At 28.8% G+C, this 144,179-nt stretch overlaps 1 long non-coding RNA gene across 1 annotated transcript; it reads right to left on the bottom strand.

Moving 5' to 3' along the window:
• Positions 1-41,973: 41,973 nt before the first annotated feature.
• Positions 41,974-143,609, bottom strand: LOC139426050 (uncharacterized). Its single transcript, XR_011637306.2, has 3 exons — positions 143,385-143,609; positions 48,206-48,270; positions 41,974-42,234 (listed from the first exon to the last, which is right to left on the bottom strand). It is a non-coding gene; the product is annotated as an uncharacterized LOC139426050 (long non-coding RNA).
• Between the last annotated feature and the right edge of the window lie 570 nt (positions 143,610-144,179).

Genomic DNA, 144,179 nt, shown 5'->3' with positions numbered 1-144,179 from the left:
ACAGATGAATCTTCTGATAATGAAAGAGCTGGCGCATTAGTTTGTTCTGCCGAAAAGCACAACTACAAGCCAAGCTCCTGCCACATCTCCTCAAATTTTGCCAGTGAACTGAGAGTAATCAACCTCGCCTTAGACAAATACCTCTCGGTAACGGACACAGTGGATTGGATAGTTTTTTGCGACAGCAAGGCTGCACTATAAGCGATCCATGCTGGCCAGTCACTACTGACTCCAGATATCCTCCACCAGCTAAGAGAACTGAAAAAATCGGGCAATATCTGCACTCTACAATGGATGCGAGAACACGTCGGTGTTCCTGGAAACGAAACAGGGGATAGCTTGGGTAAAGAAGGAAGGAATCTATATATTAATACCCATAGCCAGACTACACTCTATGATGTGAATGCAATCACATGACACCATGTTAAAGCAAACGACTTAAAGAAAGACTCACAGATCTTCGAAATCAATGCAAAAAGAAATCGTATAAAACCATCACCCGTTTAAGATCCGGGCTCTTCAGAAGCATGAAAATCAACGGAAATGGAGTAAGGACTTTTCGACCTTGATACAATTGCCCTCATACATCACTAACTCCTCTCCACGTGTTTAACTGCCCTGCAATTTTACGCCTTTCGGCTCTCCTCCCTCCCTTCGACATAAAGCGACTCTACATCAACAAGATCCCCGAGATTGTTGCTTCATATCCTCATAGATGCCTCATATATGCATAAATTCAATTAAAAAAAGTGATTTTAAAATTCTTTGGATAGGTAAACTGCAGGATATTTTCAAAAAGATTTAAAATTCCTTTGAATTTTTTTTGTAAGCGTTTATAACAAAAAGGTTTCAAATATATTTTAATAAGAATACGGTGGATAAGATCGATTATAAGACATTACAGCAAGCATTCCTAATAAATATTTAGAGAAATTTATGCAGTATTTATTTTTAAAATTTGATAATAATATGCAAATTATGTGTCAAACACAGCTGAACTCGTTTTTAAAGGGAATTCAAATAAGTTGTTGCAAATTAACACGCTTAATATTAAAAAAATGATTTATGAATTATGAATTTAGAGTAAAACTTTCCTTTTATAGCACGTCGAATGCTATAAATATAAAAAAATATTGAAAATCTAAATATTTCAGATTCTAGTAAATTTTTGACTTTGACATGAAAAGGTTTTTTTAGTGTGACTCATAAATAAAATAACTAAACATTTCTGAAATTCAGAATGAGATTTTAAGTAAAGTCTAATCCCATTATGCTAATTTTTATATTTCTAGCTTTAAATTTTAATAAGTTTGAAACAAACATATTTCAATAAATTATTTCCCAGAAAAAATTCTGACGGTCTTAAGTAATGTTACCGTAGCTTTTTACTCAGAAATCAGTCTAAATAAATCTTTTGAAAGCTTCTCCGCATTATAAAAATAGACAGGGTAATGAAATAAAAAAAAATTAAAAGCCCTTCCATGCCGCTCTCTCGAAGAAATCTTAACTTTAAAACGTTCTTTTTCGTTGAAGAAAATTTCATTTTATGTTCCATTCAAAATGATGAAAGTTGGGCTCCATAAATTTAAGACCGACGCCTTTTTCGCGGCTCTTAGCTGAGAACTGAATTATAAGATTTCTCAGGGTCCATTACTGAAATTGAAGCTTATTTTCAAAGCCAAATTCTACAGCAACCAAGAAAAAGCGCTGACTTCTTATATCTGATAAAGCATTCTGTCGTTTTTAAAGCCGTTTGCTTCAGCAATGAGATCAGCCATTACAGCGTTAATCACACTTTATTTAATTTTCTTTACATCATTTGCTTTCTTTATTCCTAATAGACTAAGTTCAATGGAGATTTTAAGAAAATGAGAAAAAATATCCCTTTACGTCTAAAATTTTAGTGATTTTCGACACTAGCGCATTCGGGAAAGTATTCTAATTTATTTTATTTTCTTCCTGTAAACGATTTATTTTCATTTTTATCACTTTCAAGCAATTTCTTTTCAAACGTAGTTTATGTTATTAGGTTCCCATCCTTTGTGTAAGCTAAAATGTTCCGAGAAGGTAGAAAATATATTCCTTTGTGTTGCACAAATATTTCTCTCACTTTTTTGGAACATTTTTTGTTAGATTTTTTATGCAAGATGTGAAATTTTAAATTTTTCTACGCAAAGAAGAATTGAATAACATCCTACATCTCAACATTAGTTTAAAAAACTAATGAGTACAGTAAATGAAGTAAAAGTAATGATTTTTGAGTAAAAATGTTCCGAGAGAGTAGAAAATATATTCTTTTGTGTCTCATAAATATTTCTCTCACTTTCGTAGAAATTTTTGCTAAATTCCTTATGCAAGATATGAAATTTTAAACTTGTCTAAGAAAAGAAGAAGTGAATAACATCCTACATTTGAACATTAGTTTAAAAAACTAATGAGTACAGTAAAATAAGCAAAAGTAATGGTTTTTAAGTGAAAACTACAATTTGTGAAAACTAATAAGTGAATTGTGCGAGTGTAATTCTGAGAATTTTAAATATTTTTTTTCCTTTTGGAAGTATATTTGTGCTAGATATTTTACATATGATAAGATATTTCAAATTTGATTCAGGAAAAATAAGCAGGTGGCAAAGTTACTTAAAAAACTGATAAGTGCAAGTACTTAAAAATTAAAATGTTAATTTTTAAGTAAAATTTATAGTTTTGAAAACTTAAAAAGTATAGAGCACAAATGCAAGTATGACTGTATAAATGCTTTTCTTACTTTTGACAGAATATTTATGTTACATTAACAGTCATATTCTTTGCAATATCATAGATGAAAAAAGTATGGTGAAACTACCAGAATATGATAACATGTACCCCAGTTTCTGGCTTTATGAGAGCACCAAAAGGCTAGGTAATTTTTATAGAAGCGCTTTGTTGATAATTTTAGTAAATTTGAGAGTAAAATAATGTTTTATTTTAAGTGTCAGGTAAATATGGTCAAATTTGGTAATTTTATCATGATGCTTCAGATCATGGCATAAAAAAAAACAATTTATTTGGTTAAATTTACCTTTCAGTTTTATATTTTTTACTAAATGTGTGGTTAAAAGAACTATAATTTTAAAAACCAGATTTTTTAGTAAACCGTTATCACCCGAACCGAATTTTCAAATGAATAATTTAGACACCGTATATTTTGGTTTTTATTTCCAAAATTAGGGCTTTCTCCCCCCCTCTTTTTTTTAAAACTGAAATGTCATTAAAATACAGTTCGGTAGTTTTATCAAAATATTTTTCTCTGAGTAATTTGCAAAATATTAGATTACTTCTTTTGTTTAACTGAAAGAAATAGAAATCTTCAAAAAATGAATTTTCTTGAAAAGAATTATAATTGTTAAGCTAAAATATGCACAATATATGGAGATTCCCTCTACATCTGCCTAACACATTAGCATAGAATTTGAAAACATTTGAATGCGTAAGGCTAAGAAAAAGAGTCAATACCTGGATTCTTTAGCTTTCCTTGGCGAAAACTATTTTAACGTATACATGAGACTCAAATTTTTGATTTATTGTCGAACGGAGGTGTCCTGTCGGGCTTCGTCTTGCAATCACACCCTCCGAGCCATTTTCTAAATTTATTAACTTATATGTACACAGAAATGAATAATTTTTTTTACTTTGGAGCTCCATATGATTCCGTACATTTCTAAAATAAAATGATTTTAATTATTTATAATAACTTGATTCTTCACTTTATTTGTTTATCTTCACACTTTGGACAGCAGAATTATTAAACGAATGGTTAAAAATAATTTCCTACAATGATTAAAATAATTTCCTACAATGATAAAAATAATTTCCTACGATGATAAAAATATTTTCCTACGAGACGAATGGATAAAAATAACTTCTTACGTCAATTTCTTCAGCTAGTGTTAATCACCATCTGCAGGATAAATATTCCACTAGAATGTATGTCTTCTTCAACTAATAGTAAAACAATCAACTTCTTTCTCAGACCAAAAAATATTTTCCGAATAATAATCTTTAAGACTGTGTTAATCTTAGAATTGAGCTCTGTTTCCATTTTGATGTTTATCATAATAAGAGTTTCTGAAAGGAAAGTTTAGCTAATTATCTTCATCATAGATGAGAATTAAACGCATTTATTGTTATTTCGTATTTAGCGGCTAAAAATTTTTAATAATAAAGCTATGTTACTAAATTAATGTTTAAAGTTGATTTTAAATAAAAGAAACAAGGTAGAAGGACAAAAGTAGTGCCTTTTGGAACTGATATTATTTATTCTATGTTAATTAAACATTTTTTTAAATTTCACTTTTATAGATACTTTATTCAAAGATACGTGAGGTAGGGTCCGCAGCACCAACGTTTTTTTGAGTTAGATCGAAGGAAAACAATATTTAAATTATATATTCGAATAGTTACCGAAGAACGTTTGTGCTTTTGCAAGAATGGAGAGTTTTTTAAGGAAAAAACCTCTTATCAAATTGTCAAAAAATTGTTTCTATGCTCATAAATATCAGACCGGTTCAGGCAGTTTGGTTGGACATATAAATTACATGACTTGATTCATGTTTTTCATATTAATTTTAAGATTTCTGTGATTGTCATCAGCATAAAATTTATAAAAGTTATAAGAGTATTATTTACCAGTGAAGTATTTCTTTATCCCTAACTTAAAGATATTTATCTGTAATATTTTTTTTTATCCTTTATTATTACAAATCCCAATAGCGAGTTATTTCTTTTAATATTTCAATTTAAAGGATTAAAGCTGAAAGCTGTTTCTCTGTATTATTTAATACTTTTAAGATTAATATTTTTAGATTAGATTGAAACTTTCCCATGAACTGGGGAAAGCAGAAATTTTGGTTGACATAAATGACATTATTTCTGAAAAATTTAATCAATAGCTTCAAAGATATGAATCTATTTGAAATAAAATTATTAAAACTACAGTAAAATAAAAGAAAACTTTCTACTGAAATTATTAACAAGGCAAATAGAGCTATATCCTATATATAGAACAGACTACACAAATAGTTGATTAAAATTTCACTTCGTAAATTACACAGTCCATACATTAATTTAATTATTGCTTTGAAATAATATTTCACCCAATCACCATTCGCCGAAATTAAATAACGTGTAAGATTCTTTAATTATCAATTTTACAAAGTTTACTTAATTTGCGTTAGTAATATAGTTTAGTGCTCCAGGCTAGTTAATCTCTAGAGATCAAAAAAGATAAATGTTTAGATGCTGAAATTAGTATTCACCTTTTCGTTATTTGAATAAGTAAATTCTAAAATAAGTAATAAAATAATATTTTTCAGTTTTGAGATCTAGATTTAGATTATTATTTTCAAAGAAAATAATAATAGAAAATAATTTAAAAGAAAATGTCTGTAAAATCTTATGATCTATAACGAACACAGGTACTGTTTTTTATGGGGTGAAAAATTTATGTGATGAGGAAACTGAACTAGGAAACACATTGGAAAAATTCCTTGTTAACAACGTTTAAATTATTTTGAATAATTCATTAGTTTCAAATTTAATTATCAATCATTTCATTAAACGTAAATGAAGTTTCAGCATCTAAGATTAGTATATTTCTTTTTATTTTGTTTCTTAAAATGAGAAACAGAATTTATTTAACCTTATTTTTTAAACGTTTTTTTTAAAATTGTTTCTATGAAATTTAATTATGGAGCAGTAGAAAACTTGAGAGTAGCAGCGCAAACATTTTATTTTAGCTTCTATTAAATTAAATTTTATGAAGAAAAATTAAACAAACTCGAAAAATAAAATTAGGCATATAATTAAATATAATGATAATTATTAATAAATTGCTTTAAAGAATGTATTAAGATCTTAGGTACGATAATTCCTGTAATTTCAAGTAAATTACTTTATTCGAGTTGTAAGTAAATGAGATAACATGTTTAATTCAAAATTTTGTGCATGGAAACAAAACTTATAAAAAAAAACAAAAATTATTTAATCCTATTCCAGTTTTTTTCCAGTTTACTAACATAATAGCAATCTAGGAAGTTTTAATTCATTTTTCCTTTTGGTCTATTTCTTTAAACAAGTTTAAACCAACTGTAAAAATGATGTGAAATTTTAAATTTCCCAAAATCTTCTTTTCATAAATACAAATCTATAATTATGATTTATTATTGGTTTGTATATATAGGTGCGTATACTTATGATTATGTTAGAACACACACAGATCTAGTTTAGGTTGTGTGTACCATAATAATCACAATTATGATTTATTGTTGAACACACAACACGTATAATACTAGCTCTTGTTTTTGCCGAAATCTTACATACTTTATTAGTACTAGTGGGCTACACCTTTTACTCCTTAACACTCATCAGCCCCCAAAGATTGCTATGCAATTGTATATGCTCTGTTTAAAAATATGTTCCAGTATTTGACTACATAACCATGGCAAGAATTACATAAAAATGTTTTGATTGCATTCCTATTAGATATAATGTAACTCAGTGAAAAGTTTCTATGTTGCTTAACCTTCATCAGTTGTAACTGACATTCCGATTGTGGAACTTCGATTGTATGACTTATTTGCAAGAGAAAGTTTGTTTAGAGATTGAAAGGGAGAGATTTTCATAAATTTATGAGCACAGAGTAATATATGAAAAGATTCTACTCTATTGCTAGAGCTTAAAAAAGACAACGTATTTTGTTATTTATGCGAGCAAAATTTTCAACATTCTGGCCATAACGCTTTGAGAACCACGCTTCGGCAAAAAGCTTAAACACAAGTGTGATGCCATTGAAGGCATTACATATTTCTCAGCTTTTAAATTTTCTTCATTTCATAAATTTGACCATTCTTAATCCTCTTTTGAATAAATAAATCAGTTAAATAATTATGATTCAATTTTATAAAATGCGAATGCAAATAAACGTAACGGTTAACTTTTTTTATTTCATTGCTAGTGTATAACCAATTATTATTGAGTGTCGCTGCAACTGATTATCAAAAATCTATTTTTAACCCTTCGTCTTCCAACCATGCTGAACATTAACATGCAAATTATTAGGTTTACTTTAATTTTAAGCAAACCTTTTGGCCCTAAATCTCTCGCCAAATTATTTAAATATTAACAGGAAATATCATAAGGTTGATAGAATTGGCTATACTTTCGGCAGCGTCCTTTTTCGATATCGTGTCTACAATGGATCTCTCCGGTATTCCTTTAGCTTTGATTAATTACTTTTTTTTGAATTGGCTTATGATTAAGTAGGTTGTGGGAGATTTGTCTCCCATGGCCTGTCCCTCTTGAAATCATCAATCTAAATTTACTTCGCTTACAATGACACTTGGATAACAATATTCTGTTATTTTTTTATTTTTTTGCACCAAGAGATCTGCAATGAAATCAAAGTTTCATTATTATGATGATAATAATTTCATCATCAACTTCGATTAGTCATCTATACCAACTGCTATATCTTTTATTACAATTAGTTGGATTGGGGAGTTTATTGTTTTCTTTTATTATTTATAAATGAGTTTATGAAGTTATTCGTAATTGTTTGGATACTTGCTTTATTTGGCTATCTTTATTCAATGAAATTCTCAGATATTAATTCTTTGAAGATATGGTGACTTAAAGAAGACAAAAGTGAATTACATAAGGTTAATTTTATAAAGTAAATTTCAATTTACTTTAAATATTTTCATTTCTCACCCTTTTTCTTGTGTTTGAATTTATTTCTATGTTTTATGAAATACATATGTATGTGAATAACATGCATCATTACTCATTTTAAACCAAAGAATAAATTTCGAAGAACGTTATAAATGTAGATTTTTAAATATACTTTCTCTGTTTTTAGAAGAATTTTTTATATGACTGAATAAAATAAGCAAAAGTAAATAAAGATATGTCGGAAACACCTTTTATGTATAATAGAACTAAAAAATCTAAAATAAAATATTTGAAACTTATTAGAAAATATTTTTTTCTACGTAAATGAACAGTATCAAACAATTTTGAAACAGTTGCATAAATAAGTTTGAAACACTAACATAAAATCACGCCATTCTGTATTTATTCAATAATTTTTATTAGAATAAAGCAAAAAAAAAAAATGGCAGAACCACTGAGGTATAATAGTAGAATTCCAATTATATAAATCTGCTGTCAACTAATAATTTCCTTTAAGTACTGCTAGAGGGCGCAGGAGCCCGTATAGCTAGTGAAAACTTTTAGAAAAGCGTCGTGATGACCTCAGAGTGGATTTCCCTTAAGTTTATGTTCATAAACCATCATTTTTGTTTTAAAAAAGTGACAGATTCCAGGTACTTAATCTAAATGAAATGTATATATTTACAACAATTTTCTCATTTTTATAATTTTAGGACCAATTTGGTCTCTATTAAAGTGACATAATGGCAGCGAAAGTTAAAGCAATGATTTTCTGTAGCCAGGACCTAAACCGGTTCAAGAATTATTTGAGAAAAATTTGTAACTCTTCGAAAGTTTTTTAAATTAAGTTTATTTTCTTACAATTAAAAAGTCAAGGGATGTGTTTGAGAAAAGTCTTTTAAATTGAAAAAATTTCAAAATAATATTTCTTTAAATTGAACTTGAAACCTATTATGCATTTAATCTTTCAACGGGATATGGATGATTCTTTGGAAACATGACAATTCGGAACAAAAACTTTCTTCAAATTTAAAGTCTTCAAAATAATCTAAATTTTTTGTGTGTATTTATTTAGTTACATTTATTAATATCTTACAAACAGCAGTGTAGTTTATTGACATTTGCTCACGAAAAAAAATAAGAAATTCACCAAATTTTGAATGCCAGGAAAATGACATATTAGCGTAGAAGTTAAAAAAAAACCCAGTCATTTTAAGCTAATAGTAAGTAACTCAACTTAAGCCTTTGCGTTAGATGGGCCATGAATTGCTTAAATTAATTCTTTTATCCACTGTAGAAAGAATCAAAAAAAATTTTGTTGCTGATATGTACAGTCCGCAAAAAAAAAACGAATCACCCTGAATAACTTTCGTTCTAATGATCGGATTTTCACAAACTAAGTGTCAATCTTAATGGTTCCTGGGGGTGACCTCAAATATGTTAATTAATTAGTGCTAACTATTAATTAAGTTACGAAATCAGACACAAAAACGTACTTTCTCTGAATAAACATATAATTTTTTTTACATATTTGGAATCTAGACCCTTGAATTAGTGGGGGTAGACAAAATTTTAAAAAAATTGGGTGGTAAATTGGGCCACAATAAATGTTTATATATTTGGCGATAGTCCAGAAAACCGCCAAAAAAAGTCGCCTGCGCAAATAAATATTTTAAGATAACCCATTGACTAATTCAAAAGAGGAGTGCTTAATTTTACTAGGTTGCTACGCAACCAAACTCTGATAGTAAAAAAAATTGAAATAATGTTCAGTGATTGCTCGGAGGGGCTTAATTTATTGTTAATAGAAAATATCTCGAAGTTTCCAGGCCATAAACAATTTTTTTAGGGGATTTCTGTCCAAAAAGCAAAAAAAATATTATTTTAATCTCCTTTGAAAAGTAAATTTGAATCGATTTATAAATTATTTATGATAGTTTTTAGAATTTAAATACATGAACTTTTTATCTGATATTGTTTAGATTACACTGTTTTTACTATATTTATTCGAGGATTTTATACTAAAATAAAATGAGCATAACTTATTACAGCTATATACACAATTTTAGGAATAATCATTTTTACAGTTTTAATCGAGTCTTCTAGGCAAGAAAATTTGAAGAAAAAAGAAGTGCTTGAAAAATAAAATGTAGATTGTATAATAATTCTAATGCACATTCACAAGGCTTCCTATAATTTACGATATTTCTTTTTTCTATAACTCAAGGAATTGCTGAATGTTTAGTGGCATTTTAAAAAGATTGAAATATGTTATATTTAAGAATAAGATATTGAAATAATATGTTGCAAATTGTAGGATTCATTGCTTAAAAAATCGCTTCATTCTACTAGATATTTAGGTTACATCGTTTCCTTTGGATAAAGATGATTAGCAAATAGCATCCTCCTGTTTCGATACATTCTGAAACTTATACGTTCGCAAATTCACCATAAAATGTCGCACAGCATATTCTTCAATTAGGATAAGCTACATTTACCAACAAATACTGCTACTATGGTTATTTTTGCTTTCTTATATATATCTGATGATCTCTTTTTAAACAGAGCTCGTAAGATCCTTAAGATACTGAAATGGGGGCACAAAAACTTAAGAGATAAAATATTTAATTTCATTAACTCAAAATATCTGGTGTCAAAATGTTAATTTTTAAGTTAAATATGACTTTTACAATATTGATGTTCTTACATTTTTAAAGACCATATGAATCCTGATAAAATATTAAAATGCATATGTTTACTTTAACTAGTGTAAAATCCTTATCAAAATAATGATCAAGACCCAAATATAAAACAGTATAATTGACGATAAAAACTCAACTGGCTTCAAAACATATGAAGAGGGAAGTAAAAGTCGACATGTTTCGAGTTTTCAAATATAATCGCCCATTCTCAAGACTTGTCAGGCTTGGATAACTTGTGACTTTTATTATTGGACCCTCAAAACATGTCTATTTTTATTATCATCTATTATTTTTTTAAATCAATGAAGTTTTTATATTTTCGATTCAGTTTCTTGGGATTATCTATTTAGTTACACAACTTATTAAATTATTTCACTCGATATTAAAATAAGTTTTACATATGTTATAGGCACAGGCTCTTAGATTGAAAAAATAATAATTCACTACTTTGTAAAAAAATTAATGCAGTAAAAGAAATTTTTTTTTTTTTGCTGCAAGCCTTAACATTTTAGTTTAGGGTCATAAAAAAATTCCGTTTACAATTGAAATTTCAAAAGTCGAATGTGAAAATGGAATGTCCCCTAGCACCAGGAATCGAAATTAAATAGTAACAAGGACAACTTTTTTAAACAAGTTAGCGTTTCCGTCCTACTCGAAGTTGTTTGAAAAGGTATTTTTTATATATCGATTCCAAAGTTTATTCTACATATATTTCAGGGTATACTTTCGGAGTATTTCGATCGAGTTTATTTTTACACCCTTATTTGCTTAAAATTATTAAATAATTTACTTAAAATAAATTATTCAAGCTACATGATTTAATGCATTTATAGTATAATAATAAACGGAGCTTCCGACGCATATCCTTAACCTTAATACCGCTATCATTAAATAAATGGAATAAGCTTAGATAAATGATAAAAGTTAATTTTTCCCTCGTGTAATTTTCAAGGAATAATATGTTTCGATCAAACAGATTTCATTCTGGAAATAGCGAAATTATTGAGTAGGTCCCTTGGAGCAATATCATTCTTATCCTCTTTTGACGAAATATAGGAAAAATTAGTTTTCACAGTTTCTGTAAAAAGTATGTTAGCCTACTTGCCACGTTTTTTTTTAAATTTTTTTTTATTAAAATAAGGTCGGAAATTGTGTATTGTGTGCACAGCTTCGGAATCCTTACAAATTTCAATTTTTAGTATTTCCTGATTAACAAAATAAGGCATTTTCCTGATAACAAATTATACTACAATTATATCTTGGAAATCATGCTAAAGTAAAAAATTAAACTAAATAGTTTAGTATATTATCAGAAAAAAATTCTACTTGGTATCATAAAGAGTAAAAGATATAATGAAATAATTAGTGAATCACACGTGGTAGGATAATTAAAAATTTAATTTCACAACTAAGATAGTAGGACGACATTTAAGATACTGAGATATTTTAAGACACTAAAAAAATTGGCTACGTATTCCACAGCTTTTTATGTTCGGTATCTTTATCCTCTTTGTAGTGACTTATAAAACATCAACACTATTTTAGATAATCTAAATTGAAGTCACAAGAAACAAAAAAAAAAGACAATCAATAATTTATATTCTTTTTTCAAAAAAATAGTATGCTAAGTAAATAATCAGCTGTTTTGCATTAAATAATTTTAAACAGCTGAATGTTTTTAATTTCTTAACAAGGTTTTATTCTTAGCTAGCAGACAATAATTCTTTAAAAAAAACTTGACTATAATTTGAAAAAGAAACCTAAATTAAAGAAAATCTAAATTAAAGTTCTAAAAAAATTATTAGTATATTAATGCAGAAATAATAAACGTAAAATGGAAAAGAATAAGAATTTTAAAATGTTAAAATTTTATTAAATAGTTGGTAAAATAGTTCTGCGATACACTTCCGGAAATTTCTTTTAAGATTAGGATGATATAGGGTAAACCAACAAATGAAGGAGCATTTCATAGATATTTCTTAGAAATAAAATTTTAAACGTTTTAATTTAGATTGATTGGTAAGAGTAGCTTACTACCTAACAATAGGAAGTCCTTTAACAATGCATTTAGTTATCTGGTCTTTGAGTCTTCTCTGGAAAAAGTTTTGAATTTGTTAGTATCTGTTCAACGCCTTGTTTCTTTGACAAAATTATAAGGTCAGTGTTTGTTGTTATCCGTTTAAACTACAATTAATTGCATATAATAATGCTTTTTCTTTTCATTGTGAAAAAAAGAATTCAAAATATGGTCATTGAAGTTACGTTTTATTTATTTTAAGCTTCATAACATAAGCAAGTACTGAGATTAGGGGGTGTTTATTAACTGGATTACAGAACGATGAAAAACCAATGTATAAACAAGTGTTCCTTTACTGGGATTTTTTCAAGTTAATGAAAATAAAAGAAAAATTTTAATTTTCTTGTACCTTTTGTCATATTATAAATCAAAATTATGTTAAAAATAAAAAAAAACTACTTCTAACCGGTGAAGGAACAGGCATGTTCCTTCACTGAGAATAGATTTCCCAGTGAATGAATAGTATGCGTGAAATATGATTTTACTTGGATAATTAGTAGTTCAGCGACATAGAGGACTCCTAAAATTCAGTTAAATGTTGTATGAATAGTTCCTATAACTATTTCATTTAAATATGCAAATTTAATTGCTAAATTTATTTAAAGAATTATAATAATAATTAATTGATAATTTATCTTTATAAATGTAGTGATTAGTTATTACATCATACCTTAGACTCCTTAATAAACTATGTTTATTAACTAAATATAACAACTAAATATAATAATAAAAGCTTGAATGGAATCTTTGCAGGATTTTGTGCCAATAATTAGCTAAATTATTATCCTATTGCCGTCTTTAATGTCCTAACAGGAACTGGTAGGAAAAATCCATTTAAAGACAATTATCTAGGTGAAAAATGGGTGAAGTTTTTTTAAGGTGACATCCACCGATAACTCAGTGCAATGCGAAGATAATTTCAAAAGGCAAATCTTCCCTTAGAGAATAATATTCGAAATACTGGTTTTAAGAACTTCAGAGAATCTTTAGGAGGGAAGTAGCCCTGGCATCCTTTTATAAAGTGATTGCATTTACAATGCGAATGAAACAAGAGTTGAATACTGCCCTTAAACGGGAAAAATCTGCGGCCTTAAAAATTATAAGGATTTATATTCTAAAGTACCTAGGAAAGAAAAAGTACCTCCATTGGTAGTTTTTCCTTACAGAAGAATTCGTAGAGATATTACAGAATCAGTCCCTGCTACATATTTCATTGGAAAAAGCTATTCATGAAATGAAACGATGACCGCAGCAACATTTTACAAATATATTGCAAATGTTTCTACCTAAGGCTAATTAAAAATGCAAACAAATTCCTAATTTTGCTTCTTCTGGATAGGTATAAATCTCATATCAATTTGAAACGGTGCAAGTTTTGTTCCTCAAAACAAATTTTCTGGTTTAGTTTTCTACGTAATTCTTGGAAATCTCGTTAGATCTTGAAAACAAAAGAATTGTAAAACAATATGTCTAGAAAATTTTACATCCATTTTTAAATAAGATTTGAGGCATCAACTGATGAAGTTAAAATGCTTTTATGAAATGCGATATTTTTTCATTTGATGTCGAAAACGTTGACTGTAACAAATGCATGCAAAACAGACACCAAGAGTTAATGAGCAAGACAACTTATCAACAAAACACATGCTTCGAGAGTAGCGATGCGCTATTTCTTCAGAAGCTTGAGAAGGAAATCTCACAAGTTATGTTGCAAATTTTTAAAGGAACATTGACAGAAAAGTTTAATCTCCCAAATATCCAATAGCCAGCGCTTTTCTCAATATTGAAGAATTTATTTCAAAAAGAACAATTGTATAATCAAATTTTGGCTCTGAAGCTGAGACAACTAACATTAATAATGAAAGTATCTTGAAAACCGATTTTGAGATAAGTCCTCTTGAGGCATTGTTAGTTGCAAAAACGATTGGTTTCATAAGTAACTACTAGATATAAGTCAATGAGAGATGGGTTTTACTCAAACTTCGAAACTCCTTTTTCTCATTTATTATCCAGTGAGGAATTCTGGAAATGGAACTGGAAAATCAAAAGAAATTTCGAAGATACATTTACATTGGCCAAAAATTTGGAAAAAAGAGGAAGGTTAAATCAAAAGAAAAAGAAATAAATTACTCATGACGAAGAGAAAAAAAATACTTAAAAAGATTTAAAAAAAAGCTTAAAAAATATGAGGAAAAGATTAAACAAAAAAATGATCGAATTATAATAATAATAAAAACATCATCAGATTACACAATGATAAACATTCATAATTTAGAACGGACTATTAAACTGTGAGAAAAAAATGAAAAACATTTTTTTAAAATTATGTATTCAAACATATTTTACTTTCCATTCCATGACTGAAAAAAAAGTAAAATTTTCCACATTAACTATGGTTATATGTCGTAATTCCAAGAAAAATCTTGTTTTTAGACATTTGTGTGGCCTATGGATTCCTAACGAGCATCAAACATTATCAAAATTAAGTGTTCATTCTCTGGAAAATTTAGTGTTTATTCACTGGTAAGAACTGTTCCTTCACTTGGTCATCTTACTACTTATTATTTAAACCACCAAAAGCGTAAAACAATATTATGTGAGTTATCTAACTTTTTTTACATAATTTGCATTTAATAACAAACATGTCGAAACCATCATTTAGCTAAAATTACAAATTTTGAAATTTTTATGAATTTTTTTTAAAGGCGAGCTAAGCTTAAGTGTTCCTTCATTGTTTAGTTTACCCTATAAGATGTTGAGAAATTTGCGATGTTGTGAGAGATGTTTAAAAATGTTGACTACGTATTTTTATTAATATTTATAAAATATATATTCAAGTAATTGATAAATATATTATTCCAAATCTATGCATACGTATGTATATTATTGAAATTGTATCAGTTATTGAAAAACAAAATAAAAAAAATAAAAAATAATCACATTAAATAAGCACAATCTGGTGTATTCTGTCAGAAGCGCGCTTTTTTAAAACTAGACATTTGTTGAATAAAGTGTTTTTTATTCAAAATTCTTTACTAAATTGCAAATAAATTATTAAATGACTAAAAAAGAAACATCGTATTTTATAGTGTGAAAGAAATAAAAATAAAAAGATTAGCAAACGATTATTAGCGAAAAAAATATGAATGAAATTTTACGCTACGCGCGCGAAGTCAAGTTCCTCCCAAGTTTATCACATTTTAATATAAATCGCCCCAATTAGTTATTTCTTTATTGTCGCCAAATTATTTTTTTAAAAATAATTAATTTTAATTTTTATCAGCTTCTAATAAATAAAAACAGTTGAAAATTCAGATTTTCCAATTGAAAAATATGTTGATTAAAATGGTATAAAAAAATTCATACCTTATAATTCAACTTTTTTTCATCCTCACTTTAATTAAATAATAAAAAATAATAAATAATTATTAAAAATTATTTTTTGCATGAAATTATCTTTGGGTAAATGAGTTTTATGAGTGGGTGCAATTTTTTTTGAATTGCTTCATTAGTTTTGAAAATATGACTGAAAACGCAAAAAGCGATATTAACATTAAGGGGTACGAACTTTGAATCGCTCTCCTGACCAAACTATGGGGACCACATTTCCCAGATTGCGGCTACCCCCTATATTTTGAAGATAAGAAATCCAAATATGTAAAAAAAAATGCATGTTTATTCAGAGAAAGTACGTTTTTGTGTCTGATTTCGTAACTTAATTAATAGTTAGCACTAATTAATTAGCATATTTGAGGTCACCCTAAGGAACCATTAAGATTGACTTTTAGTTCGTGAAAATCCGATCATTAGAACGAAAGTTATTCAGGGTGATTCGTTTTTTTTTTTGCGGACTGTACAGAATAAAATTGTGTATAATAATCAATCATTAAATGAAAAAAAAAACTTTGATTACATTCCAGCATATTACAATCTTACATAAGCTTGGTATTAGGTTAATATTTGCTTTCTCTCTTTACATTCAACTGTTTAAAAAATTTTCTGGTAAGTTTTTCAATTTCCTGACATTCATAAGCCAGGAAAATGACAATTTGCCATTATATAGCACTTAACCTTACTTTAACTTAACATTTCGGCCTAAGATGTTTACATTCCGCAGAAAACAACAGGATTTCTTGAAATAACTCAGGTAAATCTAAGTAATTTATGTTATTAATGATTTCAAGAAGACAATAAATGACACCATAAAAACGTATTCACCTTGAAAAATTTTTTGAAATAGGTTTTGAACCAGAAAGTTGGTATTTTATTCATGCAATAAGACATGTGCAGATAGGATGAATTTTAATCAATCTATTAACATAGGCTATTGATTGCTGGCTCTATCTATTTTGATTATAAATCACTAAATAAAAGTAGCCAGGAAAGTGACAGATTTTCTTGTGACAAACAAATTATTGACAGAAAAAATTATATTCAGCAAAGTTTTTGTAAATAATACCCTCCAAATACATTCCAGAAATGCTTACAACGATTGAGATAAAAAAAATTAGATACTATAAAATTTATGGGATGTTTTGAAGCTAGTTATTATTGGCAACATTGTTTGGGACATACCAGGAAAATGACATTTTGAAGTTCAATTAAATTTTTTAATTATAAAAAACAGTTAATGCTAGTACAAGGTCATTTTAAAATACTAACAGCAATGCTATTCACTAAAATTAAAAAAAAAGTTCGATTAGTAGTATAGTATTAGATCTTGAAGCAAGAGACTGTAAATTTTCATATTTCGTGAGAATTACCCATATTTCTTACTAGTAATGGTATATTAAAATATTTTAGGTATTGAGATTGATTTAAGAAAAGGAATTCATTGAGTTAATTGGATAAGATAATTAGAATGGTAATAATATTTTACCAAGTACATTGAAAAATCTGTAAAATTGATGGTTAGTATAGGTAAGTATACTAATTATGTCCTTAAGGATAAACACATAAAAAAAGTTGATGGTAATAAATATAAAGAAAATGAAAATTTTTTTTTTTTTTACCGAACTACATTTGTAAGATATTCTCACTTATCACTGTGTTTAAAATAATGAATTAGACACCATCGTCATGAAATATATCGTAGCTCAATTATGAAATAAAGTTCTTTTAACAATTTTTTCAGCTTCATGTTTGGAACAAAGTTGTTTCGTTTTTAAGCCCATTCTTCAAAAAATTAAATACAATATAACAATATAACAGAGAACGAAGAACATAAAAAGTGGGAAAAAATGCAGCCAAGATAAACAGGAATTACTCATCCATCGCTTGTTTCCCATATAAGAAATAGGAGCAAAGAAAACAGGAATACGGTCGATATTAGATGCATACTTAATGCTGAAGAAACAGTTTCTTTCGAAGACTAGAGGAGCTTCGAGTATTGCTTTTTTTTTAAAGAATAGAAATTTATATTGAAAAACGACGGCTTTTAATATGTTTGGTGATTTTCTCGAGCATTATCTAGCGATACTCGTTTGGTTCAACAGTTACTGTTTGATTTATATGGATACAAAGGAAGGATTCATCATATGTATTCTGTTGAAATTGATGATAGAATAAAATTTTCAATAAAGAAGATTTGAGTTCTCGCATATAATCCTTTTAGTTATCAATAAAGATTTGTGAGGAATCTTTATTTACTCAATTTATTAAGTTTCGTTTCGAGCAGAAAATCCAACTAAAGTAATATTTCATTATATTGTAAGAAGATAAATTTTTTTAGCTATAATGTATTTATATAATTGCATTATTTGACACTAAACATGCCATAACCTGTCAAAGGACCTTTTAAGAACTTTTGCGTCGAAAATGTGCTTATCGTCTTATCGTTTCTGCACATTTGACTTTAGGACTTTTTCTAACAATTATATACAGTAAGTATTCTATTATTATTATTTTTTTTGTATTTTTTTTAGTTCGAATAATACTTGTCGTATGCCTATTTCTACCACAACCGGTAATTTGACCGGGAGAACAATTTATTGCTTTATAAGGCTAGCGGAATAAAAATTACAATGTATTGCATTCGATTAGTTGCACATTTCTGCAAAGACTGTTGCGTTGCTAGTTCTTTCAGAGTAACAGTGAATTCAAATTTCAAGAAAGTACCTAAAATTTTAGATTGCCATTTTTGCGTAAGAAAAAGTGACAAAAACTAAATGTTTTGGTAACTAGCTTATATTTTATTTTGATAGCTATACTTCATTTCTAACTAACTTGGCTTTTTTCCCTGAAAAATTTCGAAACAATAAAGACAGCTCAAATTCTTAGAAGAAATAATATTAATTATAAGAATAATTATAAGAATTATAATTCTTATATATTCTTATAATTATGAGAATAATTATAAGAATTATGGAAATAATAATAATTAGAAGAAATATGTTTGAGGAAAATATACAATAGAAATACACTGTATATGTAAAAAATGCATTGAGATATGAATTAAAATTTTTTATTCTATGTGCTTATAATACATAAAAATTTGCAAGATACAATTTTGTTGAATTATAATAAAGATTTTTTTTAAAGTTTATTTTTCAGATTTTTTTTACTTTAACTATATACATTCAATCAAGAAACATAAAGTCCGGTCAATTGACCGGCTATGGTAGAAATAGGTTTTTATTAAGTGTATGCTTTGGTATGTTTAGTGTTAAATAAATTAAATTTAAATTGCTAAGTTTTAATTTTAATGCAACATAGCAGTACCCCTTCCCCCTAAAAGATACCGAACGGACCTGAATCTTTTATCATTTAAATTTTGCGCACTAAAATGAAAATGTTAATGATTTGAGAGGTACTAATTAATTATGTTAATTGCAACTAATTAATTATGTTAATTGACTTTTCTTTATCAACGCCTTTATCTCTTCCTTCGCAAAAAAAATTGAATCACTCTGATCTACTTATTATTTACATTTTACTCACTAATATTAAAATATTAGTGATTTGAGAGGTACTCATTAATTATGAATATCATTTTTATATAACCCTTTCAAAATTGATTTTTAATTTTATTGTAGAGAAATTTTTTTTTGGCAACACATTGTTTTTTGACCATTGATAATAAGTAATTTTCATTATAACCAGGACTTACTTCTTGCAGTTAGGTTTTGGGACATTGATTTCTTATTAGATTTTCTGAGTAGGACATATGTTGTCCCATCATTATTTAATGGTAACAAATGATGATAAAATGACAAACATTTAAAACCATGCAAATTATCATTCCAAACGACGTAAAAAGATATAAGTATTACTTACATTATGACACTCACTTTTATTAGTTCTATTTCAGTTATTTGAATCATGAAATGATGTATAAATCATCACAAACATGTGATTTACTCTGAGCAATGCGGCCATATATATACCATTAGTTTTGAAAGGTTTAACTGAATCAATGCTTGAACCCTTCCCACCCCCTCCCCCTTAAAAAATCAAATTTTACTGCTCTACTTTTTATTGAAATTTTATGCACTAAAATGAAAATATTAGTTGTTTGAGAGGTAACCATTAGTTATTCTAATTAGTTTTACTTTACTTAATCAACGTATTTACCCTCTTTGCCCCTACGAGCATTTTTTTCTCCCCCTGTGTGTTCAAAGATTGTGGATCTCGTATTCATTCCTTTTATTTTTTATTAATTTGCAACTACCTTTTAAATATTATGTTTAATTTTACTACATTTTTAACAACTTTATGATGCTTATATAAATTGACATCCTCTCCCTGGAGCACACAGGGAGTACCTGGACCCAGGTGAGAGATATACCCTTCTGCCAGTTCACGTATTTCCTTAACCTTTATCTTGTCAATGGGAAAAAATAAAGAAGGATGCCTTGATCACAGTATGATCAGTGATCCTACCTGGGTGTATAAGCTCCCACCTTCAAACCGACTATTAAAAGAAATCCTTTTTTTTTAAAAACATGTCTTTAAAAAAAAACTTTTTCTTTTATTTTGCGGCCCTATGAAAACTTTAATTTCAAATAAAAAAAATACGTCACAGCAAAAATCACAGCGTAAAGCATTTAACAAATATTATGAGATCAAAAGTCGAAGCATAATTTTTTTAAAAAGAATACGTCTTATCGAGAGAACTTTCAGGGTTTAATAATGTTAAAACACTTCATATTGGTTTGCAGTGGCTTCATAAAACGTTTGTTATAAATGTCTTTTAATAACGTAATAACCGTCTTTGGTGACTAGTCTGGTCACCATTCAAAATTATGCTGTACAGCATATAGATTCTTATGGTAAACAGGATGAGTGCGCAGCACAACTGTATTTAAATATTTTATTCTTCAACTCCTTCTCCATTATTGACCGTATTACTTTCTCACGCATGAACCGAGACACAATTTGAGTATGGCACAATATAGAACTAACTCCGTCACTAATGTTGGATGACAGTAAGCGGCGCTATAGCACAGTTGTATGTTTAAAATTTCTACAACCATTTAAGATAAGATTAAAATTAAATCTAAGTTAGACTTTTATATCGATAAAATGAAAAATATTTATTAAAAAAAGTTAACTAACAATTCAAACTCGCTTCTGTACTTCAGAAAAAACGCGATAGTAGTTGATCCCCTTCATCCTTTATTTAGGCTTCTTTTTACTTTTGTGGCATTTTAAATCATTTTTGAAAAATACCTGTAAGTATAAGTACATTTGAATTCGCCACTCGCCTGATATATTACATTTTGAGTTTCTGTATATTTTTGAATTTTTATTTTCTGCTTTCGCTTCATTGTTTTATTTTACATTTATTATTATTTTTTTATTTTTCACTTCATAAGCTCTATTTTTATTTACATTTTTTGGCGCTCCTCACACTATTGTATTGATATGTTTTGCTTTGGCTATATTAATACAATAATAGAAAGCGCTATTTTTTCGGATATAACCGTGCGAGTGGTTGACGAGATTATATCTTTTCCTTATTTTATTTCATTTTCCAATTTTTTTTAAACTTTAAAATTTTTTTATATTTTTAAATATTTTTTTAAAAAAACTTTTAAATTTTTTTCTTCTCCTTTAAAATTTTTTTATTTCTTTTCCCTTTTTTTCTCAATATTTTTGACTTTTATGAGTTCTATGTACTTGCAGCTTATGTGCGGTAAGAAAAACTCATTATTATTTTCTTAAATATCCTCGTTAATCTCCTTTTCCTTTTATATTTTTTGTCTCTATTATGCTCTTATAAACATACATACATATATGAATCTATTATTTTCTACTAAACAAAACCTTTATACTAGTTAAAAATATCTCATAAATGCAAATCAATTTGTAAACATGGAAAGGTTTTATTTTCTGAGCAAACGGAGAGCAAAAAGGGCGTAGAATCAAAAAGCCACCTTCTCGATGAGCGAACAGCAATAGTGCGTCCAAACGTATCTTCGAGCAGTACAAAGCTTACTGTTATAGTTAAGTGCTTGGCGTTGGCACAAAGTGAAATGTGGTGTAAAAAGAAGACGGTGGCGGAAAGGTTGTAAAAGGGGAGTACTGTGATAGCATCAACACACTAATTATTGTTTTTATCAAACTAATTATACTTGAAAATCACCATGGTGATCAGAATAAATTCTGCACCCGTCTCGTACCAACCACTGTTCTAAAGTAAAATATCCTCAGTGGTAATCATTTGTTAGAGTTTCCTTGACGTCAGACTAACCGTGAAATTTTTTCGTGGTTTTCCTTTACACGTAACACAAATGCGGGTTAGTCCCGTAAAACATTTTCTCCCAATACTTAATCCAGGAGTTCCCTTGTAGTCTGGATTGGGTTCAAAATACAAGGTTAAGAATTGAACATTATTAGTCGTAAATTCCAAATTGGGCTGGCTGTTTAACGACGGTTATAAAATAAAATACTTTGATATAAAGTTATTTGGCGAAAATAATTTTCAAACTTTGAAATCGATTAGATTACTATTCATTCCTATTTTGTTGGAATTTCCAATTTAACTTTGTAAATTTCCAATAGTGAAAACACGAAGCTTCTTTGACACAAATAACAAAATAAAACACGAAAAAAGTTCGGTAATTATATCTTGAATGCTTCTCCACTTTTCTCAATTGATTGTATTTTTATTCAACGTCAAAATAAACGGAACATTTTAATGAGGTAATGTTTTCCAGATAAAAGCAAAATCTAAAGCGATGGAACGAAATAGACGTTCTTAAAAGTACTTCAAAAAAGTAAATGTAATATCTCACTTGCCAAGTCATGAATTAATTACATTCTTGACAAGCATGAATCTAAAAAATACGTATTTAATTTGAGAATAATCGATTAGAAGCTACTCTAAAAATCAGTCATAGAGTTTTCATAATGGAAGATGTTAAGATACGGATGGCAGCTAATTGATATGAGCTTGGCAAAGTGGTAATTAGCTATTTTGCGATATAGTGCTGTTTTTAGACTGCTTTTAAGTTGCCTCCACATAATTCTAGATCGCAATGAATTATTACAGTGTTTATTATCATGCACGAGTTTAAATTGTTGCCAGGAGTTCCTTTCGAGGAAAAAAAAGTGAAAACCAATGTTTTAATTCTTGTTAGAAAATATTTCAGAATTTGATGCGATTCCACCAATTAAAGCATATTAGAAAAATGGGTTTTTGGAATCTAAAGTCTCACTTTAATTATCATTTAAACCCTTTGAATCGAACTCACTTTTAAACACCAACAAATGTATGTTTTTGGCATAAGGGCAAGAGGGGATACTTCTGAGTCTAATTTGTAAGGTAGTAGGGGAGAGTCGGATAGCGCCGCTCACTTAAGGAGTATTGCTTATATTTCTGTATAATACTGAGCAATAATCAACATTTTTGTATGTTTCTATTGTTTTATCATCTAATTAAATAATGCAAAAAGAATAAACCAAAACAGGAATAGTTAAACTTAAAAAAATAGAAATTTAAAAAAACTTGTTTTTCAGCTGTTTTCAAAATGTGTCGGGTAGCCCCACCCAGTTACAAAAATTGTGTTTTTTGGCTATTTTTTCACGTGTAAATGAGAATGGCCAATGTATTGACAATGGATAAACCTCATTTATCATTTTTATCACAAAATTATCTTATTTATAAAAATATTTATATACTTTTAGTGAATTCTATCATTTAATAACAACAAATGTCATACTTTTTATCATTATTAATGTATATTAATATATTATAATACTAATATATATTTTTATTAAATATTTAACGAAAATAATTAAATTTAATTAACAATAATTAATAACAATAGTTGTTTTTCAATATAAACTTATTTGGTTGATCTCTTCTTATAAACTTAATATAAAATACTTCTTATAAAATTACAAATTCTCTTTGTATTTTGATTGCATTCAAATGCTTCTGTAGATTGATTCGTTCACAAATAAGTGAAAATTAATAAGCAAGCAAATAGCTTATCATAATATTTATAATTTCTTGATATTAAAATTAATTTGTATATATCAATTACATTTTAAAAATATTTAATTTTTCATTTTTAAATATATAAATTTATGTTTCATATAATATTAAAACATATATTTGTTGTTAAAAATGCATATAACATTCAAATTTGAAACAATAAAATAATAATCTTTGCAACCGTACATTTATCGACGAAATAAAATTGGGCGCTGATACCCGACATTCATGTGAGCGGGGCTACCCGAAATCCAATTTTTTTGTAAATTTGTAATTATTCGAAAAATTTTTTACATACAAACTTCTTTCTTTGTGCAAATTAAACTTAAGACTACATAATTTAATGCTGTATGTATAGAAAATATTATTTTTTTAGTATTAAAATGAAGTTTAATCGAAACATTCAACCAATTTTTCTTAATTTCATGACTACTGTATTCAACATATTTTCAAAACTATTGTTTACCATGTTACCAGCAGCATAAATACTTGAAACTTTGAAAATAATCCTTTTTTAGAATTACAATTAATGTCCGTTGGCCAATTGACTTGAAAAAATATTCTATACATATGAAATTGACAGTGGGCGGGGTACCTGATTCTTCCCTACTCTTTTAAAGTAATGCTAGTAAGCGATTTCATAATCCTAGTATAGCGTTTAAAACAAACGTGGAAAAAAGGAAGAAATAACTTAGTTAAAGGTGGAAAGATCACCTAATTGCAATGGAGTCATGAAGTTGGAGTCGTGGAACATGTTTTTGCCCGAAGAAAGCAAGTCAAAATAAAGGGTTTGCTTGAAAGGTAACTTTGGTCACTTTATACATGGGAGTGCGAGGTAAGACAGAAAAATAAGTTCTGGCAAAATCACTATACTTGGACATTTCAAGTGAAAGAAACTATAATTTTAAAGATTAAATCAAAGTATACCGTATATAAACTATTCATATGCTAATTTTACCGTTCGTTGTTGTTACTGTTTACTGAAAATTCTGATTTCTAAAATTATAGTTCTCATTGCAGTAGATTTAAAAACAAATACGAATATCAAAGGTTAATGTAAGCAAATAAATAGTTCTTTTATCATGCTCAGATGTATCATGTTAAAATAATAACCTCTTGATGTCCTCGTCTTTTACAAAAATGAAAGGTAATAATTGCTTACATTACTACGGTTTATTTAAAATGGCAGTTTATTTAAATGGTTGATAGGAGTTAGATGACTGTTAATTATTTTTTAGTTTAATATACTTTCTCAATTGTAACATTGTAGCTTACGTAGGACAAAAGCAAATAACTGAAGAGAAGCAAAGTTAACAAATAATTAGATCATTTAAAAACGGTTCCCAGCAGATCACCAAAGTCAAGAATCACAAGCTGTGGTCAGTAAGCGGATGGGTAACCACTTGGATCAGTCTGCGAAGGGCCCGAGGGTTTGTGATGCTGGTCTTCATTTAACTGTTCTACTGTACAATGCTGGACTTCGCGCTCAGGTCATTGAACTATCGAAGCTGGGTATAACATCTCCTCTGCAGAGGAACAAAATTGTGCTGGCATTTTTTCGGATCATATTCAGGGATGTTTCTCAGACCGTCGATAATAGCCTATTGCGCAGCTTTAGTGCGACGTAAATAAACTACAACTACAATAACAAATAATTGCAAAATAATATAGAAGGTATCAAAATAAGCTTTTTTGCGTCATTTAACACAATTAAAATTATCGACTTTTGATTAATTACCTAATTTTATCGCAATTATTACAAAAGTGCATGATATTGAAAGCCATATTTTATTGTTAATTTTATCAAAATGTCATTACCAAAGCACTTTGGTAAAAATTACCTGGATATTTGGTGCTCCCATAGAGCCAGAAATCCGGTAAATTTGACCGTATTTTAGTAGTTTTGACCATACTTTTTTTCAGTGTGGAGTGAGACAGGGTACACGGATTGTGTCGAAATCAGATCTGTTTTTTTTAGTAGACAAACTCTAAATTACATTTTACTAATCAAGAAGAAGGATCCAAGCATATTGGCGTGTTGTTGTTGATTAATTTTGCTGCTATACGTTTACTAACTATTCATGCTTTAATATATAATAATTCAACATGGTTCCATTACGTTTCGATAACTTCTATCGCGGAAAGACAGGGTACTAGTTTTACTCCAACCCTCTTGGTGTGGTATGCTACGCCCAAGAAAGCTGTAGTGCAGCGGTGGAAGAAGAAAACTGTATTCAAGGCTGAACAAAGGATACAGGCTCAAGAATAACCTTTATTGCGAGCTCTTTCCTCAAAGCACAAAAAGTTTTATTTTGCATATTTTGTAGATTTTCTGAGAAACCTTTATACAAAATCGCAGTTTAAAGAAATTATCTGAAATTTTCCTTGAAAAACTAATTAAAATACACTATAATTTTTGTTGAGAAATATATATAAGGTACATAGTAGTTCCGGGTATACATAAATTACATGCATAATTTTCTTAAATTGTCGTATAAAATGTCTGTTACTTTTTTACTGAAATTGCAGTATTTCTAAATTTTCCAGAGTGTAGCCGGTCTTACCGGATTTTTTTTTATGCAGTAAAATTTTTTGTTAAAAGACATAATAATTCTGTAACTTTACGACTGAATTTTTTCTGTTCTCTAAGACTACTGAAATTTACTACTGTAATCAGTCAAAAAAGAATTTTTTTCTGTTAACAAGGAAGATATGTAACCATTGATACAGGTTGCGTCTGTGGGTTACAGATTTTTCAGTTTTGAATAAGAGATACTTTAGTGTCAAAGCGGCAACGAATAATTACGTACATTGAAGCAGATGCTGACTGGCTTATATGGTGGTCAAGGAGATGGCCTGACACCAGGAATGTCACGAGTTTGAATTTCTTTTCGGAACGTTTGAACTTAATGATGGAAAAAAATAAAAATTCTATGAGGATTTTTTTAATAGTGACTGTTTTCAATGTCAAAAAAAAATCATGTAAAAATAGAATAATTAAAAAACTAATCAAAATTTAGAAATATGTTTAATTATGCAAACCAAAAGGTATGCAACTACCCTTAAGCCAAATTTCTGCAGTGTTTATTTACAGGAAATTTCTGTCAACGTGGTTTTTTTCCAAAGCATACGGATAATCTCTGCATACATTGCTGCCAGAAATTTTTCGTAATATAACAGAATTTGTTTTTACTGTTTAGCAAAAAATAATTTATAAAAAAGGGAGTTCATCTGTGACTTTTATTGATTACAACTAATATATGATTACAAATGAACAATGAATATCGTGATTAAATCTGACAGTTTTTAGATCGAACAGTTTAGTTTCAGCAGGCTTTCGAAACTTAGCTTCTTGGTCTTACCCCACTTTCTTTTAAACTTTTTTATTTTATAAAGTGTAGGCTTGCTGACATTCATTTAAACATTCGCCACATCAATTTGACTCTTGAAACACTTAGAAAACTACCCTAAGGATGAAAAACAACACTAAATTATTTGGGAAATTTTCATTAATAAAATGAGTAACAGGTATATGACACTCATATCAAGCATTTTTATTAAAAAAATTACATTGATGTTGTTGAAGATTTTAAGGAGATCAGCATAAATCTGTTTTGAATTTCGTCTCTTATGATGAGGAATGGGGACAACTAATATACAACTAAAGACTATGATGAGGAATGGGGACAACTAATATACAACTAAAGACTGTGATGAGCAATGGGGACAACTAATATACAGCTAAAGACTATGATGAGGAATGGGGACAAATAATATACAACTGAAGACTATGATGAGAAATGGGGACTACTAATATACAACTGAAGACTATGATGAACAATGGGGATAACTAATATACAACCAAAGACTGTGATGAGGAATGGGGACAACTAATATACAACTAAAGACTATGATGACGAATGGGGACAACTAATATACAACTAAAGACTATGATGAGGAATGGGGACAACTAATATACAACTAAAGACTGTGATGAGGAATGAGGACAACTAATATACAACTAAAGACCATGATGAGGAATGGGGACAACTAATATACAATTAAGGACCATGATGAGGAATGGGGACAACTAATATACAACTAAAGACTATGATGAGGAATGGGGACTTAGGGAACAATTATTTACGATATGAAATATTATGTATGAAATATATATAATATGTATATGAAATGACATTATGTATGAAATATATATATGTAAGATTTTTGTTTTGTATTTGTTAATTTGATTATGGTCACTTTGAATTTTACAAATGCATGTCCACACACAAAAAAATGTTTTTTTTTTCGAATACAAAAACTTTTAATGTGTGGTAATTTTGACGCTAAGCCACATCTTTACGTCGACGTATTAGTTGATGAAATCAAGACGAGCAAGGTTGACCCCCTCTCCCAATTTAAAGATATTATTTTATACCTTTAATTTATTCCAATGATCCATTCATTGCTAGAAATACTCTGTCTATCGTGTGGAAATAGGAAGAAGAAACGAACATTTATATTGTTTAATATCCTAACCTTTTCTCTTCTTTTTAATGGATTTTCAGAAAAAAGCTATAAGCATTTTGTAAAATATAGAGCATTGTTTTATTTGCTAGCGACTTTGAAGATCTGAATTCAAGACAACTATTTTTGGAAGTATGCAGAGAATGTTGAACTAAAAATAAAAATAAATCCAAAAGTATGAGAATAAATGGCAAGACTTCAAATTGGAAATGGCGAAATAGAAGATGCGAAAAATTTACATACCTTGGCGAAATATTTGATAGAAAGAGAAGAACAGATACAGAAATAGGATCAATAATTTTATAAAAGCACAATATTGCTTCAAAAAGACCAATATTTGGCGATCAAATAATTTAACGCTGCAGACAAAAACTAATATTTTTAATTCAATTGTAGAGAATGTACTACTGTTTGGATCTGAAACATGGAAACTAACAAAACCGCAGAATAAAAAACTAAACAGTTGGCAAAACAGGTGTTTAAGAAGTATTCTGATCTAAACACTGCATTTAATCCAGATCTCACAATAAAACTAAACAGGAACCTATCGCTTTTAATATAAAAAGAAAAATATGAAAGAGGATAGGTAAAGTTCTGTGAATGTCTCTCAGAAGAATACCATCAGTAGTCTTAAAGCGGGCACCAGAAGTGAAATGAAAAAAAAAAAAATGGCAGACCTGTGTTAACTTGAAGGAGACAAGTGGAAAAAGAATGAAAGCTGATCCGAAGTGAGACCGTATGGGCTGAAGCAAACCTTATGTGAAACTGGCCCACGAAGAACATAAGTTATATGTATAAATATGCAAAAGATTAGTAATAGAAAGGTTTGGAACAACATGCTCAGCAATAAAAGGCCTACTGTGGGCTGTAGCGCCATGAAAGAAAAATGAAGAATGTAGTAAAAGAAAGTCCAAAAACAAAAAATAAAAACCTATTTCAGATCAATAAAGTAAAATAAAATTTCATTTCTTAACAAAAAGCATCTTATTTTTTTAAATTTAGAATGCTTTTAAATATTCAGATACTCATAATTGAATATCGTGTGCTTGTTACAAAAAAAATCCCATATTTCTTCTGAAAAACCAAATTAAAAGAAATAATTTAACACATAAAACGTTTTAGTAACATTGTCCAGCATTCGACAAAAAAACTCCCGATAGATTGAAACAATCAATATTCATTAATCTAATTTAATTTTAAACAGCACAGACAATTTTGCAGTTTTTTTTACAAATTAATCATTGATTAAAAAGCATTGTCACTACGTTTATCAACTTTCAGAACACAATACATGCAATTTTTTTTCTACTTTATTTCCTTCAATAAAATGTATCTATTTTCTGTTAGCGTTTCTTTCTTTGCTTCAACATAACTGTAAGGGGGTGAAATTGAATTGAAAAAAAAAAGATATTTTGGTTAAGACTCTATGATTGAGTTTAAATTCTTTTTCTGAAGATTGATGGTCAAAACTTCTATGTGATTAAATATTGCAAAGTCGATACACTTGATCGCTCAAATTGTAATCGATATATCGTTTTCCGAAATTTCCACGTCCACTCGAAGGGTATATATTAAATTCATTGATTTTGTATCATGCGAAGATGAGATATTTAAATTAGTTTCTCAATAAGCGCATGTGACTCTCTTGAAACCTAAATATCCAGAGTTCTATAACGATAAGCTTTAAAAATAGTCATTAAAAATTCGTGCAAAATCAACTAGAAAAGTTTATCGGATAGCTTTAAAAGCAATATAATGAGATGTTTAAAAGTTTATCCAAATGTTGACATTGGCTAAAGTTTTTCGCCTAATGTAGACAAGAAATAATAGCGAAAGAGTTTTGGAAATTCTAGATATTCGTTGTAAATGAAAATTTTTTGGAATAAATGTGAATGTAAGTTAACTATGGACAAAAATAATGTGAAATAATGTGAAAAGCAATATAATAAGATGTTTAAAAGTTTATCCAAATGTTGACATTGGCTAAAGTCTTTCGTCTAATGTAGACAAGAAATAGTAACAAAAGAATTTTGGAAATTCTAGATATTCATTGAAAATGTAAATTTTTTGGAATAAATGTGAATGTAAGTTAACTATGGACAAAAATAATGTGAAAAATAAAGTGAAAAGCAATATAATAGGATGTTTAAAAGTTTATCCAAATGTTGACATTGGCTAAAGTCGTTCGCCTAATGTAGACAAGAAATAATAACGAAAGAATTCTGGAAATTCTAGATATTCGTTGTAAATGAAAATTTTTTGGAATAAATGTGAATGTAAGTTAATTATGGACAAATAATGTGAATTGCTAAATTATTTACTTATGGAACAGCGTTTATCAGTTAGTACCCGAATGTTTGTAAAACATATGTGTAGTGCTTTAAAAAAAATCAAATGATCATCTTTCATCCAAATGAAAAAAAAATATTTTGTGCTATGAAATAATAAATCAAAATAACATGAATAAAGTACAAATAATAATACAAAAAAGATTCTCTTGCAATTATTCCAGTTTTCACGAATCTGTTTTTTCAACTTTACAATTCTGCTTGCGAGCACAAAATGATTAAGTTGCAGCCTTTGATTTATCACCTTATAGTTCGTAAATATCCCAAATATATTGTTAATCATTCACTGTTAATGTGTATAGATTTTTTCAACTTTCTTACTATATCTCAAGCTTTATTTCTTCATTATACAAATTTGAATAATTTTCAAATTACTCAAATTTCAACAAAATTGCTTTTGTTGTTGTCGTGTGTTATTGCATGTTTTTCTGACACCTTCTGCTATCTAGCATATTTCACAACGCCATAATTACCGCTGCTTTTATTCATCGTAGTGGATGGGCAGTATCCAAACATAATGTCCAAGCCTCCCTTTCCCCCCTCACACCTTAACTCAATACGTAAGGTCAAGTTGCTTTTTACCATTCACTTTGACGAGGGATATTTAGCATTTAGACAGATTTTTAGCTATCTTTACAGTACTGAAAGATGCAAAATAAGAAGTGATTATAATATTTTATTTGGTATAAATTTAACTAAATGACGCAAATACCTTACGGAAGAAATCATATTTAAAATATTGCTACTATCGGGTCTCACGCTTATATTTTCAAAGATATGAAGACAAAATAGATATTTTTAAGTGTATCAAATGATTGGAAAATTTCGTGCTTGATTTAAAATGAAATAAAATGAAAGAGAATTCTATAAAAATGTATTTTCTCATCAATAATGCATTTTCTAAAACTCTTTTTGAGTTTTACACATTTTTAAATTCCTTTTTGACATAGAAAATGCTGTTCTTTTTCTGTAGAAAAAGCTTTAGGGTTGAGTGCTGTATCTTGGGGCAGTGACATTTTCTACATTAGCATTATTTTTTTTATTTGTTTCTAATAATTATTTTAACCAATAGATGGCATAAAAGCAAAAGTTAACACCTCGAGCATGTCTTGAGAGAAAATTTCGAAGAGGAAAAAAAAATCATCACTGAAAAGTAAATTTTTTGTCAATCTATTTTCATTTCCTCATAATGATTTTATGAAACGATTCAACTGAATTTTATTTCGTAATAAAAGAAAAGATTTTTAAATGCTTTAGTTATGAGAAAATAATCATAGTTTATATCGATTGCCCCTAATTTTGTTTTTATTGAGATTGTTTAAATTGAGATTGTAACTAGGGGTGGTTAAGCGTGTTGAATCTTGGACCATAATACAACATACCTTTATTTGAAATAATTATGTTATATTTTACTAGAAAGGAAAGTGTTCTTATCTATTCCAATCTTTTAACCCCTTAAAGATCGGTTAATTTTCAAGAAAACGGTTATAAAAGTGCCTATTTTTCTTATCCAATCACAAATACACGTATTTGATTAGTGCTGACATCTAGTTTAAAATAAACTGACTATCTACAGTTACCTTAAAAATACCCTGGTACTGCCATCTAGTGCGTAAGATGAGGAATTGAATGTTTTCCGGGCAAAAGAAATTAATTAGTGTTATTCTTATTGGCGAGTTACTAATGAACACTGCAGCCCGGAAATATCACGGGAGCGAAAAATCGAGGGCGAAACCTCACCCTGTTATTTTCACGGGAGCGAGAAGGAAGGGGTTGAATGCGGAAAATAATATTCTTCCTCAGTATATTTTAGTTTAATATGGAATTTCGATATTTTTTACTTATTTAAGTTGCGTATAATAAATTCGGAAGCTGTAAATTTGTCATATGACTTATAATTTTAGCGCAAACACTTTAGGTTGATAAGAATTTTTTTCTTTCCTTAAACAATTAAATAAATTAATACAATAAATAAACAAAACAAAAAAATAAAATCACTCATTTATTCCATATCCGAATAAAATGACTTTTATGACTTTTAATGACTTTAGACAACGACTTTTAAATGACTTTAACGACTTTTTAAACGACTTTTAACAAATTTTTTAATTTTTATACAACATTTATAAAATGTTTTGCTTTTTGTTCTCCTTCCTCCCCTACTAAAAATAATATTGTAAATAATATAATTAATATAAATATAAATAAATAATATTGTAATAAAACATATAATAAAGTAATATATATAAAAATCAATATCCCCTACTAATATTGAATTTGATTTCTTCTACGGAAGAAATTTCCTTCGCCCTTCCAACTACTTTTCCTTGCGGAAAATATGTAAATACCTGAAGTTAAGCAGATTAGGTAAACATGACAGATTTCTCCTTTTAATGTTAATCTTTTTTAAGTGTCTGAAGAACGACATGGGGTGAAAGAAAATGTATCCTTCTTACTGACCAAATGTGAACGTTTTGCTTAGATCAAGCATCAAGTGAGGTTCGGTGATCATAGTACATCTTCACAGGTTCTTAGTCACATTTCTTGTCAATCTCATTGAGCAGGTAGAATTGATCTATCTCATTAAACAGTTTTTCTCTATATGCAATTCAGAATGAACTTCACAACCTGTACTCTTAAATGATTTAATTTCGACTTTTGTTCCTTATTTTCAATGCAAGATTAATTTAATATTATTACCAATTGATAAATATTATTTAAAATTAATAAAACATTAAAATTAAACAAAATCGTTATTATTATAATATTTTTCTCAGTGGGAATTTTAAACATCTAGACTGAATAGACTAATCAAATTTAAATGCTTTTATTAGACTTAAAAACATGATTTAAAATATTCATTTTAATAAGACATAAAATTTGAAAATATGAACTTTTTTTTTGTAAAAAAAGGCATTATTAGCAAAAATAATGATTTTGATTTTGTTGTAGTTTTAAAACTAAAAATCAAAAAAATCTGTTTCACAAAAATTAAGTGAGACTCAGTTTTGTAATATCCAATTCTTGTTAGCATTAAATTTTCTTTAAGGGAAATTTTTATGTAAGAATAATGTTTTTTAATATGTAAATTTCTTGTTTGCAGTCAGTATGAATTATATTGTGTAATTTTTGTCAATTTTGTTTCCTAGTTTGTTGTTAGACGTACATACTTTTTCAGCTAACAAGTTTAATTTCTTTGAATAAAAATTTTCAGGCCTGGAAAAAAAAAGTTATAATGAACAAAGAAGTCAACAAGATTGAGCGAGACTTCAGTGCCTTAAGCAAAAAAATAAAATTTTCATTACATAAATTTGACTCGCTTCCTTATCTCAAACTTATTTTAACAACTCATTAGTGAATGTTTTCTACAAAATTAAACTTGCTGCTTTAAGCGCCTAAGTTGATGAAGTAGATGTTATTAAATTTTTCTTATGATTAAAACTTTGAATATTTTCTTTACATTTTGTATATATATATATATATATATATATATATATATATATATATATATATATATATATATATATATATATATATATATAATATAATATAAAAAATATAAAGGATGTATGAGGATAATAAAAATTATTTCCTCAACTTTTATATCAAGCAGCACCTAATGTTGATGAGTTAGATAATTTTTTTGGTTTTATAGAATTTAAATTTTATGAATACTATTCCCTTTATGTTGAAGTGTTCCAATGATTTTGAGGCACGAACAATTAAATTTGTTCTAGATTGTTAAAAAAAAATTGTTTGATTGAGAACTATAATTGAGCTTGAAAATATTTCCTAGGTTACCTGAAATACTGTTAATTTTTTAAAATTTAATTAAAACTATAGAATAAAGTTTAGTGTGAGGAAAACATTCTTTGAATTTTAATTTGTTGAATTTTTACTTTCATCACATATTAAGTTTATTAAAAGAAATACAGATGGATATCGACATTTGTTTAATTAAATTTAGTAATTTTCAATGCAATTACTTTTAAAATTTAGGTCCACAGTCAGCCTTCTCCACTGTAACTTTTTTCTGTCCGTTACCGACCATTTAGAAGGATATATTTCGCTATATTATTTAACAAAATGCAGTTTCAGTGAGTCATAACGCAAATTCGAATTGAGTGCAAATCATGTAAAAAATTTTAGTTTTAATTTGAATTATAATATAGATGATTTAATAAAAACGTACAATAAATAGTAACAGAGAGAATTTTTTTAATCACTTATTGTAATAAAATTATAATATAAAAAATAATCAATACTAAGTGAAGGAAAACCGTTTGCTAGCTGCTTTTACCCAATATGGGTAAACAACCAAAATTTCATCATACCAACTTAGTCCACCAAATGAAGCCACTAAGTTCCTTGAAGCTGGGTACATATTATGGCAGCGAGAGCTTATCTGTCTATCTCATGACTGACAGAATGAGGGTTCGAGTCTCAGTGTTGACACCATAATATTTCCTCCATTACCTTCAAGACATGAAGAATTTCCTGCGTCCTGTACTCCCCAATTTGTGACCATGGACTATAAGGATACGATATTCTCATTCATGCATAGATGGGAGCAGTATAAGGCTATTTAACAGAAAAAAGTCGATATTTTCTATTTCTTATGATGGGTGAAACAACAAGAAGAGCTAATTGAACCACATTCCACGGTTCATTTGATAAAACACAACTCAAATACAACTTAGCTCCAATGCCCAGTTCCTAACGAAAAGCTTATCACCAATGTCCAGTTAAATTGGCTCAGTGGAACACCATTTTGGTATGCAGTAGTTGCAACATTTTTTGTATTAACGTACACTAAAAGTGCCGCAAATAATAATAATTTGATTATTCCTCTGTGGTAATGAAAAAAATATTAAAAAAGAAAGACAGAATTACACATATTATTTTTATCCACGAATTACACACATTATTCTTGAAGTATGTATGTAAAATTTGTGACTTAGGTAACATTTAATGTTTTACACACTTTGACTTCTTTAAAGAACTAAATTGTAGTAAATTTGAAATTTTTTCCGAGAAGAAATTCCCTTTAAAAACACTCATTTTTTAAACTTGCATATTAATTCTTCTAATTGAATTCTTTTAAACTGAAGTCTGCTTAGCATACATAACTTTTTTTTAATTTGCATCGCAATCTATTTATTTAAACTTTCTTGTTTTGAAATATATCTCTGAAATGATTTTTTTAAATATATTTTCGTTAAAAAAATATTACCTTTTTCATTTGAAATTATCGTTTATTTTTACATAAAAATATTATGTATATAAAATTATTGTATTATTAATAATAAAATATTTTTCTTTAAAACGAAAGAAAAAAAATCTATTAGCATCTATAATTTGTGCTTTTATACTTTCAGAGTTTGATGAAATTATTTTGAAAAATAGTTATGAAACTTTTAGCGGTAGTTAGAAGGTTTCTCCTTGTAATTTTTGAGTATAACAGAAACTGCATAAAGATCATTCGAGGGCTGTAGGTTGAGCACGTGAACCTTAATGGTAAAAGTGCATGAAAAAAACTCCTAACTATTCCTTGAAGTAAAATACTTTTTTGGTAATTGTTGTTAAAATGCTTCAAATGTTGTAACATATTCCATTTTACTGCTTCCGAAAACAAACTCCCTTCCTTAAGCAGCACTTTGATAAATCTTTTCATTCTGAAATAAAGAAGCTTGTTGATGAACTTCCTGTGAAGATTTGACCCTTGCAGGTGTTTATTTTTTCGGCAATAAAATCAAGCCGTTGTATGAATACATAGACAAAATGTTTCCTGTGATTTTTTTCGGACTACTCGATCAAAATGTCCAAGTTATACTATAGTTTTATCAGATATTAGAAATTTGAAACATAGATATCTATGACAAGGATGTAAAAATCAAAATTCATAGCATTTTAATAGCTTTTATTAAATGATGAGAAACATATGTTTTTTTTGGACAAAAATGCACGAAGTTTGCTGAAGCCAAAAAATATTTAATCATTTCAGCTGCTTTTATATTTTTTAGTTATAATATCCTGAGGGAAAAAGAGTTAAAAAAATAAACAAACCAGTAATTTATGCATTTATTAATTAAGTGTTTACTGAAAGAAGTGAGGATTATTTGAAAAAATTATTTTTCAATATTATTTCAAGCGAATACTATTTTCAAAGTTTCAAATTTTCAGAGCTTTAAAGACAGGAACTTAATGTTTATTTTCACCGAAAAATATCCGTTGAAGAATATGTACAAAGAAATATTTGATTGAAGTCCACATAATTACAGATAAGAAATCAATTATAAAAAAGCTACGTTTAATAAAAAAATATTCTTTCATTTTAGTCTTCTTAAAAATAGCAGAAGAAAATTTACATTTGTTAGAAAAAAATATTATGCAAGAACAGCTTAATTATCGAAATTACTTCGAAGAAGTGTTTTTTAACGATCATTCTAAACGTCCTATAATAATCATTTTCCACTGCAGGATTCTGATAACTAATCAATATAATCTATTTTGTTTTAATTAAAGCACGAAACAATAAAAAATAATTACATTATTAACTGAAAAGTTTATTCTAATTTCCGATAATCAAGTTATACTTCATCAACTTAATTTCAAACATTACTCTTCAAAGTTCAAATAAATGAAGCCTTATGAATAATTCAGTTTAAGTAATTAAAACTTTTCATTTAGTTTCAAACATTTCAAGCAAAAAATTCTTTATTGTGGTTTCACGCAGAAGAGTTTTAAATGTGTACTTGATAACAAAGACCAAACAGACCTTGAATGCGTTTTACTTGCTTTCAGACAGAATGATGGATGACTTAATTAAAGAGAATCGAGTGCAAATGTGACCAAAGCAAACTTTTTGCACTGATAATTTGAAAAATAATTTCGTTTTATAGAAAAATGAATTTAATGAAATATGAGTTCTCTGAAAGATTTTAATTTTTAATTGTAAGGATGTTAATTTCATAAATGCTACAAATTACCTTATTTAAAAAAAATGTAATTAGATTTACAACTGTTCAAAAGACATTCTATTCATTATGAAGTAAATTTTTTTGAAATGTGGAATATGAAATATTATTTATAACTTAATTCAATTTTCGGAGAAAATGGCTCTCCTGCTATATTTAATGTGAGAAATAATAATTGCGAAAATGTGTTTTTTTTTAAATTGCTCCAAAATACAAATTTTAAAAGAAATGTGGAATATGAATTATTATTTATAACTTAATTCAATTTTCGGAGAAAATGCCTCTCCTGCAATATTTAATGTCTGAAATAATAATTGCGAATATGTGGGTTTTAAAATTGCTCCAAAATACGAATTTTAAAAGAAATGTGGAATATAAAATATTATTTGCAACTTAATTCAATTTTCGGAGAAAATGGCTCTCTTGCAATATTTAATTTCAGAAACAATAATTGCGAAAATGTGTTTTTTTTTAAATTGCTCCAAAATACAAATTTTAAAAGAAATGTGGAATATGAAATATTATTTATAGCTTAATTCAATTTTCGAAGAAAATGGCTCTCCTGCCATATTTAATGTCTGAATTAATAATTGCGAATATGTGGGTTTTAAAATTGCTCCAAAATACAAATTTTAAAAGAAATGTAGAATATAAAATATTATTTGCAACTTAATTCAATTTTCGGAGAAAATGGCTCTCCTGCAATATTTAATGTCCGAAATAATAATTGCGAAAATGTGGGTTTTAAAATTGCTCCAAAATACAAATTTTAAAAGAAATGTGGAATATGAAATATTATTTATAACTTAATTCAATTTTCGGAGAAAATGGCTCTCCTGCAATATTTAATGTCTGAAATAATAATTGCGATTATATGGGTTTAAAAATTGCTCCAAAATACGAATTTTAAAAGAAATGTGGAATATAAAATATTATTTGCAACTTAATTCAATTTTCGGAGAAAATGGCTCTCTTGCAATATTTAATGTCAGAAATAATAATTGCGAAAATGTGTTTTTTTTAAATTGCTCCAAAATACAAATTTCAAAAGAAATGTGGAATATGAAATATTATTTATAACTTAATTCAATTTTCGGAGAAAATGGCTCTCCTGCAATATTTAATGTCTGAAATAATAATTGCGAATATGTGGGTTTTAAAATTGCTCCAAAATACAAATTTTAAAAGAAATGTAGAATATAAAATATTATTTGCAACTTAATTCAATTTTCGGAGAAAATGGCTCTCTTGCAATATTTAATGTCCGAAATAATAATTGCGAAAATGTGGGTTTTAAAATTGTTCCAAAATACAAATTTTAAAAGAAATTTAATAGAATTTACAATAGTTTGAAAAAATTGTAGTAAGTAATTTTATTATAATAATGAAATAAATATCAATTTTTAAAAAAAAAAATGTTGATTTTGCACTGCTAAAAATTTCACGGAAAATATGTTTAAGCTACAATTTATTTAATTGTTATTTTACCATATTCAAACTAAACAGTCAAATAATCATAAATAAGAAGTTATTACCATTGATAGGTATGAGAAAAACCGTTTATAAATTGATTTCACCTAATATGGTTAAACAACCAGAATTTTATGGCACCAACTAGGCCCACCTAATGAAACCACTTTGTTCCTTGCAGACGGATACATATTATAGCCGCGAGGACTAATCTGTCACTCTCATGACATATAGAACCGAGATTCGAGTCCCAGTGTTGACATCATAATATTTCCTTTAACACATGAAAAGTTTCTAGTGTCCCGCTCTCCCCAATTTGTGACCCTGGGCTATTAGAATACGATACTCCCATTCACTCATAAATGCCAGCATTATAAGGCTGCAAAACTATCTCCAATGTCCAGTTAAATTTCGTTTCTATAGTTTTAAAGTCATACTAATTGTTATTGGTTAAAAAAAAAACTTTAAGTTAAAAAATGTTCTTTACATTAAACTTTACGGTTAATTGGATGGTCAGACTGCTGTTGGTAATTTTATCATACTTTTAGAATGAAAATTTTAACAGTGTGTATTAAAAGAAATAATGCAAAAGAAATGAATTAAATTTACAATTGCTCCTGAAAAATTGAATCCTGATAAATCGAATTTTAAAAATACGTCTTTTTTAAAATTTGATTTCCCCGGAACCATTCAAACAATTTCACTCAAATTTTGCTTTTTGGTATGCAAAATTATCTTCTTTGAAATTATGTAACAAAATGTATACCGTACAATTCAAAATTATTTTCGACTGTTATTATATAAAATAATAAAAAAATAGGTCGAAACTGCTTGGTTGGTAGGGCATTGAGCCATTGTCCAAGAGGCCGTGCGCCTAAAATTTGTTAATGCACCTAAAATTTTCTTGAGGTGTAGCAAAATATGCAAAAAGTAAAATTAACTTAAGGGGTCCAAACTTTCGACTGCTCTCCTGACCAAATTCCCAAGATTGCGGTTTCCCCCTATATTTTGGGGATCAGATATCGAATTCATCGAAAAAAAGATACGTTTATTAAGAGAATGTAAATTTTTGTGTCAGATTTCGCAGTTTAAAATATCTTATGCCCTAATTAATTAGCTTGTTTAAGCTTACCTCTTCGAACTATTCCTAGAACGTAAAGATCTGATCATTAGATCGAAAGTTATTCATTATCATATTGTTATTATATTACTATTCATATTTTTTCGCGCACTGTACATTATTTGCGCAAATAAAATTGTATTTTTGGAAATAGGAATGTATTACAATTTCCTGCAGCTAGTAAGACTAACATAAACTAGAAGGAATGCAGTTGAATTTTTAACTAATCAAAAGCATCATATTTATATGTTAATTTCATTGTTAAGTAATTTTGATTTGAACTTCATATCAAATCAGAAAGAAAAAAATTCAGATAAAATTACCTCACTGTACGTTAAAGATAATTTTGGTTTAAAATAAATAAATAAATAATAATAATTCTGGTTAATAAAACCAAAATGTAAGGTGTTTAAACCATGCATTCAGTAATGTTTTGGTTCATGTGGAACCGGTTAATTAACAATTCTGATTTTAAAAATTAAAAATCTTATTACCACATACTTAGAAAAAATACAAAGCTGAAAATCAAATTTAACCGAACAAATATTTTTGCTTCACTCTCTGAGGCAGTGTTTCTCAACCTGATTTACTCGAAAAACCGGTAAAATACTTGTTTTATCGACTACCGGTGGTTAGTAATTTGAACTATTGCCTTAACTTTTACGTGAAAAAAATTGTGGGGCGCAAAGAATTTTTTAGCTATCGCCTGATTGAAAACTTTATTCGCTTTAAAAATATACATATATGAAACAACAGTCGACATGTTTCAAAAATTTCTATTGGATCTGGAACACAATAGAGCGGAACACAAAAATGCGAGAAATTTTCAATTGCCTCACATTGTTGGAATTTTGATCTAAAAGTCAATTTCGACAATGCAAAAGCTATTTCCACTCCTGTCGTATCAGCTCATTTGGATTCTTTAGAATTGTTTTTCAATCATATGAATGCAGATTCCCTTGTTCAACACTAGTTGCTCCCCATCCTGCTTAACGTGTGGAGATGTTTTTTATCCTGATTAGCCTCTCTGACACTTTGATTTTTCTTGGTCTTTCTTTTTTTCATCTTTTTTTTTTCACCTGGCTTCTGTCTTTTTTCTAACGTTTATTATCATCTTTATTTTTTCCTTTTACGTTGGCAACTTAACATTTTTCTAGAAATTGCTTTTTTCTTTTCATTCACGACAGGTAAGTCTTGAAAATGAGAGCCTATTTTTGAAGCAATCGAAATATGTGGGCTGTTACTTTATTTTTGTATATTTTTGAAGTGAATGATGTTTTCAATCAGGTAATGTCCTATCGCTTCAATTTCTTGGGATTACTTACTTAATTTTTGACTAGTTTGCTTGTGATCATATACATATTCTCTACAATGAAATACATTTGGAGCCTAAACCTAAATCAAATGTAAATAATATATATATTAATTCCAGTACGAATATTAATTTTAATATTCAAATAACAAAATAGCTAGACCAAACTATGTAGGTAGCAAAAAATATAAATAAATACAAAATATATTAAATACAAACGGAAATAAATTAAATACGAAAGGAAATAAATCAAATACAAAAGGAAATAAATTAAATACAAAAAGTAATAATTTTTTTTTATCTCCAATGGTTCATCAAAAAACACTTGAATATCAAAAAGATAACAATAAATCTATAAATGAGAGCGAGTGGTCAAGTAGCGTTCCCAGACTGATGTCCGAGTTAAGGAGTAGGGCATCTAAACAGGTGAGTCAAGTCAATCTCTTCGTGGAGATCACGCAAGGTACAAAGAGGATCTGAAACCACGTGGAGGCAATGTAGATGTTTATTCAGGCAATCATGTCCAGATATCTGACGAAACATGGCGACAGCTTTCATTAAAAAAGAAGTAATAAACATAAAAAAGGGAAATAATAGAGAGAAAATAATAAAAAGGAAATAATAAAATGTAATAATAATGTAGTAAACATGAAAAAAAAACAGAATTTAAAGTCATTGCTGCCGTTGTTTGTTGCTGACTAAGATGTGAATTCTAAGTGTTAAAATAATTGCAGCAACAAGCACAATTACAATAAAAAGCAGGTGCAAGCTTAAGTCGATTTCGGTGCTTTGTTTTAATAACAATCATTACCGAAACTGAAGTTTCACATAAATAGGTTGAAGAAAAAGGGAATAAAACCTTAATCGCTTTTGCTTAAAGATGAAGATATTCTCTTTCTAGTTTTTATCGAGAATTGATGTATGTTCATTTAATTGAAATGTGATTTTAATTCAAGATCTGAAAAAAAAAAGACTCAGTAAGTTCTACATCATCTTTGGTATTTAGATTGTGAACCTATGACCAGACTGTTTCTGGACAGGATATTGAGATACAGTGCTTTAAGGTGTGATGATAAAATTACGAAATTTCATTGCATATTATAAAACCATATTTTAGTGTTAATTTTAACAAAATCATTACCAAAGCGTTTCAGTACCAAGCTTTTTGGTATTTCCATAAAGCCATAAGCTCTTATATTTGACCATATTCTGGTAGTTTACACTATGCTTTTCTCTCAGTGCTGAAACTTTATTGCAATTTACGATTCAGTGAATTGCCTACATCTCCAAAGTTGGTCAACTTAAGTCAACAGTATTGTTTTAAGTCAACAGTATTGTTCGATGCTGTAAATTCAACTTTGTTTTTGCTGTGGTGACTGAGAGCAGACACATACCTAAAGCGGTAGACATAGACCACAAAATGTTAAAATTTCGACTACTTTCACAAAAACTAGAGTGCTTAAATATCAACTAAAGCTTTATGCTTGGAGATAAAATATATTAAACTGCTAAAAGCAGGATTCAATTCAATTTTTTCATCAAATAGAATTTATCGCCCATCAAAAATCTGACTTTCTTTCCATTTCACTTGATACTATGTTTAATAACTTTCCTACATCTCAAATTAGAATTTATTGTTTGCAGGTATGATTGATGTTTCTTTTAATAGTGCTGTAATTAGGGCACTTATACGTAGTGAAAAAATGTGTATCCGAACAACGAAAATTGTGGCAACTACTTTACACCAAAGACCAAAGTAGTGTCTCATTAAGTGTTTCACAACACTAAATCCAAGGCTAGTTGCTGATGTGGTGAAACATGTAGAATGTTCTTTTACACTACTTGGTGTAAAATAACCGCTACTTGGTGTAGTTAATTTATCAATTGACTAAACCCGTTGAAGTGTGTAGGAACGTTTAATTGAAATGAAGTAAAATCGGAAAATTTTTCGAGTTTTTCAAAACCCGGTTTTTACAGTGGAGTCAGCTTTAAATAATTGTACTATACTGCCATAAATATTAACCATCTTTTATGGGTATATTACTTACTTGGTGACGAAAGGTGTTTAGTGAGAAGAAAATGAGATGATGCCCAAGCAGATTCTCAAATGGCATGATTAAATAGTTTTCTGTTTTTTTTTCTTACATAATTAAGATGCTTTTTCTCGGTTTCTTAAAATTATTCGTATTAGTTATAACTATTGATTTTTTTTAAAAAATATTTTAAGATTTACATTTATTAGATGTTTTATAACGTGATAATTTTGGTTACAATGAAGTAATTGAACTTTCAAGTGACATAATTTTTTTTTTTGCAGTTGGTATGGTATTATTGCTCTGATAAATTAAAAAATCTCCAACGTTTATTCTACATTTTAAAAATTTAGTGTACATTAACACCAAAAATAGTTGCAACTACTTTACACCAAATGGAGTAGTAAAGTACCACAGGTTCTTGGCTTTTAGTGCTTCCCTTTTGAAATCACAATTAAAGAAATGGTTTTTTCATGGAATAAATAAAACCTACATATTAAAGTTTCTTTCCACTGACTAAATAAAAATATGATGTAATGTGACCTTAATGTATTGTGAAGTCTTTGCTGCCTATATAATATTTAACTTAAATTAAAAAAAATTGCATCACTGCAGTGTTATAATTTTGATGCAATTTAAATTAAAATTAAAAGTAAATAACAAATGAAATCGCAGATTTTGAAAGCTTTATAAAAAAGGTTAAAGTGCTTTAGTTACAAAATACCCTTAAAATTGGATTTATGCTTTCCGAAGTGTAAAATTACGAAAGATTGAAATAGTTTCATTTTTTAAATTTCTTTTGCCTGTTTCTAATATTTTGTATGAATTATTGCAGGAAAAAAAGGAAATGTTTGTTGAGATTTATGAATGAGTTTTATTTCATATCACGCTAATTTGCTCTTTTTCCATAAATCGTTCGCAATTCTTTTTACTCTAAATACAGGTCTCACAGATACGAAGTATTTTTTCTTTACAATCAATACTTTACGTTTATCGAGAGTAAGCGGAAAAATAAATTTCAAGTTGATAAATTTCCAACGAATGAAGCAGAATAGAAGAGTTATCTGGTAGTTTATCAATAGTTTATCGTTAAAAATATCGAAATATTGATCTTAGAATAAAAATTCGAATGCGATATCTTTTTTTTTTAAAAATCATTTGTATGTTTTTCATTTTTGATTGCAGAAAAGATATTTAGAATTATTTCAGCTTATTATACAGAAAAAATTGCTTATGCTATTTTTTAGTAATAATATGCATTATTAATAATGAAAATAATATAGGATTGGTAAAGCAGTACAAATTTCTTTTTGGTTTCTGTCCAACTGAATCGTATGAAATTAAATAATTATTATTTAGTTTTTCTGATTTTATTTTCCATTTGTGCTTTTATTATTATCTATAAATATTTATAAAATGAAAAAAACAACAACGTAGAATTCGGAAATACCTTCTGACGTAATATTCTTCGAGGACAAGATAAAAATCTTCTAAAAAAATTAATTTCATTTTACAAGAAACAGGAAGGTATATATCTGATCACAGACTATACATTTTTGGTAAAGATTTAAAGACAAATCAAATATGATTAGCATAAAATAAGAAAAGTTCCGTCGAATACAGAGAAGAAACAGGATGAATCAAAGAGTAGAAGAATGTGAACTTTAGAAATCTATGTTTATATTAGTATAGTTCGTAAATCCATCTCTTTCTGGTATTATAATTGTTTAAAATTACTATGGGGTTTTGTGCTTTTTAAACTACCGCTCATCAAATTCGATGATTTTTTCACTATAATTGTTGTTTCTTAGTATAATATAGTTTATTCCATGAAAGTTGAAAACATTAATTTACAATGTCTGATGAAGGAATAATATAAATAATAGAATTAAAAAGAATTCTGTATATTTGCGGTATCTTTCTCACGTCCGACCCCCATTTCTTTAAATTAAACGTTCATTTTAAATCAAATTTGATTGGTAAATGATATGAAAGATCTCGTATAGGTATTTTCCTTATAATTCGATTAAAAGCTATTAGTGAGCATAAATGATTTTTCTGAGTAAATCATTTTTTAAATAAGAATTAAAATTAAAGGTATGCTGTTATAATAAATTTGGTGAGTTCACAATCATTATTTAATATTTCGATAACCAAACAGGTTGATATATTAAATACAATTTGAGCATACATTACATTGTGAATGAAGCTGATTGTTAAGTTTTAAATCATTTAACGAATTTCTTTAATGGTATCAATAATAATAATGATAATAGGGTAATATCATAGAATTATGTTATAAAGAAACAACTCTTAAGAAAGAAACTACTCTTTTAGAGTTAAACTTTTAATATAGAAATTGATAGAAATCAAAAAACGTAATGATATCGAAGTAAAAAAGGTCATCATCATCAATAAACTCTCCCCTTAATTCTACCACGTGATTTTTCTGTCAATTAAAATTTACCGACAACAAAGGAAAATCACGAGACTAGATTTTTATACATAAACTCATGTTTGTGATAATTGCAACACCATGAAGGATAGCTACAGGTGTTTCATTGTGTGCTTCATCAATTCGTAGACGTCAATTGCAGCGTGGGCTGCGCGTAAGGACTCCTTTATACAGGATCACCATCACGCTAAACCATAGCCGCCTGCGGCTACAATGGGCCAATCAGCATAAAGACTGGCGTGCTGATTGGCAGCATGTCGTGTTTTCTGACGAATCCCGCTATAATTTGTGGTACCATGATGACCGCATTCGTGTCAGACGCTATGCCTGTGAACGCCACCTTCCGGAGTACATTATCGAACACCACAGTGGACGAACACCCGGAGTTATGGTCTGGGGGGCCATAGCATATCATGGATGATCTCAATTGCTACGAATTGTGGGTAATCTGAACAACAACCGGTACATCAGTGAAGTTTTACAGCCCCAAGCTGTTCCGTTCCTTCAAGCCTTGCCAGGTGCTGTATTTCAACAAGACAATGCCCGCCCTCATATTGCTAGGACTGTTCAATTTTCGTTGCATTGCGGCAGGTACAGCTTCTTCCTTGGCCTGCGTATTCCCCAGTTTCGTCACCGACTGAACATGTGTGTCATTTCGTTGGTCGGTGCCTCGCACGTGCTCCTCGTCCTGATGCTTCTACAGACGAACTTTGGGTACGCATACAAACTATATGGAGTGTTCTTCCTCAGACAGACATTCAAAATTTGCTTGACTCCATGCCACGTCGTGTAACAACACTTTTTGCGTCGCGTGGGGGCTACACAAAGTACTGATTTCGATCTCTTGTTATTGTTTGTTTGCTTTGAAAGTTTAATCATTTATTTGTACCACTACCACTCAACTGTGTACTAAATTTCATTCAATTATGACGATTCCTTCATGGTGTTGCAATTTTCACAAACATGAGTTTAGATTCCTGATGCAAAAGCAGTTGAAGAATAGGAGAAAGCCATCAAAGATGAAAGCAAATACTGCAGATGAAGCGTGCAGGTAATTTTATAGCTGAACTTCGGATACTCATACTGAAGCTGACATTCACCTATTTACAAAGATGCTTTCTATTCAGATTTGATTTTCTGTTCAACAGATTATGTCTCTAAGTCTCTAAGTGGCTATTTAATGTTTCAGGTCAACCCTTCCCCACTCAGTTTTTTGTCCGACTGTAAAATTTTACAGTAAAATATAACGATTAAATAAATACAATTGTAGCGTAAAATATGTGTAATGTATATTCATCCGTCACCGGAATTCGAGACCGGGAGGTTTTAGAAGCATTTAGTCCGCTTTTTAAACGAGCATTCTAATATCTACTATACCATTGCACCATTAAAATAGTTCCAATAACACGTAAACAATTATAGGAAACATAATAAAAAAAATCTACATTGTAAAATATTACGGATCAAAATACGGCATGAAGTACAGGCTCTTTGGGTGCATCATGCATAAAATCCATTTTACCGTATTATTCTTTTTTACTGCACAGTAATTTTTACAGTAGTAATTAGAGTGATTTAGTAATTTTATGATAATTATTACTGCAAAAATTACGGAATATCAGATTTTTTTGTTCTGTAAAAAGTTTATTGGATTTTACGTTGCACTGTACCAGTATCCTGAAAGTCGGTACTTTTTACCTCAATTTGATCCGGAATTTTTTACAGTTTATCATGGATTTATATAGAATAATAATCTACAGTAAATGCTGAATTATAATATATGGAATACATTTTACATTAATATCAGTCTTAAAAGTTTTCTGCATTCTCATAGACAAACTATCCCTGTAAATATACGAAGAGGAAAATCAAAGATTGCAGTGAATAAATTTAATAAATTCAACGACAAAGACCTTTTTGAAGTTCTTTGTTAAATTTAATTGGTAATTTCAAAACAAAATGTAATATTCAATGAACTTCTAATGGAAATGATCCTCGATAAAAATGATGGATTCTAAATAAAGAATAACTCACATTTGATGGAACGCTGGAAGAGAAAATCTTGAAGAAGCTGGATGAAGAACTCGAATTATGAGAGGCTATAAGATTACAAGATTAAACATAAGATACACGATACACATTTAAGTCAAAAGAAATTATTTGTAATAGAAAATAATGCACAAATATAAACGATTTTTGTAGTTATGAAAATAATACTGTAGGATCAGGTTCCATTTCTTTTCTCAATTTTTTTTGTTATAATCAATTATCTGAAAATTATATTACCTGGATCAGGTATAAATGTAATTTGACTGGAATATTTGCATTTTGTTTTTTTTTATTAACATACTTTTATTTATATATAACTTTCTGCCTTCCTAGAAAATATAAAAAAAATCCATAGACAAAGTGAAGTTGTTTTTGATCGAGACAAGCAACTAAAGAAAGCGATTTTTCTTCCTTTTTTGTCCATATTTATTTTCTACTTTTTTATTGCTTTATATTATCATTTTGGGTAGTCATAGTTTATTGAAATCGAAATAAAAATACTAACAATAGAGACACATGAAATGTTCAGGCTCATTTCAAATTCTCATACACGTACTCAGCATATTTTGAGCAAAAAATAATGGAATATTGTGAGCAAAATATGAAAAAAATGCTTGAAATTAAATAAAGAAGTTGCCATCTCTCCTAAAAGTCGAGATGAGATAGCAATCTAATAAAAAAGAAGAAAAGGGAAGTTGAAATATGGAAAATAACATATTTCATATGAAAACTTACAATAAGTTGTTAAGGATGAGCTTTATCTTAAAATCTTGGCAATCTAATTCAAAAGAGGAAAAGGGAAGTTAAAATATGGAAATTAATCATACCATGAAAACTTAAAATAAGTTGTTAAGGAGGAATTTTTTCTTCAAATCATAGCAATCTGATAATGAATAAGAAATGGGAAGCTGAAACATGGGAATTAATCATACAATTAATCATACAATTAACCATGAAAACCTACAATAAGTTTTTAAGGATGAGTTTTACCTTAAAATCATGGCAATCTAATAAAAAAGAAAAGGAAAATTAAAACATGGAAATTAATAATACAATTAACCATGAAAACCTACAATAAGTTGATAAGGATGAGTTTTATCTTAAAATCATGGCAATCTAATAAAAAAGAAGAAAAGGGAAGCTAAAACATGGGAATTAATCATACAATTAACCATGAAAACCTACAATAAGTTGTTAAGGATGAGTTTTATCTTAAAATCATGGCAATCTAATGAGGAAGAAAAAAAGGAAAGTTTACGGAAAATAACATATTTCATAACATTAACCCCGAAAACTTAAAACAAGTTTATAAGGATGATTTTTATCTTAAATAAGTAAAAAGAATCCAATAAACAAAATCTAATGTACAGATTTAATCAATTACTTACAGCATTGATATTTATCGAATTCTGAGTGTGAAAAAAAACATACAGTGTTTTATAAAACAGGTTATAGGGTTGTATCGGATAACATGCTAGGTCTGGAGAATATTGTATTAACAAATCTAAAGTTTTCTTTTTATTAGCTTTCATCTTAAATTCACAAAACGAAGCGGAACCAAACAAAAACAATTAACGAACTCAAAGATTTTATGATTAAATTTCATTACTTAAAGATACTAAGCGCGATGGTAAAGACTAATTTACTAAAATACATTTTATATCCTTAATTTTGCTATCTAATTTTAAATTGTTTGAAGGACCCCACGAACTTTGATATATACGTGTAATGAAATAGGGATACGTATTAATGAAAAGCGGCCATTGCCTCTCGATTTTAAGTGGTCATTTCGCCAAAGTTGATGGTGAGTCAGTCACCGAACTCATAGCGTCATTCCACTATGATATTTCATTGCATTTTCTCAGGATCACACATTGGGCTATATATGTTCTTCAAATGTTCAGTTAGTTCGAAAAAACAATATAAACTGCACACTGAAAACAACAGAATACCTAATTAAAGTAAAATATTTGACCCCAAGTAAAACAAATATTAAAAATTTAAATGCCTTTTGCTGGTTGTTACGAAAAGCAAAGCTTTGTCCAAATTCATAAAAAAGTTAAAACTCTCTTGCGATACTGAATCTTCTGCAATATGTTAAAAAAAATCGGAGATATATAAACTGGCTATCTCCTTTTTAAGACTACCTAACCTATACATGCCTTGTATTAGTGTATTTTTGATAAATTTTATAAAAAATCAATTTTTTGTTTATTTTTTCTCAGTTGTTTCCGTAAAAATACTTGGTATTTGTAAAGTTTTTTACTACTTGCTAACGAGCTACTTCCAGAAATTTTTTTCTTCTTTTCTCTATTAATATACTTTAAGAATATTTAATTTTGGTGTTTCAGATAAAGAATAATTCTTGAGCAGGAAAATGTTTTAAAAAGTGCCATAAAATTTTTATTTAGTCTCGGAAACCTAGAACTGTCCTCCGTTTTCTGCATCAGTCTTTATAAAAATACTTACAAAATGTTTCTGATATATTTAAAATTTCCCAGAATTCTTACATTGTGAACCAAAAATGAGCTTTTGGTAAGATTACATATCAGAAATACTTTTAAGACTATGATGGATAGATCAAACACATATATTTTAAATTTACTCTCTTAAAATGAAAGAGTTATTTCCCCTGCTCAAAAAAGAGTTAAATTTTTTTAACTCAACTTGAGTGAAATACATTCTTATTTGAGCGAAATTCTTGCTTTGCGTTTACTCAAACTTGAGTGGTATTTATTAATCAATATTTGAGTTCTTTTAGCTCAAACTTGAGTGATTTATTTATCATTTAATTGTGTGCGAGCTATAAGCTGGAATTTCTAACGTTTTATTTTAAAAAGCGAACGATAATAAATCTAAATAAAATTGTTATGTTCTGTGATCTAAATAGATTATGTCTTCGTTTTTATTTTAGGTTTAATTTTTTTTTCTGAAGAATATGTCATTTAATATTTTGAATTAAGAAGAATTAAAACAACTTTTAGTTCACAGCGGTATTTCTGAAGAAGACGCTGTTTTACTTTTTAATAAGTAGATATACCTTGTTGCTTTTATTTTGAAAATACTTTTATTTTGAATGTGTTATATACACATTCCACTTAAATTAGCGCTTTTTAATAAAATACTATTCATTTAAATTATTTGTCAAAAAAATTTATTAAAATTGAAAGTGTTAAATGGATTATGGAATATTAAAAAAATCTGATTCCATGCTAGCATGTGGGAATATATTATATCTGATAAGAGCTTTAGAATTTTTTCAGATTTCATATTAAAGTTTTAACATTGTATTTTAATATAATAAATTTATATCCATGTTTTAGTTTTTTTGATGTATAATTTCAGTACAAAACATTTCTGGATAATTAATTTCATATCATTCTATACTTCTTTTATAAGAGATATTTACGAAATTATTGTTCATACAGTCTATAAATGTTGTTATTTAAATTGCTTTCTATTAATAAAGTTGACTGTCTCTAATTTATGAAAGTTCACATTTGCAACATCCATTCTTTCAAATCAGAATCTTCAGATGTTCAATGCATTTTATTAAAAATATATCATTCAAAGAAAAAGTGGAAAATATTACATTTAAGAAAATTAATCAGTATTTTGAATTTTTTGATTTTATCCTGTTTTTAGCTTTTATTTAATTGGAATTCAGAATTAATACTATCTTCGTATTTCATAAAGTATTTATCTACGGAATACTAGCATTGTAGAGTATTGTAGTTTTTCTACAGAACTGAAGTAATTTTGTAGTTTTTCTAGAGTTAACTGCAAATTTTCTGTAGAGCAATTTTAACTGTAAAAACACTGCAGTTATTTTGCAGCTAATAAATTTCTCAGTAATTTATTTCGAAAACACTTTTAGCTATCGTCTACAAAATTACTGTAGTTTAAGTGAGGTCACTTTAAAATCATAAATTTAGAAAAAGCTGAAACTTTAAATCCGTGGTCATTCTGTAGTAAATTTGAAGTAATCTTTTTCTTTTTCTTCTTTTTGATTATATATTAATTTCTTACAATTAGGTAAAAATTCTAAACATATACATTGATAACGGAAATAGCGTACACTATCTATATTCACAATAGTTAAAATTCATAAAATACATATTTGATTTAATTGTAATTATTTATAATTCATAAGCGATACAATTTAATTAGTTTAAAATATGCCTAAATTTAGGTATTTAAATATTTCTGCATTTTAGCAATTTTATTAAAACTGACGTTTTTATTGATTTTTAATATTTATTTCTTTTTGACTTAAGAAAACTGTGTTTGAGCAAAAATTATGGTAAAAACAATATTAAAGTAAAGTCAAGTAGTTAATGTTAATCAGTTAATTTTTTTATTCGAATTCATACTAAACTAGGATTATTGCAGAACAAAAATTATACTTATTTTTTTCTAATCAAAACAAATATATAGTTTGGATTTTAAACAAATTTATATCAAAAGAGTTTGCAAAATTGAGTTTGAAAAAGGGTATTTAATACAAATTTTTTAGCTTCAAACGTCTTCTTCAGAAATTTATTAATTTCACTTAGTTTCAGAAGTTTTTCTTAAAAACATTTAGGCAATTTAAAAGAATATACCTTTTTTATTGCTTGAAAATAAAGATTTATAAATTAAACGAATAAATTTGCTCGAAAAAGAAATAGCTCATAGTATTTTCAATTTAACCTAAATGAGCATAATATTTATAAAACTGCTTACTTTAAAAATTCGTTTAGAGCTTCTTTTAAAAATTAAACTTAAAAGAAAAATGGCAAAACTTAGGGGAAAGAAAAAAAAACTCAAATCTGCAGTGGTTAGGAATTTTTCATAAAAAAAAAACTCTTAAGTAATAATTCATTTAATTGTTGTTTTACCGTATACAATCAAAACAATTGGATAACCATAAAATTCAGCTATTCAAACTGTCAACTATGAAAATTTTTTTTAACTGTGTTTCCACCTTATTTAATTTAACAAATAAAAACTTTATCCTCGCCAACAAGACCCAGCTCATGAAAGTAATTAGTTCTTTGTAGCCGTCTTGACACAGGACTGTAGTTGGACTGTAGTTGACACAGGACCGGTTAATCTCACGACAGGCGGGAAGCGAGTTCGAATCCCAGGATATGCAGTGTCGATATGCTCACAGCGAAAACTTTCACAAGTACTACTATACTATCTAATTCGAAATTTAAATTCAACAAAAGTCATGATAAAAATATTCCTATCAAAGGCTTTCTTTCAAAAGGAATTTTTTTAAGCAAAAACTATAGTATTTTGTATCGCTTATGATAGATGGCACCACTAAATACAAACATTTTGTATATTAACAGTAAAAATTTTGACTGTATTTTACAAACTGAAATACTGAAAATCGCTCAAACACGAGTTAAAATTACTCAAGTTTGAGTGAAGACGATCCACTCAGGTAATACTGAAAATCACTCACACTCGAGTGAAAATAACTCGAGTTGGAGTGAAATTTTTTTCACTCAAATTGAGTTATTTCCATATAACTCTTTCACTTGAGTGATTTTAACTTAAGATGAGAAGGCCGGTTTTATCTAGATGAAAGAGTTAAATAGCACTCAAGTTGAGTTATTTTCACTCGTTCATTTTAAGTGAGTAAATAAGCATTCTTACAGTTTATAAAACATAGAAAATGTTTTGTAAAAAACACAGATGTTTTGAAATTTAAAACTAACTATCGGAAGATGTCGTTGTTCAATAGCATGTTGAAAGTTTCATGTATTGTTAGACAGCTGCATGTTGTACATATATAAATGATTTAATGCATTACATTCCTTTGTCCAATTGCTTTTCGAAGAAAAATGAGTTATAAGGTTTTGCAAAATAAATAGCAGCACAAATTTAGTAAATATTATGATGAATTACTATTATAAGCATTACTACACATTGTAATTTAGAACTGTAACTTTAGATGATCAACATCAAATAAAATCTGATACATCCAAAATCTATAATGATGAAATGAAAAATTTGTCTGTGAGCCCACGCTTCTGTGTGTCTCTTTTATAAATCCAAATCCATTTGTGCTAGCGTCCTTAAATTTAGACAAACGGGGCAATTTTATCCCCAATTCTAAAAAATTCTATTACATTGTCCAGAAGGGACGTTTGAAAAATAACATTTTCTCATTGGTTTAGAACTAGCCATTTTTATAAATTAAACTATGGATGGTATTGATTCTTCAAGTATTTTAAAAATTACATCAGTGATGTTTGCTGTCTTATAGTTGTCATTAAATAAAAAAAATAAAAGATGATGGAAATAAAAAAATAAGTTCTGTACTCACAAGAAATGATCGAGACATAATACTTAGCCATTTAAGAGGACAGTAAAAATCTTCGCTCTATTATGTACAATTATTGACGTAATGGAGTTATTTAATTTCGGTAATAAGTACTAAATGAAATAAAGAAAAGCTATGTACTAAAAAGCAAAATTAATGGTTGAAAAGTACTTATTCATTTATGGGAACCATAACAAACAACCATTGGCTCAAATTATTCTTTATTAATTTTGATATTAGGTTCAAATAGAAAAATGACCCATTTACTTAATAGTAAACTCACAATTTTTCCTAAACGGAAAAATGGTAAAAATCAACAAACTATTTTTGATGCAATGCTGCTTAATCAATATCTACAATAGATCCCATATGAAATAAAAATTGAGCTATGTACTAAATAGCAAATTTAAAATCAATCATCAATTAATTATCAAATTAATTAATATTATCAAATTAAATAGCTAATATTAATCAAATTAAATAGCAAATTAATTCGTTTACACAAAAATATAAAAAAAAATCTAATTAGTTTCAGTAATAGTAATTACTGGTAATATGATAATTAGTGCTGTCTAAATATGTACCAAATATAATATTCTATGTACAAAGTATTGCACTAATGTATTTGGTAATTATTAAACTACAGCAATACTGTGTAGTTTAAATCTATATACTGTACAAAAAGGTTTTTTGTAGCCCCTCGAAAGGGATAAGAGCAGGAAAAAATTGCTTGATTGTGTTAGATTTTAATTATCACGAGTTTGCCTTGAGCAACAGCAACATGTCAAGTGATACTGAATACAGTATTTCTTTCTTTTGATAGAATAAACTACTAAACGCGTATTAATCTTATAACTTAAATCTGCAGTAAATGGGAAGAAATGTGAAGATTAAATGCATAAGAAATGTGAGTTTTTATAGCTGTATTAATTGTGTTGCTATTTGCATTTCAGGTTTGTGAATAATTACGTAGTATTGATAAATAACAAAATTCTTTTCAAACTGTACGATGAAAGAATATTCAGCTAGTCTATTAAATAAAGCAAAATGTTGATATGTATGTGCTTTATTAAAATCTGCATTTCAGAGCCAATCCACGCCAAATTTATTGTGTCTATGTTTAAAGACACGGTGGACCTAACTGCTAATTTTACAAATCCGTTTACTCACTTCATCATATAGAAACTATTTTCCAAAGAATTTAATGGATATTTTATAATATAGATTTACCAGAGTCGTGATGGCTCAGGGAATAGAGTGTTCGCCTTCCAATGAGGTAAACCAGGGTTCGATCCCGGCGATGGCTGGTCGATACGAATTCCGCATCCGGCTTGCATCGACTACGGTGCTGACGTGAAATATCCTCAATGGTAGACGGATCATGGGTTACAATGACTCAGGGAATATAGCGTCCGCCTTCTAATGGGGTAAACCATGTTCGAATCCCTGTAGATACGAATTCCGCATCCGGCTTGCACCGACCACCGTGCTGACGTAAAATATCCTCAGTGGTAGACGGATCATGGGCTAGAGTCCCCTCGCCATCAAGCTAACCGTGATTGTTATTGACGCCAGTAATGCTTAACTAAATATTGATGATCCATATAAATTGAAATGAAAAATAAATGTTCTGAACTAAAAATTTAAAATAAAAGGAAATATATCTTCATCTAGGAAAAAACCACTTTTCTTATTATTAATGCCAATTTTGATTGGCGTTTTTAAGTACTTAAATATAGTAATATTGGTAATAAGATATCTCTGTAGAAAATATGCAAATAGATTTTTATGCCCCACCGAAAGGGGTGTGTAGTGGAGAAAATTGTTGATAAAGGTAATTTTTAACTACCAAGAGTTGACTTCCCGCAACAGCATTACGCCAAATGATTACTTTTATTTTGAAGGGATGAACTTTTAACAACATGTTTTGCTTAAACTTATAACATAAAGCCACCGGGAAGATCAAGTAATAGGAAAAAAGAATTTGAATTGTTTTAGTTTAATTAAATGTGTCAGTATGTCTTTCAGTTTTATGCATTATTTTATAGCGTTGAATTATACTAATTGATTGATCATTTACTTTTTTTTCTTCGAACGAAGAACGTGTTTTCAGCTAGTAGTAAATAAAAGAAAATAAAATATCTCTGTCCTATGTAGGAAAATATAAACAATCTTATTTTCTTTCAGAAATAGCTGACGATTGTAATTTAATCCTTTTTCTATAATAAAATTCCTTTGTAACTTTTGAAAGAATCCGAAGCTTTTATTATCTTCAGCGTCATTTTGTCATTTTATTTGCGATAAAAAACATCCTAATTTTTGAAAACAAGATTTCATCTGACAAATCTTACGAGATCAATAGTGAGGTGAGACTGATACAGATTTCTCAGAAATAAACCAAGTGAAATCCTTTTACGATATTTCATTACAGATGTTTGTAATTTAATATTTTGAGAGGTTGGCGTGTTATAAGAGTATCACTATTAAAGTAATTTGACAAGAGATCTAAAGGGACAAGTATTTTCTGATCTCCAATACAGGTATAAAGTTAATATGAGTTTGTAGAAACTTGAATGGAGACGTGAGAAAATTTAAATTTAACTCTTTATGAAACGTGCTGCAACTTTGCAATATATTATAGTTAAAGTTATCGATATTTAGTTAGATTGAAACGAATTTCATCGGAATTTGCACATTTGAAAATGTAAATGTAATCTCTCACTCTATTAATATTCATTCTTTATCGAAATTCGATGTTATTTTGAAAGGAATCTACTCTATGAGTGTGAAGATCGTTTCATTATTTTCTTTCAGTAGAAAAATTAAATTGAGTGAAATATTTTTATTTGAGTTTTTTTTTCTCCGCGTTATTTCTTATTTTTAAAGTGATTAGGGAGCTAAAGGTTTACACAAATAATCAAGTTAGTCACTATATTTTTCATTTGGAAAATTTATGACGGTAGTCAAAAAATTAATAGTTTACTCTTTCTGTCATAGTGTTGCAAATCTACAACAAACACAAAAAACATATTTATTTTCTCAAGAGAGTTTTCAGAATGATTTCGGGGATTATTGCTATCCTGTAATATTTCTCTCAATACTTATTGTTCAGCTTTTTTTTTACTACGCGGCGATAATTAAATTTAAGTTTATTTAAGAATTTAAGTTCAATTGGTGGCTTTAACACGTTCAAGCCGGGAAAAGTGAAAATACTGGTACGGGAAAAGAGAAAATACTGGTAGAAGAACGATTTCAATATTAGATAATATTCGGGAGGAGTTAATCTATTCTCAACAATAACAATTCACTGTAAGGAAATTTATCACGGCGAAGAAGCAATTCAATATAAAAATTGCATCCGTTAAAAACAATTGGTAGTTATGGATTTTTATTATTCCTGGAAAAAAAACTAAAAACTGAAATTTATTTGTTACCAGTTTTTACTCCGGTGCGCCGCCAAGATGAGAAAATCTAGCGTGACCCACCGGTGGGTCAGCCCGGCGTGAACGTGTTTATGCAAAGTTTCAATAGGTGGCATATTTCTGTTTTAGGAATATCACTCATATTGAAATATTTGAAAATGAATTATGTGAATTGATAGAATTGAAAATTTTGAATGTTTGAATATTTATGCCATTTTTCACAATGTTGCAGGAATGCAACAATCATTGTGTTTTTTATTTTTCTCAATGTTCTAAAAATGTGAAAAATAAAAATAATTATTTCACTAAATTTTATTATGATTTTGTTATGATTTTATTATGATTCAATAAATTTCATTATTTTATTATGATTGGAAATATTAATACGTAAAGTTTTTAAATGATGCATTTTTATGCATTATCAATTTTACTTCAAATCGGACGTGAAGAGAGATAATGGGTTAAGACCTTACTGTAAATATCTAATCCATAATAGTAATGTGAAGAGTTTTTGTGACTTTCTGACCATGTGTGTGTCTGTTTTAACTCTAGAACTATTTGTTCTGTGGTTCTGAAATTTAGACGGTGGTTGCCATGGACAGTTTTAGCTCTCGACTCCAACATTCGTTCAAAATTTTCAATTATATCGTTCGAGACAGCCGTTTCCTCATTAGTTAAGCGTTAGTCATTGTTGTAAATATATATAAATATATAAATACTAGGAGGCTTCGCCCCCTGCTCGCTGGCTCTCACCAACCCCAGGAACTGCTTTCGCAGTTCATTTCGGATTACTTCGCAATCCAATGCTCGCTTTGCTCGCTCATTGGATACGTTCTTAACGTCTAGCTTTTGTATACTTTTTTGAACACTGAAGTTCCGAAAACTTTTCACTGTAGAAAATTCTAAACCTGTGCATTTCAATATTAATTTGAAATTGCAAACAGTTCACATATTTTTCTTAATCACACTATTCTAAATTTCAGCTGTTGAGAAAAGTAACTGTTGTAAGTTTTGTTTTAAAGTCTTTCCCACCAGAGGGCTAAAACCATGTGTTGTAAAGCAATATGAAACAGTACTGAACGCCGGATGTAAAGCATCGGCTTCGATGAAGATAATTTTGTGAGAATTTTTTTGATAATTCGGTGAGAATTCAACAGATTAGACATATGATGCTCACTACGTGCTCTTGCGCGCCGAAGCCTATCAATTAAAACGTATAAGCGTTTTATGTAATATAGATTAGCCATATGATGCTCACTACGTGATCTTGCGCGCCGAATCCTATCAATTAAAAATGAAAACTGTTGCCAACGCGAGAAAAGAAATATCATCGGTTTTATTGATACATACGTACGTATTAGCGTTTTATATAATATAGATTTTCCAATCTTATTCTAGGGCAAGTAAGAAGATGACTCGTTTTTTCATCAATGCGGGCCAAAAGGGCAACACATTTGATGAAACGATTTTAGCGCCATGCTTCGGCAGAAAGTTTAACTACTAGTTTGACTGATGAATTTATCGTTTTCTTTTATTATTTATAATTGAATTTATGAAATCTGTAATTGTAAAACTGCATTAATACTGTGCAGTTTTAATACAGATGCTGTGTAAAGAGGTTTCATTTCGGGGTCTCAAAAGGGATGATTAAAAAAGAAAAGCACATGATTGTGGTAAATTTTAACTATCATAAGCTGGCCTCGCGCAATGGGATCGGGCCAGAAGATACTAAATGCAATTAATCTTTCTTCTAATGGGATGGATTGCAAAAAACGTGTTTTTCTTAATTAAATAACTAACAGGAAGAGATATAATTCATAATAAGTAAATAAATAATTAAAATTTTTGTAGCTTTTTTAATTGTGTTGGTATATGCTTTTCAGTCTCGTTCATGATTTCGTAGAGTTGCTCAGTGCTGATTTTGTTAATTATTTTGTTTCTTTATTCACCCCGAATGAAGAACGAGTATTCAGTTAGTCCATAGTAATAAAATGAAAAGTTTGTCTGTCTGCGCGCTTTTCTTATAAATCCAGAGCTATTTGAAGTAGTATCCTAGAATTTGGGTTGGGGAGAGTGGGGTCAATTGTAACATTTTTTACTTAACTATTTTTAACTAACAAGAAATCCAATATATTATAAGTATTAATAGACAGACGAGTAAAGTAGATTGTCCTCTACTAGAAAAAAAATAAATTCCTTATTTTAAATCTTATTATATTAGTTATTAACAATTTTTTGACAGTTATTAACAATAGTTACAACTGTCCCCACTTACTGGGTCAATTGTAACAGTTCATAAATTCAATTAAAACATAGTTGATTATGCATATTATCATAGTTGCGATATATTTTTTTATTGATCAAAATAGTAGTGATATTTTAGGAGTGAAAATAATAATGAGCAGAGACCTAAAGGGTTAAACTTTTAACTTTAAAGGGTCAAAAATTTTAATTTATGCTGTGAAAGGTGACAAATTAAATAATGCACATGCAACATAATATAAATGATATAGGAAACTATTGGTGGTTCTTAAAGAGTTAAGTAATGGTTTGTAAACATAAGATTATTTATTTTCAGCTGTTACAATCGTCCCTTTACTTATTGTTACAATCGTCCCCAAGACGCCATTTCAGCTTCATTTGTTAAAAACAATGCTAGCTAATTAACAAAACTAACATTTTTTTCTTGAAATGTTAATTAAGGTGTCCACTTACATATTCGGTTAATAATTTTTATTTGTTTAAACACAATTACTTTGTTACAATATAATATTCTAATACCAAAAAAGTACTTACGTAGCGTGAAAATATCTTTTGTGGTGTAACTCTTTCAAAAGTACATAAAAATGGTTGCCAGCAGGGGTGTACATGCAGATTTATTAAATACACCTTGTGCGCCACCTAGGAACCAAATCTAGAACCCGACACTCGAAATTTTTGCTCTGTTACAATCGGACCGTGTTACAATTGACCCCACTCTTCCCTAGTGTTTGCAAGAAGTAATTAGCCCTAGTTCAATTCTTCAGAAATTGTTATTGGATAATCCGGGAGTGTGTGTTGGACTTTTCTCATTGATTTAAAAGTCACCATCGATTAAAATTAAACTGCAGGCAATTTTGTTTCTTTTTTACAAATATTTTTAAGATAACACTAGTGATGTTTGCTAGCTAATAATTATTATTCTTATTAAAAAATTAATCTTATTAAAAAGATTATTTCACGATCTTTAATATTTTATTAGTTATGGCAGATAAACTCAATGATCAACGTGAACGTTGTAGCTCAGGCGAACTTATTAGAAAAACAGTATACCTGAAACTTTTTACATGTTCATTTTGTATACAGTTATACATTTAAGACATGTTTCCAAAAAACTAAATAAATCAACGATAATTGAAATACAAATATGTGTGCTGAAAATCAAAAATAATGGAGAAATAGTATTAATTTGTGTAAGAGAAACCCAAAAAAAATCTCCATATTATTATTGACGCTAATGATACTTGATTAATTTTTGGATATATGCATTAATTGAAATTTAAAAATGCAATCTACATATTGAAAAGCTAAATTCATGAAGAAATGGCAGAAATTCATTCAGAAGCGCAAAAACTCGCCTTTGCTATTACTGACGCTAATGATGCTTAATTAGTTTAAGTCAAATAAACTAATTGAAATAATAAAATAAGCTAAGCACTTAATAGTGAAAAACAGAGAAATGGCTCTAATATCGTTAAGAAAAAAACAAATTATTGTTATGCCACTTTTGATTGCAAAGATGAAATTTAGCACACTGGAAGGGCCATTTTCAATCATAAACTTTTACTTTTTCTTATGATTTTCTATAGATTATTTAGAGGAAGAATTAAAGTTATTCGTTAGAAAAAATAATAGACAAAATAATCGGCAGCTAAGCTCACCCTTGGGGAGAGTTAGTGAATTCATTGAGCTTCTCCGTTAATCTACCGTTAATCTACAATTTAATCGACAATTTAGTTCTTCCGTTAATCGGCAATTTAGTAACTTATAGAGATCAGAGTTAATTTAGAAGTAAAAAAAAATATTTCTTATTTATAAATTCTTAAGGTGTCACACATTTCCCCCCTAAGTTTAAACGTTTTCTCTAAGCTTAAATATTTAATTCAAGTGATCGTTCATTTTGTTACGATAAATATTCTAAGGAAATATTCTTAGATAAAAATTTTATTAATTAAATACTTTTTAAACAAAATATTTTTTTTTAAAAAAGTGTTGTCTTTTCAGAAAAAAATAATAAAGGTGAATAAGAGGCCATCATGGGGGTGGGTAAGAAGAGAAAACGGTATTTGAAGCCTCATAAATTTATAAAACTACGTTTTCTAAAATGATGTAAAATTTTGCATACCTTATAGTTGAAAAGGTTTTCGACTGCTATTAAATAATTTTATATGAATAATAATTGTTATAATAATTATTATATTAATAATTATTGTTAGAAAATTAAATAATTATTATTAGAAACTATTTTTGCTTGAATTTGTTTTGAATAAGGGAATTCTATAATTGTGTGCTATTTGATTCGCTTAAGAAATTCTTAAGATTTAGAAAAATACATGCGAAAGGAAAATAACATAAAGGAGTTCAAAATTTCGACTGCTATCCTGCTTAAACTACTTGCACTGTATATTCCAAATTTCGGTTACCCACCTTATTTTGAGGGTCAATAATCTAACTCCAACAAGAAGATTTAGCTTCGAGAATTAAGTTTTGTGTCTGATTTTGTAATTTAAAAGATCATATGTACTATTTATATTAGCATATTTAGAGTTTGCCCTTCAAGCCATTAAGACTGAATTTTTGAACTAAAAATTCGAATCATTATAGCAAAAGTAATCCAGGGGTTTCCTTGCACTGTACATCAAAGTACTATTGCTTTAAATAACAATATTTCATAAACTTCCTAATTTTATTTTCAAATATGAAAACACTTGGTTATCTTTCCCCACTACTATCGTTTATCAAATTTTCTTAGTTACAATACTCTAAATTATAGCTTCTAAAACAGTTCTTTAATCTAGTTTTAAAAGTTTTTAGTCAACCTTTGCACAATATTTTACATTTTTTTGGATTGTAGTATGAGTAACGCTTTTTATAGGTGTGCTTAAAATCAGCACTTCATTTTAAAAGTTATAAAAATAATTTCCGTATTATTTTAATATCTAATAAGTAAATAGTGAAAACAGGTTTGTAAAGCGACGCACATATGTAAAAATAGTTAAAGAATTGATATTCGTAATGTATATTTTTGCATTATAATGTATAATAGATATAAGCTAATGGAACAAATTATTAATTTTAAACTCCTGAACTCAATGTTAAAACAAAGCATTTATAATTTACAAAACATTTATAATTTGAAATAGATACAAAAATTTTGAAGCACAGACTAAGAATAAAGTTTTACGGATTTAATTTTTTTCTGTTTTTCTTAACGAATAATTTTACATAGCAGAGAGCAGCGCATGACAATTTGCGAGACGAAATGCTTAATCACTAAAACCTTAGCCTGAAGTTGGAGTTTTATAAAAGCATGATCAACAAAGATCATTTTTGAGGTAACAAATTAAACAATAGACGAAATAAAATAAAGTCGTGAATTAACTGGTTACAAAATGCTTATTTTCGAAAAAATAAAATTTTTATTGGTTTTGCGTTGTGCATATATCTTGCTCTATTGTCATACTGATTTAAAAAATATTTTTGTGTATTTCAATACAGTCTACATAAACTAGAACAAAGTATGAACATTTATAAGGACGGAATCTTAATTATAGAAATTTAAACTTGGAGTATATTCATAAATTAAATGAAAACAGGGAACAGTGAAATAAATGGTGCAGAAAATCTCACCCATTCTTGTAACTGATACAGGTAATTAGGTGGTAAAAGCTACTTAAGAGATACGAGGAATATGTTACTTAGTTACCAGAGGTTACGTCAAATGTTGACATTTCGTGATATTAGAAACGATATTAACATTGACTATTAGAATTTTGTTAAATATTTTTTGCAAATACTTGATAAAAATTTTGAGCTTTATTAATTCTAATTAAACTTTAATTTAAAAATATAATGTCATAATAAATATAAATTTATGTGTAATGTTATAAATATAATGTTATAATAATATAAATTTAAAATATAACTTTAATTAAAAAGTATAAATTTATAATGCTAGTTAACTATAAAAGAAAGAAAACTGTGATTGCATTATTGCAATCAGAGGTTTTCTATTGGTATTTTTTACAGGTTTTTTAATTTTATTTTTAGAGAAACGTGGTAGCTTAATTAACTTTTATAAACCTAACATTTTAAGTCATGGGTTATAAAAACTGCATCAAATTATGTTTGGTTATGTATGCTGAATTTGTTTTCAATTCAGTATAAGCATTTTAAGACTTTTATATATATATATATATATATATATATATATATATATATATATATATATATATATATATATATATATATATATATATATATATATATATATATATATATACAGAGAGAGAGAGAGAGATTGGAACCATATTTCTCAGATTGCGGCTACGCCTTATATTTTAGGGTCAAAAAACCAAATCCATCGAAAAAAGGTATGTTTATTCAGAGAAAGTGAGTGTTTTTTTACTGTTTTCGTAACTTAAATTATGTGCACTTTTTAATTTACATATTTGAGGTCACCTCTTCAAACCACAAAATTAAGTCGTAGAACGTGAAAATCCGATCATTAAATCAACAGTTACTCAGGGTGGTCCGTTTTTGTTTGTTCAGCAATGTTCATCAACGAAATGTTTTAATGACTGTCTGCATGCGTTATCGAATAAAATGTTTAGTTGTTGTGGTACGAAACGTTATCGTAAGCTGCTTTTTTTTGTGTCTATTTAAGTCGTTGTTCAGTACTGTGGACTAATGAATCATATTGGTGCTCTTTCATTCTTTTAACAATGGATTGTGCTATGAATAGTGATTGTAGCAAAGGTTATTCTCACATATAAATTTTTACTTGTCATTCATCTTTTTAAAAAAAATGCAGCTTCCAGTGAATTGTAAAACATGTATTATTTTGCTTTGACAATTGTTTAGTAATTTAGTAAAAATGCGTAATTCCAGTTGAGTTTATTCTAATTAATTTTTAAATACCTATTTTTAATTTTAAAAAGTCGTCAAATTTAGAGAAACTCAGTTTATCAATTAACTATTTATTATAAAAATTATAATCATTAATTACAGTTTTTATTAGCCACTCTTACTATTAAAAATTTTAACTTAATTGCCAAGCCATTAGAAAATGATGCAAACAGGATGCTGTCTTGAAGGTTTGCTTTAGAATTATGTCGTATTTTATTATTTAGCATTTAGAGTATAGTCAAATAAAATCCGGACGATAAATTACCCAAAATAAGAACCACTTGATTAATGGTTAATGAAACATGCATTTACGTTCTGTGTTAGTAAACTCTTTTAAATATGTCTTCTTACATTCTAAGGACAATACAAATGCTGTAAATCTTTTTATTTTCTAAAAAACATGCAAAGCAATATAAATTACTTTATGCTATAATTTTATGATAATTCTATGAATGAATTTAGTTTTAAGTTCTGTGAATTAAATCTAGATCTCGCTGAAGAAATATATCCATGTTCAATGCATTATGTTTTTTTATAAGATCGAACTATTTCTTTCTCAATTTTCAAAATAGTTTTGCGAATAGGTCTTTAACTTGATGCCAAAACATGTATCCCTTTCATAAATAACGAACAAATGTCCCGAAAGAGTTAAAGTTTACACATAATTTATTTCGCGTAATACAGTCATAGTTAAACATTTGACATTCATTTTAAATGCATGTTTGCCGGACAGAAATTTATGGTGCAAATCAGTAGTACAGCTATATGTCCTTTGTCAACCTATTTTGCTTTCCTGAATTTACCATCGAATTATTTGTGGTAATTGAGCTTATTTTTGAGCTACAATGAATACTTTTATTACAAGTGATCAAGTTCATTAAGATAAAGTTTAAAACTGTTCCGTAGTTTTCCTGATTTAAAACACTTAGCCTTTAATAATTAAAACATTATGTATGAGATTGTTTTATTACATACTCTAAAGTCTAAAGATATAACTCCAGTACGGTCTGCAACAGAAAGTATCTCACTATCCACAAACAAGGAGAAGAAACAGATTGCATTTTTTTCATCTTCTTAGCATTCTAAATTAGTGTTAAAATGGATTTAAATTCATAATTATAAATTTTTCAGCGATAAATTAAATAATACTAGTGGACTGCGCCCCCTGCTCGCTAACGCTCGCCAACTCCCAAAAATTGCTACGCAATCTTATATGGTTTGTTTCGCTCGCTACTAACTTAGGCACATTGCAACTGCACAAAATTCTAAGAATTCAAAACAATCATTCAAATCCATATAAAAACTTCTTTTTAAAAAAAAATTACATCTTTTTAGTAAATACTAAGTCATTAAAATAAATTTGAATTTAAATAAATGACATGTAATTCGTTAAACCTATTAGAAATGTGCTATAGTATAATTCATGATATAAATCAAAAATCGTCAAATAAATTCGTAATATATAAATTCGTGAAAAAAAGCGCTTTCGACAAAATACTAAAATGGAGATCTATCAACAAAGACTACTCACTTCTTCCTAGTTTAATAGTATAAGATTGCCGCAGCTGATACTCTCTGATTATTTCCGTTTCCGTTTTTAAAAGCACTATATGCTGAGCCACCTCAGCTAGATTTGGCATGTGACATTTTTAGCGGCAATCATGGGTCGATTCGCCATGTATGAGAAATAGTAGCGTAAACAAAACAAAGCAAACGTTGCCACCGGCGGAAAAGAAATACAGCCAAAATTGTGGAGCCACGTAAGAGAATTATATACATTAGATAGTACCCAAGGGTCTTCGTTCTAATTGGTGGTGATGCGTTCATAGAATTAAACATAAAGTTTTTTTACTTTCTGGTATGTCCACTTTATAGTTATTAAGATTTAATCAGGACTCTCATGTCCATAAATTAAGGATAATCCAGAATCATAAGGGCTCTCTAAAGTAAAAATTTCAAATGCAGAATTATCCGACACATCTTCAAGAATAATATGTAAATAAGAGAAAGCCACCGTATACGTCACAATGACGTCAGCGTAAGAGAGGGTTATGCAAACAGAGGTGATAAAAAAGTAAAATTGTCCACAAGCGTTTCATAGGCCTCCTAGTGCCGTAACAATTTTGTTTCCAAATTTTCTTGATGGAGTCCGGCATTATCCTTAATTTATAGACATGAGCGTACATTAGGAAATTAATAAAATTCAGTATATTTATAAAATAATATTAATTGTTATAAATAAGTATATTTCTAACAATAAGTACATTTAACCTCAAACATCTAACACTTTTGCGCGAATTTCATGTTTAATTAATAACATGGCCTTTCCACCTGCTATTAATTCACTCAATCTTTATTTTTTCTTCTACTGATGAGAAAACTGTTGTTTGCAATGTTTTTTGAAGAAAGTTTGTACTCATAACGTACTGATGTTGCACTCATAATTTAAGCTCTAAAAAGGTTCATGAAAGAATTTTAGTTTAAGCATGCAAAAAAGATAAAATATATAATAACGAAAAATTTTTTAGAGCAATTTTCTTAGTATATTTACTAACACATTTTGTTTTCTAATAAAACTATTAGTTTTTAAGTATCTAGGAGTTTTAATACGTAAACAAAATTTGTACAAACTTTAAATACTTCATATGGTTAAAGGATAATTTTAAACTTATTTCTTCTCAATTAGAAATTTCAAACTCATATTTAAGACTATAATTTGTGTCATCCGCTAGACATGAATTGTACATTTATTGAGTAAATCTAATATTTTCTGTAAAATGCTATAAGACTGATTATATAGTTAAGTTCATATAAGTTAAATAAAATAAGCATATGACTCTACCGTTTGAGTTCTATGCTGCTTATTAAGCTATGTAGAAATTTTGAATTAAGTGGCAAAGGAAATGGCTTTGGCTGCTCTCTGAAGCATTTAGAATTTATTTTAAGGCAATTCATTCATCTCAATCCTTTATTTCAATTAGAATAATTAATTTACCAATCCCATATCTAAAATTTCTGAACATAATTCAATTTGTTTCAGTTACCTTTAGCTGAATTTATAGTTTAAATTAATAAATTTTAGTGATTAATATTTAAAAGGAAATAATAGGATAATTATCTCTAATTCTTTATAATGAAAAATTGGCTGAACAATTACTGTTTAAACAGTTTTGAAGAAGGTAAATTTTTAGCTCTACTATTCATTTCTTAACGCATTTTATGCTTTTATTAAAAATAAATTATGTAATTTATTAATTTGTTTAATTTTGATAATGATGCTTTTGTAGTCATCAATAGTTTAATTTTTTGGAAAATTTTATTTATTTTATGTTTTTAATTCTAATATATCTATTTTAATATATTTTTACAATATCTTATTTTATATTCTAATCTAATTTTTGTTTCAAATATGGGAATCTTAAGAATAGTTTTTTTATTGTTAAAATACGTTTTTACACCTGATTTATATATATATATATATATATATATATATATATATATATATATATATATATATATATATATATATATATATATATATATATATATATATATATATATATATATATATATATATATATATATATATATATATATATATATATATATATATATATATATATATATAGTCAAACCTCGATATCTCGAACATGAAGGGAGAGGAGAAAAAATTCGAATTATCGAAAATCGCATGTTATCGATGGTAGAAAAAAGAAAAATGCATACCTTATTTACTATTCCATATTTATTCTGAAAACACTTTTTACACTTTCATATTAAAAAAGATTCAATTGTTGTTTGCTTTAGAGATGTGTAAGGAAGTTTGTCTGTAACACTTTCTAAGTGGACTATAGCTTTAAATGTCTCCTCTGACATATTTGGCTGTCTCTCAATAAATCTTCTTACAGTGTCTACTGCAGAAAGTGCTTTTTTGTTAGTAACATTGGGTGGTAAATCTTCGATTTCCTTATCCTCTTCTTCTGATAATTCACAAGAAGCTTTGGTTTGAGCGATGATATCATTGTCATCCCACTGACCACACACTGTTACTGCATCATCCACGCTTACAAAGTCATGAAATTCCATGTCATCAAGTTTCATGAGTCCGGTCAATCTGTCCCAATCATTTTCGGTGTAGTTTTCAGCAGAATTAACGATATTGATTGTTTGACTACTTTCGTGATCTTTAATGAATCCAGCCTTCTTCAAGCCATTCATTATCGTAGAGAAAGACGCATCATTCCATGCCACTGACGTCTTTATGTCCTTTTTTTAAAAAAAGTTCATCATTATAAAACTTGGTTTTCTATTCTTAAATTTTTTTATTTTTTGGAATAGTTTTTTAGTTTCAGAAGAAAAATCTACACTATTTATGGAGAAAAAAAAACTCAAGTTATCGAGGGATTAGAAAAAAAATTTCTGAAAGCAAATTTTTTTAACATTGATTGTATAGGAAATTTGAAGGGAATTTTTTTTTTCTTCGAGATATCGGAAATTTCGTGGAATCGAGGTTCGAGTTAGCGAGGTTCGACTGTATATATATATCTATATACTTGGCGCAATAGTGGACCCTGGTTCTCTCCATATAACAGTATAACAGTACAGTATATAAAGTATAACAGTACACGTGCAATGCGCTAAAAACACGGATCACCCTGTATAACTTGTGATCTAATGATCAGATTTTCACTTAAGACTCAATCTTAATGACTCAAGAGGGTGACTTCAAATGTACTGAATTAATAAGTGCAGAAGATATTTTAAGTTACTAAATCAGACAAAAAAACGTACTTTCTCTGAATAAACATACCATTTTTTTCGATGAATTCGGATTTCTGACCCCCAAAATATAGGGAGTAGCCGCAATCTGGGGAATATGATCCCCATAGTTTGGTCAGGAGAGTGATCCAAAGTTTGGATCCCTTAATGTTAATTTTCCTTTTTGAGTAATTCACGCTATAAATTTTAAAGCGAATTGAATTTTTTTTGTTCAGAATTATAAAATTTGTTTATGCAAAGATAATTCCATGCAAAAAATTTATTTTAGTAGATATTTTTTACTTTTTATTATTTTATGAAATGATAGATGAAAAAATTTAGAATTTTAAGGAATAAAATTTTTTGCATCATTTTAAAGAATGAATTTTTATGAATACAAAATAAAGAATGAATACAAAACTTGAGTAAAATCGGTCGAATAGTTTCCGAGAACTCGAATTTTAAGTATCTGACTTTTCAGAGTGATTTTTTTTTCTGCTCACTGTACATTGAGTGTTAGTGATCAAGGAAGTAGGACTCAACTGTGATCCATGTTCCGACTTCTATGATCTCTGCACCATCCCAAACAAACATTTCTGATGCGGAAATCAATAGGGCGCGACAGCAGATCTTCTTGTAAACGGCCCTCTCTCATAAAGACATCTGGAAACAGTAAGCCTTTAAACTCGGCGTTCGCATAGAGATCAAGAAAAAGCTGAATTTCTATTACACCTCAACTGTAGTTGCCAAATACCAATCTTTGTCGGCCCTTGATGGTCTTGACCGTTCCTTCAAACAACAGATTCGGAATCCTAAAAATTGTTTCCATAAACTGCACACGACGCTAGGCGATGAAATGAATTCTTTGCAAATCTGGATTTGAAGTTGAACTGCTTTTAGCCTCCCCAAAAATGCCCACCTCATTCCATCATCTAAACTCGATCATTTCATCATTGGATCATTTTTGTTGTCTGGAATTAAATTAAAATAATCGGTTGATATTGCTGATGAAAATAAAAACACTAATAAATCTGGTAAGGATGTTAGAGCGAATGAAATGCAGATTTTGCCATGGCTTATAAAGTTTATTTTTCTGCTAGCTCCACCCACACAAGCATATATACGATTACATGTTCGATACTCAAGTTTTACATCTTTATTTCGAAGTAGTTCTTTAACATTTCAGTCAGTTGATTTCAGGAAATTCGACAAAATATCCAAATTATCCTAATTTTGAACACAAGTGTAGACATAAATGTTTTTTTAACTGATAATAATCGTTTTTGAAAATTATGAGAAAATTATAAATTAATAGATATTGCTTGAAAATTATATGAGTTTCTAAAATCGTTTTCTTTAAAAAGCAGCGTGTTTTTACACCTTTTTTTAAAACACATTCTTAAATTTCTTAGAAGCAATGCATTTTTATCAGTTTTAAATTTAAATGAATTATTTTTATTTTTATTATTTTATTTTTTTGCTTTATTATTATAGGCATTTTTCTTTAATATTTGAAAAATTTCCCTGATTGTAAAATAAATGATTGAAAATTATATGAGTTTCTGAAATAGTTTTCCTTAATAAGCAGCGTGTTTTTACATCTTTTTTTAAAACACATTTTTAAATTGCTTAAAAGCACTTAATTTTTATCAGTTTTAAATTTAAATGCATTTTTCTTATTTTCATTATTTTATTTCTTTGCTTTATTATTATTGGCATTTTTCTTTAATATTTGAAAAATGTCCGTGATTGCAAAATAAATCTAACGCATCATACTGAAAAGTCATTATTTTTACATTCTGATTCACTCTGATGTCCAGTATCTTATATAACTAGCTACTACCTACTTCCATAGAAAATTTTGTTAAAATGATTTAAATCGCATTTCGGAAAATTTACATGCGTGTTAGGAAATTCGTTTGCTCTTTCTAACTGGATAATTAATAATCTTCTATTTTGTTGAGTCAACCTCTTACAAAATTTTCTTAGATAGAATATTTACAGAACAATGCACACAGGCTGAAGTTTATCTCAAGAGTCTTGCCATCTCCACCGACGCGCTCTATTTTCAAACTTCGTGTCAACCTTTTCAAAGCCATTCAGGTGGTTATCATCTTCCTCAGTGCATTGCCTTCCTTGCCAAATCGCCCAACAAAAAGAATTCATTACGAAGAATTCTCACGGTTGAAATCTTTTCTCCATATTCAAGAATATTTCTGTCTTTGACAACAAGTGGAAGCCATTATTTGCATATTCAGTTATCTCCTGGGCATGATCTTGATATTTCTGAAATAAGATTTCAATAGATCTGTGCATCGAATGAAAAATTGTAGGAAAAAAAGAGATTAGAATTGCGAGGCAAATTTGTGCCGTTTTATCAATTTTACCGAATGGAGAAATCTTAAATTGCAAAAGCTGCATTTTTTGTTTAACATTTTTTAATATTTTGTATGGTCTTGTAGATGAAAAAAATAACTATGGAATATGTACAGTGTGATAAAAAAAGTTATCACCTGAATGACTTTTGTTCTAATTACCTAATAATCAGATTTTTATATAATAAGTGACGATTTTAATGCTTTTAGGGGGTACCTTCAGATATGCTAATTAATTAGTGCCAATTATTTACTAAGTTGTGAAATGAGACACAAAAAGGCACTTCTAAAAATACTACATATTTTTTACACATTTAGTTTTCTGGCTCTTAAGATAAGGAAGGTAGCAGTAATCTGGAAATTATGGTCCTAATAGTTTAGTCAAGAAAGTAGACGAGAGTTTGATCCGCATTGTGATGATAATTTCCCTTTTACGTTTTTGGTAATATCTCTAAAACTGAATGCACAAAAAAATGCACTCACTTATGAAACTTGTTTTCCCAAAGATAAATTCATGTAATTATTAAAGATAGTTATAATAATTACATATTATTTTTTATTATTTAATTAAATAGTGACCGAAAAACTTTTTTATACTATGTTAATATTTTTATTTTTCAATTGAGAAATCTGGAGTTCCAATTAATTTTATAAAGTAGAAGCCGAAATAAAATTAATTAACTATTTTAAAAGATAATTTGATGACATTGCAGAAATATTTAAATGGGCGATTAATATTTAAATGTCGTTAACTTACAAGGACTTTAACTTACGCGAGCGTGGCGTAAAATTTCATTCTTATTTTTTACTTGGTTGTCGATTTTTATTCTTTTTTTATTTGAAAAATACGATGTTTTTTTCCCTACTAATTATTTTTAAAAGAGATTTGAATAAAATATATTATTTAATGAATTTCAAGTTTTAAAAAAGCCAATTATTTTAAGAATGTGGTTACACATCTGCTTTTTAAATTTTATGTTTTAGTTGATTCATTCGATAATTGCTTCAATTTCAATTATATTATGCATGCATTTGAAATAATATATTTATGAATTTATATAATATATATTTTAATAATTAAGCGACAAAAATGAAGATGTAAGTTTTTTAGAAGGTATTTTTTTATTTCTTTGAATTTTTATCTTTTGTAACATCAATGATCATTATCCAGAATTGTGCTTTAATGTGTATTAAAATATCTTAGTATTTTATATATTGTCCTAAACTTCTTTATCTTAAAATTAATTTTTAATTACTTGCAGCGCGTGTTGCGCAGAACTATTTAACAAATTTAATTATATTTTCTAAAACTCTTATACTTTATGTTACCACATAGATTATTTTTTCGATTTATATACTAACCTATTTTTTCCCCTTTTTATTAGTGCTTTAATTTAGGTTTTCTTTAAATGAACCATTCTTTTTTAAATGATTTTCAACTTTTTGATAATTTGTATTAGAAATATAGCCATTTGGCTGTGAATTAAGCCTTAAAAAATTAAAAACATTTTGCTATTTTAAAATTACTCCTTGAAAAACGGCTGACTGATGATATTTATCAAGCACAAAATTTTTATTGAAAGATAAAGAAAAAAAAATCTTGTTTTTTAATTGTTTCTTATTTGTTTGAGTTATGAAAATTAAATGCATATTAATATAACACCAAATCACTACAATAATTTGCTTTCGTTTCTAAATGAACAAAAAATTCTTAAACTACAATTTTTTTTGACGACACTGAATTTACGAAAACTAACCTTTTCAAAAGACATAATGTTGAAAAAAATTTCCTAAAAAATTTTTAAAATTATTTCTTAACATTAGCACAATTCATAAGATGTTTTTGTAGCATAATTTCGTTTAGGATGAATTCTTAGATTTCATTTACAGAAAATATTAAAAATAGAAAACTGTAAAAAACTTCCAAAGCCGTGATACTTTTGGAATCATGTGCTCAAAAGATGTTTCTTTCACTAACTTAAGTTCTTTTTGTTCGAAAATAAGAAATAAGGATATCTTTGAATTACAAGTTATTTTATAGCTGTCATTAATATGTACGACTAACAGTCTTAGCATACTTGTTTTGGAGAAATAATGTGTACATTTTTTTTTTAATATTTCATCATAAGGAGACAGGAATGTAAACGCTCCATTGAACCTCCTGAATTTAGTTAATTATAGAATTGAAACCTAAAACGAGCTATTTTGCTTGAAAGCTAAAACAAGAAACAGTTTAACTCTAGTTTGTTTAAACTTATCCGGTCTCAAGGACGAGGAAAAGTGATGAAAAGCCTCGTTTAACAGTCTCGTCAAAATCGTTTAACAGTCTCGTTTCAGAGGACATTTTTAGTCTATTTTTTGTCTAAACGTACAAATTTAAAAACGTTTTATGTAACAGAGGGTCTTGTTAATCTTACTGAAAACATTTTAAGGAGTTGCAACTCATATTCAGAATTAAAATTTCAGAGAAATACCCGCACGGAAATGGAACCCCTGGCACATAATTTTCGAGGCTCCCTGTTATATATAAGGTTTTTAAACTTGTACATTTCGACAAAAAATAAACTGAAAGAGTCATAAAAAAAAAAAAAAAACTGAAGCTCGGAGAATGAAACCGATAGTAAATTTAAAATCACCGATACGAGAGTATCTAAAATCTGTTAAAAATAATTATACAAGAAAGAAAAAAATCTTTCATAGTGCAATTTATTAATCGGTTCAAATTTTATTTTCAAAGAAGTTTAAAAAGGAAAGATTAATCAGGAATCATCTAAAAATGTCAGTTGCCCATGAACATCGATCTGTTTTTATATCTACTATTAATAAGCTTTGCTCACAAACACGAAATATAAATGAAAGACGCTTCAGTATTTATTTCATTTATGAGCCTTTCATCATGTTTGCAGCATCGCAACGGAGATACACTAGCTGTCCCTGATGTAGTTTTCTGCTCTACGGATTTATGACCCAATTTTTCGAAATTTTGTCCATCTCCAATATTTTGAGGGTCAGGAATCCAAATATGCAAAGGAAAAATATGTTTATTCGAAGAAAGTTCTTGTGTCTGACTTAATAACTTAATAGCTTTGCTTATAGCTTTGCTTAATAACTTAATAAATTAACTTTGCTTAGTAAATTAATAACTTTGAATCGCTTTCCTGAAGAAACTATGGAGACAATATTTCCAAATTGTGGCTCCCCCGTATGTTTTGGGGATCAGTAATCCTAATCCATCGAAAAAAATGGTACGTTTATTCAGAGAAAATACATGTTTGAGTCTGATTCCGTAATTTAAAATATCGTCTGCACTAATTAATCAGCATATTTGAGGTCACATTCTGGAACTATTAAGAATGACATTTAGTTCATTAAAATCCGATCAATGGAACGAAAGTTACTCGGGGTGAGGGTAGTATTTTTTTTAGGTCACAGTAAACTGTTAAAACTTCCGAATCAAATTACGGTATAAAGTATGGGGACACTTTGGGTGCATTATCCGTAAAATATATTTTACCATGAAATTCATTTTTACCGTGAAATATTATACCGACATTTTTACAGTATTTAATGAGAATGTTTCAAGGATTACGGGAATTATTACTGTAAAAAGTTTGGTTTATGAGATTTTCTGTTCCATAACATGTTCCGGTAAAAATGGATTTTAAGGTGAAAAGATTGATTATTGGTATTTTTTACCGTAATTTGATCCGTAATTTTACATAGTGTACATATGTTGTAACTCAACGAAGATCTGAAAAATTTGATCTGAATTTCATTAACATAAGTTATTAAAGTTATGCTGATTTGTTCCTCATTTGAAAAATGTTATTATTAGATACGATCACTGTAAAATAATTCTCTTTTAAATAACGGATCTAATATAAGGTAATAACTTTACAAATTTTGGAGTATCAACATTGACAAATATAGGGTATATTAAATCTCTGGTTGATACAACGAGAAAAAAAAATGGTTTATGTTCATAATTTTTGTTTTATAATAAATTACCACAGCAATGCACTTCATATTTGAACCATATTGAAAATATTTTTGAAATAAAAATTATCATTTTTTAACAATGACTTTATTTAGGTAATTTCATACGCAAGGTGTACGCCATTATTGCCGTCATTGCAACATTGGCATCTATAGCACAGGAGTTGTGAGCCTCGAATAAATTTTTACGCACTTATACTATAGTTTTTCAATGGTTATTTGAATAATACTACAAACTACAAGGGGTGATCAAATGAAAAGGTACGAAACAACGTAAAAACGTAACAGTTAAATATTTGCTTATTCCGCCATGGGAGAACGTAGCGAGACATCTCGGGATGCGATTGGAGTCTCTGACTGGGATCAGAACATGCGCTGGTGCCCGCATGAGCAGGAGAGAGCAGAGGCTCTTATCAAAAGCGGCGTCCAAATGATGCGGCAGTCCGTATGAGGACTGGATGGCGTTCGCGTTGCAAAATTCGACGATTGAGGAACAGCGAGGTGTTATCCGATTTTCTCGAGCACAGACAAACCATTAACTCCGATGTGTACTGTGAGACACTCTGACGCCTACGCAGGTCCATCAAGAACAAAAGACCGGGGCTGCTCACGGAGGGTGTGTTTCTGCTCCATGATAAAGCGCGTCCACATGTCTCCAGACTCACACACATGGAACTGGCCAAGTTCAAGTGGGAGACGTTGGACCATCTGCCCTACAATCCGGACTAGTCGCCCTGCGATTTCCATGTGTTTGGTCCACCTGAAAGGGAAGCTCTTCAACTCGGACGACATACTCAAGGACGCTGTGAAGGACTGGGTCTCGTCAAGACCACAGGAATTCTGGGAACAAGGAATCCTGCGGCTTGTTCATCAGTGGGATCGCTGTGCACAGGCCTATGGTGTATATTTTGAATAAAGTCTACATTTGTACCCACCGTGTCGTTTCGTACCTTTTCATTTGATCACCCCTTATATGTTATCAACAACAGAGGAACACTGTATGGTTTAAACAAATTCGTTCCATAGCAACCATGAGTAGAAACCGTTAGGGAAGGGATAAACATTGTATCAAATCCGTCTAAGTTGTCAAACAATGGAAACGAATTTTATTTAATTTCTACAAAATTACAAAATTTTACTCAAACACCATACTTTATAAATATCTTAAATCCTATCATTTTTAAAGAGATCACTTTGTTTTTGTGAATATTTTATTCTCACTATGTAGCTCAATTGTTTCCCTTTATATACCTTTTATACATTTACGTTTTCTGAAAATGATTTTGACTTTCTTAAATAGTAATATAGCATTGAATAATTATGTAAAATATAACACGAAAACATATAGATTCTTTCTTCCATCCTTATATTTATCAGCTAAATTGAGCTCAATTTAGAAGAAATTGAGCATTTTCTCAATAACTAAATTGAACTTTTTTACTTCCACTCTAATATTCATACTTTATTTGATCTCAAACTCGCAATTAAGCAAAAAGCTGTTTGACCTGTAAATACTTCTTCTTTTTTCTTTATTTGGCATATTTGTTTGTTTATTTGTCAGTAATGCATTTTGAATTATTCGTTGTTTATTATGTCTACTTACTATTATCGTTTTTCCTGCATGTGTGACTTGGGTTAATCTCTTTGCAGTCATTTTGTTTAGTTAAAGAAATCTAGTTACTGTTCTTAATATCAAGTATTCATACATTTTCACACTTGGATACGCATATTTCTTCGTTATTTTCAAACATTTGCTTGGACAATAAAATAAACGATTTTAATTTCTTCGACGAAAAATACGTTTATCTAAGCACGTTTAAGACATAAATATGGTGAGTTATCTTAATAACACGTACCAAACACCGTCATTTACGCTTTTGCTCAATTTTCACGAAACTTGGCAACACTGCATGGTTGAGATTTCCCAACTGAATACAAAATAAAGTATATTAGTCAGTTTTATCACTTGAAGAACCCTAGCTATAAATTCTATGAATCACTTTAATGTTTTATAAATATATTGTTTTGTATTTTTCACAGTTGGAATTTTTATTCTAAAATTCTGGTAAAATAACCAAAAGCAGTCTGTTTATCCAACTAACAGCAAAGTTTACGGCATTTTTTTTATCCTTGCTACTAGTATGGTTTGTGGGGATAGTGGTTATCGACCATGTCAACTGTCATCTATGAAAAGGTACTCCGACATAGAGTCGAGTTAACATGTCTTATATACTAGTGAATTGTAGTTGTAATTTTGTAGTGGTATATACGTGTCGTGACTATTTTAGGGATAATTTAAATATATCCAATAGATAAAATTTATATTAAACAAAACCCAAGTTCGGTCAGATTAGGATTGAAGCAATGTGTCTAAGAAACTAGAGAAGACAATCAATAACCATTAAATTAAGAAAAATACAATTTTATTTAATAAGATATTAGCTATTATTAATAACACGAATATAGTATATTTACCAGGTGGTATTAAAAATGAGGTGAGGCAATGAGGAGGAGGCCTAGAAAATTGACAAGAGAAAAACAATATTTAAAACATATTCTCACCATCTTCTGCGGGGGGGGGGTTTGCTGTCTTCCTTCTCGCCTTTTTGGTCAACAGTTCGTTCTCGCCTTCCATTCGTCTTCGCTCTTTTTTTCTCTTCCTCGTCCTCAGGAAACCTCGGTCCCCTTTCCATTGGTTGGGGTCCTTCTCCAACGAGGGTGCTAGCTAGATCCCCACCCGCAGATTATTGGCTAAGAAACCTAAAAGAAATCAAGACCGACAGGGTCCCGACTACCTGGCGACTGCTCAGGCCTCCCTCCTTTACAATAAATCTTCTTTTAATTGCCTATGTCACTACTACATCTCACCCCTTCCTTAACAAAAAACAAAAAAAAATGTATACATAGATAATTATACTTGCTGAACAGCAATTATACTTGCAATTATACTCAATCAGCATAGAAAGGAAGGAAAAAAAATTTAACATTAAAAACATTAATCTTAAAAATTAAACACATCAACACAACTATTATCACATATAAGTTAATCTCAATCGTCTGAAAAAAAGTTAGATATCAAAGATGGAATAGCACAATCACTGTCTATCTATGATCGATAAGAGTCACTTCCCATTGACATCGTCGCTATATACACAAAGAATTGTCAAAAATAATTATTAGTTCAGTGAGATGTTCACTTTTTGTTGAATGAGTCCCTCTTTACGCTTCTCGAACCCCTTCGCGTTTTCGGTATCTTTTTCTTCTTACACACCTGCTGTACACAAAGGGTTAGACTTTCCTTCTGTCAGCCTGCACTTGATGACTCTATCCCCACCTTTCTGGACGTTCATTGTTTCGGGCGCCGCTCACTACAGGTGCTCCATATCATCACGGAAAGTCCTATGCAGATGGCTTTCTACTCCTTTCATTCATACGTTATGACTTTCCGTCATCTGAGATTTTCGGACCTTTGGTCAGAGGAATTTGAGGCGCCAAAGGACCTAGGCGTGTAGTCTGGCTATCACTCCTGTCATCGCCATTTATGTATAAAGAATAGAAAACATCTAGTGAATAGTCTCAAGAAGGCAAACGTGGCGTGGGAAAACAGCTTTTTTTTTCTTTCCCATCTTATGCATTTTGCGTAAAGGGACGTCACCTTTTTTTTTTCTTTTCTTTTCTTATTAAAATATGTCAACCTCCTGTCAACCCTTTTGGCCTCTCCTCACCACAAAACAAACACCATATACATTTATCAATTCATATATTCCTTCTTATTATCATATATCATATTTTATTATCAATATCATTTTATTATCATATTTTTCTTTATTATGTACACTAATTATCCTCATTATTAATCATATTTTAGTAAATTTAATTTACTCTTAAATGAGGCAATCTTTCCTGCATTTTTTTTATCCTACGTGTGTTAACCTTTATTATTTTCGAAAAGTTCTCATCCATCGATTTTAAAGACAATAAATTTGGTGAATGCACTCTAACTACCTCAAAAGGACCGTCAAATTTTGTTCTAAAACGAGTCTTATTTTCTACAAAAACTTTGTCGCCGATTTTAAATTCAGTCCTAACTGCTTTCTTTCTTTGTCTTTCGTTTTGCAAATCTCTGGAAGTTACCATATTTTTTTCAGCTTGTTTACTGACCGATTCTATTGTCTTTACTGTATCAAAATAATACTTATTGTAATTACAATAGTCCGATTCAATTTTTTGCTCCCAAGTATCTGTTAATAATTTTAACTTTCTACCAAAGAATATTTGATTGGGGCTGAATTTCGTAGATGGGTGCAAAGATTCGTTGTAGAATGACTGGTGAAGCATCACCGCTAAATCAAAATCTCTATCTTCTAAAGCGCTAGCATAAATTGTCTTTTTTAATGAACTATGTATTCGCTCCAACTTACCATTTAGATTTGGGTTATAGCTACTCGTTCGCATAATTTTAATTTTCAAGCGTTCATTAATTGCTTCATAAACTTCTGATAAAAATTGACTACCCCTATCAGATAAAATTGCTTCGATTCTCCCAAAATTACACTGATATTCTAACAATTTGGACGTTACGATATGTGTTCTAATACTAGACACTGGGTATAACTGTATTCGCCGCGAAAAATGATCTATCATTGAAATGACATACTTCCCATTCGGAAAAACACCACACATATCTATACTAAGAATCGATCCCGGTTCCCTTGGAAGAGGAGTGTTTCCAAATTCCCTTTGCTTTTGTTTATTCGGCTTAATCTGACAACAAATTTCGCAAGACGCAACGTAATTTCTTATGTCACGATATAATCCCTTCCACCAAAATTGCCTTTGAATTAAATGAAAAGTCTTGTCTGCGCCTAAGTGTGATAAGTGCATATTCTGTATTATAGTACGCCGTAAACAACTCGGTACAACAATTTGTTTGACAAACTCTTTATTAACATCAATCTTTCCCAAATGCATTAATAACCCTGACTCATCTATATAGAATCTTTCCGTATTTTGCTTAATAGGCAATTTCCCATTGACTATTCCTTTTTTAAATTTCATTATTTCTTTGTCTTCCAAGGATTCTTTAAGTAATATCGACCTATCGATGATATTATTATTCTCATTCTTTTTTTTATCTTCTTCTAACACCGCAACTTGCTTTATGAGCGTTTCCCCTCCTTCATTCTGATTTTCCGGCAGCTCTTTTGTTATACTCTCAGGGGTCCGCACATTCTCCTGTTTCATACCCTGCTCCTTTTGACGCTCCTCATCATTCAACTGATTATTATCCCCCTGGCTAAAGTCAACAAATCGCGATAGGTAATCTATTAAATGATTGTCTACTCCTGCTATGTGTTCAATTTGAAAATCGTACTCCGCCAAATACATTAACCACCGACCTATAATTGCGGGGGGATTGTCCAATTTTAAATTATGTAAGAGTGGCTTATGATCGGTTTTTATTATAAATTTTTCCCCGAATAGGTACTCCCGAAAATATTTAACTGCCTCGTATACCGCTAATAACTCAAGCTTTACAGCTGAATACTTTGATTCACTCATTTTCAATTTTCTTGAAAAAAAACTTAATTGGTCTCAGAGTGTTATCTACTTTTTGGGCTAACATTCCTGCGATTGCCGTAGCTGATGCATCCGTATTTACATAATAGGTACTATTTGGTATTGGTTGAATCACAAATGGGGCGTCTTGAAATAAATTTTGCAGCGTACGGAATGATTTCTCACATTCGGTTGTCCATTTAAATTTTTGCTTTTTGCTCATCAATTTTTCCAGTGGGGCTGCGATCTCTGCACAACGTGGTATTAATGACCTATAGAAATTCACGACTCCCATAAATTTATGAACTTGTTTTGCCGTTTGCGGTCTTAAAAATTGTATGATCTTCTGAATATTGTCTATCGATGGCGTAATCCCTTCCTTTGATACCATATGTCCTAAAAATTTGATCTTTGTTTGAAAAAATTTACACTTTTCTGGGGATAAAGTTAAATTAAATTTTCTCAATCTCTCAAAAATAGCATTTAATCTTTCCATCATCTCATCAAACGAATCAGCCAAAATAATAATGTCATCCAAATAATTATAGATTCCTAGGCTATCTAAATCTTTCAAAACGTGTTCCCTCATTAGTTTAGAAAAATATGCCGCACTGTTCTTTAATCCGAATACCAGTTTAGTAAATTGAAAATTTCCAAAAATGGATGTAAAAGCAAGGTATTTCCTATCATCTTCTGACATTTCTAATTGGTAGAAAGCTGAACTCAAGTCGACTGAGCAATAATATTTTGCTCCTGCCATATTTTTCAACAAATCTGAAATTTTGGGGAGTGGAACGGGTGACAACTCTATTACCGAATTCAATGCTCTTAAATCTAATGCGAGGCGGTATTTAACTTCCTTTGTTTTATCTTCCGATCGTTTCTTCACTAATAAAATTGGTGAAGCCCACATACTATCTGTTTTTTCTATTATTCCCGCCTGCTCTAATTCTTCTAATTGTTTTCTTAACTCCGGCTGCAATTTAAAAGGCACGGGATATGGTTTCGATGTTATGGGTTTGTTACAATTTACATTTATTCTTGTCTTAACGACGTCTGCTTTCCCTAATGATTTAAATGTTTTTGAAAACACATCATAATACTTTGATAACATAGCTGACAACTGTTCTTTCTGATTAGGCTCCAAATGGTTTAAATTAAAATCCTTTAAATTAAACTCCGACTTCCTTACTTTTTTAACATCTTCCGAAACATTCTGAATAACATTTATGTGAGTTTTCTTATTTTCGTCCTTTGGAATGTTTTCAACATTAATAATATCGATATCATGTTCGAGATACCCCATTTTCATCTGTTTATTTATCGTTACAGCCCTTTCAGAATAATTTGTGATAGCTATGGCTATTTCACCATTTTTAGTTTTTACTACTGCTTCTTCTGTGTTTAAAGGTAACTTTAATATTTTTGGCGTAAACAAATAATCTTTATCCTCAATTGTATCTCGAGGTCTTAAAACTACAAATTCCGTATTGTGACCCTCAATTTTTATCTTATTCTTACTTAACATAACTATGCTATTTACGCACTTTTCTTCGCTTGTCCCAATACTAATTACAACATTTCCTATTTTTATACAATTACTTCTTGTATCGATTACTAATTTATATTTTCTCATAGTAGGATATCCTAAAATCGCGTCATAATGCACAAATTTATTTCTAGTAACATAAAAAATATCAGATATTTGAACCTCCCCTAAATTAAACTGTAGTTTAACACACGCTACATATTTTATTTCCTCTCCAGTCAATGAGCGGATATCCGTTCCTTTCCTATCCATTTGTATTTCACAAAACTTTTCTAATTCATTATATTTTTGTTCACTTAACAAATTAACTGCCGCTCCCGTATCTACTAGCATTTTACATTCTGTGTATGCATTATGATCCATGACTTGATCTTCACTTATTCTATGTAAACATTTTCCTACGATTAATGGTATTTTATAGTCGCTACTTATTGCCGATACATTCGGTATTATTTTGGTACTATTTTTACTCCCTTGATTTAATTGTGAGTTTTTTGTACAATTCTTATAATCAATCAATTTGCAAATATCTTTATTGACTGTTATATTTCCTGATATACCCTTCTCGATGATTTTCTTATCTTTTACCTCCTCTACAACTGATTTAACCTCAGTCATCTGCTCCCGAGGATTTTCGAAGCAGGCGCTTAGTTTAAATACCGATTATTGCCCCTGTACGACCCTCTACTTCTATTGATGCTACCCCGTTGATGTTGATTAGTTGGCCTATTCGCGAAAGCGCTCTGCTCCTCAACCATTCCACGCCTACTCTGCGGGTTATAATTGCTGCGCTGAAAGCGATCGTTTATTGCTCGCTCTCTATTGTTTGCTGCTCTATTTAGAGTACTGCAAACTTTTTGCAACTCAAAACAATCCTTAGCGAAATGATTATTTTTTTCGCAATACATGCAAAACATATGATTTGAAGGGGCCAAAGATTGATGGTTTGTCGGCTGTTCAGGAGTTGCATGCATGTTGTTTACTCCGACTGCGTTAATTCTCAACCTAGCAAACATTTCGCTGGCAGATTGACATTTTAATGCTGTTTCGACGGCCTCGTTAAAATTATCCGGTCCTTTTAACACAACCTCTCTTTGCAATTCTGGTAATATCCCTTCAATAAATTTTGTTAATAGGATTTTGTCTAACATTTGACTAGCTTCTTGAGATATTACGTTACTTGCCCCCATAAACTGTGTTCCTGCTCTCTTAATTCTTTCTGCAAAATCCCTCACTGACTCATGCTCTCTCATGGCCATGTTGGCGAATTGTAAGTTTAATTCAATTAATGATTGCTTCTTTGTAAAATGATCCTGAAATTTGTTTTTTACTTGCGTATAAACATTACAATTAATTAAATCCGTATCCAAAATTAGAAATTGCCTTGCCGCACCCGTGCATTTTGCTTTTAATATCGTTGCCTTCTCATGTTCGTCCCAGCCTGCCATTTCTGATATTTGGTCAAACTGAGAAAAAAAGAAAGTGGTCGTCTCTTTGTCTCCATCGAAAGGAGGAATTAAATTTGAAAAATTCAGGTTTATTTGTCGTTGCGGTTGTATATTCTCCGAGCTTCTTCCTGCTGTTAATCCTGACGGATCTGTCCTATTCAACGCTATTTCTGGGGTATTACTTAATTGTGAATCATTTGGTTTATTATTGTTAGCCATTTTTCTTGTTATTGCGCCCACATACATGAATCTTTGCACTATTTAATTACTATATACAGAATTCGATTAATTATACATATAAAATTAGTCACTATTTAAATAATAGTCAAATATTTTATTCATATAAGGTAAGTATCCTATTTCTTTTCTTTAGAACATTTCCTTAAAAACAGTCAGTAAACAAACTAATCGAACATCCTCTATTCATTCTAGTTGTAAATTTTTTGTAAATTGTAATCTCAAAAAAAAATTTTTTACAAGTATGCATTCACATATATGAGAAAATGAAATTACTAAATAATATAAACAACTAATTACAATAATTAACAATTCCTAACCTTCATCTCTTAACTTCTTAATCACACTACTTCAATCATCAAACATCCTTTTTAGAAAAGAATTCACGGCACCAATTTAATGTCGTGACTATTTTAGGGATAATTTAAATATATCCAATAGATAAAATTTATATTAAACAAAACCCAAGTTCGGTCAGATTAGGATTGAAGCAATGTGTCTAAGAAACTAGAGAAGACAATCAATAACCATTAAATTAAGAAAAATACAATTTTATTTAATAAGATATTAGCTATTATTAATAACACGAATATAGTATATTTACCAGGTGGTATTAAAAATGAGGTGAGGCAATGAGGAGGAGGCCTAGAAAATTGACAAGAGAAAAACAATATTTAAAACATATTCTCACCATCTTCTGCGGGGGGGGGGGGGTTTGCTGTCTTCCTTCTCGCCTTTTTGGTCAACAGTTCGTTCTCGCCTTCCATTCGTCTTCGCTCTTTTTTTCTCTTCCTCGTCCTCAGGAAACCTCGGTCCCCTTTCCATTGGTTGGGGTCCTTCTCCAACGAGGGTGCTAGCTAGATCCCCACCCGCAGATTATTGGCTAAGAAACCTAAAAGAAATCAAGACCGACAGGGTCCCGACTACCTGGCGACTGCTCAGGCCTCCCTCCTTTACAATAAATCTTCTTTTAATTGCCTATGTCACTACTACAATACGCTACAGTACTCCCCCACCAGAACTATATCTGTGATAGAATTCGATGAATGGATACCACTAGTTGAATCATGGCTGCTTTTGTGCGAAACCGGGAGAGCTGTATTAAGATCACCGTACTTTATGAGTGCTGAATTTGAGAGGTGTATTAACTTCACGGTCGTAGTCGCTCCTGTGTTGCCTTTAGCAGTCGAGTTTATGCAAGCCGGCGTTGTGGGTGTTTGAGAAGAGACTGAATAGCAACAGTGCGAGGAGGTGGATAAAGTCGCAGCCACAAGTAGCAAGTCAACTATTCAACGTGGACTATCCATCGAAATGGGCGTTACTGTCAAGATAGGCGTGTTCATATCGAAGTGGGTGTTACTGCCATGGTCATCTATGAAAAGGTACCCCGACATAGAGTCGAGTTAACATGTCTTATATACTAGTGAATTGTAGTTGTAATTTTGTAGTGGTAGATACGCTACAGGTTATAAAATCATGAATACAAAACTATACTGTCTTTTGACCTTTTACAACTAGCTTTGTTTCAAAACCAAAAGAAAGAAATTTAACTGGGCATTGGAGCTAGGTATGTGGTTGAATTGTGCTTATTCAAAGGAACCATAGTATGTGGTTTAGTTAATTTATTTGATTGCTTCACCTATCTTATGGGATGTGATATACTAGACTTTCTTTTGTTAAGAAACTTTACGGTGTTGCCATCTATCCGTGAATGAGAGAATCATGTTCTAAAAGTACGAGGCCATAAATTTGGGAGAGCAGGACACAAGAAACTCTTCATGTGTTGAAGGGAATGGGGGAAACACTGTGGTGTCAGCACCGGGACTCGAACCTCCGTTCTCTCGGTCATGAAATTGACCGATTTCTACTCTTGACTACAATATGTACAAAACTGCAAGGAGCTTCATGGTTTCATTAGGTGGGTCTAGTTGGCGTGATAAAATTCTGTTGTTTTAACCGTATTAGGTGAAAGCAGTTAATAAACAGTTTTTCTCACAGTTAACAGTTTAAATACTAATTTATGGTTATTTGACTGTTTTGTGCGAATATGGTAAAATAACAATTAAATAAATCGTTATTTAACAATTTCTTCGAGAAATTTCTAACAGTGTAATAGTTTAATTTGCTTTGCCTTTGATAATTTATAAATTTCCGTATCTTATATTTTTTGTTAAGGTAACAAATATTATAAAATAATTTAAATGAAAAGAGTTTGGAAAACTAGCTGTTAAGAATGCTCTCCACCTTACTCTGTATGTTGCCAGATATTTTGCCTCTCGCTATATCTTTCCTATTAGTTTCAATTCACTTACAATCTTCCTATGCCGTTTTTTTTAGGTATCGCTCTTCTTCTATTGCCCTGCGGGTTACAATCAAAAACTTGTTTTATTAAAAAATTTCCAAGTTTGTGTGTTAAACATGGCCGATCTATTTCCATTTACGTTTTTGAATTTCCAGTTCAATTGGTTGTTTTTATGTTTTTCTAAGAATTTCTGAGTTACAAACTTTATGGAGCCACTTGATACATAAGATTCTTTTTGAACTATTGATAATAAATACTTGGAGTTTCTTCACGTTATTTTTATTGCAGTGCCATGTATCAGAACCATATAGTAGAACAGATTTAACATTAGAATTGAAAATTCTATTTTTTGTTGAATTTTTTACGCTTTTTTTTATTTGGTGCATTGTTATTTATAGGATGACCTTGTAATTTTTATTGTACAAGTCTACAACTTATTTAAATACACAAAAAGTAAAACTACTGTTTTATACAAAAAAATACGTCCTTATTTATTCGGATTAAGAAAAAAAACAATTGGTCAGGAAATAGTGGGGAAAAGATCGAAAAACAATACTTGAAGTTATCTTTAGAAATAAAGTTATTGTGCCAACGCGATCTGAATATAAATAGTAGGTTAGAATAGTAAGTTATTCAATATCGGAAACTGTTTCCTTTTTCTTAGTTCTTTCGATTAAATGTTTATTTGCTTTGAATATATCTACAAAGCATAAATGTTTAATTAGTTTTGTATTCTATTGTTTTTTTATTTTCTCTCACAAAGATTTCTTCAAAAATAAAACTGTTTTTTTAAACATTTTATACTAGCTTCTGAAATGAAATCCTTTGAATACTGTTAATAATAAATCTACTTAGTAAATTTTAAATATATTACTGCTACGTTTTTTACATTGTTAACGATAGACTATTATTGTGTTAAGAGCTAGCTATCTTATAGCGATCAGCAAAATTTTTATTGTGATTTTGTCATACATGTTTGGTTAATTTTATATAGTTTATTCGAATCAAAAAGACATTAAACACCTTAAAGAAGTACTTTGAAACATAGTAAATAGAAATAAAAATCTTTTGAAATAGATCTGAAGCACAAATAGACGTTTAAAAAATTAATAAGAAAGGTTTTAACTATAGCTGCTGATAATAGGTAACAGAGCCTGTTTATTATGTATTTTGCCGATTATGAGACTTCTAAGGGTCCAAGTGGATTTTTTTCAAAAAATTATTTTAGTATCTATTTATAATTTTTTAAAAAATATTTTGAAAGTATAGTTAGTGGACTAAACATATTAACCAACTTTGATTGACTGTTCTTTGTCTGACTGTGGTGCAGTGAGGATTAAGACTCAAATTTTGAAAGCAATTGGTAAAAGCGGGCAAATTGCTTTTTAGACACAATTATGCCACATTCCTATACATCTGAAGTTTGTAGGGAGATGATTTGAGTTAAATTATGAAATCTTAGACGTATGGTGTAGTAGATTTAGTCACTTAAGAAAAGAAGCGGAACACTTTTTCTGTTTAGTTATGATTAATTTTGTTTTTATTTCATCCATACGTACTAAGAATAAAGTATTGTCAAAATTACTGGAGTATAGTAAAATTTACAATTTTTCTTTCTCTATTGAAACACTAAGAAACTCAATAATTTTTACCCAAGGTAGTCAATAATTTTTACCCTTGGTAGTTTGGTAATAATTTTGGAAAAATTAACAATAATATATGGTTTTATGACTTGGTATACTTGGTAAATGGGATAAAATTTAGTAATTTTATCATAACATATCAGACCGGGTTTTTACATGGTTAAATTTACTCTCCGTATCGTATTTTCACTAAATCTGTAGTCATAAGAACTATAATTTTGAAAACCAGAATTTTCGGTAAACCATTACCATATGAACGGAAAAATACCAACGAAATGGGTTGAATACCGTATATTTTAGTTTTATTAACAAGAGTTACTTTTTTAACCAAAAATATCATTACTATACCGTGTAGTATATTTAACAGAATTTTTGTTACTGTGTAAATACTAGCTATAATAAAGATTTTAACACTGCTGTTTGAGTGGAAGCAGTCAAGTTACGTAAAAATTACAGAGAAATATTAAAATAATTGCCATATTGTGACGCTGCTTTTTGAAATTTTATTTAAAAAAAAACCCATTTTGAAAGCTATTTAAAGAAGAAATATTTAATGATGGCTTAACCCAATAATGTTTAAATGTTTAATGATATTGCCTATTAAGAAATAGAAAGAAGCTTTAATATATTTTCAATTTTTTTATGGAGTTTTGTGCAAACATTGTATTTTAATGCTATTCTATATTTTTTTGCAGAATTGAATTAAATTCATAGAACATAATTGGCGAAGTAAATTTTTGATTTCTTTCCCGAATTGATATTTATGAAAAATAATTTCATTTATCTGAATTGCTGATTAAAAAAATATTAAAAAAGTATTTTTTAAGCAATTATACTGATAAACGTTTAATTAAATTTTAGTTTTTGGCATATAACGTCATTAAAATTATATTCCTGCTTTTAATTTATCCTATCATTTTTAGTCCTTTTTGTGTCTTTTTGACACAAGAAGAATTCATTTAGACTCATTAAAAATAAATGTTTAGGAATTACAATAAAATAACGTTTAAAATTATTTTATAATGTAAGCTCATAAAATTCGATCCTTCTCACCACTGCTAACATTTATTTAGAGCATTTATTTTTGCATCTTTTCCGACAATTCCTTAAATTCCAAACCTGTTTGATGCATACATTTTGAAAGCATTCAAATTCATACAGTTTGTAAGTTTAAATTTAATAACGGAAGATTTTTAATTCAATGTGTAATGAGATGGATTTCGATTCTGTTTTTAGTTTTCGAAATGTAATTGAAAGTTTGTCTTGAGTTAAAGCTTTTTAAAGGCATAAAACTTGGGAAAGTGCTTCTGACTTATAGTTTTCTACATTTCCCAATATTGGGTCGTTATATTAAAACTTAGTAGTATAATTCCAGAAAAATTATTTTCATGTTGGTGTGTGATCCTGACCAAACACTAACCTTTAAAACTGGGTACTAAGTTTTGTTCAGATCACCGTGAGCTAGTTCTGAGTTTTAGGATTATTTTTCATCTCGACTTGCTCAAATATTATAAACATATCCCATCATGATGAAAGTTTCACCAAATTTCTATTGACTTTGGGATATATAGTTTTTTTTTTTTTTTTAGTTTACTAATGTACAATACAGATTAACTCAACCTAAAAAGTAATTAACGTAGTTCAAGGTATTTAAATTTTAATATGACATAAGACTCAGTTGTTTAGTTGTATAAGGTGTTTAAATTATCTATGCGATTAGATGTAATTGCTCTTTTCAACGTTTAAGGCAGTATAGTAGAAAATTTCAGAACGTTTTCCACTAAACTAATTTTTCTAAACGACTCGAAACGAAAAGCGACCACTAATCTTCAAAACTGGAACTAACTAGACGCTCTTGAGCCCGTATGTTGGCACTAACTTTCTAACAATGTAATCAGCGCAAAAAGTAATATAATAATAAATTTTCGATCAAATTTGTGAAATTTGACCAATAATTTTGGTTATTTGTGAAATTTGACCAATAATTTTAGTTATTTGTAAAATTTGGTCCAAATTGTGAATTTTTGTTTTAAATAGGTATAATATAAAGAAAAGCTATATATCGATCATAATGTAGGGTAATTTTCAATAACTTGATAAGATTTCATTGATTATAAGTTTTTAAGAAACATTTTTATTGATTTTTTTGATAGATATTTTTATAAATTTTAAATATCATCAATTTTGAAAGTTGCTACTAAAACTATTGGTTTATGTCACAACAAAATTCTTGGAAATATTTTATTTATGACTTTTTTGTTGAACACAGTTTGAAAAAAAACTTATCTTTTTAACATTTAGAAAATATTAAACCTATTTTTTTGAATTTATTTCTTTTGGAAATAATTTAGCCAAATCCTAAATGCATTCGAACCTTAAGTTCGTGAAAATCAGAGTATGTACCGGTTTCGCTTCAATTTTCGTGTCCTCTTTGTCTTCAGATTGCCTGTCCTATGCTTTGTTAGTCAGCAATAATATCCGAATCAGTTGACTTGTCGCACACAACCCTAATGTGATCCACCCCTTAGGAAAATTTGCCATAGGTTTGCCATAAAAAAATGCCATAGGATATTCCTATGGGGTTTTGCCTATGGCAAAAGTTTTGCCATACACTTTTGCCATAGGCAAAACCCCATAGGAATATCCTATGGCATTGCATTTTGCCATAGGCAAAACCCCATAAGAATATTCTATGGCATTTATTTGTATGGCAAAATTTTGCCATACACGTATGGAAAAACTTTGCCATAGGCAAAACCCCATAGGAATATCCTATGGCATATTTTTGTATGGCAAAATTTTGCCATAGGCAAAACCCCATAGGGATATCCTATGGCATTTTCTTATATGGCAAATTTTTGCCATAAACTAAGATGTGCTACAGTTTATGAAGAAATATTTTTCCATAGGCTAAGGTACACCTTTGCCATACAGCTATGGCAACATTTCTCGTTGATATTTTACCATACGTCAAAAAATAATTACTTACAAGAATCTTTCGCAATGGATATTCAAAATGCAAAACTTAATAATTGTAGTATAAATATATATCCAGAAAGCTGTTTTTAAAATTTATTTGATAACCTTCTCCTGTTTTACTTGCAGAATCATTTTTGTTATGCTGTTCTTATTCAAATAAATTTCAAACAGTTAGTACTAACCGTTAGAAAATGGGTCCGGTGGTTCGAGCGAGTGGGGAAAATATTGGTTATGTTGATTAGGAACAAAATATATTGAGTACAGGCAACCAATATTTGTTGAAGCTGTAAAAAACAAGAAAATAGAACGTGGGTCCGGAGGTCGGAGCGAATATAAAAAGCGCTAATTTGATTGATTGGTATCATAATTAGTTAGATAAGCGTCAGATATTAGAGGAACCTAAGAGAAAGCGAAGTAAAATAATGGTCCGATGGTCGGAGCGAGTATGAAAATTTTTTAAATTTTGATATGTGATACTAAGCTAAGAATTAAACAGACTACTAAAACAATAAAATACTATGAAAACTCAAAAGATAAAGAGTGGGGCCGGTAGTCGAAGCGAAATTAGTTTAAAATAGATCAAACGGGACAAAAGCCGAATATGTAACTGTGCAACCAGTGGTGGCAAGTGAATAAAATTTTATCTATAAAAAAGATGGTATTAGGCTATGAAAAGCTAAGAATAAAAAACAGGTTAAATTAGTTTATCCCCTATTAGAGAGGGACATAAAACTCAAAAAATTTATGTTGAGTTGCGTTAAGCACAGTTAGAAAAGAGAACGCAGTATAGAAACATTGGTAAATACAAAACTTGTTTAAGACAGGAGGTAAAATTAGTAATTGCTATTGACAAATTGACACTTGGTCGGGATAGTAAATAAAAATTAATTAGGTATAGGGAATCGCTATGACGAAAAAGTTGTAAGCTTAAGGAAAGATTAAATTGTTAAAAAGCATTTTTAGTAACAGCAACAAATGATTTGGCCAGGGACTGTCCCGTTGATGATATTGATGCAAAAAAATTGTCAAACAGTAATCCAGCAAATCTAGTTAAGTGATGACCCCAAGTTAAGTATAAATATGCAACAGAACATTGTACAAATTTATGTGGATACTTAAGAAATATTAGTTGTAAGATAGTAAAACACAGAGACATGATAAATAAACAATTTAATGGCAAGCAAAAATTAAACACCAAATAGAAATATAAAGCCCTAACATATGTAAGATAATGTAAAAAAGCATTGCAAGAACCCAAGTGGAATTAAAATCAAAAACTAATGAGAATGTAAACACTGACTTTGATATTGACATATGACAGCAATAAAATGAAATTGTCACCGAAGAAGTTAAAAGAATTAAAAAATTTTAATTATTAAAGAAATGATGGATCTGGCTTAATGATAAGCACTTAACTGCGTTTTTCATCATGAGATTGTTTACAAATTGCTATGGGGAATAGAACACCATTAATAATGGAAAAGTGATGTGACTTTAAAAATTTATATAAAATCAGAGGGAGGGGATAAAATAAAAAGCAAGATGTCGTTTAATCAGAAGCAGTTGGGAAAAAGAAATATAAAAATTTTAGATAAAAATATAAACTGCAAGATATTAATTAAAGTTGTAACGTATCAAGCTATATTAGGAAACAGTTCTATGTTTTATTAAAAAACGTTTATTTCACACCACAACACATACAGTAACAAATATAAAGTACCCGTTACGGGATAGGGAAAAGATCATAAAACAACAAGAAAAACCCGTAACGGGATATAAGGAAACTCACCCGTAGCGGGATAGATAAAATATAAAACAAACTAGATAAAGTGCCCGTAACGGGATATATGAGAACCTAAATTCCACACAAAACTAATTCTAAAAAATCAACTGGTGTTCTAATTTTATCGTCTGCCTTTATTTTTTTAAATTTATCTCTTTATATGCTTATTTTATTTTATTTATGCTTTTGCCAGCCCGTTATTTTTTCAATATTTTTACTTTTATTCATGCTTTTGCAAACCAATTATCTTTCTTATATTTTCATCCCTTTATAAAGTGTACAAAGTCAGCGTTAACAAACGGCAAAATTTAACATAGCGAAAACTTATACCCAATCGCGACATATTTTGAAAAGATACAAATAATAAAAGTACCAGACCACCGGAAATTAGAAACTTAATAAATTCAGATAGATAATCACATAGACGTTTGCAACAAAATGTTTTTGACCGAGAATGAGATCGAAAAAATTTTAAAGTAGCCAAAGTTAGCGAAAGATTCCACTTGTAGTGGATGACACGTTAATATGGCGGTCTGATACTCTAAGCCTAAATCAATGGAACATCGAACTTCAAACACTCAAAAATGAGAAAATTAGCCACCTGGAGGCAGGAAAAGACTCACCTGGAATGCCTTGTGGGATTACAAGTTAAATTTAATTAACTTCGGGGTGAAAAAAATGGATATTTATTTCTTTTAAAAGATGTTTTCGAGGACTCCATAGGAGTTGTTGTTTCGTTGGTGGGGATCTAGATCAGCTTTTCCCTATGGTATACTGCCATACAAATCTTGATGGCTACCATTGGCCTATGGTATACTGCCATACAAATTTCTATGGTTGCCATAGGCCAATGGTGATGTGCCATACTAATCCTTATGGTTTCCATTGGCGTATGGTATACTGCCATAGAAATGTTTATGGTTACCATTGCCCTATGGTATACTGCCATACAAATTTCTATGGTTGCCATAGGAGAATGGTGACGTGCCATATAAATGCCATACAGGTCTCTATGGTTACCATTGGGCTATGGTATCTTGCCATACAAATTTCTATGGTAGCCATAGGCTTATGGGGTTTTGCCATACAAATCTCTATGGTAACCATAGGCGTATGGTATCTTGCCATACAAATTTCTATGGTAGCCATAGGTTGCCATAGATTACCATAGGCTCCTCTATGGCAAATTTTCCTAAGGGACCTTCATATTGCTCCAGTTGATTCAACATTAGAGTAATGACTCTGCATCAACATATCAGCTATCAAATTTTAATCCCAGTTATCAATGTTTTCTCCTACTTCCATAGTTAACAATGTCTCAGGATTAGTTTTTGATGGAATATTTTAAGAGCAATCATACATAAATTAGATTTTTTTTAAAAATAGTGCGAGTGATTCATTATTTTTTTATCATTATGATTTTGAAAAATTTAGGGAATTTTAATCTCAGTTATTAATGTTTTCTCCTACTTCCTTAGTTAACAAAGTCTCAGGATTAATTTTTGATGGAATATTTTTAGAGCAATCATATGCAAATTTGATTTTTTAAAAAAAATAAAATTTTAGTAATTCCTCATTTGTTTTATCATTATGTTTTTAAAAAATTATAGGGACGAAAAAATAAATCTGAATAATCTAGAATTTTGAATCAAAGCAATTTTAAATTACTTACATTTGTTTGCATTTTTGAAGTGATTCAAAACTATAGGTAACGGACAACAAAAAAATCAAATAAACTGATTTCAGCAAATTTAGTTATATAATTAGTAATATAGTCTACAACTAACTTCAAATATCGTGAGAAAATATTAAATCCTATATCAGGTTATGAATAGTAGTTTAATTAATATGAATTAATTTCAAAGATATTTCAATATATTTCAGTTTTCAACATTGCTAATTAATCAGCATACGTAAATCTATCTCAATACAAAATATAAGACTGAAATTAATTTTAGACAATGAATAAATTTCCTACTATTTGAGATAATAAATTGGGTAAAAAATTATTCGATTAATTTTAAGATTTTTGTCATGAGATCAAAATGTACGTTTATAATTGATGCACTTCTACTTTCATTTAACATTTAGGAATGTGAATTTTTTGAACAAAAATAATTAAATATAAGTTACTATTTCTAAAAGAAATAAATTTCAGATGCAAAAGACTTTGATGCTAAGATATTTAAAATAATCAAAGAATAGTTAATATTTTTCCAAAGTCATCAAGGAAATATTTTTTAAATTTTATTTTTGAAAAGGTAAACAAACACGAGTTCATTAAGAATAAGAGAACGAAGAAGGACTACTCACTAACAGAATCATTTTTCAACTTAAATTAAACATTTCCATGATATTCTTTTCCCTGGCTGTGAATGCTTGGATGTCAAAAACGTTATTAATAGTTCTAAAACGTCAGACGTTGGAGTTAAATATTATATGACTAACGATTTCCATTTTGAGAAGATTTAGGAATTAAATATGAATTCCCGCTTTTTTTTTATCCTTAATGATGCTCAGAAAAAAATAAAGCAGATAATATAAAAGATATTAAGGCTCAAAAGAATTTTTTTTTTTTACAATAACATGCGCTTTTGGCTTCAATGGCGGGTCTAAATGACCGAATCATCTTAGCTTTTTAACATCAAGAGTAGGCTTCTTCTATGTATCGATGAATTTCTGCCTCGTTAATGATATTCAGATTTTACGATCATTTTAAAAAAAGCTACCAATATTTTAAAATAAAAACTTGGTTTCTTGTTGTAATCTCTTAACTATTTGAAATACTTAAACAGCTTTAGAGTTTATATAAATGATAGGTTCATATTTTTTATTCTTGTAATTCGAAAGTATGAGTTTGGTGTGAAATAAATATCGGTGAAAGATGTCAAAATAAATTTGATTGCATTATTTAAAGACACTTTTATGAAATATAAAGAAGAAAATATTAGTTTTTCTAACATTTTGGGTGGAAATATCTTTAAGTTATACTAATGAAATAAATTAATGTTAAAAATTGTTGAAATAAGAAATAATTGTTATTATCACAAGAATAGCGATATTTTTAAAGGAGAAAATTTATTATTATTCGATAAGAAATGTATTTTATTGAACAGAAAACAAGCAATGCAAATTATACGGTACAAATGGTTTCAAAAGCAAAACAATAATTCAATATTTAAGCCAATTTGTAGTAACAAAAACATTTAAAAAATAGCAAAAGCATTTTTACTTTCTAATTATTAAAAAGTGTGCTTTCGTGTAATCATTAGCGAAACTCTTAACTTATGTTACCGAAACGTTTAATGGACATTTCGAAGATGTTTTAAATGGTTTCAAATCAGTATTTGTTCACCAACATGCAAACTTTTATCTCTATTTAAAAAAAAGTCCTAAAAATTCAAGGTTAAAAACAACACTCGGGTGAATTGTACTTTTAACTGCAAATTCAATATTTAGCGTAAAAATTTGATTTATAAAGTTAAAAAAAGTACGCGGGGAAAATTTCTCTAGCATCACACAAATTCAAAGGTGGAAAGCTTGATTAACAAGCTAACGCACTAAAATCATTATTATTCCTTCAATTTGTGAGAGTGGTTTCAAAATCAGTTTAAAAAAGGTTTGTAAGCTGTCAAATATCTCGGGAAATTTACATCGGATCGAAAAAGTAAAAATAGATGTATTTAATGTTTTTTAAAAGTTGTCCAATGATACCAAATTCGATGTTCTATTCCCATCCTCGGGGGTTGGGGATAACTATGAAATCTTAATTATGAATCCCTACTTTTTATTCAAGACTCGGGTTCTCCTGAAAATAGAACTGTATTTAAATATGGGTCTCGATATACCACCTTGTTCAGCGCTTTGTATACATTTAATTTTTCTCGTTTGCAGCACTGTTTGCGAAGTAACAAACATAAGTCTAAGGTCAAATGAGGTTGCTCTTATTGCAGAATCCAAATCTGCAATAAAAAATAGAGGTTTGCATTAATGATTTCGAAGGTGCCCCGACCTCGTTATCGGGAATTGAATATAGTAAACAGAGTTTAGTATTACGGGGTACCATATAAAAATGCTGAATGTATCTATTTTTAGTTTTTCAATCCGATGCATATTTCTCGAGATTTTTGACCGTTTCCAAACTTTTATACACTCTGTATATTAGAAAACTGGTCATAATGTCATAGCGAATGAAATAAAAGCTATCATGGCATGGCTCTCTATTAAACAATAATCTACGTTATTTTCGTATGCCAACATTAAAGGACGAAAGTTACTTTAGATAATACACATTATACAATAATAGTTACCTAATAAGATTTCTGAATGTTTCACAATGTACAGAGAAACTGTAACAAAATTATCCATAATTATTAATGATATTTTTTCAACTATTTTTTGAATAAACTGAAAAAAATAATTTTTTTAACTAAACTGTAATATTTCATAGAAAACAAATCCCTAAAACATTTTCATTAAAATGTTTAGGATCGAAAAGTTATTTTTGAGTTGTATAAATTGTGTTGGTTGTTCGGAAATTAACTTCAGAAACTTGAAATCACAGAAGATAATTTTTAATACTGTTTGCATTTTCTAAAATATACTTATTTATTAATCTGAATCATGGCTTAAAGCATCTTCCTTGCTTTTAGACTTATGGGGAATCCTTATTTCGTAGTTTTTCTCCAAATGTGAAGCAAATACTGATCAATTTTACTCAAACAATTCTTTTCATGAATGCAAGTTTGTTGGGATGGTTGATCAAGAAATTGCCTAGTTTTCTGGATTCAGTTCTCAACTGAATGCTACAGAGATTAAAAATTAAAAATTATAAATTAAAGCAATAAATTTAAACAAAATGTGTAAAGATTTTAAGTTATTTTTATTTTTCTTACAATTTACAACTTTTTGACGAAAGTGTTAATAATGATTTAAAAGAATCCTTTCTTTAAGAAGTGTTATTTCATGCTCAAGCAAACAGATATTTTTAAAAAAATATTTTGCAACTAGGGACAAAAATTACTTTTTTTGAACAAAAAACATTAAAATAAAAACATTTTTTAAATGTTTTGAAGCAGAATATTTACAAAATTAACATAGTTTCTTTTGCTGAATTAATAAGAGTGATAGGTTAAATATTTACTTTGTAATGAAATAACTTCAACTCTTGTGCACTAAATTTTATTAAAATATTTAATAATACGTTTTCATGTAATAAATGTTTCAGACAAATCAAATAAATTATATTAATTTTAAACTGATGAATACCAGTAGAATCTACATATATATTTAAAGATAAAATAAATTCTATTCTTTCTGGCTTACTAATGTGTTTTTTAGCTTAGAAATAAATGTTTATTTTATACTTGCCACACTTTATTCTTGATTTCATTGCTATTTTTCATTGCTATGTTTTACTGCAGTAAAAAAAACATTTCTTTGTTAGTAATTAAATGAAGCCATAAAATGCAGAATTTATTTCCTAATTGATTAATAAATTTATGCTTACGAATAAAATATTTGATATATATGAATAATAAATATAAATTATGGAATAAAATATAGTTGAGAGCAAAAAAAATGCTTTTAGATTTTGCAGATTGGGGCAGTAAAAGCTAAAGCATTTAATGAAATAATAACACTACCATAGATTTTTTAAATATTTTATTAAATTGCAAAATTTTTTGGGATACAGCTTGAAACTACGTAGATGATTACTTGAGTAAAAAACTTCATTGGCTTCAAAAATATGCAGATAGAAATATATATTTTTAATATCTGTATATGAAGCCAATGAATTTTTTTAAACCAACACTATCTTACAATTTCAGTTTCATAAATTTATTTGTTTAATATCTGGATGATGTTTTTAATTCTTAAAAAAAAAAACAGTATAGATATCTTTATCTCTCCCCCCTCTCTATTTATCTATTCTAACATTTTGTTTTCCTGATTTTTAAATATAAATGTATGAAATTTTTATTTAAAACTAATTTATTTAAAATTCTGATAAAAATGTACGTTGAGATATGCTCTCGTAAAAAACGAATAGTGTTAACTGTGACTAATATTAAATAAGCATGTGAAATTTCATAATATTCAAATTTGCTTTAAAATACTGTCGACAGTGTAAATATTTTGCTTTACTATTCGTAAAAAATTTAAGTGTTAAAAAAACAAAATGTTTAAAAATTTGAGAACAGCATTTCACTTTAACTCAAACAAAAGACGCTAATACAGACTTCTGCAGGGATGAGTGAAGAGCCATAATAAGCTTTTCACATCTAATTTTTAAACTTTGGCATGTATTGATTTGGATCATGGATATGTGTATTGGACTACGACATTTATAGATTCAGATCAGAAGCATTCCTATTAGACTATGACATTCATTGATTTGCATCATGGACATGTTTCTTGTTCTGTGAAATTTATTAATTTGCAGCATAAATATACTTTTGGACTATAGCATATATTTATTGGGATCACGGACATGTTTGTTGGACTATGACATTTATTTATTTGCATCATAGATATGTATATTGGACTATGATATTTATATATTTGAATGTCTTTTGGACTCTGACACTTATTGATTTGGATCATGGATATGTTTATTGGACTAAGACATTTATGGATTTGGACCTCAGACCTGCTTTTGGATTATAGCATACATTGATTTGGATCATGGACATATTTACTGGACTGCGACATTTGTTGATTTAGATCATGGACATGCTTACTGGACTAAAAATTTATTGATTTATATCATGGGAATTTTCACTGAACTACAGCTTTCATTGATTTGAATTTGTAATTTAAAGACAGACATTGCATACTCACATGCTTTCCTCTATGATATATTTTTTAACACAATAATTTTTAAATGAAAGTTCCTCAGCTGCGTAAAGTCAAATCTGCACACCACCCCAAGATACAACACCCTGTTGTGTGGTTTTATTTCAACTAATTGTATGCCATTAAATAATTATTTAGTTCAATACATATTTGCACAAAGAATTAGAAGTATTGCACAAAGAATGAAAGTTCTCACCTCATATATAAAGCCAGTCAATGTAGAATCACGATGAAGGAAAAGTGATAATATAGAATACATGATTTTCTATAGTATTCATTGTAACTGGAATAATGGATATTTATACTACGTTCTCCAAAAGAGAAATTCCCAATTTGATGAAGAATTTATAAAATTGGGAATTGGAACAGAAGAAAGGAGAACGAAAATTCAATCCTTTTATGAATTTGTGTACAACTATTTGGCCAGATTTTCCTACTATGAACTTGAAGGTCTTTGGTTCGAATCCTGCCGGCAGCTGCACACTAATTCCTCCCTATACATTAATTTTGAGACAATGCCTTTTGCTCAAAAATGAGTATATTATGTTTCAATTTAGAAAATGTGAGGTTCTCAAATTCGACTATAAGTTGTTTTGGAGGTATCTTGACTCACATTTAAGAATCTTCATTCAATAATTGAATTTTAATCTTCATTCAATAATAGCACAATCTTCATTCAATAATTAATTTTCTAAAGCTCATCTTACTTCGATGGTATAATCTAACTTTATTGGATAGCAGTCCCATATTTCTAGGTCTTGCTAACACTTATACAACAATAGAAGCTATTGAACGTATTGAACCATAATATGGTTGAAATTTGCTTTAACTTTTAATATGGAGTTAAGTTTAACCATATTATCGTGCATCTTAATATTGACTACATTATACTATATATAGCTTGAACGAAAACCTGAATCAATTCAATACATTAAATACGTTGGCAGCCAATTTCAACCGAATTACCGTCAAGTTTCAAATAATATTGTTCAAAATTTCACTGGTTTCTACAAGAGTGTTGATTTGAAAATTTAAAAATAGTGACAAGAAAATATCACAGTTTCAGTAACTTGCTCACTGTATCAAATTTAGAGGAACGAAAATATAATTTTCAACTTAAAAATATGCCTTTTCTTTAATACGATTAAAATGCTTGATTGAGGAACTTGAAAAGAAGTTCGGAAATAAATTGATTGAGGATTCTAAGCAACTGATGTATTTTCTTTAAAAAACGACATTTAAAATGTTTTTACACATAAGAACAATTACCCATTTTATTTTCGAAATATGAAAATACGAACAGGAATCTAAATATGAACGTTTAATTTCCACACCTTAAAGGAAAGTTAAGGAAATAAAAGCGCAATTTCAAGATATATAAGTATGTGTTTCCTTTAATAAAAAGGCCATGCGTGATTAAGGAAATAAAGATATAATTCTTGAAAGCATTGATGATGATCTATTTTCACTGTAGAAGCAAGATGGATAATATCTAATACTTTCTGACAGCACAACCGCATATATCAGAATAAATTAAAAAGCAGTAATAGATTATTTCTACCTTCTTTGTTAATTTAACCTAAATCTTTTATGCTTAGATCAGCGTGAAAAATTCCTTTTCTTAAAAAAACACTCATACATCCAAAACAAAGCATTAAGGATTGAAACTTTATACGTTTTAAGAGACTCTTCTATCGATTTCGCATTATTCATTATAGACAGAAAGCGGCAAAAGTCAAGTGTATCTCAAGAGTTTTCGTTTTTAGAGAATGAAGTATAATGATAGTAGGTGGTAAATTCATACCTATTGATTATTTTATATTAATGCACAAGATAAACACATCAGACTTAGTTTTCTATGATAAATTTATTTATAACGTCAGGCTAATTTAAACTGCTTTTCAAACAAAAGAAAAATAACTAAATATTTTTTTAAGATGTTGTGTAGAGATTTAAAGTTATTGAGGAAGCTGATTTCTCTTCCGCAATTTTCTTGAAATATAACCTAATTACTTTTCAAAGAATAAATATGTGCAGTGTGCCAAAAAAAAAAAGCATCACCCTGAATAACTTTAGATTTAATGACTGAATCTTCACGTTCTAGGGCTCAACTCAGTAGTTTGACCTCAAACATGCTAATTAATTAGTGCTGACGGTAACTTAAGTTACGAAATCATACCCAAATTCGTACTTTCTCTGGATGAACATACATTTTTTTCTATGGATTAGGTTCTGACCTCCAAAATAAAGGGGGAAGCCACAATTTGGGTATGGTCCCCATAGTTCGATCAGAAGAGCGATTCAAAGTTTGGACCACTTAATGTTAATTTTGCTTTTTGCGTATTTCCCCATATCTAGAGAACTTTTAAAGAGGAATTGAAAAATTTTTGCAGACAATTATAAAACTCGTTTATCCAAAGCTAATTCCATGCAAAAAATAAATTTCGGTAAATATTTATTAGTTTTTATTATTTTATTTAATAATAGTCGAAAAAAATTTTAAAATGAGGTTTAAACTTTGGATTGCTCTCCTGACCAAACTATGGGGACCATATTTCTAAGATTGCAGGTCCCTCTATATTTTGGGGGTCAGAAAAAAGGTATGTTTATACAGAGAAAGTATGTTTTTGTATCTGATTTCGTAATTCAAAATATCGTCGGCACTAATTAATTTGCATATTTGAGGTCATTTAGTTTGAGTCTTAGAATGTGAATTATTAGCATTGTTTGTTGTTTCATCTTAGTTTTTAAATGTTTTTTTTAAATGTAAATAAGTAAAAAAAGGAAATGCATCTATTATTTGTTCACGATACATGTTGGTTAATATAATATTGTATTAATATATTGCTGATTTTGAATGAAAGCTTAGAATTAAGTAACTAAATACTGTTCAATTTTGACTACAAAGGATAACACGTGCAATTTATGTATCAGAAATATTTCTTCCAGTATTCCTCTGCAAAACACAACATTCAATAAAAAAAAATCCAGTAAAAAGCGCTTGCATCCTTAGTGCAGCAGTTTTAAAATCCATTTTCACTGTAAAATTGCATACTATAATTTTCATTCAAATATTTTATTAGTTACATTGATTCAGTAATTTTATAGGAAATTAGTTTTTAAAAAATACAGTATATTTGTACCATTATATAGCATTTACTAACATTTTTGCTCCGTAAAATTTAACTGTTAAATAGATTTTATGGCAAAAAGTAGTGGAACATTGATTGTCGGTACTCTTTCTCTTTATCGAAATTTATCTGGATATTTTTACAAAGCAGTAATTATATGCTTTAAACTATTTGCTTTGATGGCTTAAAAATATAACATTTTTGTAGAATATGAGACAGTCAAAAATTTTTTAATAACTATTAAACTCTTTAACTAAAAAATAATAGCAAAGGAAATCCTCTGAAATTTGCCAAATAGTTTTATAAGCCATCTGAATTTTTTTCTATAAATTTATGAACTATTTCAAAAATGTGAAAGAAAGGTTTTAATAATTTCTGCAGAATTACGGATATTTTTTAAGAAGTGAGTAATACATCTCTGATATATTATATTCAGTGCTTCAACTGCTATAATATTTTAAATGTTTTGCGATTATTAATATGGTTGAGAGGAATTTTACTTTCCCTTTTGCCTAATGAAATTTTTTCAAATTATCATCAAAAAAAATATTTAGGCGGCGTTATTTTTATTAGATTATAGAAAATAAAAGCAATTATGATATAGTAAATTTTTAAAATATTAATATTATTTTTGTTTCACTATTATTCTTTTTTGATAAAATAAACTAAGAGGATTAAATTATTTAAAGTACTTCGTTGATTGCTATCAGATTTTGCACAATGATAAAGAAAATATTAATAAATTAGTTAGAATATGGAAAGAAATAAAACTTAAGAAATAAGAGACTGCGTAATAACTTACAAAGAAATAAAACTTAAATATTTCTGAAAAATGCCAAAATAAACTATTTTGTTTATAATAAGTAGCAGGAGTATTTTAACAGCTTTTTCGACATAAACTATTGGTTAAATATTCTAATAGACATTATTGTGAATAAAATAATTCCTCTATTTAAATAATAATTGTTTTATTAATAATTGAAAACTATAGTTTGAATAATTTAAACAATAGCCAAATTATTTGATAAGTTAACAATAATTTGAATAATTTAATAATAATTTGAATAATGACAGCAAAAAATATCTTAACATTATTTAAAAACCTAAAAGCAAATAAAACTGCTTTATTTGCTTCCAAAGGATCAAATGGAGCTTTAGTTTCACTAATAAGAGATTTTTTACTGGTACACAGAGAAAGTAATTCTTGTAAAATTACCGTACTGTAATGGTAACGACAATTTTGGTAAAAAATATACATAATTCTGGTTTATAAAGCCAGAATTACCGGTATTTAAACCATCCATTTGGCAATTTTTTTTCAGTTCATATGGTAACGGTTAACCAAAAATTCTGATTTTCAAAATTATAGTTCTGATTATTACATATTTAATAAAAAAATATGAAACTGAAAATGACATTTAGCCGAATAAGTCGTTTTTATGCCTTCTTCTAAGGTATCATGATATAATTACATCATTTACCAAATTAAATCACATATTATAAAACCATATTTTGTTGTTATTTTTACCAAAAGCATTACTACAGCCCTTGGGTAAAAATTACTGAATTTTTTGGTGTTAACATAGAGCCAGAATCACCTTAAAATTTACCATATTCTGATAATTTTAATCATAATTATTTTTTCTGTATGATATGTTAAAACTTATTCAATTATAAATAAGCTAAGTTAAAGTAACTTAAAATCTTCTTTAAACATTTGAATTCTTTAAACATTAGAACTTTTAGCGTTTAAACTTTAGAGCTAAAGCTCAACTTAAAAGCAATTTGGAACTGATAGAGCTTAAAGCAACTTATAAGCCTTTCATTTTAGAGGGGAATAATGTTTCTTCAAACTTTTATTAGAAATGGACACGAAAAAATTGTCGGAAATTCGGGGTACTTTGTCAAAATTATTTTAAATTTTATCACCTTATCTTCGATTAGTAGTTTTTTCAAAACGGAAGTTAAAAACAAAGAGATAATATGGAAAAGAATGTTATACGATGACAAATTAATCATTGTTAAGTATGACAAATGGCACACTAAAGCTCATCAATCATTCTTCCTTTCCATTTCCACATATTAATTCATTCAAGCATCCCTGAAAATTTTTTCTGAAATGTATAAAATTTTTAAAATAAAAAATTATGTCGATTTAGTTATCAGAATGCGAGTTCACAGGAAAGTGAAATATTTTGAAAAGAACTGATGATGAAATTGATAAAAAGACATCTCTCGTTTCGACAGCTGCTTTCGGTGATGCTTATAACAGTAAAAATGGTGTTCTTTTATGGAAAATTTGAAAAAAATGTCTTTTCGGTATGTATATATACTTTGATATAAACATCGATGCATTTATTTCTTGGAATTACGAAATTTAATACTTGGTTTCGTATATTAACCAAGAATTATTTAACTTGGACACACTGAATTATATTAACTAATAAGCGCAGAACAATATGAAACATTTAATTTACAATTTCTTTAATAAAATAAGTATTAATGGGTAGTTTTAAATTAATTGGGAAGTTTCAGGCGTAAGAATCCATCTTGCTTTTATTCCCTACAGAGACTTAAATAACTTACATTTACATTACACATACTTACATTTTAAATTCAAATTTTAAAATAACAGATAAATGAAGCAAAAAAGTTGAAGGCCAGTCCAACTGAAATAATTAATATCTTTTTTTTAAAACTTAACTTAATTAATTTTGTAACCCAAACCTTAGTTAGTTATAAAAAATTTTTATCGATGTATCAACAATTTAAAAAATTTTATTACTATTATTCTTATCATCCCTCGTTTATTTAAAATAAACTAGTGTCGTAACTGAAATGAAATACTCTTATATTATGTTATAATCCGAATAATCCAATGTATAACATTTAACTTTTGTAATATTTGTTGTTTTAGGTAACATCTCGATTTCCCATCAATGGCAAAAGTCAGTTATCTACTAGACAAATTAGATTTTTTTAAAAATCAGCTACTTACTGCATATGTATGTTATTATTTATTTTTATTAGTAAATATTTTAATTTTTTTTTATTTTTTTTTAATGGTGGGCACTTGGGGATTGTCCCATTGGCCACAGAAACGCCAGAACTGTTACTCTCTTCTCGTTACCCAGCGGGCACCTGTGGCAAAGCCACGGTGGTGGAGCAGCGTCGCCCACGTCACACAACCACAAACCCGTTTATAGGGCGGGTCACATTCACACAGTCGCACACAAAGGAGAAAGGACATAGAACACAGAGAGAGAGAGAGAAAGGAACATCCATGCCCTGAGCAGGATTCGAACCCGCGACCATTGACTCCGCAGTCAGACATGCTAACCACTCAGCTACGTGGCCGGCTATTAGTAAATTATTTTATAAAATTTTTGTTAAACTAAATTTAAAAAAGAAAATACTTAACAATGCTATGAGATAGAAAAAGAAGGGATAGACGAAGCATTAAGCAGACTAAAAATTTTTTTCCAAAGATTCATCTTTCAAAGGAAATGGCACAAAAAGAATTCAAATATGACAAAGTTTTAATCCAATGCAATGAGAAATAACATAAATGAACCCGCTGGACCACAACGGGCTGTGACGAGAATGCTTTACTTTACATTGAGAAATTTTAAGAAAAATTAATGAAATGTAGCATAATATGTTATCATTATATGTCAATGATAATTTTATCTTAATATTTTTTATTATACATTATCCACAGCACATTAACATGATAAATACAGTAGAAAATTTTAATCCGTTATTCTAAAATTTTATAACGAAAAAAACACAACACCATTAACCAGCCATTTGTTACCATACCATGCATTTTTAACTAACAGAAATATTTCTACAGCATTATGGCACGGAACAGCATTTCTCATAAATTTTGAAAATAAAATATTTCGAAATTTTATAAATGGAAGTTCTTTGCAAGGATAAAAGTATACATTGAAAATTAATAGTCTTAAGAAGAAGCAACCACCAAAATGGACTTCAAAACATGAAGTAACACTGTTTTAGAAGTGGTTTAAACTATTCGTGACCAAATCCATTAGGATGAAGAAGATCCCGTGATTTTAAAAATCTAGGATAGTTAAATGACTCAAGATGAAAGATTAAAAGCTCATAAAATATATCGCAGCATTTTTTTATGGGGCTTGCTTTCGAAATTTGGCTCTGAAGGATTATGGTACCATTTATCTAATAAAAGCTCGTGAATTTAAATCATAACTTTATTTCTATGTTGTTATGGTCATCACTTTTCTTTGTGGGTTTCAATATGAAGTTCTGTTCAACAACTGACCGAAATTTTCAGCAAAATATGCTGATTTAATTAGGAAATAGTTTTAACTAAATTACATTTTATATTTTTTTTAAGTAACTGATATTTTTTTTAAGTAACTGATATTTTTTTTAAAGTACAGTACACTCTATTACAGCAGCGCCACCTGAAGAGGTGGTGATCATTTTATTTTTAGTGGTTTGTTTAGGTAGCATCATTGTAGCATTAAACATATTTTTGGCATTGTGAGATGCACTTCAATTTTAAGATCAAGTAGGAATTTCTATCTCAGAAAAATGAATAAAACTGTTGTAGGAAAAATTGATTTAATAAGTCAATATTAAATTAGAATGTGACCAACATTCCGAAATATAAAAATAATGAAATAAAGTTAATAAAATGAAATCCCTTAAAGGGATGAAAAAAACCCATTCTCTTAACATGGGGAATAAGATTATATCAACGATTGCGAACTGGGAGGCCAAAAGGTTCCCAGTTCTACGCCATTAATTACCAATTGAGAAGTAAGTTAATTGTTCCCAACGGACAGTTAGGAGCATGGAAGGAGATCTATGGTTGGCGAATTATAGAACGATGACATATCCATAAATAAAGCCAACCCCCCATAATCAATATTAAATTTGAAAATAATTTGGGGAAAGCAAATCGCCAAAAAGACTGTGAGAATTAGTATAACCATGAAATTGAAATTTTTTGTTGTTGTAGTAAGTAATAAAGAAGAAAGAGTTATAAACATATTTTTGTTTTCAATTTAATCGCGACAGTGAATTAATGAGTTTTATATTAGTATTGAAATGAAAAGTCTAGCCGTTACATTGATTGTTAAGAAAAAATAATAATCGCTTTTAAATGTACAACATAACGCATAATATATAATATATAGCATAAAATATAGCGCAGCATTTTTTATGGTCTTGCTTTCGAAATTCTGCTCTGAAGGATTATGGTACCATTTATCTAATAAAAGCCCTTGAACTTAAATCATTACTTTATTTCTATGCTGTTATGATCATTATTTTTCTTCGTGGGTTTCAATGCGATGCTCCGTTTCAAAGCTGAGCGACATAGCTGAAAAATATGTGAATTCAATTATACAATGATATTCAAGGATATTCGTATTTACTAGAATATTCAAAGAATAAAGCGTAGTGATAACTATAAGTATAAATAGTGTTTTGAATATTTGTTGTAAGGGCTGCTGAAAGGGACTGTGTTAAAGTTTGATCGTAAAAAAAGGTGTCAATAATAATTTGATATCGAAACTTATTGTAACTTTTGTATCCTTGATTGATTAGCTGTCAACTCAAATTCATAATTTAAAAAATAATTTGAAAATAAAAGTTTCAAGAAGACATAAAATAACAAACTTTTGACAAGTTAATTACGAATCTTTGGCTAAATAACATTGATATAATTAAAATGATCCTTCGTATTTAATTTTGTCAGGTAGGTGGAAGTAATTACTTACGTACTATTTGACATTTAAAAAATAATGTCATTTAATTATTATTGCATGAACATATTAAGTAGTTTTCAATTTTTTAAAGCATACAAAAGAACAATGCAATGTACGTAAGAAAAGGATTAAGTTTGTGAGTCCGAAAGTGCACAAAAAGCAGAAAAATGGGATTTATGTAAATTGTATAGAAGTCAGTATTTATGGCATGTCCTAAAACGTAAGCATGTCACGTTTGGTCAAAACGTGTTAAAGTTTGTAAATTTACATAAAACTTTTGATAGGTTAATGTCAGGGGGCTTAAAAAAGAACATTTTGTAGAAGTCTCAGACTAAAAAGTATATTTTATCCTATTCTAACATATAGGTATGCTCCATTGACCTGCATTGATTTAAACTATAGAGTTATATGACGAATATTTGAACTAATAAAAGAACAGAAAGAAGGTATATATAGTGTAAGATTCGTAAAATAAAATGTATATTTCACTGACTTCCAAATTCAAAGTATGCTAAACTTGTTTAAAGTAAATTAAAGGGTATAAATTTCTGAGAGTAATCTGCAAATAAACTATAAATACAAAATATATAAAATTTTCCGCTTAATTCTTTCAAATATTAATTTATTTTTCAAATATTTATTTTTAAAATAATTTAAATTTATTTTTAAATAATTTATTTCTTATATATTAGTTTAAACAATATAAGTTTTAAGCCTTTTTTTTGTTTTGTTTAAGAAATAATAGTTTCTTTTGTGTTTTTAATTTCTGAATAGATTAGAAAAACACCTCCTACTTCTTTTAGTAACTAACATTTACAATTTTCCGAAAAAATTTTGTTTGTTAGCGAATGAAGCGAAAAACAATTCGGAAAAAAACCCAGCTAAGTTGACGAGAGATTAGCGTCGTCATATTATAAATTTTAAAATTGTTTCAAGCTTTATTTATAATATCGATGCTTTTAATCCCAATACGGTGCAAATTTTCAACAACTTTAGGAAGGCGTTAAACTAAGCCGTATTTCCATCAAAGTGAATCTTTATTATCATTTAATCAAGTTTAAAAAGCACAATATGGTTCAGCAAAGCCAGATAAATTAGTAAGGAAAGTAATTAGTGTTCATTTCACATCAAAAATTGAACTTAGAACAAATCATATAAGAAACATCAAAGTTATGAATTTTATTTAAAATCAAGGAGAAAATTCTACTATTATAATTTTTTCAACAAAAATACCAATAAAATAGAGATTTAATTAATGACAATATTCAGGATTTAATTATCAAGTGCCAAAAAGTGCGTTTCAAGATTATGGAATATCTATATTTTTCACTAATTGTGATATGAATAGTACTCATCCTTTGCCTAAAGTTGATAAAATTTTCTGTTGATTTTAGTTATCATTCCAGGCCAATGATATTTATTTTTCATTAAAAATATTTTTCCTAACGACATTTATCTTAGACTCGGCTCAGAAGATGATGAAAACTTTTCTCATTAGATTCTCTTAATTACTCATTACGCCCTTCAAGTGTTTCCCGGTCAACGGCCGAAATCGCGAGTTTCTCTTAACTCAAGATTTGCCACACAGCTCAACTAAGTAATCCTTTTCTTAGCTATTTGAAGACATGTTTACCATCGGTTAGAAATCTTATTCACTCTGTGCAGGGAAGACTAAATCCTACAGGATATTCAATTACCCACCTCACTAGCAACCAAGGCGTGGATTTACTAATTAATTTGTTCTTTTTCCCCCCTTTTTCTTTCGGCGGTTTTATTCCAGAATAGTGGAAGTTCACCAATTTGTGAGTCTGGTACTCGTTCTTGGCAATTTCCGGATCCTTATTAACGTGATAAGGAGCTCAAGGGTGGTGCAATTATCGGGATTTGATGGTAAAGTGTCGGGGGAAGAGAGGTGGTGGCAGTCTCTGGGGAGTGAAAGTGATTTTTAGGGGGAAGTAGAAGCTGTTGAGATGATTGCGAAAATGGGAGAGAGAACCGATGATATTGCGTTTGGTAAACCCTCCCGAGAAAATTATTAATTTGGGAACCATAAGTTTATGGTTCATTGGAAGCAAATCAAAATCATTACTGTAATAAAATATTTTCTAAAGAGAGTTATTTTTGGAGTCCTTATAAAATGTGGTTACGAGATTTTGTTATTCAATTATTTTACAATATTGCATGGAATGCTATTTTCTTCTTCTAAAAATAATTTAGTTTAGGGTCATGATATAATCAAAACTTTTATAAAAGTGTTCTTCTGGCATTTACGAGTTTCGGTCGTCAGCAGGAAACACTAGACCACTTAAACGGAGATAATTTTCTCGAAAATTGTGTTTCTGGTTGATTCCATGGAAGAGGGACAGTTAGAAATAAAATCTTTACACAATTTTTAATAATTTAATGAATACCTACTAAAATGTCATTTTTATGTGTTCATATGAGGTACTAAGATATATAAGGCGCATATATATATATATATATATATATATATATAATTTTTAAAATTCATAATGCAAAATGTTATTAATGTAATACGGGGAAAAGTATTGACACTGAAGGTGCTAGTACTTTTCCCCGTAAAATCATTTTTACTGGAACATGTCACGGAGCAAAAATTCTGATCTACGATAATTTTTACAGTAAAAATTACCGGAAATTATTGAACCCCTCTAATTAGATGAATAATTCTGTAAAAATTATTGGATCATATTTTGCGGTAAAAAAAAAAAATTTTACGATCGGTACTTTTCGTAGGAATTTCATCCGAATTTTTTTACAGTGTACTTGAGTAAATGACTTGCATAGTGAGTAATACTCCATTTCACATCGTCAAAATGGAAGCGTATAGTTTTTGTTTCAATAGAAATTGATGATAAGAAAATTTATTTATTTAAAAATTAATCTTGATTAACTTTAGTTGTTTAATCATACAATTTTTTAGAATTTGCTTTAATTGCTCAGAAAAAATGATTAAATAACAATTTGTTTAATTTTTATTTTACTGATTTGGAACAAAAGAGTCAATGACCTTAAATAAGGTTGAATTTAAACTCTTTAACTGTGAGAAAAACCGCTGATCAATTGCTTTCACTTAATATATGGTTAAACAACCAGAATTTAATCGCATCAACTAAATCTACCTAATGAAGCCACTTAGTTTCTTGCACCTTAGTACATGTTATAGTCGATCAGATTAATCTGCCAATATCATGACCAACAGAACGGCAGTTCGTTTCCCAGTGCTGATAACACAATATTTCTATTCCGTTGACTACAACGCAACTCCAGTGCTCATTATGTTACGAAAAGCCTAGCTGCAATGTCTAGTTAAATTTCTTTTTACGATTTTGAAACTATGCTAGTTGTAAATGGTAAAAAAAAATGGTTTTTTAAACATACTAGTTGTAAATGGTTAAAAAAAATGGTTTTTTAAACATACTAGTTGTAAATGGTTTTAAAACCGAAAAGATAAGAAAATGTTCGTTAAATTTACGGTTAATTGGATGGATATACTGTTGCTTGTTCCTTTACCATAATTTTAGAATAAAAGTTCTAACAGTGCACTTCTAAATATTTTGCAGCATTGGGAATCTTTTTTTACATGATTTAAAAATATTACCTAATATATACAAGTAGGTACTAGATCAATTGTCGCCTCTCTTTATGTCCTCACGGACCTCCCCCCCCCCCAACGTGCAGAAAAATAATTAATCTCACTACTCCAACCCCATTTTTGAAGATGGTGTGAGTTCAAAAGCTGAATGGAGTAGGTTTTTACATATCTCTCTCCAAAACAAAATTGACGTGTTTCAGTGATTTTGTACCAATTAAAAATTTTTATTAAGCGAGGTAACAAGTTCTTAAACCAAAATATTGTGCATTTGCTTTAAAATTTTTATTTAAAAGTTCAACCAAAAATGAGATAAATAGGTTGATTATCATAAGTCAAAGTTGATTTAATTACATTAAGAAGGATCAATATTCAATCAGTGTAAAACATTGCTTCTTCGATAAAAAATTCTTTGATTCTACGCTCCATTGCAGTTACAGCAACACGAAGGTTATCATACAGTGTAAATATGCAACGGCACTTAATTTAGATGCCGCAACTGCCAATAATGTTTTTTCTCATACATCCATTGGGAATAGCAGTACTAATGTAATAGCGTTTTAAATTAGCATTGGATATTCATTTTCGACTGTCAGCAGAAAGTGAGCTCTTGTTATGCCTGAATTTTGAGTTTGATTAAGTTTTTCCTTTCTGCTAAATTCAACAAACATTTTTGTTTTCTTTCATAAAGGTAATCTACAAATACGATAATCTACAAATAATCTACAAATTTTCTAAACCTTGGTTCCTTTTCCATTGGGCAATTATTAGTGAAAGATTGAAATATTGACTTTAAGTGTAACTTTGGAAGACTTTTACATTCTGAATTGATCAAAACACTTTTCGAAATTTGGACTTCAAAAAATAATTAATTCATTGGCTAGTTTTTAAGAAAACCAATGAGTAAATAAATAAAAACCATATAGAGGCAATGTCATTAAATATCCCGTAAAAATTCAATGGTAAAGGATAACGTCACATCAGTGGGAAGGCGGGATATTTGATTGCCGTTAAAAAAGCAAAAGCTCGTTCTTTTACGATCATAAACAATTCTTTCGCAGAGCACTTTTTGACGACCACTGTTTTAGATTATAAAAATCTTAAAAACCGTGACTGTAATATGGGCTAGAAAGCTGTTTTATACTTTAGTTCCGTTCCTGAATTTCCGATTCACAAGTAAAAAAAAAAAGAAAGAAAATGCAATATTTATTTCAATCAGTTTGTTGTGAGGTTTTTTTTAAAGAATGCTCACAGTTTTCTCATTTCCTACATTATAATCTAAGATATATTTCAAAATTTAAGTGACAAAAATGCGGCAATTTAAAAAATTTTGCTGATCCATTGCGAATTGTTTAGATACCAACTAAAGCTGAAAGAAAAAAAGAACAAATTAAAAATTATTTTTCTTTTTTTCAATTATGATTTTATAATTATTACTGTAAAAATTTTAACTGAATTTTCTCACATCCAATATTGCATTGATTATTAAAGTTTAAAGTAAGGCAAAAATAGTCCAGAAGCTAGAGTTTCCTTTCTACGTTTGTCTTTATTAGTTAATATTTGGCTGTAACAGGACTCAGCTATTTCACAATTTATTGAATTAGGGTATTGTCAGAGATAAGTTGCCAAAATGGATACTTAGAATTTTAAATTAAGGTGAAGTTGCTCTTGAAAAAATCTTGAAGACAAGTTTATAAGGTCAATGAAGATATTTTGCTTGAAAAAAAATTATGTGGTTATTCAGCTATTATGCACTGTAGAAAATTAATATTCAAATATCACGAAACTTTCTTCGATTTTCACGAATCGTTTTCTGGTGTACATGCTCTGAGCAAATATTTCGTCAAAATATCGAAATAAATATCCTCACTTTTTCGAGGAAATGAATTGCGTCAAAATTAAAGAAGTATTTCATCTCCTGTTTTTTCCGATTTTTTTTTTTTGCAGTGCTTAGTGTATTGAACTTTTCAAGTAATCACCCCGTTATCAAAGGCACCGTATAGGCAGATCAATGTTGCCCTAACAACATGAGGACAGATGGAATGGAGAGACAAATTACAACCATGTCCAAAGTGGGATTGGAACCCAGGAGTTTGCCGGTGCGAGGTCAACTCCTTGACCACCATGCATTCCAGTCGGCTTATTTCGTAACTTAATTTTTGATCATCTAGTCATCACTCTTGTTTCGTCAATCTAATTAACTATCTTCCACAATGCACTTCGATAAAGTTTCGAGTTGAGGAAACATTTTCTTCATACACTTCAGAGTTCACATTTTGTCACAAATTACGTGATTTTGTGTCGAAATAATTCTCAAAATTAAGGAAATGCAGATCTAAGATTGCTGAATCTTCAAAAGGGAGAGTTTTATTTCTGAGAGTGTGAGGACAGTTCTAAATTGAGTGGTTTTCTGAACTTTTAACATCTTTGCATGAGTCATGAGTATTTATTTCATTCAATACTTCTCAGTTATTTAATCGATGCTGTTTTTCATATATTATGTCAAACTTAAAGCGTTATTATATTGCAACTTAAAGTTTTATTGCTTTATAATTAAAGAACTTGTTACTTATAGTTATTAATAAACGAACATCGTAGCATTTATTCAAGAAAATGCCCAGAAACGTATTCCTTTTGACAATCTTCTGATTTTAGCTGCTTAATTTTTAACTGACAATGTATTACTTTCTAAATATCTGGAATCCTTTTATTTTCAGTGATTTAATGATGTTTTCTAACAAATGTAAGTAATACACATAACAGAAACTGTAGATGATACACAGAAGACATTTATATTTTTATTTCAATTTCCTATTTTTCAAGACTTAAATAAAAATGAACAGTGAAAAATTTAATACTATTCTTAATAAGAATTCTGCAATCCTTTCTAAGATAATGTTAAGTTTTCGCAATTCAGTTATAATTTAAAATTATGCCTCCGTGTATTGATTTCGTGTAAAATTTTTTTCTGTTATGAAATTATTTCCTTAAAATTTCAAGTCATAATTTAATGAGTTATTACATTATAACTAAAAGAGTTACTATGTTATTACTTGATTTGTCACAGATATTCAACAATTTATTCCTGAAATGGTGGAAAATGTCAAGAAAAGCATTATTTTCATCTTTATTCTCGATTTTATTATAAAATCTCCAGTTTTTAAGTATTGCAATTATATTGTCAGGATATTTTTAATATTTGTAATTTAATAACGTTTTCTGTCAAATGTGCGCGTACTCTAGATTATAAAAATAAACAATTTAAAACGAGGGAATGTGAAGGATTTTTATTTCCATTTCAGAATTTCTGAAACGTAAATAAAAAATAGAGAAAATGCATTGCTTTTCTCAATAAGTTTGTTGCGATGCTTCTTAGAAAATGTTAACAGTTTCCGTAATTCATTTATTATAACATGATGTTTCCGAGTATTGATTTCGTGTAACACTTTTCAGTTTTACACGACAACTGTAAACCAACAATAAGAGTTTTTGAAACAAAATATTTTTGGAATCTATATTTCATTGCAGCATTTTAAAGACGACGGTTGCGCATTTGTTTCTTTATTCTTTATATCTAGATAAAATTGTTTGTGAATTGTGTATGAAGCGCGGAGATGCTGCAACAAAGTTTTCTATTTATTTATTGACAGGAGTCGAAGCTTTCAAAAAATAATCATCAATTTCTTTTAATGGAACTCACGTCATTTTTCACAATTATATATAGTTTCTTTTTACAAATAATAGTAGTTTTCTCCGGAAATATTTATTTTTAGTTAAAGCTTACACACTGCTTTGCATCATGTTTCAGGTTTGCTTCATTGGATAGCATGTTGTTGAGTAAAATAAAATGATCGATTTTAGTAGAAATAGAAATGCAGTGACACTAAAAATTCAAGTAATACTTTATTTTTTAAGAAAGTTATTACTGTATCACGTGATAGGACTATAAACTATTAAAAAAATATAATTTTATAATTTTACAAAATAATTTTTTCGAATTCTTCTCTTGCAATTTCCTATCTTTTACTCGTTTTTTTCTTCTTTAGAGTAATATAAAAAGGCATTTTCTTGATAAAGCGGTACAGTATTCTGTATTTATTGACAGTATTTACTTATTGACAGGAGTCGAAGCTTTCAAAAAATAATCATGAATTTCTTTTAATGGAACTCACGTCATTTTTCCATTTCTTTTTACAAATAATAGTAGTTTTCTCCGGAAATATTTATTTTTAGTTAAAGCTTACACACTGCTTTGCATCATGTTTCAGGTTTGCTTCCTTGGATAGCATGCAGTTGAGTAAAATAAAATAAGATAGAATGATCGTTTTCAGAAGAAATAGAAATGCAGTGACACTAAAAATTCGAGTATTACTTTATTTTTTAAGAAAGTTATTGCTGCATAACGTGATAGGACTATAAACTATTAAAAAAATAAAATTTTACAACATAATTTTTTCGAATTCTTCTCTTGCAATTTACTATCTTTCACTCGTTTTTTTTTTTTTTTTTTTTTTTTTTTGAAAATTAGAAAAAGTCACATTCTTAATAAAGCGGTACTATATTCTGTTGGTTACTATGATAATATTAATATCAGGTTTCAAAATTTGATATTTTCAGTTAACAATATTGTCAACCTTAATATTTAAAAGTTCATTGCTTGAAAAAGACTTAATAAATTATCTTTCTGTTTTTTTCCCGTTTGGTGTAAAGTGATTATGCATCCTACTTGCTAAAAGAAATCATTGAAAGCTATATAATATTATAACTTATTTTGTAATCAAATTTTGTTGAAAATAAAAATTGTTCTTAAAGAAATGTTTTAAGAAAGTTTCAAGACTTGTTTAATGAAATCACTGTAATCTATAAAAATATGATAGCTAATATTTTAATCAAATTTTTTTGAAAAGAGAAATGCTGTTTAAAGAAATGTTTAAAGAAATCACTGCAATCTGAAAAAATATAATAGTTTATTTTTTAATCAAATTTCTTAAATAATAAAGATAGTGAATACTCATTCTTAATACGGGGTGAAAAAGGACATAATCAATATATCAGTGCTGAAAAACACTGAGGAATCATACACAAAACTGAAAGACATAAAACAACACAATTATAAATACTGGAATAATTCCATTTTTTATATTATTATCATATTTTGTTCATCCCCTGTAGCTTCAAGTTTTCAGATTTAACGAAATACGTTTTCATTCCATCAAAATAAAGATAAACTGTATTCAGTATCATTTGGCAAGATACTGTCTCTTAGGAAAATTTGCCATAGGTTTGCCATAAGAAAATGCCAGAGGATATTCCTATGGCGTTTTGCCTATGGTAAAATTTTGCCATACATGTATGGCAAAATCCCATAGGAATATCCTATGGCATTTTTTATATGGCATATTTTTGCCATACATGTATGGCAAAATTTTGCCATACGTATATGGCAAAATTTTACCATAGGCAAAACCCCATAGGAATATCCTATGGCATTTTTTATATGGCAAACTTTTGCCATAAAACTAAGATGTGCTACATCTTATGAAGAAACATTTTTCCATAGGCTATGGTACACTTTAGCCATACAGCTATGGCAACATTTCTCTTTGATATTTTACCATACATCAAAAAATAATTACTTACAAGAATCTTTCGCAATGGATATTAAAAATGCAAAACTTAATAATTGTAGAATAAATATATATACAGAAAGCTTTTTTTTAAAAATTTCTTTGATAAACTTCCCCTGTTTTACTTGCAGAATCCTTTCTGAATGCTGTTCTTATTCAAATAAATTTTGAACGGTTGGTACAAACCGTTGGAAAATGGGTCCGGTGGTCGGAGCGAGTGGGGAAAATATTGGTTATGTTGATAAGGAACAAAATATACTCAGTACAATCAACCAATATTCGTTAAACCTGTAAAAAATAAGAAAATAAAAAGTGGGTTTGGAGGTCGGAGCGAGTATGAAGAACATTAATTTGATTGATTGGTATCATAATTAGTTAGATAAGCGTCAGATATTAAGGGAACCTAAAAGAAAGCGAAGTAAAATAATGGTACGATGGTCGGAGCGAGTATGAAAATTTTTTGAATTTTGATATGTGATACTAAGCTAACTCAGAAAATTTATGTTGAGTTGTGTTAAGCACAGTTAGAAAAGAGAACGCAATATAGAAACATTGGTAAATACAAAACATGTTTAAGACATGATTAAAATTGGAAAAAATCATAATTGCTATTGACAAATTGACACTTGGTCAGGGATAGTGAATAAAAATTAATTGGATATAGGAAATCGCTATGACGAAAAAGTTGTACACTTAAGGAAAGATTAAATTGTTAAAAGCATTTTTGGTAACAGCAGCAGATGATATGGCCGGGGACAGTCCCATTGATGATATTATAGTTAAATAATTGTCAACCAGTAATCCAGCAAATCTAGTTAAGTGATGACCCTAAGCTATGTATAAATATGTAACAGAACATTGTACAAGTAATGTGGATACTTTAGAAATATTAGTTGTAAGATAGTAAAACGCAGAGACATGATAAAGAACAATTTAATAGCAACAAAAATTAAACACAAAATAAAAATATAAAGCCCTAACATATGTAAGATAATGTAAAAATGCATTGCAAGAACCTAAGTGGAATTAAAATCAAAAACTAATGAGAATGTAAATACTGACTTTGATATTGATATATTAGATACCGATAATAAAAGTACCAGACAGCCGGAAATTAAAAACTTAATAAATTCAGATAGATAATCACATAGGCGTTTGCAATAAAATGTTTTTGACCAAGAATGAGATCGAAAAAATATTAAAATAAGTAGCCAAAGTTAGCGAAAGATTCCACTTGTAGTGGTTGACACGTTAATATGGCGGTCTGATACTCTAAGCCTAAATCAATGGAACATCGGATTTCAAACACTCAAAAATGGAAAAATTGGCCACCCGGAGGCCGGAAAAGACTCACCAGGAATGCCTTGTGGGATTACATGTTGAATTTTATTAACTTCGGGGTGAAAAAATGGATATTTCTTTCTTTTAGAAGATGCTTTTGAGGACTCCATAGAAGATGTTGTTACGTTGGTGGGGATCAAGATCAGCTTTTCCCTATGGTATACTGCCATACAAATTTTTATGGTTACCATTGGCCTATGGTATACTGCCATACAAATTTTTATGGTTGCTATAGGAGAATGGTGACGTGCCATATGACTGCCATACAGACTTCTATGGTTACCATTGGCCTATGGTATCTTGCCATAAAAATTTCTATGGTAGCCATAGGCTTATGGGGTTGTGCCATACAAATCTCTATGGTAACCATAGGCGTATGGTATCTTGCTATACAAATTTCTATGGTAGCCATAGGTTGTCATAGATTATCATAGGCTTCTCTATGGCAAATTTTCCTAAGGGGTTGCTCGAGCCCAATTCATGGTAGTCAAGGACCTTAAGAAATCTCCTTTCACAGTATTATTGAAACTGCGTATTATTGATGCAGTTTTAATAAATACCAAGTATACTAATATAAGAAACCGTACCTATATTTGTATGTTGGCATCAATAACAAATTGCACTTATTACAATAATACCAGTAGATACTGTTACAAAATAAATTTAGTATCATTTGCCTGAATTAATTTTGCTTTTTAGTGCATTACGTAAGTTTTTATTTCTATTAATATCTATTTTTAAAATTAATTGAGCATCATTGGTGTCGAAAATGGAGTGGGGAGTTTTTTAACTTATCTCGTCAACAAATTATTACTATTTCTTTATTAATTTTGGTTTTTAGTACATGTTTTTTTCGCTTCAGATAGTAACTATTACCAAAATTAATCCGGCATCAATAATAAAATGGAGATTTTTTACGCTTCTGCTAAACGATTTTGAACTATTTCTCTACTAATTTTGCTTTTCAGTATATAAATTATTTTTTACTTTAAAAAGCAGTTCATTTAAAATTATTTAGTTTAATATAAACACTTTTCAAATCATAAACATAAACAAAATAAGCACGTAAGTACCGAAAGTTTTAGAAAGGTTAATTTCGTGACGTAATCCTCCTCAGCTACGATGCTCTCGTTAATCATTGACTTTATCTGAAATAATGAATAAAAAACATTAAATATTAAGGAAAGTGTAATAAACTATAATTTTTAATAGAAATTATAAGATCGCAAACACTACTGATGTGATCTTTAAAATAGTTACAAAAAACAACAACATTATTTGTAGTTTCAGTTTTATAAATGCATAGTTCTGTGACAAAGAAAAAAAAATTAAAATGTCTCCCTGTAATGATATAAGTTAAATTTTTGAATGATTTTTTTGAATCGGGGGCTAACATTTCTACCGTTTCACCCACAATCCACATTTCAGAACTCTAACATAAATGGTTCTGGAGAGAGACACACAGATACACGGGAACAAAAACTTCTTATTTTATGAAGGAAATTGAGGGCTTTGTGTATTTTATTTACATTATTGGAAATTTCATTGAAAAAATGGTTAAGTAAAAATTTAATAAATTTTTATTTTACCATTTTCAAACAAAACTGTCAAGTAACCATAAATAAGATGGTATACAAACTGTTAACTGCGAGAAAAACCGTTTATTAACTGCTTTCGCCTAATGTGGTTAAACAACCAAAATTTTATGAGGCTAATTGTACCCATCTAATGAAGCCATTTAATTCCCTGCTGATGGGTGCATATTATAGCCGAGGGGGTAAATCTGCTTATCTCATGACTGGCAGAATAGGGTTTCGAATCCAAGCATTGACGCCACAATATTTCCTCTAATCCCTTCAACATGAAGAGCTTCTAGTGTCACGGACTTCCCAATTTGGGACTCTGGGCTCTTATAATACGATATTCTCATTCACGCATAAATGACAGCACTATAAGACTGCTAAACTATCTTAACCCCTTAACGATCGGTTAATTTTCAAGTAAACGGTCATGAAAGTGTCTATTTTTTTGGCTTTTGTATTTGTATTACGTATTTGATTAGTGCCGCAACAAGTTTAAAATAAACTATCTACAATTACCTTAAAAATATCCTGGTACTGCCATCTGGTGTGTAAAATGAGAAATAAAATGTTTTCCGGGCAAAAGAAATGAATTAGTTTCATTCTTATTGGCGCGTTACTACTGAACACCCCAGCCCGTCAATATCACGGGAGCGAGAAATAGAGGGCGAAACCTCACTCCGTCATTTTTACGGGAGCGAGAAGAAAGGGGTTGAATGTCGAGTTAAACTTTTTTTGCAATTTTCAAACTATGCTAGTCGTAAGTGATTAGAAACACCATATAGTTTTGCGTTAATCATACTTATTGTAAACGGTTTCAAAACCGTAAAAGTGAAAAATGTTCTTTGCCATAAACTTAACGGTTAATTGGTTGGTCAGGATGCTGGTTATTTTACCATTATTTTGGAATGAAAATTCAAACAGTGTAGCACAGATGTGATCCATTATGATTCTTTATTTTGGTCATCGATTACAACAGAAGTATACCGTAACCAACTGGGAGAAACTATGCAAAATTAAGAAGAAAAACGGCTTAGACTGGCAAAAAAAGCGACTCTTATCATAATTAATGTATTACTGCATTATGTATTGCTACAATGTTAAACTACACACAGAACTTAAGGAAATGGTATGGGAAATTTTTCATTATCCTCCATACTGTACTCATTAGGCTTAACTCTCACTGACTATCACTTCTTCATAGACTCTCTCTCTCTCCGGGTTCTGATTCCTGATGGCTCACCAGCTTATTTTTATTCATAGTGTTTTCCTAATCAGATGATTGATTGATATGTGGTCTCAAGCTTAAAGAGCTGAAAGTAATTTTTCCATGAACTAAGTTATAGGATGTAATTTTACTCACATGAAGTCTTATTGTGGATAGATCTTTGTTATGCTAATTACTATTAAATTGCTATATAATTTTCGAAAATAATGATTTAAAATTTAAAAAAAATGAGGTGTATATTAAAATGTATTTAGATAAAGCAAAATGATATCGAATTTTATTTTTTAAGGAAAATTCTCTATGTTAGTTAAATTTATGACCTTAAAAATATTTCATCTTATATTAAGATAAATATAAAATAAAAGATGTTATACAGTACTTGATCTGTAAAGTTTAAAAGTAATCAATGATGGATACATCAGTTTTGCAGTCAAAAAGAAAAAGTTTAAAATAACAATGTTTTACATAACACTTTATTTACTGTAATCTCCGTGAGCATTAGAAAAATGCATTTTTACTTTCCTGTATAATGCCAGCTATGAATATTTCAGATACAACCGTGAGCAAGTTGTGCATGTCGTACAAAATGAAGAAAACAAATAAAGACAATAAGGAAAATACTCTTTGTATGTTAAAATAGTCCGTGAATTTTTCAGCACTCATTAATTTTTCAGTTTCCTTTTTTTATTTTTTATAATGACAGTTTGCGAGATGTTACATAAACTCTAAAAAACAGGTTAAAAATACAATCCTTTTTCTAAATAAAATCTGAAGTAATTTTTTTGTTGTAAGTGATTGTTGAAGATTGTTTGGTCAAAGGGGAACTTTAATTTTTGACGATGCTAATATTTTTATTTCAATTTTATAAGATTGTGATAGATTTTCTTCATCAACACTTTTTTAACAATTTTTTGTCTTACTTCATCCGGCACGCGAAGGAAACTTGATCGATTAAAGTATGCCATACATCTAGAAAAAAAGTGCAACTTCTCAGGTTTTTAATCAAAGTTAATAAATCACATTTCTATTCTATGATAATTTTTTTCGGCAAAGATCAGCAATAAAGGTGAAATATTATTAAAAATATGAAGATAATTCATTTAAACATTTTTATTTCACTTTTATCTTAATAAGATAAAATAGCCCAAATTTTTAGCTTTGTGCAATAAAATTATCTTTCATATAAAAGTATATCTACGATCTATTCAACTTCTCAGGTTTTTAATCGAAGTTAATAAATCACATTTCCATTCTATGATAATTTTTTCCGGCAAATCTCAGCAATAAAATGGAAATTTTATTAAAGATATGAAGATAATGCATTGAAACATTTTTATTTCTCTTTTATCTTAATAAGATACAATAGCCCTTAATTTTTAGCTTTGAGCAAAAAAATTATCTTTCATATAAAAATATTTTTATGTTCTATAATATAAAAAAAAACTCTATATTTTCCCATTTTTTTTGCTCACACTGAGAAAAAAATACGATCAAAATTACTAGAATATGGTAAAATTTACCTTATTCAGAGCTCTATGGGAGCAGCAAAAAAGCTTTGTAATTTTTATCGAAGAGCTCTGGTAAAGATTTTTGTAAAAATAATAATAAAATATGGTTATAATATATGTGATAAAATGTGGTAAATTATGTAATATTTGGTAATTTTATCATGATACATTAGAGAAAGACATAAAAAACATTTATTCAATTAAATTTACCTTTCTTCGTATTTCTTAGTAAATTCGTAGTAGGGAGAACTGTGATTTTGAAAACGAGAATTTCGATATACTGTTACCATATGAACAGAAGAATTACCTTTTTTTTCATCCGAAATGTTATTACTGAACATTACGGTAAATTTACCGGAAGATTTTCCTTTGTACATATAGACAAGGAATTAATAAGATGGGAAAACGAAGTGTTACTTAATTACATATTTCCTAATATGGAATAATAAATAATGAAAATTTTATTGTTATGCATAACTCTGGTGAGGAAATACAATATTTTTAAAATTGAATTTTTGTCATAATGTGCATGTCAAAGTTAAACCCGTAATACTTTAAATTATAATGCAAGTGTTTTTTTTCCTTTTTCTTTTTTACCTACCTCTACTGTTTTCTTTTTACAACAAATATTGTAAAATCCTTTTTAAGTTTTCAAAGTAAAGATTACGTTTTGATAAAAAAAAGGTTGTTACTGTAATCGCAACAACAATAACTGTATAAGGATTTTTTTACGTTATTCTTGAGTGCATGCCTTTCTTATCGGACAGAAATTTAATACCATTCTTCTCTTCGAAGTACTCATTACTATTTGCTAAAAAAGTATTTACCACTGTGACGTTCATTTTTGTATGTATGTTAATAAATAAATCAATAAATGTGACTTATTAAGATAATAGAAACAAGCCTAATGGAATGTGAGGACACTCTCAGAAATGAAACTCTCCCTTTTGTCGATTTAGTAATCCTTGAGCTGTATTTTCTTATTTTTGAGAGCCTTTTCGTCAAAAATCAAGTGACTCTCAAATATATGATAAAATGTTTCCTCTACTCGAAATCTCAACGTAGTCCATTGTGGTTGACTGGAATGACGAAACTGGAATGAAAACTGGTTGGTCGAAAATAAAGTGACGTAACAATCCGGCCGGTACTTTTAGTGGTCAAGGAGATGGCCTCATACCAGGAAGATCACGGGTTAGAATCCCGCTTCAGGCATGGGCACAATTTATCTCGCTGTTTGGGCGACATTGATTTACTTATAAGGTGTCCATGGTAAAGAGATTATTAGAAAAGTTATATATGCGTTAAGCACTACGAGTTTTTTGGGGTTTTTTTTTTTGAAAAAAATCAGAATTACAAAATATTTCTTTAAATTTGACGAAATTTGTTTTCTCAAAGAAGTGACGATAGTTACATCTTCTCTTTGACGAAATTTTTGTTCGGGGCGTAAACCAGGAAGTGGTTTCGTCAAAAATGAGGATAGTTTCGTAAAATTTGAGTGTAAATTTTTTTACTCTGACAATTGGTTAGTTTGCTGCAATTATGATATTTCTAGAGTTCGTTTATTGCAATGTTTTCATAAGTTTTAAATATTTTAAAATGGAATTAAAAATTTGTCTTTTATAGCCAAATTCCTTCATTTCATTTGCCAATTATTTGACATGGAAAATTCGTACCACAAATGCAAATTGTTCACTGTCATACCTAAGAGATATGCTTCTGAATTATTAATTAAACTACTGAATACTTAGCTTCAATCTATTACATATATCGATGTTTTGGAGAGCACTTCGATCATATTTATCTAGGATTTTAGTTAATCTCTTTTGCTTGTTTTTTCCCTAAAAACTTTTGACAACAGAGCATTTTTACACCTACCATTAATTTTTCTACTCTATAATACCTCTGAATGAATGAGATTAAAAAAAGTTTGTTGTTTTATTATGTAGGAAAAGGAGTATATCATGATAGGAACTAAAATTTACAGATTTCTTTCCAAAATTCAAATTAATAAAAGTATACTGTCTTCAGAATTAGCCTATTATTTAAATACCGAGAGTTGTTCGATGATATTCTAAAAAAATATTGCCATTTGTTTTTAGATTGAAGAAAATTGAGCAATGGCATTTTGCAATGTCAGTTTTGTAAGTATAATTTTTATCTTAAAAAATTAAAAAAGTATTAAGTAACAGTATTAAATAATTCAAAATTATTAAGTGCATAGTTTTATTGCGTTATTCTTTTTTAAAAAAAACCCAAAGTAGCTCTAAGTTCCAATTTTGCCTTTTCTGGGGTGGATTAAAAATTTTGGGGCCCCAGGATAAAACTTTTTGGGACTTCTCAACACATAACGGATGTATTACATGCCATTGAGTTTTTATTCTTCATAGACTAAATTCAATGGGTTACCGTAAGTTCAACGCAGTTAAAGTTTAACTCTCACAGAAAATACTTCTTTCGCAAAAGCTTCATTTTTGAGTAAAATTTCAACTATAATTTCATGCTAAAAGTTGTAGCTCAACTCTTAAGTGTACCTCCTCAGTTTCAAAAATAGTTTTTGCAGGAAGCATTGTAGTTAAGAAAAATAAGCATTGAATAATGCATGAAACTAATTTCTAAGAATCCTTTGTGGCATTAAGAGTTGGTATTATTTGCATCTAAATATTACTATTTTGATTTCCAAACTATTACAATTAAACTTCAAAATGCACGTCAGAATTTTAAAGCGAAAACGATAGCTGTAGAAAATATTGTTTCCTAAAAGTACCTAAGTATTATATTTTTGAGCTCAATAAAATATAATTGCACCTAGATTATACAACATATCTGTTGGGTTAAAAGAAATTCCGTTTCTGTTCTTGTCTTATTCCTTTTCTTGCTTTTTCTTTTTCTCTTATGAAGTTTCTTGCTTGTGTCTTACGAATTAAGCTTTATCCAGAAAACATGCAGTGACTTTGGAAGGACTGAAGATAATTTTCAAACATGCTGTAATTTGATCTAATTTTTTCAAGTGGGTATCTATCATTTGCAAAACTTTATTTTAAATCTAAACTTTTCACTAAAAATAATTTTGGTTTTTAGATTTTAACAAAAGGTATTATTTTTTTTAATAACCGTCGTTGAACAGCCGACCCAATTTTTGGGTTTACGACTACTAATGTTCAACTCCGCAGTCTTGTAATTTTGAACCCAATCCAGAAGACAAGGGAACTCCTGGTTCAAGTGTAGGGAGAAATTTGCCTTCGTGGAGGATTTTTCATGGAACTAACCCTCATTTGCGTTACATGGAGAGGACGATTATGAGAACCTCCCACGGTTAGCCTGACGGCAAAGAGACTCTAACACATGATCCGTCTACCACTGAGGACATTTCACGTCAGCGCTAAGGTCAGTGCAAGCCGGATGCAGATTCGTATCGACTAGCCATCGCCAGGATCGAACCCCGGTTCACCTCATTGAAAAGCGAACGTTCTATCCCCTGAGCCATCGCAGCTCAGGGGATATTTGAAGCATATTTTTATTTCCATCAAGGCTATTCTGAGCGGCTAGGATTTTGAGCTGTATTCTTTCAGGTCCATTCCTAAATCCCCGCCAGATCGTTTCACTCAATTCAGCAAAGCAAGACTTTTATTGTTCATCTTTTGACAAAGATATTGTCTTGTTGAATAATTAGTAATTAAAACTTTATTAGAACATAAAAAACTTCAAGTAAATAAAAAAAAATTGAAATATTATAATATTATTATAAATATTATAGGAAAGATGACTCTGACTCTGAGATGAAACAATAACCAGATTTTATTTAATTATTCCATTATCTACAAATATGGTGGCAATGGATGGGAATAAGTTCATTAAGAGAAGTTCATTTTTTTTAAAATGATGATCGGCAAACTTTAGCATATGAGTTTTAAGTTATTAATTCCAATATCACATGAAGCTATTCATTTAAGCTTCAGTAGTAAGTGGCATTCATGCGGGCAAAACTTTTCTTAGATGTTACAAGTAATTAATTTAGGATTAGCATTTTAAGGAGTCTGTATCGATTTCACATTAGTCATTGTTGGTGGAACACGAACCAGGGAACCTCTAAATCTTCCGTCTTGGGAAGGGAGAATTCATTGACTGTAAATATTATCGTTTGATTACTTACATAATGTCACTTTGTCAAGGGTGCATGAAGATAAAAGAGCCGAATATATTTTCCTGGAAGCATAAAATGTCCGATAAATTTGAGCTCTAAGGAAAGGAATGTTTAGTGTGATAAGTAAAATGTTACCATGCTATTTCTATTGTTAAGTAAGAAAATAAATATTTTATGCTTATTATTCTGAAAATCAATGTGAAGATTAGATTCCGGGAGCAAAACTAAATGTTACTTCTGATCTCTTGAGCATAAATATCTCTACAAATATTAAAAAAAATCCAGAAATCTATTTTATATTAAATGCTTTTTTTAATACCAATGACTATAAAAATAAGGTATTATGAATTAACATTATTAGCATGATGCAGTTTCGAATAATGCTATGGATTCTTTTTCTTTTCATTTAGTAACTTGCATTAAAAATGCAGTTATGCTTTAAAATAGTAGCGCAATGTAATAGCGCATTAGCTTGCATTGGTAATAAATATCAAGGAACAACTTTTTTATTCCTTAAAATTTAAAACATATGATTTTGTAAATTTGCTAACTTTAAATGAAAAATGAAAATTATTTTAAATCGAAATTAAAAGCTAATTTAAAAAAAATAGTAACAGTAGACTGTTTTTGAGCTAAAACCATGAAACGTGTTAAGAATTTGCCAACCTTTTCAAAAGGAGTAAATCTTTAGAATCACTTTGAAGCATTTTAACTACCGCAATTTGTTTCATGTTTATTCAATGATGAGAAATGATGGGATAATAAATACCATAAATCATCATCAATATAGTTGACTAAACTCAGCGGCGCGACAGCCCTAGAGGGCCAAGGCCTACTGTGTCCATCTCAGTTTTCTTGACCTTAGGCTCTCGGGTGGAGAAGCAGATGTTCCGGTCAGGTGGTCAGCCGAACGCGGAACCCCCAGTGTTTAGTTCCCAAGCATGATTGGTACTCATTTATCGACCCACTGAAGGGATGAAAGGCTGAGTCAACCCTGCCCGGCCCGAGGATCGAACCAGGGACAAACAATTTTAAGGAATGAAGAATAAAATAGATTATATATTTAGTTATATGATTTAGAATAATAATTCGTTACGAGCTAGTATCGCATAAAAAATTACATTTATTGAGCTATTACATTTGTTTAACCATCACATTTATTGAGTTATATTCACTTATTTTGAAATTGAATTATAACTAATAACTATGTTATTTATTGAGAAAAAGTATTAGGAATACTTAAATATAGATATTAACTTTAGAACTAAATGAAATTAAAAAAAAAAAAAAATAGGAGTTACATAATACCGATAATGGTATAAAAAATTATAAATTTATAGAGCTTTTTGCAACATAGTTCAGTTACAAAATCTAATTTTCTGAAAAATACAGAAGAAAGTATTGTTTATCAAGAGCATTTCGTTTTCTCTAAATTAATGCGGCTCATAACAATAAGGAAAGGAACAACCTAATTATGATGTGGAGTAATCTGGAAGTATATTGAGTTCTTATTATTAGATTTTATTTATCTTTGTTTAAAAAATAAAAAAGATGAATCTAATATACGAACTCAATGATTAAATTTTAAATTACTTATGAGGTAGAAGCATTGCTTAATAAACAGAATAAATTCAATACGAAAAATAATTTTCCTTACCATTACCGTCTTCCTTACGAAAATCGGAAATCTCATTCCTTATTCATATTCTTTGTTTTTAAATTTGCATTAAACAAAAAACCAGAAGCAGACGACATCCTTTAAAGATCAATACACTAAACTTTTTTCATATTGTCATTTAATGAAAAAAATATTTATCTCATATAGGTTTGTATAGAGAGAATAAAAATGTAATAATTAACTTTTTGTGGAAAATAAGACTTTAAAATGTATCTAAGCACATTTTTTCTGAATTAAAAATTTGAAATATACTCGTATTAAAATGTAGTTAAAAAGAAGCTTTTTATTCCTATTATTTCTTTTTGGGGGAGACCATCTCTAGGGACAGGGATACGATTAATCAAAAATGTTTTAGATATTTTTTTAGGTTTATTTTAACAGAAAAATGTGTGTTAAATAGAGATTCAGAAAATTAAAGTAAAACAAATCAATTTTTAAGTTTTGGTTATTCGTTAACTTTTCGGATTATTCCTTATTTTGAGAATAATGATGGTTGTGTTTTGAGAAAATTATTGTGTTAATCGAATATTTAATACTGTATGTCTTTGTTCATACCCTTGTATGTCCATGTAAAAGTCATTCACTCCGTTTTATACATTAGAAAGGTTATAAATTGTCCATGTCTATTGCCATTTGCGTGGCCAAAACTTTGAACTTCCGGCATGTAGAGAAAAAACGTGAACTTTGATTGCAAAAATGGCTATTCAGCTTTAAAAGACAACTATTTTCTATAAAGTGCCTCTACAAAGCTCTCCTATTAATAAACTGAGCGAGGTTGGTGATTGAAATTGGCGTGTTTAGCGATTCTTAAAGTCAACAGCAATTTCAAATCTAACATGAAATAGTTGGTCTGCTAAACAATTTGAGAAGTGCTGCCATCTACTGAGGCAGGTGGAAGGATTCATCTAGCGAGGTTATATCGAACTCTAGGAACAAGGAATATGAAGAAATACATCACTCTTTACAATATTTTCAGTCTTTAATCTATAATTTTCATAGCTTATGAAGCGTACAAGTCAAAGGCGAGGATAACATATCTGTCATTAGTAACTCTCAATTATATTTTAAGCATTAAAGTTTATGGGTGCTCATTGAATCAAAATTAAGTTGAAACAACAAGAGCAGCAAAGCATATGTCTTCATCGAGTTAATAGTTCGATTATCGTATTGCCGTCAAACTATGTCAATAAACACATTTTGTAAATTGCGAGTAGGCGAAATTCTTTTTTTTTTTAGAAATCACTGTAAAAATATTTATTATTCATTCATAGTTTATTTTCTTCGATCAGTATTTGCATTTCTTTTTATTTTATAACTGGAAATATCGCGAAAAATGTAATAAAATACGTTTTTCACACTCTTTCTTATAACGTTTTGCTCGTTATTGTTGAAATTGCAATAGTAGAGCGCGAACTTGTACTATTCTATAGGTCAGATGGCACCCAATTCGAAAAAAAAAATAGTACAATCATTTAAATCCATATTATAATAAGGAATTGACTGCTCTTAGTTTCCGTTTGAATTTTTAAAAAAAGTCTTAGTTGCTTCATTACGAATTTCAAAAAAACATGTTTTGCCAAGCAATGTCTTGGATAATTATAAAGAAAAGAAATTAAGAAGAAAAGAAAGCTCATAAAGAAATTACTTACATCTTTTTTATTTTACCAAATTATTTCATAATATTATGACTTGTAATAATATTGTAAAAATATCATAATAATGTAAAAATATTTAATGATTTAGGTGTGAGATATAGTTTTTGAAAGTCAACTAAATTACATATATCATAATCATTAAATGTGTATTTATCAACACAACGATAACATGCAGAAAACTGAAAGGCATGTAAATTATGTCACTTTTTTTTCAATTTACTGTTGTCGTTATTATGAAGATAAATTATCAGGGGTGCCAATTTTATGAAGACGGAAAGATAGGAATATTCAGAGTGGTGAGGAGTAGTTGGAGATATTGACAAACTGAAGATTGCAATGAAAACAGAAGGGTGATGAAAACAATAGTTGAGCCGAATTAGAATTAATAAAAAGATTTTATTAGTAGTATAGTATTTGTAGAGCTCGAGATACAAAACTAAATATTATCCATAAATTTCAGTTGAATCAGTTTTGCATAGTAATATTAAAATAGGTCAGGCCATGGGAGACAATCCCCACGACCTGCCTAATCAAAAGCCAAATTAAAAAGTACATGTAATTTGTTCCGATCGGACACAGGAGAAGCATGGGTAGGAGATCCAAAATTGGCGGTCTATTAAAATATTACATAGCCAAAACAAAGCCAACCAGCCTATCAATATTGGGTTTAAAATAATACCTTGGCGATCACGAGTCGCCAACAAATTTATGTGAATTATTACAACCATGCAACCGAAACATTTAGCCGTTGGAAAATTAGAATAAAAAGTTATAAATAGATTTTTGTTTTCGATTAAAGGCGACAGTGAATATATAAGTCTGCATTAGTAATGAAATAAAAAAGTATCCGTTACATTGATCTGGAAGAGAAGAAATAAATATTTTATGTTTGTTTTAAAAAGAGTAAGTTTGTGATTTATTTTAAATGTAATTCTATTAATAAAAAATCAGCTTAAGTAATGAAAGATATTTTAAAAGATAGAAAATAAATATGTGTATGCCAATTCTGGCATCACATATATCCCCGCTGAACACAGAAAAAAATATGTAATATATATAGTATGTATATACATATTTTTTTTTTTTATTTTTTTTTTATTAATGGATCTCCCCCATGTCACAAAAAATTTATGCACTGAAGCATAATATATTCAAGAAACAAAATAATAATATAAACTTATGTAAAGTTAAATATCAAAGCAAAATTACTATTCAAAAAAATTTTAGACATACAGTTATACTTCAAATATATCTTTTCAATACTCATGTTATTAAATCATATGTTGATGTAAAATTAGCTGAGCATTGTCCTCACCTGGATAGGATATTCTAATTTCTCTCAAATTTGAGAAAACTATATCAGTAACAAATAACATAATTTGCAAAATCATTTCATTTTACCATATATTTTTCATAGTCATTAATACTTTTCAACATTGATATGCATATACTGTATAAAATAATCAAACATATAAGTGCAATTTATCTTATCATATTCTATATTTCTTATTTTAAGTTAATGAAATGTTTATTACTATGAAATATTCAAATAATTATAAGTGTCCATAAAAATTCTTTAGTTTATTATTAAAAACATACTGAGCAGAGCATATCATTCAAAAAAAATATGAGCTTTTATTTTAGCTCTAAGTAAACAGTTGATCAGACTGCTACATTATTTACCTAGGTTTAGTCATCCCATTTTCATAAGGGGCAAAATTATCATCTCTTATATTTCAAGAGGCAAAATTTTCATCTCTTATATTTCAAGAGGTAAAATCATCTCTATTATTTCAGAGGCAAAATTATCTAAAAATGCAGCATATATATCTATATTTTTATTTTTTTTTTAACCTTTGAACTAACTAATATGATCTAAAAAGCATGTGATCAGGATTCCAACCTGAATTTTTGTGAGACAATGTATTAACAATTATACTATCACAGCTATCTAGTATTAAATTCAAGGTAAAATAATTTTATAGTTTTTTTTTTTTTATAACCCTATTAACTTCTGAATTAATGTTATAGCAAGCCTATGATCAGGATTCTAACCTGAATTTTTGCATACATGATGCATTGTATTAGCATTTATACTATCATGGCAGTGTATTATATTCAAGAAGATAGAAGTTATTATTTATTTTCTTTTTCACTGCATTTATAAAAATTCACTTCATTTTAATGAAGGAAAATATTGTCATATTATATATAAATGCTCAATTATTCTCATTTTGAATTTCATGAATTTATTTTTTGCTCAGTTAGACACTTATTTAATAGAAATTCAAATATTAAAAAAATATTTGACAATTGCATTGATCAAATCAATAGAATATTTTTCTTTTAAATATATATAATAAAATTTCTGAATTTATTTATGTTTTGATAAAACAAAATATTCATGAGTAACTATTTGGATTAACCCTATTGAATATGCACTTGCATTGAATAAAATGGCTTACTTATGTAAGAGAAAAACTATTTGTGATAAATATAATAGCTATTGTAAAATTAAAAAAATATATATTAGATAAACTGTTTATTACTATGTTCATATTATTATAAAAATATCTCTATGTCACTTAATGAGTTTTAATTACCTGGGCCCTAGTAAAGAAAATCACCATAAATCATTCTGTACAGATGCCTCCATGCAAAACAACAGCAACAATGAGACAGTTAATGAAATTTTTAATTAAAGAAAAAAAATATATAGAGGCTGAAATCTTTAATTTTCAAATTTGCAAGCACTCATACCAACCTAACTTCTATAGGATTGAAATATCAGACCAACACATAGTTTCATAAGATAACAAAAGTGTGTAATTGTGTGTTTATTATTTTACTTCATAATTCTTAAAAAATCTGGGTGAAATTATGTTACACTACTATAAGTACTGATTAAGAATCACTTTGGGATAACTTAATCCTTATAATACATTTTAATAACATGTTACTCCCTATTGTGTTTTTGTGTAGAGGTCAATATTCCATATTTAAGTATTGTTATCTTATTTGAAAATTTCAACATTTCAAAAAAATATATAGTTAATTATTGATATTTATGAGCACTTCAAAATAACTTAATTAGCTTGAAGCTAATTTAAATTGCAAAATTTAAGTGTGCATAAGGGTTTATAAAATATATCATTATTATTATCAGTATTATTTAAGATACATTTCTGGTTTAGTTTAAAAACATTTGTAAATAAACAACAATAATTTTAAAAAATGCACTTAATGTATATATACAGTATATCAATTTATGGCAAACAGTATAAAATCAATTTCTTTTTATTGTAATATTGCAATTCCTGATAATGATCAACCCAAAATATTAACGGTGACATAAATAATGTTAAAATGACCAATTAAATCAGACAAAATTGAAATTCTTTCTATGAACCAATATATGATATGAATATTTTACGTTCTGTTGTTCCTAATTAGATAGCAAAATTTGATTGCAGAAACCAATCTTTGAAAATAAATTTATAAATAAGTAGAATGTCAAACATCTCACGATCCGTAAATACAAGATACTTAAAGAAACTTCACATGCAAATTACACCTAACCAACATTTCTTGTTTCGATTTGAAGAAATAGCTTGTAATATGAATACAAGAGTTGAAGAGATTTCTCAAATTAACAAAGTTTGCTTACTGGTAAAATCAGATGCAAAAACACAAAAGCTCCCATAACATCATAAAATAAAACGCAAGGAAGTCTAAGAACATTCCTTCTTATTTACCAATAACATTTTCTTTGAAAACAATACTAGATTTGCATAATTCTGTTCAGACGTTAAAACAGTTTAATTCAAGAGTTAGCAATTTAAATCTTAACTCAAATATCATTTTATAGAATAATAAACGTGAATAATAAAAAGCTCTTAAATGTTATTGCTATTCTTTAAAATCACTGAAAACATCGTTAATGTTCATTTTTAAAAAAATGCAACACTCGAATAAAATATATAACACTCGATTTTTTTTTATAGAAAATAAAATATGGAAAAATTGATTTGACTTATCATTTCTTTTGTATATTAATTAATTACAAAGCCTTATCACTGAAATAAAAACATTAACTAAATTATTCAAATCCTGTGAAAATATATTCGTTTCAGAATTCAAGTTAGTTCCAACAATAATTCAATTTTCAATAAATTCTTCACCTGTATAAACATCACCAAAAGGCTAATAATAAGATCAGATATGCCACTTAACTGAATTAATTACAAAATTTCAGGTTGTAAATAAATAAAATTAAAAATATTCTATTATATTTTTAACTTCTAAAAAAAATTTAAGTCAAATGCTTTATCAATTTGTCATACAAAAATTTTAAATTCAATTAAATGTTGTAAACATAAAATATAAATAATTGAAAGGATACGTAACGGATGACTGTTCGATGAAATCCTGATGAAAACGAAATCAAAAGCAAGACGAGAGTTGAAGGAAACACAAATTTAGTTTCTTCTTTATGATGAATCATAAATTAATAGATATTTCTTTCGAGTAGCGTAGGAGGGGGGAATGTCGAACATCAGACGAAATAGAGCATCGTAAACCAAGCTTCATCCAATTCCATACGTTTTCGCAGCATTCCAAATTCTCCGCTAAGCATGAGCTCCAGTATGAAGTATAAAGTAGCCGTGAAGATAAAAATTATGGATTTGAAGATCAGTAGATGCTTTAAAAGACTTGCGTTGATAACCCAATTCGCTCCTCGTAACTAGGCACCATTTTTATGAAGAAATTCTTCCAAAGGGTCAATTTATGTTGAGATATGGAAATCTCAGGTTGTTGGGAGTAGTTGGAGATTTTGAGCAATTGTAGATGGTGATGAAAACAGAAGAAGATGAAAATAATAGTTGAGCCGGATTAGAATATATAAAAAAAAAGGCTTTTATTTAGTAGTATATTTGCAGAGCTCGAGTTACAAAATATCATTCATAAGAATTTCAGTTTAATAAGTTTTGCATAGTAATATTAAAATAGGTCAGGCCATGGGAGACAATCCCCACGACCTGCCTAATCAGCCAAATTAAAAAGTACATGTAATTTGTTCCGATCGGACACATGAGAAGCATGGGTAGGAGATCCAAAATTGGCGGTCTATTAAAATATTACATAGCCAAAACAAAGCCAACCAGCCTATCAATATTGGGTTTAAAATAATACCTTGGCGATCACGAGTCGCCAACAAATTTATGTGAATTATTACAACCATGCAACCGAAACATTTAGCCGTTGGAAAATTAGAATAAAAAGTTATAAATAGATTTTTGTTTTCGATTAAAGGCGACAGTGAATATATAAGTCTGCATTAGTAATGAAATAAAAAAGTATCCGTTACATTGATCTGGAAGAGAAGAAATAAATATTTTATGTTTGTTTTAAAAAGATTAAGTTTGTGATTTATTTTAAATGTAATTCTATTAATAAAAAATCAGCTTAAGTAATGAAAGATATTTTAAAAGATAGAAAATAAATATGTGTATGCCAATTCTGGCATCACAGTTATTATATAAGGCAAACGCGTTTTTAGAAGGTCATCTTATCAAACTAAAGATTAACTATATTCATTTTTTAAAATAGCATTTCTCGAAACTAAATCATGATGTTGTTCTTGTCCTGTCTATGACGGTGTCAAATATTTTCCAAAGTTTGGAGAATGATTTTTGCGTTTTATGGGGGTTGAAGACTGTATAGGCTGTCCTCTGGTTTTGAGCCGAGTTCATAAAGTACAACCAGAATGGCTTGAAAGTTCAAAATGTATTCTGAAAAATTCTTCATGTCCTTGAAATGGCCAGTACGGAGTCTTGCTATAGCGGGTGAGAGGTTTCTAGGACAATTAAGATCAGGGATGGAGTTTTTTTTTAAAAGTTTGCTTAAAAAATTCCTTAAAAAATTCCTTAAATTCCGTCATATTCCTTAATGCCCACATGAGCAAGGAAAAATTCATGACAGTCAACGTTTATCACAATCATAAAATTTTTCCGGCTATCCTTTCCTTTCGGGGGGCCATAAAAACGCATTACAGTACCTTCATTAAGTACTTAGTTACCAAAATTAAATAATTTTATTGGTACATTTGGCACCTATTGAACATTTAACTACTAAATACTTTAATTACATACTTTTAACGTGCATTTGTATCTACAATAGTATACTTGTTAACTCTATTAAACTGTCCCTATTACCATAATACCAGTAGTACAGCCAGGATAGCCTGGATGGTGGGGCACTGGGCCCATGTCCAAGAGGTTCGATCCCTGCCGGCCGAAGACTCCCCGTGTAGTAAATGGTGATTGATTTACGTTAAATCTGTCGAGTCTCAAAGTCCTCCATGTTCCTATAACAAATCAATACCTCTGGGGGTACTGGATAGGAGATTGATCGTTATCTGATTCAGGTTTAAATTGCGATCTGTGAATGAATGAATGGGTCCGCCCTATAAGCGGGTGTGACGTATGAGTGTGACAGAAGTCTAATTCTTGGTCATAGATGGCGCCACTGTAAAACAAGAAAAATGTCAACCCCTCTGCCTAATTGGCATACGTCAACAACAACAACCAGTAGTACATATTTCTAAAATTACTTAAGCTCCATTGGTGTCAATAGCCATTTGACGATTTTTTACAGCTCTCTGAAACGAATATATAGCTTTTCTTCGGTTATTTTCTTATGCAGTACGCTGTTTATTGTGATTTTTTATTTCTATTGCCGTTGTCCTTTAATTACTTTTATTAAAAGACAAAAGCGAGACTAAAAACAAAACTGCATACTCTACTACATTCATGTTTATCGTTGAGCTCATTTGGCTTAACGAAATATTTGTAATTAATGGTTTGTTACAAGACTATCTGACATTACAAGACAAGATTATGTGGCATTTTTAGAAACTTTAATTTTTGGTCGTTTTTAGATATATTTTTTTCCAGTTATTTTCAGAAAAGCCTTTATCTGTCTATAATTCAAACTGCTCTTATAGTATTTTAAGACTTAAAACATTAGGATATTATTAGGGTTGTTTTAAAATTCAACCGACGACAAAATCGCTAAATCATTCTATTTCATATTGAAAACTAAAGAATTGTATCTACCATACATTTATTATGTTTAAATCCTTCAAAATAATAAAAAAAAACGTTGAAAATACACGCAAAATCTTTATTTTTCACTTTTGAGTACAATTATTTTTATGTTGCATTTGTTGCTTTTAAAAAAGTAATTAGAATAGTGTGTAAAAAATATTACATGAAACTCTAACGCAATTGTTAAATTGTTTTTCTTTTTAATTGTTTGTTCTTTTTTGGACAGAAAAAACGCCAAAATTTTTTTAATAATAAAATTGAAAAAATAAAATTTTGTAAGTGATTCTATACCAGATCTATCTATATAGTGAATCTATATATGAATATATATCAGAATGTGTGTTTCATAACTAAAAAGGAGGTTTCAATCAGAAATAAATTTTAATTAGTTCAGAAAAGCTTATATTTTCGATCAATCCGTATTATTTATTTATTTTAATCTTCTAAATTGGTGAATTAAGCTAAAGCTTATAAACAGGCATTTGATTTATGTTCAAATCTTCGACCTGGAAGCTTGATGAAAAAATTAATGAAAAAAGCGAGAATTTTGAAAAATTGAAAAAAATTACATGAAGAATTTTTTTTCACTTTCAAATTAATGAACTGAAAATGATGAAATAACATAACATTAAATTAAAAAAATGGTTTTTTGAATGTATTTCGTTTAATCCTCTCATTCCTGTGCTTAATTTTTTCAGTACTTCAAGTAGTTAAGATATTTTTCATCACAGATCATCATAAGTAAATACCGAAAAGAAAACAGATATTGAAAAAAAGAAGGAATAGGCGTTTCTTAGGAGAAGTTTCAGTAAACATTTCTTAGCATACACGGATAGTAGATCATACTTATTTGTTGGGTGTTTAACAATTAATGTAACTATTTTATAGCACTTGTTTGAACTAATTTAATTTATTACAGAATATTTTAATCGATAGAAAAAAGGAGATTTCGAACAAATTTAAAAAAAAACCAATCGAGAGCGATAGAAATGTATGGAAATTTAAAGTTTCTAAAAAAAAAAAAAAAAAACATGTAACAAAATAAATGTAACAAATTCAGAAGAAAAATCGAATATTGGACTGAAGAAAAACAAAATTTCGAAAATTTCTGAAAGTACTAAGTAGATAAATTAATGCAAAAGTCTATAAAATCAGATAAATACATAACTAAAAAATGATTAATACGCAAATAGCACTTTTAGATTAAAAAAGATAACATACGACCGAAAAAGTGACAAATAGAAATAGAAATAAAACAAATTATTAAAAAAAGTAAAACTGAATTCTAAAAATGTGAAGTGCAATAAAAAATTTAAAACAGCGTTCTTGTATTCATAACGCAACAAAAAGTGCAAACCAATAAAATTATACAATATTTAAGTGTTTGATTAGTTTTTGAATTAAAAATATTGAACTTCCGTAGTTGAGTAAGTCAATTATTGTGTAGTTACAGATTAATTTAAATTACAAATAGTTTGAGTAAGTCAATTGATTTGTCTAAGAGAAGAAATTTAAGTTACAACAAAAATTTCATTCAAAAACTTAATTACAAAAAACTCTTCATATGTCTATATTCCTGTTTGAAATTAATGAAGTTTTATATTTAATCTCATATTTCAAAGCACAAATCGCTTTATTTTTGATTAAAATATCCATTAATAGTTTAGTTTTGAGTTTATCAGTCCTCAAGGAGAAGATTTGTATTTTTATTTTTAAATAATTAAATGCCTGAAACTTTCGTTTTAAAAAAAAGACATTTTTTTAATAAATTTTTTTTATTAAAGTTCTTACATTTAAAATTTTGTTTTCAAGACATTTTTTGAATAAAAAAATTTCTTGTTTGCATTAAGAATTTCAACAGAATTTTAGAAACGACAATAACTTTTGTAATTTTTGATTTAAACTGTTTCAAATAGAGTGTTAAATTTTTCAAGATATATTCTAAGGAATGAATTAGCCATTGAAAATCTAAAAATGGAGAAGAAAAAAAAAAGCACATACAAATTCCGACTCCATAAGAGGTCAAGAATGGTTTTATTCTTCTGGTAACTTTAGGGGGTAAAAAAAGAGTTCTTCTGCTTATGACAGTTAAATATCAGAAAACTTTTTTTAACAAAAAGAGAGCCACACTTCTACCCAAGGCGTAAATTTTTTTAAAAATAAAAAAGCATAAAATTCAAAGAGAAGAAATGAAAATAAAGCATGTCGTTTTTGGCGCTCTCTTTTGGAAGTGTCATCAATTAAATATTTCTGAAAATATGCTATGATATCTTTAGGAAATGACAGTAAATAAATGAAATATTAAAAACTCATCATTAGAAATATTTACTTTCTTAAATAAAGCGAAAAAAGTTTCGTTTATGAAAAAGAAAACCAAAATTAATCGCTATAAGTTTTGACAATTCCTATTGGTTTTAATATTTCATTAGCAAGAGTTTCTTCAGAAATTGGTTGTTTTGGAATAATTTTATATTTTAGGGAATTAGAAATAACGTGACAACATGCATTATTATCACTCATAACACATGATTCATCAATAATCAATAATTTAAACTGCAATTTTTTAAAAACATTTTTCATTTTTAAGCTGTGGTTTAATTCAATTACCTAAGAGAAGAAAGGATCAACTTTGTACTATATATGAATACAGCTAAGCAACTTGAAGAAAAACATAAATAAAATCACATACGCATTTTTTACATAAGCAGTTTTGCTGAGTTTTAAAGAAACTTCATGAATAACCAAGTACATACATCTACTTGAAACACTTAAAATTGCTCCTCCGCTAATGATTTTTGGGAATCATTTTATACTTTGAAGAATTGTAATAATTATCGGATTATCTTTGAATTACTTTCGATAGTTTGTTAATCCACTTCATTTAGTTAATCCACTTCTTGTTAATCCACTTCACTAAAAACTCTATTCTATCCTATCACACCCATTTCTAATCTACTTTATTTTTTAAAGATTAATTTGTTTAAGATTGTTATACTTCTATTAGTCAATCCATTTTTTCAATATAACTAGTTCATAATTTTTATACGCGTACCCGTGTTTTCCTGTCCAACTCTGTGCTTAGATACTGATGAAGGTTTTTCATTATAAAGTTGAAATTATAGTATGTCTGTTTTTGTAGGCATTATTTTTGTTTTTTAACTTATTTTAGTACTTATTTCTGTTTCATTTTTACGTAGTTCAACTTTTTATTTTTGATATTTTTAAACACATTTTTAAATATTTTAATCACTTTACAGTTAAAGGAAATCGATATTTTTTATTTATAAATATTTTGAAATAATTTGGTTCACGATAATTTTTTTACTTTATTAGATTTAAAAACACCAATCAATTGGAGACAGAGATGTACTGAGAATTCGTGTTGGGTGGCTACACTTTGAATAACCATTTAGGTAATGTTACAATTGTTCAAAGTAAAGCATATTAATTTTTATTACTGAAAACAAATTCATGTAAACGAAAGAAAAACTTATTCGTAATTAAACCTTTTCAGAATTTAAATTCAACAGCAGCTCCTTATTTTTGTCAAGAAGTTTAATTCTTGTCCTCATTATTCTGTTATTTAATTAGTCTATTTCATCAGTTAAATTGTATATCCTTCCTTTAATATGACTTCAAGTGTTTGTTAAAATACCACCGCAAAGTTTTATTCGTTATTTTGATTTTTGAATTTAAGCTAGTATATATTCATAGTTTGCTTCTTCATATTTTCCTTATGAGAAACAAAAGAAGTTTTTTTTTTGCTTACATTTATTTATTTATTTTTTGCTTTTAAACAAAAATACTAGAGTTTTAAGCATGCAAAATTTAAGAAAAATTCCTTTTTAGAAATGCAAATTGAAAACTCAGTCTTTATTTTTTATTTTTTTTTTAAAATTGAAGTTAGTTCGTAAATTCGCTTCAAAAAGTTACTTTATTTCACTTTAAAATATTTTAAACCAGAGAAAATTTTTAATACCACCTAAAATACTTTTTTTTCCGTATAACATAATCGATGACTAGAATAAAAACTTGTCTGAACTTACTTGAAATAAAATTGTTTCTAAAATTGATATTATGAGGTTTTGAAATCACTACAGTTAGAGCTCTAGAGCACCAATTTTTTGAAATAAAATTCACCCCCTCCAAAAAAAAATATATATAAAAATTAAAAATTTGCTGAAGTTTTATAAGCAATTAAAACAGAAAGTATTTCTAAATAAAGAAATGACAGAAATTTATATGAATGCCTTCTCTTGATTAAAAAACTTATTTGCTTTTTTTTAAATATAACAGCAAATTTAAACGAAAATTTGAGACAAATTGAGAAAATTTAACGAAATTTTGAGAAACAGTACATTATTAAATAATATAAATTACTTATCAGAAAACTAACCTTTCGTAGAAATTCGTTTTCACATCAGATAATTCCAATTAAATCAATAGGAAGGATTTAATTAAGTTAAAAATGAAGCAGACAATTTTTACTTCCGGTAAGTCTTATTCTGCGACTATTTTGTTTTCACTTACTACACAAGAAGCCAGTTTGTTAAAGAGAACTTTTCTCATTAGTTCCTACACTAATTACTTATTAGGATCTTGAAGGGTTTGCAAGGTCAACGGTCAAGAGAGCGCGTCTTCCCTCTCTCGCTAATTAACAATCCGCTACGACGAAATTATCCCTTTTCTTAACCATTTGCAAACATGTTTACCTTCGACTGGGGATTTTACTCATTGAGAGGGAAAAGGATGCGGAAGAATCCAATAAGATATTCAATTAACCACCTCACAAGCAAACGGGGCGTACATTCACAAATTAATTTCCTTTTTTTTCTTCAGTCCTTAGTGATATTTTTCAGGGAGGGTGGAAAGCTTCTGTTTCACTCTGTTTCTGATTTGGGACGGAGGTTTTCATTCCGAGAGATTTCCGGATCCTTATTAGCGCGATAAGGAGATTCTGGTAGATCAATTATTGAAAGTGGAGGGTGGTAGGTGGAGTTGAGTAAGGGTTAAAGACCCTGGAGTAAATTATTCAAATTTTAGACTGAGGAATAGATTGATTGCCATGTATAAGCAAAACATGGTTTCCTAAAAATCGAGAAAGTAGCATAATTGGTGTATCATTATCAAAGCATTTATAGTCGAAACTTTAGCTGTTTCTTGTATATATATATATATATATATATATATA

Source organism: Parasteatoda tepidariorum, chromosome 7 (assembly GCF_982258835.1).
Source record: "Parasteatoda tepidariorum strain Cologne lab strain chromosome 7, Ptep-v5.0, whole genome shotgun sequence".
NCBI lineage: Eukaryota > Metazoa > Arthropoda > Arachnida > Araneae > Theridiidae > Parasteatoda > Parasteatoda tepidariorum.
Note: the sequence above shows the minus strand (reverse complement) of the source record. Positions and strands in the feature narration are given on the sequence as shown.